At 43.5% G+C, this 123,150-nt stretch overlaps 3 protein-coding genes, 1 long non-coding RNA gene and 1 other non-coding gene across 18 annotated transcripts; 2 read left to right on the top strand and 3 right to left on the bottom strand.

Annotated features, from left to right (window-relative positions):
- Positions 1 to 25,668: 25,668 nt before the first annotated feature.
- LOC118649894 lies at positions 25,669 to 28,687 on the bottom strand. Its single transcript, XR_004965791.1, has 2 exons — positions 28,565 to 28,687; positions 25,669 to 25,800 (listed from the first exon to the last, which is right to left on the bottom strand). It is a non-coding gene; the product is annotated as an uncharacterized LOC118649894 (long non-coding RNA).
- A 96-nt stretch (positions 28,688 to 28,783) lies between these two features.
- Positions 28,784 to 54,648, top strand: LETMD1 (LETM1 domain containing 1). 7 transcript variants are annotated; one of them, XM_036297374.1, is made up of 9 exons: positions 28,784 to 29,047; positions 29,603 to 29,754; positions 33,522 to 33,637; positions 34,250 to 34,332; positions 36,526 to 36,712; positions 36,836 to 36,937; positions 37,037 to 37,189; positions 38,296 to 38,392; positions 53,379 to 54,644. In XM_036297374.1, exons 1-9 carry the CDS (start codon positions 28,926 to 28,928, stop codon positions 53,510 to 53,512), a joined length of 1,146 nt encoding a protein of 381 aa, XP_036153267.1. In that variant the 5' UTR covers positions 28,784 to 28,925; the 3' UTR covers positions 53,513 to 54,644. The 7 variants fall into 7 exon arrangements, with proteins under 7 accessions (XP_036153267.1, XP_036153268.1, XP_036153269.1 ...); XM_036297375.1 differs by lacking the exon at positions 53,379 to 54,644 and adding an exon at positions 39,307 to 40,289; XM_036297376.1 differs by lacking the exon at positions 53,379 to 54,644 and adding an exon at positions 39,083 to 39,296.
- CSRNP2 (cysteine and serine rich nuclear protein 2) lies at positions 40,761 to 56,231 on the bottom strand. Of its 2 annotated transcripts, none has more exons than XM_036297372.1 (5): positions 55,982 to 56,231; positions 50,888 to 51,123; positions 49,584 to 49,843; positions 46,307 to 46,603; positions 40,761 to 44,119 (listed from the first exon to the last, which is right to left on the bottom strand). In XM_036297372.1, exons 2-5 carry the CDS (start codon positions 51,036 to 51,038, stop codon positions 43,199 to 43,201), a joined length of 1,629 nt encoding a protein of 542 aa, XP_036153265.1. In that variant the 5' UTR covers positions 51,039 to 51,123; positions 55,982 to 56,231; the 3' UTR covers positions 40,761 to 43,198. The 2 variants fall into 2 exon arrangements, with proteins under 2 accessions (XP_036153265.1, XP_036153266.1); XM_036297373.1 differs by lacking the exon at positions 55,982 to 56,231 and adding an exon at positions 53,326 to 53,382.
- Positions 56,232 to 68,058: 11,827 nt separating this feature from the next.
- On the bottom strand, positions 68,059 to 120,030 carry TFCP2 (transcription factor CP2). Of its 7 annotated transcripts, none has more exons than XM_036299468.1 (15): positions 119,548 to 120,030; positions 95,176 to 95,327; positions 90,692 to 90,768; positions 89,346 to 89,451; positions 82,249 to 82,355; positions 80,761 to 80,913; positions 79,909 to 80,019; positions 79,506 to 79,594; positions 77,333 to 77,381; positions 76,835 to 76,928; positions 75,963 to 76,053; positions 72,752 to 72,882; positions 72,159 to 72,301; positions 69,924 to 69,975; positions 68,059 to 69,511 (listed from the first exon to the last, which is right to left on the bottom strand). In XM_036299468.1, exons 3-15 carry the CDS (start codon positions 90,746 to 90,748, stop codon positions 69,474 to 69,476), a joined length of 1,221 nt encoding a protein of 406 aa, XP_036155361.1. In that variant the 5' UTR covers positions 90,749 to 90,768; positions 95,176 to 95,327; positions 119,548 to 120,030; the 3' UTR covers positions 68,059 to 69,473. The 7 variants fall into 7 exon arrangements, with proteins under 7 accessions (XP_036155361.1, XP_036155355.1, XP_036155356.1 ...); XM_036299462.1 differs by lacking the exon at positions 119,548 to 120,030 and adding an exon at positions 116,354 to 116,512; XM_036299463.1 differs by lacking the exon at positions 119,548 to 120,030 and adding an exon at positions 116,354 to 116,512 and having other exon boundaries at positions 68,059 to 69,508.
- Positions 79,201 to 79,324, top strand: LOC118652328. Its single transcript, XR_004966574.1, has one exon. It is a non-coding gene; the product is annotated as a small nucleolar RNA SNORA28 (small nucleolar RNA).
- Positions 120,031 to 123,150: the final 3,120 nt, after the last annotated feature.

The following is a 123,150-nucleotide window of genomic DNA, read 5'->3' as shown; positions in this document are numbered from 1 at the left end:
ATACTGGAAGGAAGGAGTTGCTGCTTTCAGAAAGCTTTCTGGTAGTTCTAAAGCAGTGGTTCTCAACCTTCCTAATGCCGCGACCCTTTAATATACAGTTCCTCATGTTGTGGTGACCCCCAACCATAAAATTATTTTCGTTGCTACTTCATAATTGTTATGAATCGTAATGTAAATATCTGATATGCAGGATGTATTTTCATTGTTACAAATTGAACATAATTAAAGCATAATGATTGCCCTAGCCAGTTTGGCTCAGTGGATAGAGCGTCAGCCTGCAGAATCAAGGGTCCCAGGTTCGATTCCCGTCAAGGGCATGTACCTTGGTTGCCGGCACATCCCCAATAGGGAGGGTGCAGGAGGCAGCTGATCGATGTTTCTCTCTCATCGATGTTTCTAACTCTCTATTCCTCTCCCTTCCTCTCTGTAAAAAAATCAATAAAATGTATTTAAAAAAAATAAAGCATAGTGATTAATCACAAAAACAATATGTAATTATATATGTGTTTTCCAATGGTCTTAGGCGACCCTGTGAAAAGGTCGTTCAACCCCCAAAGGGGTCGAGACCCACAGGTTGAGAATTGCTGTTTTTTTTTTTTTTTTTTGGTTTTTTTTTGGTTTTTTTTTGGTTTTATTTTCAGCTTTTTATTGAAGTACTAGAGAGTACTAGAGGCCCAATGCATGAAATTCATGCAAGAGTAGGCCTTCCTTCCCCCGGCTGCCAGCACTGGCTTCCCTCTGGCACCCGGGACCTGGGCTTCCCTTGCAGCCCCAGCTTCATCTGGAAGGTCGTCCAGAAGGATGTCTGGTCTAATTAGCATATTACGCTTTTATTATTATAGACAACACACATGGAAAGTACATGCATGTAGCAGCTGAATGAATTTTCCCAAAGGGGACTTACCAATGCAGCCACCAGCATCTGGGTCACGAACAGGATGTGAGCGCCCCGAAGTCTCCACGCACCCGTCCCACCACTGCCTCCCAAAGCTGATAGCGGTTGGCTTTGCTGGTTTTTGAACTTCATGTGGCTCAGGGTGTGCTCTTGTCTGTCTGACTTTTTCCACTTTGTTTGTGACATTGATGTATTTGCTACCCGGTCCGCGTGGCTTGAATTTTCCTTGATGCTTCCCCTCTTACCCTTTCTCTCCTTATACTCCTCACTCAAGGATGTGTTTCTATTGATTTGAGAGAGAGAGGAGGCGGGGAAAGAAACAGAGACAGAGAAACATAGACTGGTTGCCTCCTATATGTGCCCAGACTAGGGATCGAACCCGCAACCTCTTGGTATGGAACGATGCTCCAACCAACTGAGCCACCGGCCGGGTCCCTTACTCTCTTTAGTAACATCCTATCTTAGCTGAGACCTGAAGGATGAGTAGGATTTTGCCAGATTTAGGGAACAGTTTGAGTAAAAGAAACAGACTGTCCAAACGCTTGAGGGTGAGTACAGCTCAGGGGTGTTTTAAACACTGAGAGCGACATCTATTGTGACCATTCAGACAGTTGCCAGATTTTTCTGCAATAAATGATGGAATCAAAATCCCTGCACAGAAACTTTCCCATTAGAGGTTTTGTTTTCTTTTTCTTTTTTTTTTTTTTTTGATCTCTTACCCCCCTACCTCCTGCCCCGCAACCCTCCCCGGCCTTCCTGCTGCAGTTTGACAATCTGTTTGAGGCAGCTCTGCCTCTGTATCTATTATTGTTCAAAAGTTTATAATGGTCTCTATTATCCATGAATGAGTGAGATCATGTGGTATTTTTCCTTCATTGACTGGCTTATTTCACTTAGCATAATGCTCTCCAGTTCCATCCATGACGTTGCAAATGGTAAGAGTTCCTTCCTTTTTAGAGCAGCATAGTATCCCATCGTGTAGATGTACCACAGTTTTCTAATCCATTCACCTACTGATGGGCACTTAGGCTGTTTCCAGATCTTAGCTATGGTGAATTGTGCTGCTATGAACATAGGGGTGCATATATCCTTTCTGATTGGTGTTTCTGGTTTCTTGGGATATATTCCTAGAAGTGGGATCACAGGGTCAAATGGGAGTTCCATTTTCAGTTTTTTAAGGAAACTCCATACTGTCTTCCATAGTGGCTGCACCAGTCTGCATTCCCACCAGCAGTGCACAAGTGTTCCTTTTTCTCCACATCCTCTCCAGCACTTGTCGTTTGTTGATTTGTTGATGATAGCCAGTCTGACAGGTGTGAGATGGTACCTCATTGTTGTTTTGATTTGCATCTCTCGGATGATTAGTGACTTTGAGCATGTTTTCATATGTCTCTTGGCTTTCTGAATGTCCTCTTTTGAAAGGTGTCTATTTAGGTCCTTTGCCCATTTTTTGATTGGATTGTTTATCTTCCTTTTGTTCAGTTGTATGAGTTCCCTATAAATTTTGGAGATTAGGCCCTTATCAGATATGACATTGGCAAATATGTTTTCCCACACAGTGGGTTTTCTCGTTGTTTTGTTCATGGTTTCTTTTGCTGTGCAGAAGCTTTTTATTTTGATGTAGTCCCATTTGTTCATTTTCTCTTTCGTTTCAAGTGCCCTAGGAGCTGTATCAGTGAAGAAATTGCTTCGGCATATGTCTGAGATTTTGTTGCCTTTGGATTCTTCTAGAATTTTTATGGTTTCCTGTCGTACATTTAAGTCCTTTATCCATTTTGAGTTTATTTTTGTGTATGGTGTAAGTTGGTGGTCTAGTTTCATTTTCTTGCATATATCTGTCCAATTTTCCCAACACCATTTATTGAAGAGACTATCTTGGCTCCATTGTATGTTCTTGCCTCCTTTGTCAAATATTAATTGAGCATATTGGTTCGGGCCGATTTCTGGGCTCTCTATTCTATTCCATTGATCTATATGCCTATTCTTGTGCCAGTACCAGGCAGTTTTGAGAACAGTGGCTTTGTAATACATCTTGATATCTGGTATTGAGATCCCACCTACTTTGGTCTTTTTCAGGATTGCTGCAGCTATTCGGGGTCTTTTTTTATTCCAGATGAATTTTTGGAGAGTTCGTTCTAGATCTCTGAAGTATGCCATTGGTATTTTAATGGGAAGTGCATTGAATTTATAGATTGCTTTGGGTAGTATGGACATTTTAATGATGTTGATTCTACCAACCCATGAACATGGTATGTTCTTCCATCTGTTTATGTCTTCCTCTATATCATTTTTCAACGTCCTGTAGTTTTCTGAGTAGAGGTCTTTTACCTCTTTAGTTAAGTTTATTCCTAGGTAGCTTAATTTTTTTGGTGCGATGGTAAACGGGATTGTTTTTATAATCTCTCTTTCTGAAAGTTCACTATTGGTGTATAGAAATGCCTCGGATTTCTTGGGGTTAATTTTGTATCCTGCTACATTGCCAAATTCATGTATTAAGTCCAGTAGCTTTTTGATGGAGTCTCTAGGGTTTTGTATGTATAATATCATGTCGTCTGCAAATAAGGACAGTTTTACTTCCTCTTTTCCAATTTGGATGCCTTTTATTTCTTCTTCTTGCCGAATTGCAATGGCTAACACTTCCAGTACTATGTTGAAGAGGAGTGGTGAGAGGGGGCATCCCTGTCTTGTTCCTGTTCTTAGGGGGAATGGTGTTAGTTTTTGTCCATTGAGTATGATGTTGGCTGTGGGCCTGTCATATATGGCTTTTATTATGTTGAGGTATGATCCTTCTACTCCCACCTTGCTGAGAGCTTTTATCAAAAATGGGTGTTGAATTTTGTCAAATGCTTTTTCTGCATCAATTGATATGACCATGTGGTTTTTTTCTTTCAATTTGTTTATGTGATGTATCACGTTTATTGATTTGCGGATATTGTACCATCCTTGCATCCCTGGGATAAATCCTACTTGGTCATGGTGTATGATCTTTCTGATGTACTGCTGGATCCGATTTGCTAAGATTTTGTTGAGGATTTTGGCATCTATGTTCATGAGGGATATTGGCCTGTAATTCTCTTTCATTGTGTTGTCTTTACCTGGTTTTGGTATTAGGGTGATGCTGGCTTCATAGAATGAGCTTGGAAGTGTTCCTTCCTCTTGAATTTTTTGTAGTAGTCTGAGGAGGATAGGTTTCAGTTCTTCCTTGAATGTTTGGTAAAACTCCCCTGTGAAGCCGTCTGGTCCTGGGCTTTTGTTTGCTGGAAGCTTTTTGATGACTGCTTCAATTTCTTCCATAGTTATTGGCCTGTTGAGATTTTTAGATTCTTCCTGATTGAGTTTTGGAATGTTGTATTTTTCTAGGAATTTGTCCATTTCCTCCAGGTTGTCTAGTTTGTTGGAGTAGAGCTGTCCATAGTATTTTTTAACAATCATTTGTATTTCTGTGGGGTCTGTTGTTATTTCGCCTCTATCGTTTCTGATTTTGTTTATTTGGGTCCTCTCTCTTTGCTTCTTGGTGAGTCTGGCTAGAGGTTTGTCAATCTTGTTTATCCTTTCAAAGAACCAGCTCTTGGTTTCATTGATTTTCTGTATTGTTTTTTTGGTCTCTATGTCATTTATTTCTGCTCTAATCTTTATTATCTCCTTCCTTCTGCTCACTCTGGGGTTTTCTTGTTGCTCTCTTTCTAATTCTTTGAGTTGTAGAGTTAGATGATTTACTACCATTTTTTCTTGTTTTTTGAGATAGGCCTGTAGAGCTATAAACTTCCCTCTCAGGACTGCTTTCATTGTGTCCCATAGGTTTTGGATTGTTGTGTTTTCATTGTCATTAGTTTCCAGGATGTTTCGAATTTCTTCTTTGATTTCATTGGTAACCCAATCAATATTTAATAGCATGCTATTCAGCTTCCAGGTGTTTGAGTATTTTGGGTTGTTTTTATTGTAGTTTATTTCTAATATTATGCCATCGTGGTCTGCGAAGACGCTTTTTATGATTTCAATCTTCTTGAATTTGGGGATACTTTGCTTGTGACCCAATATATGGTCTATTTTTGAATATGTCCTATGAGCATTTGAGTAGAATGTATATTCCCTGGCTTTCGGGTGAAGTGTTCTGAAGATGTCTATTAAGTCCATCTGATCTAGTGAGTCATTTAGGATTGCTGTATCTTTGCTGATTATTTGTCTAGAAGACTTATCCAGTGCTGTCAGTGGTGTATTAAAGTCCCCTACAATGATTGTATTGTTGTCGATCTCTCCTTTGATATCCTCCAGGAGTTTTTTTATGAATTTGGGTGCTCCTGCATTGGGTGCATATATGTTTACCAGGGTTATATCTTCTTGTTGTATTGATCCCTTTAGTATTATGAAGTGGCCTTCCTTATCTCTTGTTATGGCCTTCACTTTGAGGTCTATTTTGTCCGATATAAGTATTGCTACCCCAGCTTTCTTTTCCTTTCCATTTGCCTGAAAGATATTTTTCCATCCTTTCACTTTCAGTCTGTGTGAGTCCCTTCTAATGAGGTGGGTTTCTTGTAGACAGCAGATGTATGGGTCATGTTTTTTTATCCATTCAGCCACTCGATGTCTTTTGTTTGGAGCATTTAGTCCGTTTACGTTTAAAGTTATTATTGAAAGGTACTTGTTTGTAGGCATTTCTGTTTTTGTGTGGCTGTTTTCTTTCTGAGCTTTTTATTTCTTATTTTTATACCAGTCCCTTTAGCATTCCTTGCATTGCTGGCTTGGTGGTGATAAACTCCCTTAGCCTTTTTTTGTCTGTGAAGCTTCTTATTTCCCCTTCAAGTTTGAATGATAGCCTTGCTGGATAGAGTATTCTTGGATTCAGTCCTTTGCTTTGCATCACTTTGTAAATTTCCGTCCATTCTTTTCTGGCCTGATGTGTTTCTGTTGAGAAATCATTTGACAATCTAATGGGAGATCCCTTGTATGTAACTTTCCGTCTCTCTCTTGCAGCCTGTAAGATTCTCTCTTTGTCCTGAACATTTGCCATGGTAATTATGATGTGTCTTGGTGTGGGTCTTTTTGGGTTCACCTTGTTTGGGACTCTCTGGGCTTGTGTGACTTTTTTCTTCCCCACCTCAGGGAAGTTTTCTGATATTATTTCTTCTAATAGGTTTTCTAATCCTTGTTCATCCTTCTGTTGTTCTGGCACCCCTATTATTCGTATGTTGTTTCGTTTCATGTTGTCCCAAAGCTCCCTTAGGCTCTCCTCCTGTCTTTTCATTTTTTTCTCCAATTGCAGTACGTTTTGGGTGTGTTTTGCTTCCTTGTCTTCTAAATCACTAATTCGGTCCTCCGCTTCTCCTAGTCTACTGTTGATACTTTCAATGGAGTTTTTCATTGCAGCTATATCACTCTTCATTTCTTCTTGGGTCTTACTTAAGTTGTTGATTTTTTCATCTGTTTCTTCTAGCTTCTTGGAGAGGTTGTCGATTTTTTCTTCCATCCGGTTTATGCACTCTAGGACCCTTATTCTGAATTCTTTTTCTGTCATGTTGCATGCCTCTGTATTACTTAGCTGCTTTTCTGGAGAGTCCTCCTTCTCTTTCCTTTGGGGGTTTCTTTGTCTACCCATGTTTGATCTCGCTGACATATCTAGACGTTGAGTCGTTCAGTGGCTGCTCCCTTGGTGGCAGTGACTCCTTGGTCTGTGGTTGCTCTTCGGGCGGTTGCGGTAGCAGCTGCTCTTCAGTTGGCAGCAGCTCCTCTGGTGGGTGCTGTTCACAGCTGTGGTGGCTCTTCTGGCTGGTGGAGCAAGGTTTCACGTACAGCTGCTGTTCCTCAGCAGAGGGTGTGGTGCTCAGGAGGTTGCTGTTGCTTGGATCTGCTGCGTTGATTTAAAGGCACAAAATACAACACAACAAGGCACCACGTACCAGGCACTATACACAAATATATTCACGATATGAATAACCCCAAATAAAGGTGACCACCTGAATTAAGAGAATTAGGGGATAAGGAAGAAGGAAGAGAAAAAGAGAAAAGAGAAAAAAGAAAAGAAAATTAGGGACCAATAAAAGGAGTGCAAAAATGAAATTGGGAAAAAGGAGGGGGGAAAATAAAAGCGAGAAAAGAAAAGAAAAGAAAAAAAAAGAGCGAAAAGAGAGAATGAAGTGGAAGAGGGGAAGAGACTTTTTTATATGAGGAGAATACTCCTATAGAACAGCCATTAATCCCAACAAATTCCAGCAACAGCTCCCTGGAGATGAATGCAAACTAGAAACAACCAATAATATAACGATGAAAATAGAATGGAGAACACTAATCCCAAAATAAAATAAAGAGAAAATAAAATGGCGCTTAAAAAAAAAAATGGTAAAATGGTAGCAGTAATAATACTGGTTAAAAATAAGAAGGTAGTAATTAAAAGGGTAAAATCAGGTGATGGAAAAAAGAAGAAAAAAAAAAAGAAAAAAAAGAAGAAGAAAAGAAAAAAAAAGAAAAAAAAAAGAAAAAAAAATTGGTTTCTTAGTTAAAAGGTGAAAAAAGAAAAAAAAAATATTGCAGTAGTGAAGGTCCTTCGGTTCTTCTATTCTTCAGTGTGGCTCGCCTTAGACCTGCCAGGTATTCAGGAGAGTGTTGAGTTTCCCTGCGATACACTGTTCCTCTGTGTTGTAAACCACAGTCCTTATTTTAAAGCAAGCCGCATTTGTTTCCCAGACTGCCTTATTTTGTGTTTAGCAAAGAGTCAGTTTGTGGGTCAGCCTCTGGGTGGCAGTGTTCTGGGGTTGGCCTCTGAGGCTACAGGGCCTCTCTGTCCAGTGGAAGTTCACTGCCCAGAGCTGGCTGCATAAGAGTTACCAGTGCTGTGTTGTTGCTGGGATTGAAAATCCCTCTATAGGCCAGACCCTGTTAACTCCCAGGGACTGATCAGGTTATTTTAATCCTTGATCTCCTACAGGGTGGAATCTGGGTGTGGCTGTGCTCCTTGCCTGGGGGCTGGGGGGAGGAGTCTCACTCTCCGGAGAGAATGGCTGCCTCAGTCCTGGGCTCAGGGGTGTCTCAGCACTCAATTCGCTGCCGCCTCTCCCGGCCCCCCTTCTCTCCTCAGTCTCTCCCCAGATTCTACTCCTCCGCACACTCTCCCTCTCTTCAGCACAGGTGAGTGTCTGTATCCGAAATGTCCCATGAACAGGGTTCAGTGAAAACAAACAAACAAACGCCGGCCGCGGAAACGGGGAAGGCTTGGTTTCTGTAAGCTTCTTCTCTTACCGAGACTGCATGGTCTGGTCAGCTCTTCAGGCTGCCCCCTTTAGGCTCAGTCCTCTGTGATCACAGACCCAGCTCTCAATTCCCCCAGCTGCGCCAGGAATCCCGCAGTTCTCCTTTCCCCCGTCAGGGGCTCTGCCTGTCCCAAGGGACGCGGCTGTCTGCCACGCGGTCTCCCTCCGACTCTCTGGGCTCAGAGGTGTGGCAAACTTTCCTGCCCAAATCCCTGGTTTTTTTACCTTTCCAGGGGAGTTCTGCTCTTCCCGGCTGCAAACCGTCTCGCCAGCTGAGGAATTTCGCCAATTCGGGGTGGATGTTACTAGTTTCAGCTGCTCACTCCATTTGCTCAGGGACAGGACCTGGGACGCGTCTGCCTATACCGCCGCCATCTTCCAAAAGCCGAGAATTGCTGTTTTAAAGGAAATCTGCTTAGGTGTGGAGGCTAGAGGAGGCTAGAGCAGTGTCCCAGCGTGCAAGGCCACACGCAGGCAGCCAGTGGTGTGGTAGAAGTCCAGGAGGTTGGCTATGTCCTAGTTTTTGGTAACTTGAGTATGGTAATATTTACTTTACTAATGGTAATGGGGGAGTTGTGTACTTAAGCAGAAGGGTTTATTATGGAATGTAGGCTGATTTCCAGGTGGTGTAGGTTTCTCTTTTTCAGGCTTTTTTTCTTATTTTAAAATGTATTTTTATTGCCCTGGCCAGTTTGGCTCAGTGGATAGAGCGTCAACCTGCAGACTGAAGAGTCATGGGTTCTATTCCAGTTGGGGGCACATGCCCAGATTTCGGGCTCAATTGATTTCAGAGAGAAAGGGAGAGGGAGAGAGAGAGATAAGAGACATCAGTGATGACAGAGAATCATTGATTGGCTGCCTCCTGCACACCCCCTACTGAGGATCAAGTCTGCAACCCGGGCATGTGCCCTTGACTGGAATCGAACCCAGGACCCTTCAGTCCGAAGGCCGACACTCTATCCACTGAGCCAAACCAGCCAATGCCAGGCTTATTTTCTTTTTAAAAATGCATTGATTTGATTGGAGAGAGAGAGGAAGAGAGAGACATACACAGAGAGATATCAATTTGTTGCGCCATCCATCCATGCACTCATTCGTTGATCCTTGCATGTACCCTGACCCAACTGAACCCCCATCACTGGCACGTCCAGACGATGCTCCAACCAAATGAGCTACTTGGCCAGGGCCAGGCTTATTTTCTCATGCATCTTGTCTGAAGCTTTTGAGGACAGATTTCCAATGCCCAGAGGAATAGTAGATGGCAAGTTTTATGGTTTTTATCTTTTAACCAATTTGAGGGAAACAAATTAATTTGAGACAAAAGTAAGGTGAGTTTTGTAAGACATTTTTCTTTTTACCTTGGGGTAATGAAGCACTTTAGTTTTGTGAATAAGTTGTAAATGTCCAGTTTGGGTGTGTAACTGGCAGGGGGTGGGGGATTTTTGTGGGGGGTGGGGAGCAAGATATGTTTTGAGTTCTTTTCTCCCGTAGGTCTGTCTAGATAGAATCTCAAAGGCAAATTACTCAGGGTAACAGAAAAAAATAAAATCCAGCTTCAGGATAATCAGAACACCACAGGTTTATAGTTTCTAGAGACTAGAACAGGGGTGGGGAAACTTTTTGACTCGAGGGCCACAATGGGTTCTTAAACTGGACCGGAGGGCCAGAACAAAAGCATGGATGGAGTGTTTGTGTGAACTAATATAAATTCAAAGTAAACATCATTACATAAAAGGGTACGGTCTTTTTTTTTTTTAGTTTTATTCATTTCAAACGGCCGGGATCCGGCCTGCGGGCCATAGTTTGCCCACAGCTGAGCAGTTCTCTCTTTGAGGCCTGTGGTGGAGCTGTCCATTAGAGAAATGGCTGGTGGTTATTCTTTTTCCCACCCCTTAATCAGATTTTTAAAGTATGTAACCCCTTAACTTTACTTGAACTATTTGGGGGTGGTCTTAACAGGGAAGAGGGTGAAGGAGAAAAAAAAGAAAATCTGCTTAGGACCATAAAAATATATGCAAATGAATGTGATAGAAATAAATACCTTAGAATGGAAAAGAAAAGCAGTTATTAATTCATATTAATCAAAGTAGACTTCCAGCAAGTGGCTCTGGTTCCTACACAGAACAGTCAGTAGAAACTAGGTAGCAATCTGCCAGGACCCCAGATTAAGATCTCTTAGTCAGGCGTGCCCTCAAGTACTAGAAGTCCTATCATAACAACTTGATCTATCCTCCTTTTTGTCCTTGTTGGCCGAGTTTCCTAAGGCAACACGGGGCTGGCCACCAATTTGTCCCCCTTCACCAGAGAGAAGTTAGATGAAATCACCCAACGAAAGTGTTGGAGGAAAAAGCCCTATTTTAGTTTTGGAATTCCAAACATTGGAATGGATTTTACAGTGAGTCTCTACCATTGCCCCGCTGTTTTCTTAACTCAGCAGTTTCTCCCAACATACACACTCCACTCTTGCCTTCTGGGCCCCGGATCCTCACATAGTAATGTTACCAGACCTTAAATGCCAGGTTCTTGAGTATCAATGTCCTAAAAATGAGCACTGAACTCAGTACAAATCAAGCAGATAGAGTTCATTGAAAAGAACTTGTCCTAAGTGGAGTTACCAGAACAGAGAAGTCAAGCTCCCTACGGGGTTCTTGTGGATGGCTTGTACAGGGGCCGTGGAGTGGTGTGGGGCTTGGGAATGAGGATGAGGTCAGTTGTCCCACGCTTCTTGTCTATTGGTGGTTGATCCCAGGGTAGTCACAGGATGTTTTCCATGGTCAATGGACCACCCAAAGAGCCTGTAAAATAATGCTTGTGCAAACATTCTGGTGACCATTAATGGACTGAGAAAGAGGTTGAGGGGTGAAGTCAGAGATGCAGAATAACCAAGTGTCTAAAGCTTAACAGAATTAGTTTAGAAAGACATGTTGGGCCTCCAGGTAAGATGGCAATGTAGGTAAACGTGGTACTAGAATCCTCCCACAAATACATCAAAAATACAACTAATCGCCCAGCTGGCATGGCTCAGTGGTTAAGCATTGACCTGTGAACCAGGAGGTCATGATTCGATTCCCAGTCAGGGCACATGCCCCGGTTGTGGGCTAAATCCCCAGTGTGGAGCATGCAGGAGGCAGCCAATCAATGATTCTCTCTTATCATTGATGTTTCTATATCTCTCTCCCTCTCCCTTCCTCTCTGAAATCAATAAAAACATATTTTAAAAAACAACAACTAAACTTCAGAACAACCATCATTCAGAACCACCTGAAATCTAGGTGAATGGAAGTCCTAAGGAATTAAAGAAGAAGCCACATTGAGTCTGGTAGGAGGGGCAGAGACACAGAACCATTTGGTATTTTTTAATTGGGAGAAATATCTTGGCTGTGGAGGTCCCCCCTGAGAAGCAAGTCGTCCCTGCCCCACACCAGGCCTCTCAGCCCAGGGTTCCAGTGCCAGGAAAAGTCCCAATAAATTCAGGCTGTAAAAACCAGTGGGGAATCAGGCTGAGAAAGACAGAGGGTAGCAGGAGTCCCAGACATTTCTTCTTAAAGGACCTGTGCACAGACTTACTTGGACTCACTCCCTCTGAGTTCCAGCATTGAGCAGCAACTTGAAAGGAACCAGGGGTATACAGGAAGGAATAAATTGTCTGGCACTAGGGCAACAGTTGGGGTAGGGGGTGCGGGGGGGGGGGGGCAGCAGCTTTCTTCCAGACAGAAGTGCTGGCAGAGGCCATTGTTCCTTTGCTGAACCTTCCCCCGACACAGGGCTGGCAGGTGGGCACCATATCTAAGTCTCTATCAACCTGCTCACACTGTTTGCCCCACCCTGATGATTCCCTGAGACCCTGTCCACACCCAACTTGCAGGCTCACCCAAGTCATTTCCAGTGGCTTTTCTATACAACTCATGTCTCTTGCCTCATGCTTTGGACTTTCCTAAAATCTCTCAAACAAGCAGCATCTGGCCTCGATGTGCTCTGTACCTGTCACTAAATGGCCACAGGCCCAGCACTAGCAGCAGCCTACCTTAGTTCACAGCCTGGCATCTCCTGGGCACCTCCAAGCCCAACACACATAGCAGCCATCTATAGATCGCTCAGTGCTAGTGCTGGGTAGCCCCAGGCAGGGCACAGGCAGTGGTTGACTTTGCACCTCCCGGGAGGCCCCAGTACCAGTGCACTGGCCGACAGCTTCAGACCATGCTCAATTACAACCCCATCACCTCCATGAGCGACAGACTCAAGGGGTGGACTCCGTGAGCACCAAAGCCCCATGGAAATCCTGCTCCCTATGGTCAACTCCTGCACAGCAGCTCTTTTGCTATAGTTGAAGCTGGTCCTCACAGCCAATTATCTTAGGAATCAATCCTTCCCAGTGATGCCAACAACAATTAAGGCTCAACTACAACAGAACAGTGCACACAGCCCACACAGGGGCACACCTGAAATACCCACCTCAGGTGACTGGGAGGTTGTACCACTAGGCCCTACAGGACACCTACTACACAAGGCCACTCTACCAAGTCCAGGAGACATAGCAGTTCTACCTAATACATAGGAACAAACACAAAGAAGTAGCCACAATGTGGAGGCAAAGACACACATGTTGCAAATGAAAGAACAGGAGAAATCTCCAGAAAAAGAACTAAATGAAATGGAATCAAGTAAACTATCAGATACAGAGTTCAAAACAATGGTTATAGGGATGCTCAAAGAACTTACTGAGAACTTCAAGGAACTTAGTGAGAACTTAAATAGCATGAAAAAGGACTTAGGAACCATAAAAAAGAACCAGTCAGAAATGAAGGATACACTAACTAAAATGAAGAATAATTTACAGGAAATCAACAACAGAGTAGAGGATGCTGAGAATCAAATCAGGGATTTGGAATATGAGAAAGCAAAAAAACACCCAATCAGAACAGTAAAAACAAAAACGAATAAAAAAATATAAAGACAGTATAAGAAGCCTCTGGGACAACTTCAAGTGTACCAACATTCACATCATGGGGGTCCTGGAAGGAGAAAAGAAGGTGAAAGAAATTGAAAACCTATTTGAAAAAATAATGACAGAAAACTTTCCATATCTGATGAAAGAAATAGGCATACAAGTCCAGGAAGCACAGAGAGTCCCAAACAAGATAAATCTAAATTGGCCCACACCAAGACACATCATAATTAAAATGCCAAAGGTTAAAGGCAAAGAGAGCATCTTAAAAGCAGCAAGAGAAAAGCAGTTAGTTACTGACAAGGGAGCACCCATACAACTGTCAGCTGATTTCTTTTTTAAAAAAATACATTTATTGATTGATTTCAGAGAGGAAGGGAGAAATAGAGAGAGAGAGAGAAACATCAATGATGAGAGAGAATCATTGATCGGCTGCCTCCTGCAAGCCCCATACTGGGGATCAAGCCCGCAACCCAGGCATGTGCCCTTGGCTGGAATCAAACCTGGGACCCTTCAGTCCGCAGGTTGATGCTCTATCCACTGAGCCAAGCCGGCTAGGGTAGTCAGCTGATTTCTTAACAGAAATTATGCAGGCCAGAAGGGAGTGGCAAGAAATATTCAAAGTGATGAAAAGCAAGAACCTACAACCAAAATTACTCTACCCAGCAAAGCTATTATTTAGAATTGAAAGTCAGATAAAGAGCTTCCCAGACAAGAAAAAGCTAAAGGATTTCATCACCACCAAACCAGTATTACATGAAATGTTAAAGGGTCTTCTTTAAGAAAAAGATTAAAAAACATGAACAATAAAATGGCAATACATATCTATCAACAATTGAATCTAAAAATCAAAATAAATGAATAAGCAGAAATAGACTCATAGATACAGAGAACAGTTTGACAGTTGCCAGATGGGAGGAGGGTTGGGGAAATGGGCAAAGGGATTTAGAAGCACAAATTAGTAGTTTGTATAGTCATGGGAGTGTAAAGTACAGCATAGGGAATCCTATCTAATAAAAGAGAAACATGGTAATTGGCGTACGACCGCTACCCTTCCCATTGGCTAATCAGGGCAATATGCAAATTAACTGTCAGCCACGATGGCGGCCGGCAGCCAGGCAGCTTGAAACTAACATGAGGCTTGCTTGCTTCAGTGACGGAGGACTCCAACGTTCCCCGCCTGCCCCTGCAGGCCTCTGAGCTGCAAGCAACTATGTAACAAACATAGAAGCTAAACAAAACCCCAGAAACCTGCCAGCAGGATTGCAACATTGTAAGCAAAGGCCAGAAACCTACTTTCAGCAGCGGAGGCCTAAGAGCTGGAGCCAAGCCTCAAAGCTAAAGCTGGCCCAGAATAAAAAAGAAAAAAAGGAGCGGTTGGGAGCTTCAGTCACCCCCAGCCTGAAAACAGCCCTCAGCTCCTCACCCAGACTGGCCAGGCACCCCATTGGGGACCCCCACCCTGAAGGGTGTGTGACCAGCTGCAAACAGCCATCATCCCCTCACCCAGGCTGGCCAGGCACCCCAGTGGGGACCCGCACCCTGATCCAGGACACCCTTCAGGGCAAACCAGCCGGCACCCACCCATGCACCAGGCCTCTACCCTATATAGTAAAAGGGTAATATGCCTCCCGGCATTGGGATCAGCGTGACAGGGGGCAGCGCCCAAACACCCTGATTGCCCTGCAGCTCTGTGTGTGACAGGGTGTGGCGCCCCAACTCCCCCCCCCCCCCCCCCGCCACGGGCCCTGCTCTGTGTGTGACGGAGTAGAGCCATAACCTCCCCATCTGCCCTGCCCTGAGTGTGAGAGTGGCGGCGCCCCAACCCCCTGATCGGCCCTGCTCTGTGGGTGATAGAGGGCGGCGCCCCAACCCCCTGATGGGCCCTGCTCTGTGCGTGACACGGGGCTGCACCCCAACCCCCTGATTGGCCCTGCTCTGTGCGTGACAGGGTACAGAGCCCCAACCCCCCTGATGGGCCCTGCTCTGTGAGTGACAGGGGGAAATGCCCCAACCCCCTGATTGGCCCTGCTCTGTGCATGACAGGGGGTGGCACCGCAACCTCCCCATCGACCCTGCCTTGAGTGTGACAGGGGGCGGTCCCCCAACCCCCCAATCGGCCCTACCCTGAGCGTGACTGAGGGTGGAATCGCAACCTCCCGATCGCCCTGCTCTGTGTATGACAGGGGCTGGTCCCCCAACTCCCTAATTGGCCCTGCTCTGAGCCTGACCAGGGGCTGCACCTAGGGATTGGGCCTGCCCTCTGCCACCCGGGAACAGGCCTAAGCCAGCAGGTCGTTATCTCCCGAGGGGTCCCAGACTGCGAGAGGGCACAGGCCGGGCTGAGGGACACCCCCTTCCCCCGAGTGCACAAATTTTTGTGCACCGGGCCTCTAGTCTATACTAATAAAAGAGAAACATGCAAATTGGTGTCACTCTGCTACGCCCACCAACCAATCAGGATGAGTATGCAAATGAACCCAACAACGATGGCGGTTAATTTGCATATACAGGCACGGAGCGAAGACTGAAGACGACTGAAGACTGAAGAGGCTTGGCTTCTCTGCTGTGGCCGGAACGAAGGCCTGGGTCCCGGGTGCCAGAGGAAAACCAGTGCTGGCAGCCAGGTAAAGGAAGGCCTATTGCACGAATCTCTTCGTGCAACGGGCCTCTAGTATAGTCAATAATATTCTAAAAACTAGGTATGGTGTCAGATGGGTATGAGATTTTTTGAGATCATTACTTAAGTTATGTCTAATTACTGGGGTGTGCACCTGAAACTGATATAATATTGTATGTCAAGTGTAACTGAAAAATAAAAAAATTATTTTAAAAAAGACATCTTTGAGTCTTCTATTTAACTTCATCATACATTAAGAATAAGAACACACGAACACATATGTTTGTTCCATTTAATTTCATTCATTTAATAAATACAACATTGAGCATCTACTGTGTGCCAGGTTCTGTTCTAGGCTCTAGAAGACAGCAATGATCAAAGACATACAAAGCTCCTGCTCTTAGAGAACTGGTTCTGTGGGGGAGACAAATAATAAACAAGTCAATAAGTATATGTCAGGGGGTGATAAATTCTATTACAAAATAAACTTAAGCCCTGGCCAGGTAGCTCAGTTGGTTAGAGTGTCTTCCTGATATGTCAAGGTTGCAGGTTCGATCCCTGGGGCAGGGCACATGCAAGAATCAACCAATAAATGCATAAACAAGTGGAACAACAAATCAATGTTTCTCTCTTTCCTCCTTCCTCTCTCTCTAAATCAACAAATTTTAAAAAAGACCCTCAGACAAGATCAATTTGTATGTGTATGTAAACATATTATTCCTTTGTCCTACATTAAATATATGCTAGTAATTTTATGATAGTGATATTAAACTGCAAAATCATTTTTTAAATTTTTATTAATTTTAGAGAGAGAAAAACATTGATTTGTTGTTCCACTTATTTATGCATTCATTGGTTGATCCTTGTATGACAGGGATTGGCATATGGGGACAATGCGCTAACTAACCGTGCTACCCAGCCAGGGCAAACTGCAAAATCCTTGAAGTCTTCCTAATATTGACTCAGCCAGGTAAAACATTTATGAATCTTGCTGACTGTGCAAATGTGCCCAGAAGTTCAGTAAGTGGTGCTGGCTAGATAATGAGCCATGCATCATGGTGATTATCAAGACTGATGGAAGAGACCCTAGGTGACCCTGCCACAGCTGGGTGGGGAAAATCTCTCTCCAGGAGTTCCCTTACCTCTGTCCTTTTGCTCTAATTGCTGTGGACGTGCCGGGCAGCACAAAAGGGCTCCTGAGGGTGGTTCCTGCCGATGCTGGGTAAAGGTCCCCGTAGACTCACATAAAGTAAAAGTTCCTCTGAACTCGAGCGTTAGCAAGGGTTATGTTGCCTGGAAGGGAAAACGTTTGGGGTGGGGCATGTGTATGCAGGGTGGAAAAAAGTGGAGGGAGTCAGAAAGCAAGAGACCCGCCCTCCCTAATCGGTTTCCCTGAACTTGGAACCCCTATAACCAACCCCTGGTAGGCACTGTTCTGCGCCCAGTGATGCCCTTATCGTGGAATTGCACTGACTTCTGATGTGTTTGATGTTAATTCTTTACTGTCCACAGTGGCTAGATTGGGCTGCCTTTTTTATTATCATATAGATATGTCCTTTACTCATCTATTTATATTAATTTTCGTAGTGTAAATTATTAGACTTGTTCATGAATAATGCATTCTAAATTTAGTTGTGTCCTCCTTTTGATTGCCTGTTGCAGGCAGGCACTGATAAAGGCTTTTGATGATGATTATGACTTCAGTGATTACCGTAGAAATCAAAGACTATTTCTTGTCATTTGGAATACTGCTCCTCTGAAAGCGATAACCTCCTCTTCTCTTACAGTTCTTTTCTCACAAACTGGCTTCAGCTGGCCTCACCAGAACCCTTACTTTTTTTTTTTTTTTGAGAGCACGTTTATTAAAGCTGGGGACAGTGAAACAAAGAAGGGCTTAGGGTAGAAGAAGCAACAGGAGAGCCCAGGTGGGGCAGCGCTGGCTCACTGAGAAGTCAGACAAAAGGGGGCCCTGGGGCTGGTTCAGCGGGTTAGCTTGGGACCAGCTGCTGCTGCCCACTGCTGCCCCGATTACAAGTCTCAAGGTCCCTTAGGGTTTAGGAGATGCGTGCCTGTGTAGAAGAAGATGGGGAGGGCACTGAACCCTTCCAATGTGAAGCAGAAGACCTGGGTTTCACCAACTTCTGTATGACTCTATTGCACAACCTTCTAGTGCAATCCAGAAAAAGCTCACAGGGCTTGCACATAGGGCAGAGAGGTGAAGTTAAAAAGTAGATGTGTGCCCTGGCCGGTGTGGCTCAGTGGGTTAGCGTTGTCCGGAGCACTGAAGGGTTCAACTCCCAGTCAGGGCACATATCCTGGTTGCGAGTTTGATCCCCGGTCGGGGTGGGAACTGAAGGCAACTGATTCATGTTTCTCTCTCTCTCTCTCTCTCTCTCTCTCTCTCTCTCTCTCTCTCTCTCTCTCTCTCCAATGAAAAACATACCCTCTGGTGAGGATTTTAAAAAATCCTGTCAGAAGTCTACACCTCTTCCCTTTCAGGGCCAGCTGTCTGAAACACCTCTTCTCTCCACAAGGATAATTCTTCTTCTAGAACCCTCAGGTTCTGGGTGTGATGGGTGAATAGCCCTTGCATATCATCTTTTGCAGAGATTCCTTCCCATTATTCCCTTTACCTCATCTTTGCCATCTGTTTCTTCTTACAGGCCTCCAAAGAGCTACTTTTCTAAGCCTTGGCCTTCTCTATATTCCCATCCTGATATTTTTAAGATAAAGACTCACAGGGATGACGTAAAATGGCTAGAATGCGAAGGATAACCACTACAGAAAGAAATGTGAAAAGTCAAATAGTGAGCCCAGAAATTCAGAAGATAGAAAAGGAACAGGCGAAAATACACTCCATGTGAATTAAAGACCTCAAGTTATAAAACAAAACAACTTCAAAATTATTTGAAAAAATATAGAATATCTTTTTAAAAAAATAAATCTTTATTGTTCAGATTATTACAGTTGTTCCCCTTTTTTCCCACCATAGCTCCCCTCCACCCAGTTCCCACCCCACTCTCTGCCCTTAACCCCCCACTGTCCTCATCCATAGGTGTATGCTTTTTGTTGCCGGGTCATACACATGGAAAATGTAGCTATTTCCATCTGCAACATGTCCCTGTGTTCGGCCACCACACGGACCGTCTCAGCCTCACAGGGGTCGTCGCAGCCTCACAGGGACCGTTGCAGCCTCACAGGGGCCGTCGCAGCCTCACAGGGACCGTCTCAGCCTCACAGGGACCGTCTCAGCCTATAGAATATCTTTATGCTCTTTTAAAAATATATATATTATATTGAATCTTACAGAGAGGAGGGGAGAGGGATAGTGAGTTAGAAACATCGAAGAGAACCATCCATCAGCTGCCTCCTGCACGCCCCCCCTTACTAGGAATCAAGCCCACAATCAAGGTACATGCCCCTGACTGGAATCAAACCTGGGATCCTTCAGTCCACCGGCCAACACTCCATCCACTAAGCCAAACCGGTCAGGGCTCTTTATGTTCTTAAGGCAGAACCTCTTAAAGCAAATTATGAAAAAGCAGAAGTCATAATGAACAATTTTGATAAAATTTAGTATAACAGTGGTACATCTACACAATCGAATACTATGCTGCTGTAAAAAAGAAGGAATTCTTACCATTTGCAACAGCATGGATGGAACTGGAGAGCATTATGCTAAGTGAAATAAGCCAGTCAATGAAAGAAAAATACCACATGATCTCACTCATTTATGAATAATAAAGACCATTATAAACTGGCAAACAAAAATAGATACAGAGGCAGAGCTGCTTCAAACAGACTGTCAAACTACAGTGGGAAGGCCGGGGAGGGTAGGGGGGCAGAAGGGGGCAGGTAAGAGATCAACCGAAGGACTTGTATGCATGCATATAAGCATAACCAATGGACACAAGACACTGGGGGGTAGGGGAGGCCAGGGGAATGTCAAGCGGGGGGAGAGGGGGAGACATATGTAATACTCCTTCTAATACTTTAAGCAATAAAACAAAATTCAAAAAAAAAGAAAAAAATTTAGTATAACAAATATTAAAAACTTCTACATGAGCTCTAGCTGGTTTGGCTTAGTGGATAGAGTGTAGGCCTGAAGGGTCCCAGGTTTGATTTCCAGCGAAGGGCACGTACGGGGTTGCAGGCTCGATTCCCCAGTAGGGGGCGCGCAGGAGGCAGCCGATCAATGATTCTCTGTCATCATTGATGTTTCTATCTCTCTCTGCCTCTCCCTTCCTCTCTGAAATCAATAAAAATATTTTTTAAAAACCCCACAAAACTCCTACATGAAAAACATCTTAAACAAGGTTAAATTACAAGTGACAGATGGGAAGACAGGGAGTAGATATCTGCATCGAACAGATTTATCAGAAAAAGACTATTACCTGGCATCTATAAAGGAGTCCTACAAACTGATGATAATAAGGAATATAAACAGCCCAATAGAAAAGTGAACAAAAGGTATGAATTACCAGAAGAAATTAAAGTAACCAATAATACATATAAAAATCAGCTTTCTCTAGTAATCAGAGAAATACAGAGTAAATGGACAATGAGATTCATTTCACATCTATTGGGTTAGCAATAATTTAAAAGTCTGACCATTTTTTAAAAAAATATATTTTATTGATTTTTTTACAGAGAGGGATAGAGAGTTAGAAACATTGATGAGAGAGAAACATCGATCAGCTGCCTCCTGCATACCCCTATTGGGGATGTGCCTGCAACCAAGGTACATGCCCTTGACCGGAATCGAACCTGGGACCCTTGAGTCCACAGGCCAACGCTCTATCCACTGAGCCAAACTGGTTAGGGCAAAAGTCTGTCCATTTTAAGTGTTGTGTGATGTCCATACAAGAAACATCCAAACCTGAGTTTATTTGAGCCAAACTGACCACAATTGCCAGGAAGCAAAGATCTCAAAATGCTTCAAAAAGTGTCAGTTTGCAGTTTCTTTTATGCACATTAAGGAGGGACCTTACAGCCCAGTTGGTGTGGCTCAGTTGTTGAGTGTCGACCCATGAACCAGGAGGTCATGGTTAGATTACCGGTCAGGACACACGGCTGGCCACATTGTGGGCTTGATCCCCAGTAGGGGGCGTGCAGGGGGCAGCCAATCAATAATTCTCATCATTGATGTTTCTGTAGCTCTCTCCCCCTCTCCTTTCCTTTCTGAAATCAATAAAAAGTATCTCTATTTCTTAAAAGGTTAACCTAGATGCACACGAACAATGGACAGGGTAATTTAAAAACCTTTCACTAAAGAAGTTACAGGCCTGGGCAAAACTGCCCAGCATGACCTTCCCAGTTAGGAATTTATGAGGAGATCACCCTGTGAGGTTACCTTTGGTGAGATTTATTACAGCACCCTTTTCTTCCATCATGAGGGTGCAGAGAAGCTAGGAGGACTCTTATCTTGTAAAACTGATACAACTGCTTTGGAGAGCAACATGTTACTTGCTCAAGGTGAAAAAACACACATCCTTTGTCCCAGAGTCTATTGCCTTAGAGCAGTGTGTTTCTCAATCCACTGGTGGGTCCTGAAATCAATCAAGTGGGTTGTGTCAAGCATTTTACAAAAAATGAAATAGAATATAAAATGTAAGAAGTGAATTTTGATATAAAATGTGTTTACTATGAGTCACGGTTAAAAACCAGTCTGAAAACACTGCTTAAGTTTCTTATACCTAAGAACAAAGAGACATCTTCGCGGATGTTCCCTGCAATGGTGTGTTTGTAATAATGAAACATGAAAGCACTGTGAATGTCTATCAGTAGCAAAGAGGTAAACAAACTGGAGTGTATTCTTGTGATGGAACAACGCACAGCAGCTAACATTAATGAACTTGATCTCTATCATCACATGGATGAATTCTGAAAAATTTGAGGGAAACAAAACAGAAAAATGCCACATTGTTAGGGGCAGAAATAGAATATTGGGGACTAGCTATAAGAAATAAATATTAATCATGCTCTGTTAACCGTGATTGTTTTGTTTTGATTTAAGAAAGCACATGTGAACCTGGCTGGGAGTTGTACATCCCCAGGACCTGGGAGTCAACCTTGGAATGAGGCCCATCAATGGCGTCCGGCCCCAGCTTCCCACAGCCCACCTTGCCTGCTTCCCCATGCCCAGGATTCCTGCTCCCCCATGTAATCTTTGTCCTACCCAATATAAGCAGCTGGCTTCTGGGGGGCTGGAGAGCAGATGTTTGTGGGTGACCTGCTACTCTCCCATTCTCCCAGCAGTACTGGAATAAATGCTCATAGATGATTCAGCTCTGTCTTCACTTGATTGGCTCAAGTCGTGACAGGCAGTCTGGACCCATTGGTTGTCCAGTTACAACATGAAACCAAATATATGGTTTCTTATTTTATTTTGAGAGCACGTTTATGAAAGTTGGGGACAGTGAAACAAGGAAGGGCTTAGGATAGAAGCAGCAACAGGAGAGAGACTCCTAGGCCAGGCTGCTTTGGCTCTCTAGAAACGTTATGGGAAAGAAAGGAGCCAAGGCCGGGCTGCTGTCAGCTCACTGGAAAACCAGAGAAAAGGGGGCCGTGGTGACAGGCTCCGAGGGTTAGCCCAGGAGGAGCTGCCACTGCACGTTGTTCCCCTGGTGGCAAATCTTATGGGGACCCTCAGAGTGTAGGAGAGGCATGGCTATTGGAGAAGAGGAGGAAGGGAAAGGCTCAGACATGCTCCGGGAGGCAGAGTGCGCTGGAGTATTTAAAACATTAAAAAATACTATAGAGCCCTGGCCGGTTTGGCTTGGTGCATAGAGCGTCGGCCTGCAGACTGAGGGGTCCCAGGTTCGATTCCGGTCAGGGGCATGTATCTTGGTTGCAGGCATATCCCCAGTAGGGGGTGTGCAGGAGGCAGCTGATCGATGTTCCTCTCTTATCGATGTTTCTAACTCTCTATTCCTCGCCCTTCCTCTCTGTAAAGAATCAATAAAATATATCTTAAAAATATACTATATACTACTTATTTATATATAAATATAAATTGTCATATAAATGCTCAAATACAGGGTATAAATGTATACACACTTTAACATCTGACAGCTTAATTGATGTTTTCTTTTTCAGATTTAAACACTGGAATATATAATTATTCAGAGTGTGTAAACATTTTGGGGGGACACCCTGTATATATACACAAAGTATTAAAAGTGGACTGACATAAAGGGGCAGCCTAAAGGAAGAAAGGGAAATGGGACTTGGGAGAAAATAGGTCTGACACTATTTATTCATTTTGGGTGGTAGACACATAGATGAATGTTATAATATTCTTTGTTCTTTTCCTTTTAAAACATTTTTAACACTTAAGAAAAAAGGAATGCAAGTAAGAAGTTTTAATACAAACCCTTGGTTATTAAAATTCTTTCATGCTGACACTTTTTTTTCAGTGCCTTGGGAAGAATAACTTGTCACAAACCAACCTGTCAAACTCAATGAATCCGTATCTAAAGGTGGCAAGTCACTGCAGCTATGATCTGTCCTGGCAAGAGATTTATCTTTTCCTGAAAAGTTTCCAGTCTTTCTTTTTTTTTTTTTTTTTTTTTATTCTTTTATTTTTATTTATTTATTTATTTTTTTTATTAAATCTTTATTGTTCAGATTATTACATTTGTTCCTCTTTTTTTTCCCCCCATAACTCCCCTCCTCCCAGTTCCCACCCCACCCTCTGCCCTCACTCCCCACCCACTCTCCTCATCCATAGGTGCATGATTTTTGTCCAGTCTCTTCCCGCATCTCCCACACCCCTTTCCCCCCCAGGAATAGTCAGTCCATTCCCTTTCTATGTCCCTGATTCTATTATAATCAACAGTTCATTCTGCTCATCAGATTATTTATTCACTTGATTCTTAGATTCACTTGCTGATAGATGCATATTTGTTGTTCATAATTTGTATCTTTACCTTTTTCTTCCTCTTCCTCTTCTTAAAGGATACCTTTCAGCATTTCATATAATCCTGGTTTGGTGGTGATGAACTCCTTTAGCTTTTCCTTATCTGTGAAGCTCTTTATCTGACCTTCAATTCTGAATGATAGCTTTGCTGGATAAAGTAATCTTGGTTGTAGGTTCTTGGTATTCATCACTTTGAATATTTCTTGCCACTCCCTTCTGGCCTGCAAAGTTTCTGTTGAGAAATCAACTGACAGTCGTATGGGTATTCCCTTGTAGGTAACTGAGTTTCTTTCTCTTGCTGTTTTTAAGATTCTCTCTTTATCTTTTGCTCTTGGCATTTTAATTATGATGTGTCTTGGTGTGGTCCTCTTTGGATTCCTTTTGTTTGGGGTTCTCTGCGCTTCTTGGACCTGTAAGTCCATTTCTTTCACCAGGTGGGGGAAGTTTTCTGTCATTATTTCTTCAAATAGGTTTTCAATATCTTGCTCTCTCTCATCTTCTGGCACCCCTATAATTCTGATGTTGGTACGCTTGAAGCTGTCCCAGAGGCTCCTTACACTATCCTCGCATTTTTGGATTCTTTTTTCATTTTGCTTTTCCAGTTGGGTGTTTTTTGCTTCCTCGCATTTCAAATCATTGACTTGATTCTTGCGCTCCTCTGGTCTGCTGTCGGGAGTCTGTATAATATTCATTATTTCAGTCCGTGTATGCTTAATTTCTAGTTGGTTCCCCAATATAAGATCGAGTGTCTCATTAGTTTTCTTGTAGATCTCATTAAGTTTATCGGCGGCTTCTAAACAGTTCTTGAGAGACCTTAAAAGTGTGGTTCTGAACTCTATATCTTCCATTGACAATTTTGTCCTGTTTCTTTGTCTCCGCATTTTGTTATGCTTCCTTGGTGCACCCCCTAGTGGTCTTTGTTCGCAGTCTTATAGTTAAATCTTGATTGTTGTAGCTAATTCCAGGGAGGGTTTGACCTCCAGGCCAAGTGGCTATGAGAATCAGCTGTGTCAGCAGTGAGAGAACTTCTGTCCTCTAGGGAGGTGCTAATCTAGCCTTTGCCTGAGGCTATCCGGCAAATGCCTCTGTGCAGGGCTTGGGCGGGGCGGGTCGCACAGGATCAACAGGGTGGGCCAGAGAGAGCAGTTATGGCGGCTCTCAGTCCTGTCCCCAGGGGCTCTGCCTCTCTGAGTCCCAGCACCCGCTGCAAAGCTCAGAGAGAAAGCTGCACTCGCTCTGACCGAAGCCAGACAGTCCCGCTTCTCCCGTTTGAGTCTGGGTCCCTAAAGACTCACCCGTATCTGGAGCTCAGAGTCTGCGACTCCCTCCCGATTGAAAATGCCAACCGCGCCCTCCGCCGCCAGCCCGCTGCGCGCACTCCGCACCTCAGAATTTGACTTTAGCACTGTGCCTCCTCTGAGTGTCCGTATGCGTTTCTCTTTCCTCCTAGTTGTAGGACTTCCACTCAGCCAGCGTTCCTGTGGTTCTGGGTGATGTCCCTTCCGTTTTTTGGTTTCACTTTTGAAGTAGTTGTTCAAAGCAGCAAACTCTGGCGTTAACCTATGCCGCCATCTTGGTTCTCCTGTCTCCAGTCTTTCTTATCTTTGCACATTCCGTTCCCTCTTTCCAAAAAGCCAGTCCTCGCAGTACTTGTCTTCGTCAGTCTCCAATTTATCCTCCGTGATCTAGTTCAAACATGACTTCTCTGCATCTGGATGCACCACCATCACCACCACCAGAATTTATTACTGCTCCTTCCTTTAACTCTCACTGTACCTTAACATTTTCCTGTTACAGCACCTCTCACGTGATAGTACAGTTATTTTTTTTCCTCTTAAAATCTTTTCAAATTAGTGCCAACCTTTACAAACTTGAATGTCTGGCTTCTCCTGCAAATGTGGAGGATCTGACACAATGTAACAAAGCACCCGGGGCATCTTTCCCAGGGGGCACTCATTCTCTCCTGTGCTGGGCCCTTCTGGGCATTTGAGTCCTAAACCCGGGACTAAGTAAATAAATAAATAAACCTAGAACTGATATCATAGATTGTGTGGCTTAAATAATAAATATTTATTTTCTCAGTTCAGGATGCAGGAAGTCCAAAATCGGGAAGCCACCTGGTTTGGTTTCTGGAAATGGCGCTCTCTCTGGCTTGCTGCCTTCCCACAGTGCCCTCACCTGGTGGAGAGCGGTGAAGAGAGAGGGAGAGGGGAGAAGGGGAAGCACAATTATTATTTAAAATAAATTTTTATTTATTTCAGAGGAAGGGAGAGGGAAAGAGAGATAGAAACAATAAGAGAGAATCACTGATCAGCTGCCTCCTGCACACCCCCAACTCGAGATGGAGTCCATAACCCAGGTATGTGCCCCGGCTGGGAATTGAACTGTGACCTCCTGGTTTATAGGTTGACGCTCAACCACTGATCACACTGATCACATCACACCATCCAGGTAGGGCTGTACTTTTTATCTATCTAATCTCTGATTTATCTCAAGCAACAAAAACAATGCCTGGCCTGGGTCGAAGCTCAATAATTGTGGAATTAGTGAATAAATTAACTATTTATTAGTGAAAAAAAAGAACACAAAATATAAAGCAATTTCCTTTCAAAGGAATTATTATTTTTCAAATATATTTTTTATTGCTTTCAGAGAGAGGAAGGGAGAGGGAGAGATAGAAACATCGATGATGAGAATCATTGATCGGCTGCCTCCTGCAGGTCCCACCCTGGGGATTGAGCCTGCAACCCGGGCATGTGCCTGACCGTGACCTCCTGGTTCATAGGTCAATGCTCAACCATGCTGGGTGGGCTCAAAGGAATTATTTTGAGAGGAAAAATATTACTTTATACTCAGGTATATGTATTCAGTTAATAAATACTTTTTTTTAAAAAATATATTTTATTGATTTTTTTACAGAGAGGAAGGGAGAGAGATAGTCAGAAACATCGATGAGAGAGAAACATCGATCAGCTGCCTCCTGCACATCTCCTACTGGGGATGTGCCCGCAACCCAGGTACATGCCGTTGACCAGAATCGAACCTGGGACCCTTGAGTCCGCAGGCCGACGCTCTATCCACTGAGCCAAACCGGTTTTGGCCAGTTAATAAGTACTTAATAAGCACCTCCTATGCCAGGGACCAGAAATACAGTGAGCTTAGAATCAAATGGGGAGCAGTCATTAAGAGCATAATGCTGAGTGAGGGGGAGTGGGGGGCAATGGGGGGGGGTTAAGGACACATATGCAATACCTTAATCAATAAAGAAATTAAAATGCAAAAAAAAGAGCACAATGCTATAGTTAATTATTTTAAGTACTATGAAGGATAATTATAGCTAGCTACAAGATGAGTAACAGGGAAACCTAACTCCGTGGGCTTAAGAAAGAGTTTCCTGTAACAGCGCTGTTTATACACAAACTGCAGTAATTCATGTACCCAGTCTGTCTGGGTTCAACTGCTGACTCAGATACTGATTAGGTTACTTAACCTCGCTTAGGAAGTGGAGCTAACAATAGTATCTACCTCATGAAGTTAAGTGAGGATTAAACCACTTAATACAGGTAAAGCCCTAAGAACAATGATGGCAGTGGTATCTGCTCAATAAGTGTTAGCTATTATTACCACCATTTCAGCTGGAGCCTGCAAGACAAGCTAGAAGGGAGGGGAGAACCGCCAAGCAGAGAGCAACAGGTGCAAAAGGCCAGGGGTATAAAGCGGCCTGCCTGGCCTTTGGCGGAACTGAAAGGCCAATATTCCTTAGCAGAGGGAGCTAAGGGGAAAGAGAGACAACGGGACAGGAGATGAGGCCGGGAAGGGAGGCCCTAAGGAGCCTGGACTTTATCCTTAGGGTCAGAGGAAACTTGAAAGCCCCTCCTTCCCTCTCCATCCCCCCGCCCCGCCGCCCAACAAGCTCTAGCAGTTACCCGAATGGATGTTTCCATTGTTGTTCCATTGGGTACCTGGGGCTTTTCCAGGCTGGTGACCTTCGTACCTGGCCCTGCTCATGTCTAACTGCCTACCACAGAAACCAGAGTTTATTCTTGAATTACTATTTATTACTGTATTATTTTCCATACAAACAACTGTAAACCTACGTTTGCCCCCACCCTGTATTAACCCCTAGAGTGCCCTTCCGCCAAAAGTGCCGGGAGCGCTATCAAAGCTTCGCCGCGGCGTCCAGTTCTAAGTCTGCTTTTATTAAGTGATGATGCTATTGCTAAATATGTCAATGTAGTAAAGGTTTCCTTAAGTTTTTGAATATGTAACTTCATTTACTTGCGATTCATAATTTTTTTCCTAAACTGCTGTAGAATCAGCAAAAATGCCTTGGCAATTTTAGCATAGTCCCTAGGATATGGGTTGGCACTCAAAGGGTTCCTATGTATTCAAGAGGTCTTAACTGTTGGAGGCAGCTAAGTGCCACTTCTGGGAACCCTTCCCAGTTTCAGTTATTAATTAATTTGTTAAAAATTAATTAGGGTATAGCAGTGAACGAGACAGAACACTGCCCTCAGCCTAGTTAGGGAGCCTGCCAAACAAGGAAACAAAACATATAAACGATGTCAGTGGTAAGTGCTATTAAAAAAATACACAGGGTGGTAAGAGAAAATGTGTGTCCTTTGGTCAGAGAAAAACTTTCAGAAGAAAAATGACATTCAAGCTGAGACCCGAGCTTGGTCTGCAGGAGGTGCTTAAGGAAAGACATTTCCCCACCGAACTTGGGGAACGCCGGCAAAGGGAAAAGCCGACAAAGGGAAAAGCCGACTCGGTTCGCCCAGGGGCCGCTCCCAGGCTCCCGACCTTTGCCACCAGATGTTAACTGGCCACGGGTGGTTCCCGGCCTAGGCACGCCGCCGCCACCAGAGGGCGCCGCGGGTCCTCCCAGCACCCAGGAGGCGCCGTGGCCCCAGACATTGCCAAATGGACATCTGGCACGTACCGCGTCCAGGCGCCGATGCAGGAGACTCGGACAGAGGGCAAGCGCGGCCCTAGGGAATCGAGAGGGGTCACTCAGAGAGAGGACGTCCTCAAGATCACAGAGCCTACCACGGGCAGAAGCACTCACTCCTTCGGGGATAGCCTGCTTCCGGCGCCTTGAAAACAGGAAGTACTGGCTGCGTCCAATCCTGGCCCTGCTTCTGCACTCAGGCCTCAGCGCGCGTTCAGTGCCGGGTTAGCGCGAGGCCAGCGGTCTGTGGTTGCCAATCAGTTCTCAAGAAATGCGCATGCGCCGTCAAAGGGACGCGCATCACGGTGAACCTTGACCTGAAGACCTTTCCTCCCCCTCCCTCGCCGAGAAGATGGCACTCTCCAGGCTGTGCTGGACTCGAGCTGCTCTGCGGGGTTCGGCGGTCACCCCTCGACCTTATGTCACGCGGAGGCCGCAGCTTGTTCGCTCTGGACCGGCCTGGGGAGCCCCCTGGTGAGGGCCCTGGAGGAAGCCGCATTTCTGATGTACAGGCCCTTCCAGTGTCTTATCTTTGCTTGCATGCTGTCTCTTGGTTGTCAGGGTTCCACGCCCTGACCTGGGGGTTTTTATCCTTTTGCTCAGAAATCGCGCCCCGACCCCCGCTAGTGCCCTGGCGTCTTGACGCTCTGAATTCTGAGTGCCCCGTATAGTCTGAGTGCCCAGCGTCTCGCGAGGTCAGCTCTCAGCCTCCCGCTTCCGGCCCGGGCTGTCCGGGTGTTCGCCTCGACCCCACGGCTCCGGCCTTTCCCGCCGCCCTGGCCCCCCGGTGCCGCGCTCGCGCCGGACTCGGGCCGCTGCCCGCCACCGCTTGCTGCCCGGCCTCTCGTCTGCCCCCGTTGTGTTTTTCTCGGTGTGATTGCTTCTCTCTGGATCCCAAGGCCTTCCTGGTATCCGCAGGTTTCGGGTCTCGGCAAACGTTCTCCGCGGCCCGCGCGTGACGCTGGGGACGCCCCGCGGGCAGGGCGCTTGGGGCGGACTCCCAGACGGTCTTTCCGGTCCTCCCTGTAGGTCTTCAAAGCTTCACCTTTCCCCGAAGGCAGATGTGAAGAGCTTAATCTCTTACGTGGCGACTAAGACAAAAGCGATCAATGGGAAATACCATCGGTTTTTGGAACGTAATTTCCCCCGCTTCTATCTCCTGTACACCACCTTCACAAAAGGTAAAAACAGAGCTGAAGCGGGAACCGGCAGAACCGGCTCGCGGGCGATGTCAGAGGGTTCGAGCAAGATAATTTGCAGGTTTTGCTCTGGGAACGTGAGCTGGGATGTCTTATGTTTCACAAATGCTTGAGTATTAAACTTAATGTTATAAGTTAGCGCTTCCTGAGGATGTTTCTAGGAAGGTTTTATTAGAAACAACTTCTGCCCTAGCCGGTTTGGCTCAGTGGATGGAGCGTCGGCCTGCGGACTCAAGGGCCCCAGGTTCGATTCCGGTCAAGGGCATGTACCTTGGTTGCGGGCACATCCCCAGTGGGGAGTGTGCAGGAGGCAGCTGATCGATGTTTCTCATCGATGTTTCTACCTCTCTATCCCTCTCCCTTCCTCTCTGTAGAAAATGAATAAAATATATTAAAAAAAAAAAAAAAGACAACTTCTAACAATATCCAGAAGGAATATAGGTATTTTTGCACTTCTTTAACCACACACTTGACTATAGTAGAAGTTCTTTTTTTTTTTAATATGTTTTATTGATTTTTTTACAGAGAGGAAGGGAGAGGGATAGAGAGTTAGAAACATCTATCAGCTGCCTCCTGCACACCCCCTACTGGGGATGTGCCCGCAACCAAGGTACATGCCCTTGACCGGAATCGAACCTGGGGCCCTTGAGTCGGCAGGCCGACGCTCTACCCACTGAGCCAAACTGGTCAGGGCAGTAGAAGTTCTTTGTCGTGCATTAAGGGCAGGGATCTATGGCTGCACAGAACTGCCCTTTGATTTAGCAGTTGACTTGGCCCATAAGAAATGTGGTTTAATGCTTATCACAGATCTGTCCTAGGGAGCATGTGGTGGAAATAGTGCTGTAGTACTTGGTTTCGGGCTGTTTTGGTCCCGATCAGAGCTCTGCTAGTCACCAGGAGATGGTATAGTGTCAGCGTCCCCTCCAGAGCCAGAGTGCCTGGGTTCAAATCCCAGCTTGTCACTGGCTGATTGGACTACTTAACCTCTGTCCTTTGGGTTTTTTTCTTTTTCTTTTTCTTTTTAGTATATATTTTTATTGACTTCTGAGAGGAAGGGAGAGGGAGAGGGAGAGAGAGACAGAAACATCGATGATGAGAATCGTTGATCGGCTGCCTCCTGCACGCCCCCCACTGGGGACCGAGCCAGACACCTGGGCATGTGCCCTGACCCGGACTCCAACTGCAGCCTCCTGGTTCATAGGTCCACACTCAACCCGTGACCCACACAGGCCGGGCTGTCCTTTGGTTTTCTTCCCTGTGAATTGGGGATAATAATGGAACCTACCTGTTGACCTCATGGTTGTGGAGATTAAATTGATACATGTAAAGTATTTAAGGCCTGATTCTTAGTAAGTGCTCAATAAATGTACTATAACTGTTATTATTCTCTATACTTTTGTCATAATACCAGTTACAATAAACTACCACATAGTATCATAATTATTACTAGCTTTGTGGATTTGCAAATTGCTTACCCGTATTTGTAAAGTGGAGATAAAAAATGGCTGCTTTGTCTGCTCCCACTTTATAACTAGGATCAAATAGAAAAGGGTGTGAAAGCGTTTTGGTTGGTTTGTTGTTAAGCCTTTTATTATGGAAAAATTTAGACATACACAGGAGTAGAGAAAGTAATATAATGAACTCCAGTGTACTCAACCTCACTTCAGCCAATCTTATTTCATTTCTTTTTTTTTTTTTTTTAAATATATTTTATTGATTTTTCACAGAGAGGAAGGGAGAGAGAGAGAGAGAGAGCCAGAAACATCGATGAGAGAGAAACATCGATCTGCCGCCTCCCACACATCTCCCACTGGGGACGTGCCCGCAACCCAGGTACATGCCCCTGACCGGAATCGAACCCAGGACCCTTCAGTCCGCAGGCCGACGCTCCATCCACTGAGCCAAACCGGCCCCGGCTTATTTCATTTCTAAACATGCCTTCTCCTGTATTATTTTGAAGCCAACCTAGACATTCTATCATTTCACTCATAAATAGGAAAGCATTTTTAAAAACTAAAGTTCTAGATAAATGTAAGAATTATGTAATGAAGAGCAAAATGCAATCATAGAAATATGTTGAATTACAGTAATTATACAAATGTTCTAGAAAGGAGATAAATATCTGGTTAGGGAATACATAGGGTTGATTGAGCAAGACTTCCTGAGGTTAGCAAACTTTGAATTTTTATTTTTTTAATTCTCACCCAAGTATATGTTTTTATTGATTTTCTAGAGAGAGAGGGAGGGAGGGAGGAACATCAGTTGCCTATCTTATGACCCCCAACTGGGATCGAACCACAACCTAGGTATGTGCCCTGACCAGAAGTCAAACCCACAACCTTTTGGTGTACAGGATGATACGCTAATCAATTGAGTCACTCAGCCAGGGCGAATTTTTATTTTTTTAAATCTTTATTGTTGAAAGTATTACATATGTCCCTGTTTTTCCCCCATTGACCCTCTCCAGCCCGCCCCCGTCCCCTGAATTTTTATTTTAAAAAGGGAATGACACCCTGGCCGGTGTGTTCAGTGGTTAGAGAATTGGCCCACACAGCAAAGGGTCAAGCATTTGATTCTGGTCAAGGCCACATACATGGGCAACCAATCGATGTGTCTCTCTCACATCCATGTTTCTCTTTTTCCTTTCTTCTCTTCTCCCTTCCCTCTTCCCTCATTCCCCTTCCCTCTCTCCCTTCCACTCTCTCTAAAAATCAGTGGGGGAAAAACACATCATAAAAATCAATGGAGCCCTAACTGGTTTGGCTCAGTGGATAGAGTGTCAGCCTGTGAACTGAAAGGTCCCAGGTTCGATTCCAGTCAAGGGCACGTGCCCACGTTTTGGGCTCAATCCCCAGTAGTGGGTGTGGAGGAGGCAGCTGATCAATGATTCTCTCATCATTGATGTTTCTATCTCGTTTTCTCACTTTCCCTTCCTCTCTGAAATCAATAAAAATATATTTTTAAAAAATTAATGGCCGAAACCGGTTTGGCTCAGTGGATAGAGCGTCGGCCTGCGGACTGAAGGGTCCCGGGTTCGATTCCGGTCAAGGGCATGTACCTGGGTTGCGGGCATATCCCTAGTGGTAGATGTGCAGGAGGCAGCTGATCGATGTTTCTCTCTCATCGATGTTTCTGACTCTCTATCTCTCTCCCTTCCTCTCTGTAAGAAATCAATAAAATATATTTAAAAAAAAAAAAAAATTAATGGAAAAAAGATCCTCTGGCCGAAACCGGTTTGGCTCAGTGGATGGAGCGTCAGCCTGCGGACTGAAAGGTCCCGGGTTTGATTCCGGTCATGCCCTTGGGTTGCGGGCACATCCCCAGTGGGAGATGTGCAGGAGGCAGCTGATCGATGTTTCTCTCTCATCGATGTTTCTAACTCTCTATCTCTCTCCCTTCCTTTCTGTAAAAAGTCAATAAAATATATTTAAAAAAAAAAAAAAGATACTCTGGTGAGGACTTTTTTAAAAAAGGAATGAGTAATAAACCACAAAAGGGAGACCATTCCATAGTAGATCACAGAAGGCCCACTTGGCGAGAAGAGAAGGGATGTGCTGCGGGAAAAGGGGATGAGAAAAGGATACAGGTTGGCCTCACAAGAATTTCAAGTGACCTAGATGGGAGCTTTGATGTAGAGTAATGTTGGGCAGGGACAAGTTTGCGTACAGTGGGTAAACTTGAAATAGGAAGCTGTGGTATGATTCAAACTGGGGTAACATCACACTCTGTCCTCTACTTTAATGAGGCAGGATTGCAGAAGTTATGGGCTGATGCCAAAAAGTCTAGAAGAATAAAGGCAGATATGGTGAAGCACAATGTAAAGTTTCATCAACTTTCATACCGGGAGATGGAGCATTTGAGACAGGTATGGGCCAGGGACAGATACCCAGAGTGCATGGTGAGGTAATAGAAATTAACCAAGATCTCAAGTTATTTTCTTTTCTATTTTGTTCCCCGCTGATCAGGCTTTTGCCCTTTGCCACGAGATTAAAGTATTGAACTAAATGAGAGTATCAGACTATTTGTCAGAATTGGATTCTTTCAGAGTTATAGTCCTCCATAGCAGAGCTGCATAGAATTTGGGGCACACTTCCTAAATAAAAATTGTAAACACTAAAAGTCAGTTTTTTTTCTGAACGTATAAAAATTTGCAAGGTTCTAAAAGGCAGCAGGAAAGTAATATTGGGTGGTGACTGGAGTCGCTTTGGAGCTGAGAGTAAGATTCTAGGACCCGTTCTGCAGAGCAGGAAGAACTCACTGAGGTATTTGGTATAATGTCAGGTGCCTGTACGTATTAGACAATATTTGGGATACAAAAGTCAATCAGGGCTCTGTTCTCAAGGAACTTACCAACTACATGTAGATAGCAGTAACCTTGATCCTTCGCTGGGCTGCAGGAGTTTACTGCACAGTGGGATGGAGGGATTGTCCATTAAGAATGTGGGTTAAAACTGCATCTGTGTTTATTTCTGCTTAGTTTCGTCGAGATGTCACCAAGTGTTTTTTTCTGGGTATTATTTCCATTCCACCCTTTGCCAACTACCTGGTCTTCTTGCTAATGTGAGTATAGACTTCTCTCTCTCTGGCATATTGATGATAAATAAATTTATGTAAGAAGAACTTTCCATTTCAGAAGCTAGGCAGAAGTTATCAAACTTCCTGCTCTAATCTTTTCATTAGCATTAGCCCAAGGTTCATAAAAGCCACTCAGTAATACCTAGGTTTCTTAAACAGCTGTAGATGTAGGTGTCAAGCATGTCAAACTCAAAGGCTAACACGGTTCAAATAAACAAGGTTTAGGTTTATGTGGGCTGCAAAAAAACAAAAGCTTCAATTTTCATAGAAATGTAGGTTTATTTCGATAGAGACATGCTGAATACAAAGGGCTGAAATAAATGAGTAATTGTTAACACAAAATAATAGAACATTTTAATAAAAGTTAATATTTTTTCTTGAACATTAACTTAACAGACACGGAATAACTGCACAAATTAATAAGCATAACACAAATAAACCTATTTTTCTTGTTGTCTGAAAGCGAAATATTTCCTGTTGAGCACAATAAACAAGTCAGTACAAGACTAATGACATGGCAATCCGCTGCTAAAATATTTGCTGTTAGTATTAATGGAGAGAAATGGTGCGCCTGGGTGTAAGGCGCGAAAGGGAAATGAATGCAACACGATTATTGTAATCAGTCATTAGTGAATGCTGTAGTTCGTTATTAATAACTAGAGGCCCAGTGCACGAAATTCGTGTATGGGAGAGGGTTCCCCTCTGCCCTGCCTGCACCCTCTCCAATTTGGGACTCCTCGGGGGATACCCGACTGCTGGTTTAAGAGTGAGTATGTCAGCAAATAAGAATCTGCATGGCCTTTTATAACCTAGCCTTGGAGGTCAAGACTCACTTCTGCTCTCTTCTATTGGTTGAGTCATTTACCCAGATTTTAAAAAGGGACATTTCTCAATAAGAGGAGTGCCAGAGAATTTGTGGCCATGCTTTTTGTCTTGTTTTTTAACATATTTTTATTGATTTCAGAGAGGAAGGGAGAGAGAGATAGAAACATCAATGATGAGAGAGAATCATTCATTGGCTGCCTCCTGAGTGCCCCCCTACTGGGGATCGAGCCTGCAACCTGGGCATGTACCCTTGACCAGAATCGAACCCGGGACCATTCAATCCACAGGCCGATGCTCTATGCGCTGAGCCAGACCTGCTAGGGCTATGGCCATGTTTTAAACCCACTTCACAGATAGAGAAATTAATTAAAAGCAAATTTGTCTTTTCCATTTTGTATACACCTAAGGACTGTGTTACTATTTGAGGTTGTCAGCATTACATACCATGTCCAGCTCTGTAATTCTGTCCAAAATATGTTCTTCACTTGCTTTAGTTCAAAAAGTCATTTTATTTGATTGCTGCATGTGTGCTTCTTCCACTACTACTTCCTTTCACAGAACCTCAGTAATGTTGCTTGAAATTATACTTCAGTGTATCTTAGACCTTGGTCTGAGACGGTGTGTTAGCAAAGCAGTGTCTCCATCTCTTTTTATTATTCATGTCTGTCAAATGCTTTCTTTATTCACTTTGAAAGATTTGACCCTGTGATCCCACTTCTAGGAATATATCCCAAGAAACCAGAAACACCAACCAGAAAGGATATATGCACCCCTATGTTCATAGCAGCACAATTCACCATAGCTAAGATCTGGAAACAGCCTAAGTGCCCATCAGTAGATGAATGGATTAGAAAACCATGGTACATCTACAGGATGGAATACTACGCTGCTGTAAAAAGGAAGGAACTCTTACCATTTGCAACAGCATGGATGGAACTAGAGAGCATTATGCTAAGTGAAATAAGCCAGTCAATGAAGGAAAAATACCACATGATCTCACTCATTTATGGATAATAAAGACCATTATAAACTTATGAACAATAATAGATACAGAGGCAGAGCTGCCTCGATCAGACTGTCAGACTACATCAGGAAGGCCGGGGAGGGTGGGGGGGCTAGAAGGGGGCGGTAAGAGATCAGCCGAAGGACTTGTATGCATGCATATAAGCATAACCAATGGACATAAGACACTGGGGGGTAGGGGAGGCCAGGGGATTGTCAAGGGCGGGGGGAAAAAAGGAGACATATGTAATACTCTTTGTAATACTTTAAGCAATAAAAAAAAAAAAAAATTAAAAAAAAGAAAAGAAAGATGCCAATGTCAGCAAGTGACTGTTGTTCCTTTCCTTTCAGGTACCTGTTTCCTAGGCAACTGCTGATCAGACATTTCTGGACCCCAAAGCAACAAATTGATTTCTTACATATCTATCATGATATCCGGAAAAAGTCCCACCCAGAAGTCCTTTCTTATTTGGAAAAAGTTATCCCTCTCATTTCTGATGAAGGACTCCGGTGGCATATGACAGAGCTGTGCACCAAGGTATTCCTCCAATTAACCCTTGTTCCAAACTAGGAATCTTATTAGATCCAGTGTGCATGAAAATCAGATAGGAAGGCTAGTCAGGACTTTGTTAACATCTACCAATCTCTTACCTCTCCCAAGATACGGCGTGGTACCCACCCAGCAATACAAGAGATCCTAGCTCTGAGAAAGAGTTTCTCTAACCATCCTCTGGGCATGAATCAACTCCATGCTTCGCAAATAGTGAGTACTCTAAGGCTTTCTCTTTTCCACAACTTCAGGTCTTTGCTTGCAGTAATACTACTATGTTGACTTGCTCCTCCTGTGTTGTTAATATCACAGAAAGCCTTGAGTCGAGCCATGCTTCTCACAACTTACCTGCCTTCTCCCTTGTTAAGACATCGTTTAAAGACTCATACCACTGTGATTCATCAACTAGACAAGGCTTTGGCAAAGCTGGGGATTAACCAGCTGACTGATCAGGAAGTGAAATCGGTAAGAGCTTCATTGCAATATCAACCCTCAATTCTTGGTGGACTTTTGAGTTTTCAGGACTGGGAGCTTACAGAGAGCTTGTTATGTCTTGCTTGGTATAGCAGAATCCAAGCTTTTTATTCTCTTACCTCATTTCTAGGTCTTTTTTCCCCCCTCAGTGAACTTAACTACTGGGAAGGAATTGTCCACACTCATTATGGTTTATGTTTCTTTTCTTCTGGTCCTTCAGAAATCAGGGACAATTCCCTAGCCCCGCGGCCGGCAAACTGTGGCTCTTTGGCCCCTTGAGTGTGGCTCCTAAGCCTTAGGAGTACCCTAATTAAGTTAATAACAATGTACCTACCTATATAGTTTAAGTTTAAAAAATTTGGCTCTCAAAAGAAATTTCAATCGTTGTACTGTTGATATTTGGCTCTGTTGACTAATGAGTTTGCCGACCACTGCCCTAGCCGGTTTGGCTCAGTTGATGGAGCACCAGCCTGCAGACTGAAGGGTTCCAGGTTCGATTCTGGTCACGGGCACATGCCCAGGTTGCAATCCCCAGTAGGAGGCGTACAGGAAGCAGCTGATCAGTGATTCTCTTTCATCATAGATGTTTCAATCTATCTCTCCCTATCCCTTCCTCTCTGAAATCAATACAAAATATATTTTTAAAAAAACACCAAAAACCAAGGACATTAGTCCTAGCCGATTTTGCTTAGTGGTTAGAGCACCGGCCCATGGACTGAAGGCACATACCTTGATTGCAGCCTCAATCCCCAGCCCAGGTCGGGGCGCGTGCAGAAGGCAGCCAACTGATGTGTCTCTCACGTCGATGTTTCTCTTTCTCTCCCGTCCACATCCTCCCTTCCACTCTCTAAAAAACTCAATGGAGAAAATATCCTTGGGTGAGGATTAAAAAAAAAAAAGGCATTATACGTTAGACCTACTGTTTTAGATTATATAGGCCTCTTTGCTTGTCATCATAGTTCAGATTGCTATGGAGAATGCCATTCTCTTGGGATGAGGTTGTAACTTAATTTAAAGGAGATTTGGGGTTGTAGGTTTACACTTCCTTGGCATACTCGCTCTGATGATTAAGGACCTTTCTCTTCTGAGTGTTACAGGCTTGTTATCTTCGTGGCTTGAATTCTACCCTTATTGCTGAAGAGCGGTGTCGAACTTGGCTGGCAGAATGGCTGCAGATTTCCTGCAACCTGAAAGGTTAGACAAACCCCTATTGCATAACCAAAATCCAAGTCATTTTTGTATTTTATTCTAAGATTATTTTGGAGTTAATTATTGAGACCCTTATCTACCTGTATGTCTAAATGAAAGGCACAGACTCATTAGCCTACAAGCAGGTCACGAAGTGGACCATGCAAGATGGAGTGAGTAGTGGGGATTGTGGGAGCACGAGCATGAGCACATGCTTGTCTAAAGCAGTTTCTCAACCTTGGCCTTATTGAAGCTTTATCCTGAGGGTTGTCCCGTGCATTATAGGATGTTTAGCAACATTCCTGGCCTATAGCCACTAGATGCCAGTAGTACCCCCTCGCCCCAGTTCTGACAATCCAAAGTGTCTCCAGACATTGCCAGTTGTCCCAGTTGAGGGGAGAGCCAAATTGTCCTAGTTGAGAAGTACTAGTTTAAATTCAAAATAAAAACAAAACCGCTCAGCTGGCTGATCAGAAAGTTTCTAAGGGTAGGCATTAGGCTGGTGGGTCCCCTGTTTGGAAGCTTTGGCTAGGTAGGCCTTGATGTTTTTTAAGCCTGTGAATATGAGGGTAGGCCTGCTAATCTCCGTAGAGCTGAGAAATGTCCCCAGAGCACCAGCTTCTACCAGAAGAACCCCAAGGGTGGCAGTGATGTTTAGTACCATTACTATCTCTGCGTTTTCTACTGCTGTCACAGGAGAGTCCAGAAATGAGGATGAGTAGGTAGGCATATGTGGTGGAAGGAAAGAAAAGCATACATGCAGATACTGGATGAAGAAGGGGAACTTGAGAACAACAGCCCCTTAACGTCATACTTCCCTGCACTGGGCTTTCCACCTTCAATTTCAACACCTGTAAACCAAGGCAGTTAGAAGGCAGACTGTTCCCTGGCCAAACCATTAACACTGATGGTGTTTTCAGAAGCTGAGCTGTCTCTTTTGCTACACAACGTGGTCCTGCTTTCCACCAACTACATTGGGACAAGGCGCTGAGTGAGCATGGAGCGATGGCATTGTCCTGCCGTCAGTCCAGCAGCGTGGGACCAAACAGCACTGTCGGCAGTCTGGGTGCCGTTAGCGTGTGGGGCCGAGGAGCGGGTGCCACAAGCTTCAGTGTGTACGCTCGTGGGAGCTGGAACTGAAGCAAACCTCTTACCAGGGGTAGCCCTTGGGAGCTTCATCCCAACTTCCTTGGAATTAACTGACACTGGAAGCAGCCACTGTACTAGGCTGTTACTGTAATATGCTAATTTCAGATTCTGGGAAGTGAGCTTCGGCCCAGGTGGGAATCCTCATTTGGCCTAGGACTTATTCACTGCCATAGTCTTTTGAGCTGTTTTTGTTCAAGCCATTTTCTGGCCGGTGAGGGGAACAGCACTACTTAAACTAGAGCACTTACATGCATGCACTATGATGCTCCCCTCAACCCTGAGATGACCAAAAATAGGAATTTTTTTGTCCCCCTCAGTGGGTTAACCTCTTTCCTTTTCATATCCTCTTACCACCTTTACTTTTTTTTAGTGAATAATGTATGGGAACATTCTAATGGACAAGATACAAGGAACTACAAGTCCTTCTTGACCGCTTACCCAATATTTATAGCCTTCACACCCTTGTCTTAATTTCTGGTCTGTGCCACAACCTGTGGATCTTAAACTCTTCGCTACCTCCATTGTGTTGCAGCCATCCAACTTTAACTGAAAATGGCTGCCTTTGGCCATGGATCAAACCTGTACAGTACTAACCTGCCCAGGAAACCAGGAGAGATCGGCATCAAGATAGTAGGTTGGGCTTAGCTTTTGTCTGTGAAGGCACATCAGTGGCCTGTAGTAACTTACTGTAAATGCATGAAGCCCCGTTTTTAACCCAAGTAAAGACTGTCTGAAATCAGTGGCTGGAAATTCACTTATGCATACTTTAATCATTTTGCTAAGGCTCCTTTACAAGACTCATAACCTGACTTTTGGGGAGAGAATTGGTTGGAATAGAACTTTCTGATGGGATGGAAGTTATGAACTGATTTGAGTTGATCCTCTTGCTGGATTTTAAATGCTAACTAGGAATAGGAAATTGTACATACACATAGAAAGTAATGAAATTAGAAATTGGGCCCCAAGAGTGGGGACTACAGACAGGGAAAGCTTCAGCAGGGCAGGATGAAGGCTGTTTCAGCCAATGAGGTGCATAAGCGCATAGGAGGCAAGTCAAGCTCTTGATGCTCCAGAGAGAACATTCTGTTTTTCCATCATAAAACACCTCTGTTGTTGACATTAATCCCTAACTGACCTAATTAATTTTATATATAAGGCTGGAGAGGCATCCTTTTTCTAACAAGTAACTGGATTGTGGTCTGCCAAGATCAAGAGTAACACACCATTCTTTTGAATATTTCTTTAATATTACATTTAAATATTCTCTTTAAATACAACATTATCACAATGTGAGGGACCTGAAAGGCAAAAAAAAAAAAAAAATTGTTTCCAGAGAACCAGACAAGCTTTGGATTCACATTGAAAATACTACCTGTATACAGTGAGAAAGGAATGAGTTGCGATAAAAGTAATTTCTCTTATCTAGGCCTGGACTGAGTGGGGTTGAAGCTATTTGCTTCTGTGATCAGAGGCGTAGCTTTTCGAGTAACCATGAGCTCTAATTGTGTCCAACTCGAGTAGCACCAGTAATGAGATGGACGAGATTGTAGAAAAGGCCCTTTGCTTAACAAGACAGTTAATGCTAAATGCCGACACTTAGCATTTAAAAGCTTGGGATCAGTGTGAATCAATTATAGGGTTAATGTAGAATTTAGATTAAGAAACTAGTTTCTTCAGAAAAATCATTATTTTGGGGGTTGGCAATGCGTTTAATAGATTCAAATTCTTGTTTTGATCCCAAAGGCTAATAATGTGTCTCTTATTGAGCACCTGGAATCACTTCTTAGATTAGGAATTCTTCCTAAGGAGGGAATGTACAATGCTCACCCTCCCCTTTCAACACAAACTTTCAGAAAGATTCTTCTGCATTGAGTCCTATTCCCAATTAAGCTTCAGTCTTGTATTTGAGGGGACCAGTCTAAGGAAGTGCAGCAGCTCAGCTTGGGACAGCATCTAGATCTCGGTACCTAAGACTCTCAACTCTGTCCTATGAGACTGGAGAGTGCTAAGGACCTATATACTGAAGAACTCTCCAAACCCTGCAAAAAACCAACGGGAGGAAGAATGGGTCAAAAGATGTATCTGTTAAGTAAAAGGCCTAGTAGGCTCAGTTTAGCGATTTTATAGGTAAAACGCTGATATACATGAAGGTTGCTTTAAGACACCAGGGCTATAATATCCCACAAGAAAAGGCTTTATGATGGAGATAAGTAAGAATAGTTATCTCCCCCACCAAAAACATTTTCACTTTGTTCTTTCCTGATTAATAAACCATACCAGAGGCAAAGCATGGCGTAAGGGATGCCAGGGTGCTGTTTCCTGCTGCCGCCACTTTAAAGCAGAGACAGAGACACCTTTGCTAGTGAATTCAGTGTGGTCAGTGGAGCACATCCAGGAACATAGGTGGACACGAGAGGAAAAGGAACGGCGTCCCCAGATGGAGGCAAGAACTGAACTGGAGTCCTGCTCTAGACCTCAAAGCTTTATCACCAGAACCTGACTTCTTTGGAACCTGGGGGTTATATGTAACATTTAGCAATTGATTTGACTTCTGATTTTCAGATATCAAGATGGAGCAGTCTAATATTTGCAATTCTTGGGAGTGAACTAGAATAGTAAAAGAACTCTCCAACCCTGTATATCCAAGGACCACCAAGGATATAGAAACAAAAAACAAAAAAAAACCTGGTGACCTTAGAATGACACATCCTATATTCCTTTAAAGCTCAAATCTCCCCAAGGGGGGGGGGGGGGGGGGAACACCTGACCGTAAGCATGGCACGAAGTCCTCATCTTTCCAGACAGCAAACTCCCTGCTGCCTCCTTTGGACACACTTCACGCTCCATGTGCCTCCCATGGGACGTGTGAGCTCAGCCTAGAGCTGCCCGACAGCTACTGTCGGACGCACACAGAAGACACAAGCTCTTTATACCACATCCCCAGCCAATATAGCTTTTTCTTCAAAGGGGGGGGGGTGGCAGGGCGGGGGGTAGGGAAACAGACAAGTTAAACTCTAGTACCTAAGAACATGAGAAAGAAACAATTCAAGTTACAGACCAGGAATCCCCAGTGTGGGGAACAGGTCAGAGAACACCAAACATGTCAAATATTAACTTATTTACCAAATAGGGGGCTGGGGAAGGCAGGTTAAATTTTTTAAAATCCTGGTTTTGTACAGAAGTGGAGACCCTTCTCCCCCCTCCTCTCCAGGTGACATTTCCAACTGGATAACACCAAAATGGGATATCAGTAACCACTGAGAAAAAGGAGCTTGTATCCGCCTGGAGCTTAGGAGAGGGGCTTTGCCGTGCTGTTCAAATTATGTATTCTGATCCCTGTGAAAAGAATAGCTGCTTGAATTACCTAGTGTCTCCTATGAGATCCTAGTTCTTTGTTCCAATGGCCCAGAAAACAGTATTCAGCACTGTGTGGCCTTCTCTGCCCCAAGACTGCCCCCAGACCAAGCTGGGGCTGGTCTCCTTGGTTCTGTTTACCTTTAAAAAATACTGTATAAACAATCCTTTCCCACCCGCCCCCCCCAAAGACCCCAATAAAATAACATGGGAGCAGCAGCTGCTTCTACAGTTTTGTTCTGAAATGGTGTTAGATAAAATAAGGGAATAAATAGAGAACAGGTAAGAGGCAGAATCTGCATGCCCGCATCACACTGCCAGAGGGAGGTCCAGGGACGAATCTTCAGGGGGCCGGTCCTCGCTGGGCTGTGAGGTCTTCTCTACCACACAGCCCTCTTCGCTGTCCGTGCCGAAGGGGAGGTTTGAGGGCGACCACGAGGGGCGGAAGTCTTCATTCTCCCGCTCCTCAGGGATACAATCTTCGGGCACCAGTGCTTCTAGAGTGGATGCTTTCCCTGCCTCTGGTTGACACAGGGCTGGGTCTGTGGGGCTACAAGCCACCAGTGAGGTAACAGGGACAGAGAAGACATTGAGATCCTTCTCCTTGGGGAGAGAGGGTGGGGCTTCTCCTGGACTAGGCTCTCCTTTCACCCCCAGGACTGGCCTCTGCTCCACCTGGTAATAGACCAGGGGCCCGCTGTTCAAGTAGGATGGGCTGGTCGCTGCTGAGGCAGTTGGGTGGTCCGCGTTCTCAGCAAAACACAGGACGGAGGAGCCTGGGGTCAGCTGAGCCTGGATGAGAATGGGAGCCGTCAGGCCTGGGCACAGCTCCTCAGGAACGGCCAGGGGCTCCTCCAGGATACACACGCCCAGGCTCTCTATGCTGGAGTCCATGCTGGCACTAGAGCCACTGGAGTCTTCCTCTGCCTTGAGCCGCTCCAGTTCCTCCGCACTCTGTAGGTGCATCACTGCGGTCTCATTCTCAGCAATGAACTCCTGGAAGTCCTGTGTCTCGGAGCCCTGGGCTCCCGTCGGGCTGCCGCTGGCGGTGGGCGAGGGCTCCTCCTCTGGGGCGGGCGGGCGGCTCACCTGCCGCTTGCTCTCCAGCTCCAGCTTCATGATGGTGTGGAGGTAATGCGTCCGAACTCTGATCGGATTAAATTCGATGCGCCCAGCCATGTTCCCACAGCCATCCCGGGAGCAGCCACATGGAAAGGACATGCGATCCACCTGAGAAGGGGACAAGGAGATTGAGGCAAGAGGAGACCATCAGTTTAACAATGGCGACAGGAGACTTTAGCTGGCAAAACAAGCAGGTAGGCCCTAACTGGTTTGGCTTGGTGGATAGAGCGTCGGCCTGCGGACTCAAGGGTCCCAGGTTCGTTCCAGTCAAGGGCATGTACCTTGGTTGCGGGCATATCCCCAGTAGCGGGTGTGCAGGAGGCAGCTGGTCGATGTTTCTCTCTCATCAATGTTTCTAACTCTCTATCCCTCTCCTTTCCTCTCTGTAAAGAATCAATAAACTATATTTAAAAAAAAACAACAACAAGCAGGTGGGATTTGTGGTCTTCTTACAAGAGACACAGCCAGCCCTAATTGGTTTGGCTCAGTGGCTAGAGCGTCGGCCTGTGGACTGAAGGGTCCTGGGTTGGACTCTGGCGAGTACTTTGGCTGCAGGCTCGATCCCCAGTAGGGGGCATGCAGAAGGCAGCTAATGGATGTTTCTGTCTCATCCATCATCTGTTTCTAACACTCTATCCCTCTCCCTTCCTCTCTGTAAAAATCAATAAAATGTATTTTAAAGAAAAAACAAAAAAGAAACACAGCCAATTCAAAACAAAATGCAGCGTGAGCTAGCACACAGCACAGCACAGACGGTAGTTATCAGACTACTTGTGTTTCCAGTGCAGCCTCGCTTCTCTCTCTAGGGCAGTGATGGCGAACCTATGACACGCGAACTCATTTTTTTGGTTGATTTTTCTTTGTTAAATGGCATTTAAATATATAAAATAAATATCAAAAATATACATCTTTGTTTTTCTACGGTTGCAAACATCAAAAAATTTCTATATGTGACACAGCACCAGAGCTAAATTAGGGTTTTTCAAAATGCTGACACGCCGAGCTCAAAAGGTTCGCCATCACTGACTAGGGCTTTGTTTTCTCTTCTAAACAAAAAGTAGACAAATATTATATCAAAGGGCCTTTCCAAGTTCAAAAGTCCAGAGATGCCTCTCTAAATGCCAACACATCTCAGAGCAGAAGAAACTTACGTGCCTCAAAAACTTTTCCAGACTTACCTGGTTTACTGAGAAAACAAAATGCTGGGGCCTAAGCCTCTTGTTTTCTGTGATGACAGGCATGGGAAGGGAGTAGAAGTCCCAGCTAGTCCAAAGAAATGCATTCTTGGGAAACTAAGCAAAAGGACCCCTAACAAAATAACAGAGCCAGCTTTTCATTACCAGCTTCATTTTTCCTGATGGTTGACCAGTTTGTTTCTGAAGAAGTTACCAAGACAACTAAGTTACAGAACAAGACCATCTAGAAAGGAGATGCTTTCTATTTCCTTTTCTCTTTTGGATCCCCAAAAGGGGGGAAAATAGCAAAAATAAAATTAAAACACGAGTAAGCTGCTATGTACAAATATAAAATGTCTTCTACAATGTCAACCTAAAGAACTCTCTTAGGAACAGCCTAATTATCAGGGCTGTCCTCAGGTCTGTGGATCATAGATGGATTCATTATGGGACTTCAGTTTGACAAGCAGTATTTGGCTAGGTCCAGAAAGAAAAGGTTGGTCAGAAGTCCAACTACAAGGACTCAGCATCCACATCCTCAGTGTACAAGTCCCATATACCTTCCAATCTTTGGGATGGTACTGCTGTTTTCAATTGAATGCGTCTTCCAAGCTGTCCATCAACGGGCCGGCTGAGGGAATGATGCTTTCTTTATGGACACTAGGAATTTAAGCTCTGCCAGGCCCAATGTGATCCTGAATGACAGCATCCAAGAACTATTTTGATTTTTAAAGAAGTGGAGAGAAGGCACTGTGAATAAGTGTTTGCAAGATAAAATCTAAAGGCCTACCTCATGTTTCTGCTTCCTTTTATCTCAAGGAACCAATCAATATTTAGGAAACGGCTACTAAGTGTGAACTTACTAACCCCTGTGCCTCCATTTGCTGACAGCTGTTCTTATCAGCCCCAAGGTATAAAACACAGACAAGATGACAGGCCTCCCAGCCTGAATCCTGTCATGCTGGTTTCCTTGGCTGGTGGAGGAGGGCTGTGGTACTGGGGAGTGTTCAGTCACAGGGAAGCCACCCTTTGATGGGTAGCCTTCCAGGTTCATTGGCACCCACGCCACACACCCTGACTCTAGTGCAGGTACACCATCTCAGGCCTGACTTGGACTGACCTGGCATTTAATCCCAGCTTGGCTACAGGCACACGCTTCTGGGTCACAGTACAGCCGACAGTCACACCCACACTCTTCCCGTGACAGGCGGATGGCTCGAAGTTCTTGCTTCTCTTCGGCATCAATGCGGTGGACCCCAGAAGCCCTCAGCAGGGCCCGTCGCCGTTTGGTAGGCAGAGGCTGTAGGAAGAAGTAATCGTCCACCTCCACATTTTCCACATCGATGTCTTCATCGGAAACATCATCCAGTGTCAGGCCATCGGCCTCCACTGACTCCACTGTCCCATTCTTGGTCAGCTGCCGAGAGACCGGAAGGAGAGGTTAGCCTACAGCGTTCCCAGCACAGCCTCGCACAGGGAGCCTCTGGGGTAGCACGGTCCAACAACCGTGTGCACCCGTGCTCACACAGTAGCCACAGCACATGTGGTGTGTTAATGGTTGGAGGTTCCCTGGTGTATAGATAAGCTTGCACACACCCTTCAGTTTGCACCCCCTAAAGGACTCAAAACCACATTTTGGGAAGTAGATTTCATTAAAGTGTAGTACAAGGCTACCAGATCTTTGTCAGTGAACCTAAATTCCCAATGTGAAAACTTACCTATTCATACCCAGGAGAGTTGCATTTTATTGGAAGGAGAAAAATATAAGCAAATTATTAATGGCTTGTAAGCCCTTGCTTTCTTTCTCTAATCATTTTCACTTGATTTCAAAGAAAAGTTGTATGTGAGGTGGGGTGCAATATGTAATCCAGGCAGAGCTGGGTTCTCTGGGCTAAGAGGGACAGCCAGCCAGGAAAGGGACTCTTAGTGGAAGGACAGGGTAAAGACAATCCATAGCTGGATGCGTTTGAGAACTCACTAGAGAATTCCAGTAAAGAAAATGAGGCCTCATAATCCCCAGGGCTCTGGAAGCTGCTGGCAGAATGAAAGCCAGCTACTGGAGGGTTGGGCTTATTTCATCAGACAGCCACAGGGCAGTGCTGGTAAAGGAGCAACTCAACTCCTAGGAGAGGTGTGACGCAACACACCTGGGGAATAAGCAACACACTGTATATTTGTTGTGGGCAGCAAAAATGAGAGAAAGTGATGCTTCCGAGGATTCCTCACTCTCTGATTTCTGCACCAGCAGGCCAACCACAAGGGCCTTTCCACAGGCCTTCGGCTGCTCCTGTCTGATCCATCAGGGCTGGCTTCCTAATCACCCTCACTGCTGCTGTCCTCTCAAAGGAAAGCGATTACAGATGCAATAGAAAGAAACCCATGTAGATGTGAGAATTTAATATGTCATGACAGGGGTGACATTTCTTATCACTGACAAAGAGCCTTCTAATAATTAAATGGTATTGGGACAAGGGACTAGTCTTTTGGAAAAAAATAAGGTTAGATTCCCAAGTCATACTATTCATAATGAATTCCATATGGATAAAATGCAAAAAAAAAAAAAGTAATGGAAGTATTAGAGAAATTATTGGTAACTAAAGCTGCAGATGAAAAGCAGCTTTTTTTTAAAATTGATTTTAGAGCGAGAGGAAGGGAGAGAAACATCAACCAGTTGGCTCCCATACACACCCTGACTGGGATCCGAATCTGCACCCCCTGACCGTGAACCAACTGAGCCACACCGGAAGGGCACCAGCAGCTTTTTTCTTTCTTTTTGGTGGCAGCCCAAAAGGAAAATAAACATTAGATGGTATATGGGAGATACAGAATATATATTTTTGAGACCAACTGCCTCCCCTATAGAATGCTAAAGATAAGAAAAATTTCTAAGAAAATAAACTGGACTTGGGAAGGGCAAAGTAAGGGTTTTTTTCTTGATACAGATAGATGGCTTAGATGCCAGCATTGCTGCTGTTCACTGTATCTGCTAGTAAGCTGGAACCCCATACCTCAAGCCTCAAGTTTGTCTCTAGACCTCCTACTAGGGAGGCCATAGGGTGTTATGTTTTGACAGATCGTTCCTCTATCAGATTTAGGAGAGGGATTCTTCTTGGGGAAAGAGAAGAAAGCCTTCATTACAAACGATGAGAACCGTGTTTATTTGCCCAGCTGTTGCTATAGCGGCAGGGAGGTGAGGGTGTCAGTGATGGAATTCCTCAGACACAGACAGTGAAGCCTGAATGTCATTCTAGTTAGAAAAACAGGCGTACAGCTTTAGGAGTAGGCTGAGGAGAGTAGACATTGAACTCTCAAAGGAAGAAAGCAATGACATCCAGTTAACCTACATCCTCTGCCACCAGTTCCCCAACCCTACCACACTGAAGTGTGTCTCACTAGGATTTCACCCATAACCTTGGCAATAATGCAGCCACCTATTTCAATACAGGTCTGCAAGAAACTTGGCCAGGCCTAAAACAGTGTTCTCCAAATTTGGAACTAGGAACTCTGGGGGAAATTTTTGCAGACTGGTGGAAACTATGGCTGTGGAGTACCCAGCAGTGCTATGATGCAATCTAAGATGGGCCTTCTTCCAGGCCTGCTCTCCTCCTATACTTGAGCTGGTGCAGCATCAGTGGCAGACACAGTGCTATGCAAACTGAGATAACCATTTGGTAATGCTGTTGCTTATGTCCGACACACTATCACCTAGAGGTGACGGGGGTTACAGAAATAGCAAGATCCTTTCAGACAATGCAAAAGATCCCAAACCTGCCCTGTGCATGAGGGCAACAGGTATTTATCTGATAAGACATTGAAACATTGTGCTTCCACAGGTTCTGGGGGTGGCAAGCTTGAATGTCTTCATTCACATTTTAAGACTTAAAAAAAATTTGCTGCCCTAGCCAGTTTGGCTCAGTGGATTGAGTGTCAGCCCATGGACCAAAGGGTCCCGGGTTCAATTCCAGTCAAGGGCACATGCCCGGGTTGTGGGCTCGATCCCCAGTGAGGGGCATGCAGGAGGCAGCTGATCAATGATTCTCTCTCATCATTCATATTTCTATCTCTCTCTCTCCCTCTCTGAAATCAATAAAAATTATTAAAAAAATAAAAAATAAGAAAATTTGCTGAGGTTGGCAAGGGCAGGAAATTCTAGAGAAGCCATTTTGCTATCTCTGATAGACACCCCACCAGACACAAAAAGAAGGGTCTTAGAGATCTGATTCCATCCATATCTGAGCCTTTCACTAGAAAGATCTGGAATCTACAAGCCAAGGAAGGGCAACAGTAAAAAAAGATATTAGGAAATAAATAGATAGATAGATTAGATAGATAGACCTAGATGGTTTCCCACTTTATACTGGCACATGGGAAGTACCAGCCCCAGGTCCCCTAGGCACCTTCATCTTCTTGGCGTGGAGTTTCTCTTCCTTCAGGTGCTCACGGAGAATCTCCCGATGGTTCACCTCCTGCTCTTGAGCAAACTCGCAGAGCGTGTAGCTGCGGACGGAGTTATGGCGCTGGGCCATGCCCAGGGAGCTACCCCCCTGGCTGGGCACACTGGTGAAGCCCTGGCGCCGGGCAAAGTAGTACACAGTCACCTGGTCAAAGCGCACATTCTTCCTCCGTAGCTGCTTCTGCCGCTTCAGGATGGAGGTGGCTGAGAAGGGAACACAGAGCATTTTATTAGCCCGGAGATGGCCTGTTTGGGGACCTTATTCTTTCTCATCCATCTAGGCTCTCAACTCTTCTCCAAAGGTGCAACCTGTACCTAGAGATAGTTCTCATTTTCAAATCAGCTTTGAGCATCAGCTGGTCCACAGTGCCTGACTTCACCCAAGCAGACCACAAAGTCTATTTTTAGACATCAGTTGGGAAGAGGATCTCTAGGTAATCTTCTCAGGATAAAACGACCTGTATAGCTTCACTGTTCAACACAGCAGCTACATGTTGTCAATTTAAATATAATTAAAATGAAATAACATTTAGAACTCAGCTCTTCAGTTACACTAATCTCGTTTCAAGTGCTCAATAGCCACGTGTGGCTAATGGCTGCAGACAGTGCAGATACAGAACAGTTTTTTCATAACAGAAAATTCTATTACACAGTGTTGTATAATGGAAGAGCAAATTTTTGTAAAGGGCCAGGAAGTATGTATTTTATGTTTTGCAGGTCATCAGGGCTCTGTTGAAACTACCCAACTCTGTCATTGTAGCATGAAGGCAATAACAGACAATGAGTGTGGCTGTGTTCCAATAAAACTTTATTTACAAAAGCAGGCAGTGAGCCAGATTTGGTCCACTGGCAACCCCTGATCTATAGTATCCAAACTAATTGGGGCAGAAGAATTAAGAAACCTGGAGTTGCCCCAGTTGTTCAGGCTATAAGGATTTATGTCCTGATAGAGCTACAATATCACAGAACCCTATTGGACTCTGGTGGGGAAGGGTAAATCCTGGACTCTTCTCTTTCAAAATCCTGGACTCCTCTCCTCCAGGGGACCCAAAAACCAAGCACAAGTAAAATCAGCTCGAATAAATCAGACTTAAGTTTACGATATTGGAGCAAGGCGGAGCCTAAGAGTGGGAAAGATTATGATTCAGGGGAAATCCCCAAGCTGGTTAGAAGAAGTGTCTCTCAAGAGCTGCAGTGGGCGCTGATGCTTGGGGACATGGGTGTACACAGGGGGAGAGGCCCACTCACGGGTGAAGCTGGCAGTCGTAGGAGGATTGAGGCTGTCGCAGCTGTCGGCACTGTCACTGCTGGAGATCTCATCATCGGAGTTGGACACTGATGAGCCCACATCCACATCATCAAACTTTCTCTTGAGACCCGAGCCCGTGAATGCATCCATTGGTTTCAAAGGGGTTTCCTGGGGAGCCCACCGCGTTGGCCCCAAAGCCCCTGCTCACCACCAGGTCGCCAGGTGCATGAGGATCCTGCCGAGGGGAAAGAGGAATCAGCATTCCTGGCCTCAGACAGACCCCTCCCAAGTCTGTGCGTGAAGGTCTCCGACTGAAGAGAGAAGGCACCTGAGCTAGCACCGATGCCTGGTTTCTCCTGATCAGGTCACTTCTCTACTGATTCTGGCCAACATTCTCCTACTTCTGTTTCCCTTCAGCTCTTTGTCTCAGTCCCTCAGAATAACGAGAGGAGTAACCGCAGCACCTTTCCCGCAGCACCTTTCCCAGCGGAGTGAAGGCCTTTGGTTCCAAGCCGTCTGGGGGATAGATACCAGGAGCTGCTCTTGGGATCACACAGGAGAGCGCCCCAAGGGCCAGGAGGAGGGACTCGGCACCAAAAGCAGAATTAGGCTGTGCCTAAGTCTAGACTAGATCAATTATTTTCCTGGTGAAGATACAGCCTGGCTTTCCCAAAGTATATATATGAAATAAACGAATTCAAGCAACCAAGGTCGTACGTGCCCTGACCAAAATCAAACCAGGAACTCAGGTCCAGGGCCAAAGCCCCAACCGCTGAGTGAAACCAGCTAGGGCGGATATTAATAGTTTTTGCATGAAAACAGGACTGCTGTGTCAAAACAGTTTAGAAAACTGTTTATGGGAGAACCTCTTAGAGGCTTTTAACATGCTAATGAGCATGGGGAAGGGTGGGAGAAAACAGAACACAGTGTTTCCGCACACCTGAATATGGGACCCTTTGTTTTCCAGCGTATTTTAGGGGGCAAATAAATGAATCTTGGAAAACACTTTGGGAAATACTGCTCTAGGCTCTCAATTTCAAAGTACATCAGCAGCCAAGGAAACACTTTACCCAGATCTTCACAAGTATAAAATGTCTCTCCAGGCTCCTAGAAAGGTCAACTTTGGTTCTAAAGAATGGAGTGCAGATTAGAATCTCCACTGGCTTCAAACCCCAGAATCCTTCCCAATCTCATACTGCTCCATAAAACAGGGTTCCGCTGGTCTATCGTCCTCCTCTGTGCAAGGAAAACTTAGCCTTACCACCTCTGCCCTCTGTAAAGAAACCAGCAAAGGGAAAACAAATAGCAAAAGAAATGACAATTTACTCTGGTTTCATCAATATGGCAGGCAGTGTCTTCAACAAGCTGTCACCCAACCATGGAGTCTGGGATACAAATCTCCTCTGTCTTTGGACTTTAGTTCCCAAGGATATGAATCTGCTCGACAGAAATGCTGTCAGGGCCAGGGCCACATGTGACGATACGAAGCCTCCCTGCTTTGCCTCAGTAATGCCAGAATCTCCCCAGACTATGATCTCACTGGTTGCTAATTATGCAGCAGGAATAACAACACTGCCCAGAAAGACAGGGCTGCATTACTGCAGAGCAGCTACCCAGAATATACTGTGTGATGTCAAGAGATGCCTGCTACAGGGCTGCTTTTCTGGATTGTGTCTCTTGGAAGCAATTTGCCTGCTCTTGGGTAAGTTCTATATAGTCGACCAGATCTATCCAGATTTAATTTAAAAATCTGCCTTTTTAAGTCACAAGATGGACTTAAGAAACATCAGCCATATAGGTCTCAGACAAGCACATTCCTGAAATAAATCTGGCTAGGGAGTGGGGGAATGGGGGGAGGGGGTAGCGAGGGATCAAATACTTGATAAGAGTTGTAATTAAATTTAAAAATGAGCCCAAAGTACCAATGCTGGTCTCCAGGTTACTGATCTTGCCATCAGAGGTCACATTCCTAGGACATGGTAAGAAGGAAAGAGCCGAGGTCTGTTCATGGGTTAAGAATAGCGATGGTTTAAAGGTATCTGTTAACTAACAAATTTCTCATTCCATTCTATTCTGAGGGTGGGGGAGAAACCTTTGCAATTAAGTACTTATGTGGGTGAGTAAAAAAAAAAAGAATAATGTTAACCACTAAATTTTATTTTTCCTCCCCAGTTAAAAAACTTGTCAACCACATGAAAACTCAAACTGAGCTGGAAATCTGCTTTCTCAGAAAGGTTGTAAGTCCAGCTTCAGTTTTAACTGAGATCCAGCTAGTGATGCTACTAGGAAAGTGGCCTTCTCTTCAGCCTGAAATTACTCCAGGATTTATGATATGCACTTCTGGTTCTTTCCTGGGGGTCCCCTTCGCTTCTGGCAGTGTGGATTCCCTTTGAATATTTCTCTTTAAGCGCTGAATGACATTGGGTATGGGCCAAACCTTTTTGTTGTTGTTAATCCTCACCCGAAGGTATTTTTTCCATTGATTCTTAGGGAGAGTGGAAGGAAGGGGGAGAGACAACATCGATGTGAGACATCAATTGGTGGAGCCTACAACCGAGGTCCATGCCCTTGACCAGAATCAAGCCACGACCCTTCAGTCCCAGGGCCGACACTCTAACCACTGAACCAAATTGGCTAGGGCCCAAATCCTCTTTACCATCAAAATGCTCCACTGACTTCACCCCGCTGCCCTTAGGAGTGTCATTTCTGTTAGGTTAATGTTTGTGCACTATGGTGCAGCAAGGATTGCTGGCTGCTTACTCCATTCTCCTTCACCCTTTTATCTATGTCTTTCCCCTTCCACTCCGGGAATGCTGGTTTCTGGGCAATGACAAAGGGTAGGTAAGGACGAAAAATAAAAAGATGTGAAACCCACGAGAAAAATATTTTCCTTAAAATGCCTGAGAATAATCTATGGCTATGTGTGTAAATAACATGCATACTAGTCCTCTTCACCCTACACAGGGTCTGTTAGCATCATGTTCTCTGACATTAACTCCATTATTAAAATAAAATAACTCCGTCGATTCTGTCCTGACAACCAATGTAAGTTTAAATTTCAGTCCAGGTCTCCTTGTCCAGCTCTCTGGTGTGAACGTAACTTGTTAGATAAAGATGTTCACTGGGCACCAAGAATAAACCGGGAGAGCTTTTGCTTTACAACTAGAATAGGTTCCACATTTCCCAATTTATCAAATCAACCTCCTTTCAAACCACAATTAGAAACCAGTCGTTCCCACCTCTCAACTGGCAGAGGATCGATGTGTGTGCTCAAGAGAAACACTTATAAGTTATGCTCCCAGCACTTAAACCCATACAGAACTAATCAAGGTGAGACTAGCAATGCAGGCAATAACTGACAGTTACCTGTCACAGTGCGCAGCTCAAACAACAAATGCTTTTGAGAAAACAATGCAGACCTCTATAAAAGCTTTAAAATGCCAGTGAAATGAAAGGTCAACTGACACTTTCTGGCTACATGCTTTTCAGTCTCTTCTCAAGTGTTTCAGGCTGAACATTTCCCAGAGGTTTCCACAGAACGTAGAAGCTATTAGGCTGGCACCAAACAAAATAGATCTACAGCGTATGTGCACTTCAGCACTAGATCTAAGCCTTTCCAGGCCTATGAGGATTCCTTTAAAACCAGAATATGAGACTAGCAAAAGGGACCCTCACCCAATTTTGTGGATGCAGAATATATTTGCAAAGTTTAGGTATTTTAAGCCTCTCTCTTAAATGAATTAAAAAAAGAAAATAAGACAAGATACATCTCACAGGAGAAAGCCTCTCCGCTCAACTGGAACCCAACCTTCTGCTAAAGGTCAAGGGACCCAAACCTCCAGTAAGATCATCAGGGCTGCCATCTGTAGCTAGGGTGGAGGAAGGCAGGCTTGCTCAGTGTTACAAACCTGAGTAAGATGACCTGTCCTATTTCTCCTTTTACAATATATTCTGGTTAATTCTCAAACACTATGAATTGTGTGGGTGTGTGTCCTTGTGATTACCAGGATCATGAATCTTTAGGGAACTCAAGTGAAAACATCCTTCACACTAGATACTTCAAGGAAGTCCCCCTCCTCCACTCCCTGGTGTTTACCGACCTGACCTACACAAGGTTGGAGGCGGCCCTCCATGTCTAACCCACCATCATGTGGAGGAGAGCTGGAACATGCTGCTGTAGGGAGCATTACCTCTCAAGGATAGCCCCTCACTTACAGCTCTGGTACAGCCAGCATCCCCCCGGCTTTGGAGATTTGCAAGATGGAAAGTCAGTACAGAAAAGGGAAATGTGAATCAACGACGGCTTTACCTTGAACTGAAAGGCAAGGGGACACCGTGTCTCTCGGGGGTAACTGCTAACATCTGATCCTGAAGAAAGGCGGGGTGTCACAGTGCCCCTCTAAACTCCCTGAAAACGATGCATCAAGGCCATGGCCCTAACAGGGATGAACGGCAGTCCGCTGCGTGCTTGGGCCTGTGAAGGCGGTCAAGCTAGCAACCGGGGCAGGGGATGCTTTCGCTTTCCCACCCAACGCCAGAAAAACGGGTGACAGACACATCAGGAACCTGAGCTCAAAGGACATGTCAAGTGGCCAGTTCCTCTAATGGACACCCTCGCGGAACCCGCCAGCTCCCGGGCATTTCTTCCCGACTGCTCACCTTCCCGCTCATTCTGATCTTCTGCAGCCCCACCAGCCTCCCCATCCCTTCCTGCCGCTCCTCGCCGATTCCCAGCCACTCCTCCATTTCCCCTGCCCCCTCCCCTTCCTTCGCTGCCCTCCATCCTGCATCATCTCCACTCCATTCCCAACTCAGCCCTCGTCCGCAATCGTGCCGGCTCCCCGGCCGCCCCTCGGCCTCCCAGAGCGGCCCCGCAGCCCGGCCGCGATCCCCGCGCCGAGGTCTCCCACGCCTCTCCCTCAGCTCCCCTTCCAGCCGCGCCTCGGCCCCCGCCCCCCGGCCGGGAGCCTCCCTCCTCTCCGACCCCTCCATCCGCGGGGCTCCGGGCTGCCCACTCCTCCACCGCCGCCCGAGGGCCGATCCCGAGAAAGGACGAGGCGGCACCCTCCGCCCCGCACCCCCAGGCCCATTACCGGCCCCGCCGCCGCCGCCTCCTCCCGCGATGGTCTCCGCCGCCCCCGCCGCCGCCCTAGCCCGATGGCGAGGAGGGAGGAGAGTGCCAGTCCTGGGACCGCGACCACGGCCGGGAGCTCCCCGGCCAGCAGGACCCGGAGGGAGGGCGGGTGGGCAGGGCGACCCGCAGGCAGCAGAGGGCGGACGGCTCCGGCAACTCGGGCGCCCCGGCAGCAGCCGCCCAGAACCGACCCGGCTCCGGCTAACAATAGGCTTCGGCCCCAGTGCTCTGCCTCTTATAGGCGCCGGCACGTCCGACCGGGCCCCGGGGCAGGCTGGGAAATGGAGTCTACGTGCAGGCCCCACGCCCACCGGCATGCTGGGAGTTGGAGGCAGTGACCGGCAGAAGCCACAACTCGTGCTAACTGGCTGGCGAGGCGGTCTCTGCTGCCGCAGACCCGGGAAGCGCGCGTTTGGCGCCAATGCAGCGTTTTGGGGCGGGGCGGCGCTCAGCTGCAAATTTGCAGTGACGACACGGATTCCCGTAGCCACACTCCCATGCCTACAGAACAGCAGGAAACCCGTAGCTCGCTCATGGGATATCTTAGTCTTAAGCAGCAGGACATGCTGCAGCCTGCCCAGGGTAGGGAGAAGAAAATACAAGCAATATATTGAGTTACCTCAATATGTATTGACGGGTTGATTTGTTTTCTTTCAAAATTATGTTTGCCAAGGACACCCTGCCGCGATTGCCTCTCTCATTCAGAATAATACATGTCTCCAACTTGACCTATAAGGCCCTGCAAGAGATGGGTGCATCTCCCCCGCCCCCACCTCCACCCCTAGCCCGCCCCCCTCGCCCCATCCTAATCATCTTGTTACCTTCCCCTTTTCCTCTCCCTTACTCTGCTATTAATACTGGCCACTGGCCTCCTTGCAGTTCCTTCAACTGGACAATCATGCTCTCATCTCAAGGCCTTTTGCCTGGAACACTCTTTTCACCAGCTGGCCATACCCCCTCACTTAATATTTGCTCAAAATGTCCCATATCAGAGACCTGTTCTAACCATTATTTCTAAAACGGTGTTTCCCCTTAGTCTCTTTCCCCTTGCCTTATATTTCTTTTTAGCATTTAACACCTGACATATGTTTATGTTTTTCAGTCTTCTCTCACTTTTCTAAATTCCATGCGAGCAAGGAATTGTTTTGCTTATTATATGGTCAGCACCCAGTACAAAGCCTGGTATTCGGCATTTAGGAGCTCAGTACGTATTTATTGGATATTTATTGGGTTGAGAGATGGCAGGATTTAAACTCAGGTTAGGCTGGTTCCCAAGCCAAACTCTGCACTACAACCAAGAACTAGGGAGCCAGATCTAGAGGCTAGGGGGCTTGGAAAAAAATGCCAAGAATTCCATTCCTTGCCCCTAGGTGACAGGAGACTCCAAGAGGCTAGGAAACACCACCACAAAATGAAACAGCAGCAGATCCCAAAAAAGCAGACCTTAGGGTACCATGTATTGATCAATTCCCTATCTGCCAAAATGTAGGTGTGATATAACATTTGGTCCTGGAGCCAGACGGCCTGAATATAACCCCCAACTCCTCCACTCACTAGTAGTGTGACCCTTAACAACGTACATAACTTCCCTGTGCCATAGCTCCCTCATCTGCAAAATGGAGACAACAGTAGATGTCTTGTAGGGTTTTGTGAAGATTAGTTAATGATTATAGTATAAAATATTTACAGGCACAGTCAGTACTATGTAAATGTTCATGATTCTATTTTTTCTGGACACAGAAGACAAAAAGGAAGAGAAGGCCCCAGATCACTCTGTGAATCAATGGGCTAAGTAACAAAAAAACGGTCTAAAAGTCATGTGGATAGGCCAAAAAAGATCTCCTATGAGATCCAGAGTAGGAGTAGTCATGGAAATTTATCTGGATACCATCAGCCTCAGTGCCAAAGCTTTGTTATTTAATGACACCAAACTACATGACAGCCAAAGCAAAGTTAGCTTATTCTTTAAGATAGCAGAATCCAGGCCTGCATGGCTGAGTGGTTGAGTGTCGACCTATGAGCCAGGAGGTCACGGTCAGGGCATATGCCCAGATTGCCGTCTCAGTCCCCAGGGGGGGATGTGCAAGAGGCAGCCAATCAATGATTCTCTCTCATCATTGATGTTTCTATCTCTCTTTCCCTCTTCCTTCCTCTCTGAAATCAATAAAAAATCTATTTTTTAAAAAGATAGCAGGCTATGACCGGTTTGGCTCAGTGGATAGAGTGTCGGCCTGCGAACTGAAGGGTCCCAGGTTAGATTCCGGTCAAGGGCATGTGCCCGGGTTGTGGGCTGGATCCCCAGTGGGGGGCTTGCAGGAGGCAGCCGATCCATCATTGATGTTTCTATCTCTCTCTCCCTCTTCCTTCCTCTCTGAAATCAATAAAAATATATTTAAAAAAAATAAAAAGATAGCAGAATCCAATTTGGCAATAAGCTCTAAATCAGTCAAAATATCATCTGAGCCCTGCTGGGTGTGGCTCAGTTGGTTGGAGAGTCTGTGAAACAGGGTGGTGAGTCTGGTTCTCCCTCAGGGCACTGCCCAGGTTTCAGGATCAATCCCTGGTAGGGGTGCATGCAGGAGGCAGCCAGATGATGTCTGTCTGTCTGTCTGTCTCTCTCTCTCTCTCCCCTTTCCTCCCTCTCAAAAAAAAAAAAAAAAAAAAATCAATAAAAACTACAAGACATTTAAAAAAAATCATCCGAACCTCTAACAAACATCACAACCATTTATCACAGGTTACTTATTCAGCATTTCATTGTCTTGATAGAATCACTAGCTAAAATTACCCCAGTGGTGCCAGTTGGCTCCTAACTGCAATTCTGCCTCCAGCCTAAGCAGGGCCTATGGGGGTCAAATGACCAGGAAGCTCAAGTGCAGTAGATTAGAAACGACAAAGAAAAGTGAAAAGAAATGCTAATATTATTAATATGTAAACAACACCTTGGACATCGAACTCTAAATGTTACTGCTTTGTCTTAGACCATGCTGCTATGTCTGTAGGAGCCAGCTCAGAATGCACAAATCAGGGATGGTTTGTTTGTTTGTTTGGGGAACAAAAAGTCAAAGCAGAATTAGGTAGAAAAGACATACTATCAAGAGCAGCAGCCAACAACAACAACAAGAACAGCAGCCACCAATGAAAACCAAAGGTCAGATTTTAGGCCCTGACCAGTGTTCACACAATTGTCTTACAGTTATGTGTACATGTCCTAGAAGAAAGGGAGCCACGTGCCAACCAGACAAGCTCAGCAAAGGCCTTCGTGGTGGCTTTGCCAACTCAGAGACCTAAATAATCACAAAAGATGGTCTGAAATTAAAACTTTTTAACTAAAAGCAGTTTATGGCAGGTAGTCATGTCCTAGGCTAGAAACTTCCCTGACAAAAGTCAGCCTTTATCTTCTGTAAGCCTGCCTCTCTCTGATGTGTCTGTGTGTGCCAGAACATTCCTTTGGAATGTCAGGGTAACTCCCTTTCATTCCAGACCCCTCAGGGCACAACCAACGCACCCTGGTGGAGACCATAAATCCTCTCATTGTTATTGTTACCATGTAATTGTTAAGTGTTAACTATCCTGTATCCACCTAGGTATAAAATGTGTCTATCATTTTACTTTTCATTCAATCCCAGAGGCTTCCTGGCTTGTGCTTTCTCCCACCTCCCTAATCTATCACCAATGAATTTCATGTAACCCACTCGCATCTTCTGATTGTAACGTATAAAATAAGATGCAAAACTGCCTTTCTCCCATGACCAGTTTGGCTCAGTGGTTGAGCATCAACCTATGAACCAGGAAATCACGGTTCGATTTCCGGGCAGGGCACATGCTTGGGTTGTGGGCTCAGTCCCCAGTAGAGGGCATGCAGGAGGCAACCAATCAATGATCCTCTCTCTTTCTCTCCCTTCCTCTCTGAAATCAATAAAAATATATTTTAAGAAAAGTAAAACTGACATTCTCTAGAGTATTACCTTAATCCATTGAGGTTTTGCTTTCCAGGCAATTGTTGACAGTTTGGCTCTAATAAACTCACAAAAATTCTTGTGAGTTTATAATACAAAATAATTATCCATTTACATGCAATAAAAATGAATATACTAATATTTTTTTATTGATTTCAGAGAAAAAGGGAGAGGGAGAGAGAAAAACATCAATGACGAGAGGAAATCATTGACTGACTGCCTCCTGGCTGCCCTCTACTGGAGATCAAGCCTGCAACCTAGGCATGTGCCCTTGATGGGAATCGAACCTGGGATCCTTCAGTCCACAGGCCGATGCTCTATCCACTGAGCCAAACCGGCTAGGGCAGGGAATGTTTCTTTTTTTTAATATATTTTATTGATTTTTTTACAGAGAGGAAGGGAGAGGGACAGAGAGTTAGAAACATTGATGAGAGAGAAACATCGATCAGCTGCCTCCTGCACACCCCCTACTGGGGATGTGCCCGCAACCAAGGTACATGCCCTTGACCAGAATCGAACCTGGGACCCTTGAGTCCGCAGGCCGACGCTCTATCCACTGAGCCAAACCGGTTAGGGCTGGGAATGTTTCTTATGTTGAGCAACTGAATAAGTGTATGAAGTATAAAATAAACTCCCAACAGCCCAATGAAATATTATCTTTTTTAAGATTAGAAAGCTGAGGTTTCAGATATTTTATTGTCCAAAGTCACATCCAGGAAGCGCACGATCTGAGATTTGAACAGAGGATTATCTGACACCAAAGTAAATACTGTATGGACTACTGTTTACCACTGAAATACACACAAGAATATACTCTTGGGGGGGGGGAGGGGGAGGTAAAAGCTAATAGGTCAGAGGATACTGTGTTGAGTTTCATAGAAAGAAAAAGTTAAAATAAAAAGTTAAGGCCTTGTATTTGTTTTTACACTGACAGAGACTTGTAGGGTTAGCCCTGAAGTTGTATGCCACTTTTACTAATTTATAGTTAATTGTAATCCAGATCTAGAGGGACAGACATCTGTTTGTGACTAATCCCACAAGAACCAAAGAAGATCTGTATGTGCAAATGTGGGGGAAAGGGCCACGGCGATTTAAAAGCATAAACTAAGAAGCTCTGTGAGTTTTATCAAAGATTTCAAAAAGGACATACACAGGTTGACCTATCTATGTGTATAACACACATAGACACCCTCTTAAACAAGCAGGCCCCGGCTGGCTAGCTCAGTTCATTAGCCTTAGAGCACTGTCCCAATCTGCCAAGGTTCAATCTCTAGTCAGGACACATACAAGAAGCAACCAATGAATGCAAAATTAAGTGGAACAACAAAAAGCTATTTCTCTCTCTCCCTTTCTCTCTTTCTAAAATCAATCAATCATTTTTCTAGCAGTCCATCGCCTTAACCACTCGGCCACCTCGTCCCATCAATCAATCAATCATTTTTTTAAAAATTTTTTAAAAAAATATATTTTATTGATTTTTTACAGAGAAGAAGGGAGAGGGATAGAGAGTTAGAAACATCGATGAGAGAGATCGATCAGTTGCCTCCCGCACGCCCCCCAGTGGGGATGTGCCCGAAACCAAGATACATGCCCTTGACTGGAATCGAACCTGGGACCTTTCAGTCCGCAGTCCGACGCTCTATCCACTGAGCCAAACCGGTTCGGCCAATCAATCATTTTTAAAAAAGCAAAGTAACAACCGAGTTTGAGGGGGGAGAGTACAGGGGTGATGAGTTTAGAGAGGGCAAATTTAATAAGCCTAAAGGAGGTGAATGAAAGTCTGAAGCAAAGTTGTTAAGATGTCTAAAAAACAAAACAGGAAAGTTATTAATTAAATCCTTAAATGAAAAATCAGACATTAGAATTCAGAAAGAAAACGGGAATCTTGCCCTAACCAGTTTGGTTCAGTGGATAGAGCATCGGCCTGCAGACTCAAGGGTCCCCGGGTTCGATTCCGATCAAGGGCATGTACCTTGGTCGTGGGCACATCCCCAGTGGGGAGTGTGCAGGAGGCAGCTGATTGATGTTTCTTATCGATGTTTCTAACTCTCTATCCCTCTCCCTTCCTCTCTGTAAAAAATCAATAAAATATATTAAAAAAGAAAAGAAAACGGGAATCTTCAGTGATTAAAAAAGGAGTGTGTCCTAGCTGGTTTGGCTCAGAGGATAAAGCACTGGACTGTGGACTGAAGGGTTTCGGGTTCGATTCTGGTCAAGGCACGTATGTCAGTTGTAGGCTCAATCCCCGCCCCTAGTCGGGGCATGCCAGAAGCAACCAATAGATGTGTCTCTCACTTCACTGTTTCTCTCTCTATGTCTCTTCTTCTCCCTTCCACTCTCTAAAAGAAAAAAAAAAATCAATGGAAAAATATCCTCGGGTGAGGATTAACAACAACAACAACAACAACAAAAGGAATGTGCACCTCATCTTAAGCAAATATATGAAAACATAGATTCACCTGATAAATGGGTTATTACTCATGTCCCAAAAGATAACCCCCAAAAAAGACCCCATGCAGTACAAAATAGTATAATACAATAAATAATACACTAATATTTTTAAATAGCAAGTTCCCTTATAATTTACATTAATCCAAGTGAAAATTTTAATTCATATGTAAATTAAATCTCTTAATTTTAGAAGACAAATGTTAGTTGCAATTTTCAAGGTAACTTGTTGAATAGGCCTATGTTCATAAGGAACAACACAGAAGAGATCTGGAAGTGAATAGGAAAGTTGAAAAAAGAAAAAGAACCTGAAAATAGATGGAAGTTTAAAGTCAAAGGTAAAATATAGTCATTAAAAGAAGCAAACAATAAAAGAGAAGAAATAATCCTACCTATATAATAAAAACCTAATATGCTATCTGTTCAACCAATCAAAGCATAATATGCTAATGATATGCTAAGGCCGCTCAACCGCTCGCTATGACATGCACTGACCACCAGGGGGCAGACGATCGACCAGTCAACCAGTCGCTATGCCATGCGCTGACCACCAGGGGGCAGACGCTCAACACAGGAGATACCCCCTGGTGGTCAGTGCCCTCCCACAGGGAGACTGCTGCTCAGCCAGAAGCCCTGAGCCCGGCTCACAGCTGGCGAATGCAGCGGTGGTGGCAGGAGCCTTTCCTGCCTCTACGGCAGTGCTAAGGATGTCTGATTGCTGGCTTAGGACATCCCCTGAGGGCTCCTGGACTGTGTATTATTAATACACTAGAGGCCTGGTGCACGAAATTGGTGCACTCAGCGGGGGGGGGGGGGGGAGAGCCCGAGTGCACCAATTTCGTGCACCGGGCCTCTAGTGTATTAATACAGAAAAAAAAGGTACTGATGGATTTAATCTCACATCACATAAGCCATCTTTTCCAGTTCATTCTTTGGTAGGCAGCTAGACAGACGTGAGCAGAGCAAGGATGATGGGCCAGGTTAAAAAGGTCACCGGGGTGGAAAAGCCCCAAGTACCTAGCAAAGGACAATTGTAGGGTGCAACCTGGCCCCCAAGATGGCCTTTCTTTTACTCCCCTAGCACCATGGTCGGCAAACTGTGGCTCGTGAGCCACATGCGGCTCTTTGGCCCCTTGAGTGTGGCTCTTCCTAAGCCTTAGGAGTACCCTAATTAAGTTAATAACAATGTACCTACCTATATAGTTTAAGTTTAAAAAATTTTGCTCTCAAAAGAAATTTCAATCGTTGTACTGTTGATATTTGGCTCTGTTGACTAATGAGTTTGCCGACCACTGCCCTAGCATATCGCTGGCCATGTGGTTTTGACCCCCTACCTTTCCTCCCTAGAAATAACACCTAGGCTTCAGCTGTATTTCAGCTCCAGGCCCCGAAAAGAAACAAAACCAGCTACAGCTGACCTCCAGACCAGCTGCATTGAAGAATGACCCTTCCCTGGTGCCCTCCAATCAATCAGTGGAGACCACAACCTTGAAAGGACACACCTGGAAAACTGCTGAATATTCTATTGAGAACTTTTCCTGGGACCCTCCCCTAAAATCTCCACCCTTAAAACCCTTAGGACAGAGGACCTAGTGCTTCTCCTGTCTGCAAGCAGGCATGCCTTCCCTGTCCCCTTCTCTGGCCCCCAGGCATGTTACCATTACCTTCCTCACTCCCAAGCTCCAAAGGACCTTCCTTTACCTTTATAATTTGTTTCTTAATCCCATTACTTCTAGGAATTACTCCCACCTCTGTGATAAATATAAGTTCTCTTATAGTTTTGAGTCTTGGCTCTGAATTCTTTCCTAGCCAGAATTCAGGAACAGAGGTTGCTGAACCCAGATTTGGTCTGACCCCATCGATCTAGCACCTGGTACCATTCTCACTGCCTACAACAGGTCCATTATATAGTAAATGAGTAAATTCTTCCTCATTTAAGCCATGGAGTTCATATAATGGGACAAAAATTTAATCACAAGCTAAACATAAATATTCTAGTAAAAAAAGCCTTAGCCTACAACTAAGAAAACAGAGCATTTTAAAGAGGAGAAGAATGATACAGGATTACTCTAATGAATTAGTATACAGGGTGGAGCACAAGTAGATTTACAGTTGTGAGTACTCAAAACAAAGTTTATTCTCATATCATTACTTATTATCGTATTAGTTTCCATACAAACAACTGTAGTCTTACTTTTGCCTCACCCTATATAAATAATGCAGCTAGGTAGGGCGTTTGTGACATTCCCGATGAGATTCTGGAGTTCTCATAACAGACCAGTAGAGGCCATAACATATCAAATTCCTATAAAGGAACCACCCATGGCCAAGGAAACCAACTAACGGTTCAGAAAAATGACAAAATGACTCAGCTTCAGCTCTCTAGTCCCAAGCTCTATGGGATTGTTAACTACTGGCCAGAGAAAAAAGCTACAATGAGAGGGAGAAGCTCAGTCCTGACTTCAAACATTTGCACCCCAAACTTGTGTTACTTTCAAAACTGAATGCAGAACCTCCAGTCAATCCTTCACAGTAGTTTGCAAAACATCCCAAATCTCTGCAGCAACCCTATACAACGAATACGGGGGGATACAAAGGGTTTCAGAGCACTCCAATTGGCATAAATTAGAAATAGCTAGTTCCATATGTTAAACTTTCCCCACTTGTCAAGCCCCCAACGCTCCTCCCACTCACACTGGTGAGATCATGACCTACTCCTCACAACATACCCAATGCCCGAGAGTGCCTGACTTCCAGGAATGAAAAGGTCTGCCCTTCATGTGGACCTCTTTCTCAGGTCTTTCAGACTCTAGTGGTCTTGTATTCACTGTACTATAATTTCTTTCCAGACAATATGGCCATTCCTTTTCTCCCCCTTTTAAATGACTTCTTAAAGAAATCATTTATGTGGGCAAACATTCTTATTGGGCCATAATACTGGACAAAGTCTTATCACTTACTAGATACATTTCATGTAGTGACTAGTACTCAATTCTTAGATTCCTGCGAATAGCTCTTTCTTTTTTATTTCCCAACTAGAGGCCCGGTACACGAAATTCATGCACGGAGGGGTGGGGTATGTCGGACATCCCTCTCACAATCCAGGGCTGCTGGCTTCCAACCGCTTGCCTGCCTGCCTGCCTGCCTGATTACCCCTAACTGCTTCTCCCTGCCAGCCTGATCACACCCTAATCACTCCCCTGCCGGCCCTATTGCCCCTAACTGCCCTCCTCTGCAGGCCTGGTCACCCCTAACTGCCCTCCCCTGCTGGCCCAGTCACCCCTAACTGTCTCCCCTGCAGGCCTGGTTGCCCCCAACTGTCCTCCCTTGCTAGCCTGGTCGCCCCCAACTGCCCTCCCCTGCTAGCCTGGTCGCCCCCAACTGCCCTCCCCTGCTAGCCTGGTCGCCCCTAACTGCTCTCCCCTGCTGGCCATCTTGTGGCAGCCATCTTTGACCACATGGGGGTGGCCATCTTGTGTGTTGGAGTGATGGCCAATTTGCATATTGTTCTTTTATTAGATAGGATAACTCTCTTTTAACTACCAAGTCTTTATACAGCAGATTCTTCTAGATCAGGGGTGAGCAAACTTTTTGACTCGAGGGCCACAATGGGTTCTTAAACTGGACCGGAGGGCCGGAACAAAAGCATGGATGGAGTGTTTGTGTGAACTAATATAAATTCAAAGTAAACATCATTACATAAAAGGGTACGGTCTTTTTTTTTTAAGTTTTATTCATTTCAAACGGGCCGGATCCGGCCCGCGGGCCATAGTTTGCCCACGGCTGGTCTAGATGGAACCTATTACACTTCAAGGGAACAGAACAGACAATGTTAAATCAAATAGGATGCTACTCTATTCTGAGGAGGGCCTAAAATCTAAACATTATCTTCTCATATGCCCTCACTCTAACAGAATCACTAAACTATTTTAAATAGCAACTGTCACATTGTTTAAAAGGTAAAATCCAGCAAATTTGACTTCTAGGAATATATCTGAGAGATACATGCAAAAAAATTCTGACAATGCCCCTTGGCCAGAATGGCTCAGTGGTAGAGTGTCAGCCCTCGGACAAAGAGTTGAGGGTTCAACATCAATTGGTTGCCTACTGTATGCACCCTAACTGGGGATCAAACCCACAACCCAGGTATGAGCCCTGACTGGGAGCCCAATCACAACCTTTCAGTAGATGGGAGGATGCACCAAACAATTGAGCCACACCTGCCAGAGCATGGGAATGGCAATTTTTTTAAAAAGAATGATATGGAACTATAAATTCTAATATAGAACTATGTTCAAGAGATGTTATATAAATTCAAAAGCAAATTGCAGACTATTAGTTATTACATGACCCCATCTGAGTATTTGTGTGTGGGGGAGAGCAGAGAGAAAAAGAGAAAGAGAGCTATGGAGGGGCACTTTTTGAAAATGATGATTTCATTTTTAAAGTGGAATGGAACTAGGTTAAATAGTAAGTTATATTATTCTTTTATTGTTTGAATTTATCACTTTGTGCATAACTTTCATAATGAAAAAGATAGTTTCAAATTTTGATTTAATAGAAAGGATAAACAGTGAACAGATGCCATTTTTAAAGAAGGTGAGGAATCACAATACCAATTCTTACCAATTATATAGTACTAGAGGCCCAGTGCATAAATTCATGCACCAGTGGGATCCATAGGCCAGGCCCGTGGGATCAGGCTGAAACTGGCTCTCCAACATCCCCGGAGGGGTCCCAGATTGCGAGAGGGTGCAGGCCAGGCCAAGGGACCCTACCAGTGCACTATCGGGGCTGAGGAGGGATGTGGGAGGTTGGCCAGCTGGGGAGGGACCGTGGGAGGGCTCCAGGGCATGTCTGGCCTGTCTAGCTCAGTCCCTATCGGCCAGACCCCAGCAGCAAGCTAACCTACCAGTTGGAGCGTCTGCCACCTGGTGGTCAATGCACATCATAGCGAGTGGTTGAGTGGCCTTAGCATATCATTAGCATATTATGCTTTGATTGGTTGACCAGACGACCAGACACTTAGCATATTAGGCTTTTATTATATAGGATTATTATATAGGATTGGCACTACAAATATTTTCTGGAGCTAAAGAAAACCTAAGAGATTTTATGGACAACTTAAGGATCTGTGATTACAAACTTGTATGAATTCATTCCTATAAATTTGAAGACTACTCTAAAAAAAGTGTTTGTGTGAACCTATTACACTTCAAGGGAACCCTAACTCCAAGTAAAAATTAGTAAGTGTAAATTTATAGTAAATATATTAATAGAATTCTATGTATCATTTGCAGTAAACAAGAGTCACAGATTCAGATTTAGAAGGGATCTTAAGTCATCTATTCCAACCCTCCTAACATCATTCAGACAGAATAGAAAAAAAACAAAATCAATACAGTAGAAGCCTGCTGAGAGAGCTGACTTCCCTGAAGCTGAGAACCAGTCTTAAGAATATAGTATACCAGAAATGTCGCCCTCAAACGGAGACACCTGGTAATCATTCACTAAAAAAAAAGATTTTGGTCTAAGATGCCAAGTTGCCTAGGTCAATTCTAAACAAGTTGGTTGACTTAATTTTCTAGTTTCAAAGTTTTCAATTTGTTTCCAATCAAAAGAAACAGACTATGTTGCAGGTTGATTTTAATGAACAAAAATCTGTATAAAAACATTTAAACTTTATCAAATGCTTTAAAAACGCACACATCCAAATCCAGTACATAATCTTTGAACATTATCTTTTTTCAACTCAACACATGTGTAAAGGGATTTCTGGATAAAACTTTACATGCGAAAAAAAAAAGGACCTATAGTCTTACACATGTAAACACACAATCATTCTTTAAGAAAGAGCAAAAATATATGGGAAGAATGTGAATGGAATCAGAAGGAATTTCTTATAAAGCTTAAATAAAGGAACATTACAGGAGTAAAAGAACTTCTTATACCAAGAGGAAATGCAGAGGGGAAAGAAAAAGGAGGGGTTAGTTTATCTCGTTAATAAATAGTTTGAGAAGGTCATTCAAGAACAGTGAATTTTGGGAATTATAGAAAATCCCTCGTTTTCACCACCTCAAATTCTGTGATCTGATAACTGATGGTGTTTACAAAGCACTTATGTTTTTACTTTTTGTAGATTTTCATTTGGTCATTAGCTGTGGTTTGTCCCGTTCAGTGGTTAAATACTCAGTTCTCACTCAGTGTTATGTCCTATTCACCAGAAGAGCCACAGTAAGAAATGATGACAAGCACAGGATACTGCAAGGGTGGCCATAAGGAGTGGCAATTTTTAAGAACCAGACTGCCTGGTTTTGGATCTCAGCATCACACTGCCTGCTAGCTGCCCGTTACTCAGCAAGCTACTTAGCCACTACATGTCTCCATTTCCTCATCTTCAATTAGGGATCATTATTACCTCTTCATATAGGATTATTAAGAGGATTTAAACAAGATAATCCATTAGAAGAATTTTCACACTGCCTGGCACAAATAAATGCCCCATAAATGTTAGCTAAAATTAATATTAGTCATAATATTACAGGGGAACCAAAAGAAAAATTCTCTTTGATGAGGTTTTCAGGGGCCGACTGTGGTAAAAGCCAGTTTATGTTTGATGCAAAAGAGATTGAGGCTCTAGTCTTATGAATATAGATGTTCATTTTTTTATATTAGAAAAAAATTACACAAGAGCTCCATATCACAAAATTTAACATCTTTCCATTAAACATCACACAATTATCATCATCATTATGTCCTACATACACCCCAAATGAAATGGAGCTTCTACTGATATTCAATAACAACAGAGTCCAGAAATTTTAACTAAGAAACAGCGGCAGAAATGCATGTTGGGCAGTAATCTGTGTATGCCACAAGAGCTGGGGCCCACACAGATGGCTGAGCTGCTGCCTCCATGACCTGGACTCCCCCCACACAGCCAGATTCCTGCAGACCTTCAAATCTCCATTTGCAACCTCTTCGAGAGAGGAGTTTCCAAGCGGTGAAGGAAGCAGCAGCCAGTGAGGATGGAATGCCCCACACCTACTTCAGTATAATATGATAGCTATCACTGGTTTCTGCTGTAAAAAAAGGAAAAAAAAGAGAGAGTAATCTTTAGTCATCTTTAAGACACATGAGAAAGACAAAAGTACAGTTAGGTTCTTTTGAGAGAAAAAAACACACAGCAGAGCAAAGAGCAGCATACGTATTAATTGTCACAGAATACTTATAATAAATTTGCATTATAAAAACATGCCTCAATGTCCTCATTTGTCCATGAAAGGCGAAAGAGAATGGCGGAGAATCATCAATTATACTTTGTCTATTCTGACAATGACAAAAAGCCATTCATACAAAGGTACACCTCTAATGTTATGTCACTTTCTCTGCCTCAAATATGGTGATTCATACCTTCCCTCTCTCCTCAAAGAAGTATGAAAAAAAAGCTCTTAAGCTCCTTAGAAAAAGGTATTTGTTTTACTATTTTATTACCTTTCATGGTGTCCAGAATAAAACAGGCTTCTTCCTGAAAATTCTGTATCATCTGAAAAAAAAAAGCAAGAAAATTTGCTGATTTAAAAAAACTTGGGTTTGTTGTATTTATTTTGCTATGTGGCTTTTTATAATGTTAGATTTAAGTGAAAAATAATCCTTTGCTTTGTTTTCTCCCATTTAGTTTCTAAGTTTTAAAAGCTAAGTCGTTTAAAACAGTGATCTTAAAATTGGAGTATGCATATTCCTGGGTTAACCCCAAGACTTTCCAAGGGCACACGGACACTGAGAGGCCCATATGAGAGAACTGACCTCTAGTTCTCCAACTTCCATATCTACTCTTTTCTAAAACTGCCTGAAAACCTCTTCAGTTTTCCTTTCCCACTTTTCCTTCTCAAACTCCCTTTGCCCATTTTATAAAATAAAGGCATGTGTTTCACCTTCCTGGAATCCTACCAAAATGCATTGCCCTGAGTATAAAAGCTTCCAGAATGCCCAAGTATCACTGCAACTGTAAACTCTAATGACTTAGTGGGGGTCACATGGTTACCAATTCTTTCTTTTCACCAGAATTGGAGTGACCTAATCACAAACTGTCAAGTGATAGATGATTCAAAATAATTTTTGACAACATTACTATGTAATTTTTGGCACATAACTCAGAAGTTAAAAAAAATAGAGCAATGTTGTCATAACAAAACCCCATCCACTGCTGTCAGTCAATAAACATGAACCAGGTTCCACAACACTTACATCTAGAGGAAAAAACAGATGGAACTGATGCTGAACTCTATTTCATTCTATAGGCAGTATTCATCTATGGATGAATTAACTGTGTGTGAGACAGGGGGTAGGGAATCAAACAATCCCATCCATCTCATTAATAGATGTATTTATAATAATTTTTTCTTCATGTGTTTAATAATTACTCATCAAAACATGTAATACATTTATGTTGTTTTAATCAACTGTATAATTAATGGTGTTAATTCTATTCAGAAGAAATAATCTATCAATTTTACTGAAACAAATTTTTTATTGATTTTTTTTTTTTTCAGAGAGAGGAAGAGAGAGGGAGATAGAAAATATCAATGATGAAAGAGAATCATTGATCGGCTGGGGATCCCCTACTGAGGATCAATCACATAACCCAGGTATGTGCCCTGACAGGGTATTGAACAGTGACCCCCTGGGTCATGGGTCAATGCTCAATCACTGAGCCACACTGCCTGGGCCTAAAACAATTTTTTTGTTGAAGCAAATGTTTACCTCAATTAAATATGATAAAAAATTAATAAAAAATGTTCAAGAATAAAAATGTTATGGTAAGATAAAATTATATGGAGAAGTAAATGGAAATATGAATTCAAGGAAATTATATAAAAATTCTGTTAAAAAGTATATTCATGTATTTCTTTTAAACAGATGGTATTAAATCACTTGTATTTAGGTTACATGGGATATAGTTAGAACAGTGAAGGAACCATTTCAGAATTATTTTATTAAATTTTTTTTTTCTAATCTTCACCTGAGGACATGCTTAGAGAGGAAGGGAGAGAGAGAAACAATGATTGTTGCCTTCCAAACATGCTGTATACAGCCCAGGTATGTGCCCTGACTGGGAATCAAACTGTCAACCTTTCCGTGTATAGGACACATCACTCAACCAACTGAGCCACTCCAGCCAGGCAACCATTTCATTTTTTAAATGTCATATAATATCCCCAGAAATAGCATCCTGCAACTTCATTTAAACTTAAAGGAGCCCTGGCCCATGTTGCTCATGATTAGAGGGTCAGCCCTCGGACCAAAGGGTCTCGGGTTCAATTCCCAGCCAAGGGTACGTACCTTGGTTACAGGTTCGATCCCAGGCCCTGGTCAGGGTGTGTGTAGAAGGCAACCAATCAATGTTTCTTTCTCTCTCTCTCTCTCTCTCTCTCTCTCTCTGCCCCTTCTCCCCTCCCTTCCACTCTCTCTAAAAGTCAATGGAAAAAATATCCTTGGGTGAGAAAAAATAAAAATAAATAAACTTGAGAAAAAATTTTAAGTCCCTAAAAATGTGCAAAGAGATATATATTTTTAAAAAATAATTTTAGGAGGTAAGCAAGCAAAAACATCTGGGAACCTCAGATCTAGAAAACAGAGCACTCTGCCCCAACAGAACTGCTCTTGCTCCTGCTATATGCCCTGACAACTTCATTGTCATCTGGTGATTCAGCTGTACTGAAAATCTACCTCATCACTAATGAGCACATGGATTCCTGTTGGGCCCTGCTTGTAGATCTGGCTGATCTGGCAAGGGGAAATGCTGAAAAGCTGAGCAATTTTTTCTGTCAATTCAACAGCTGTCAGTTCTTCTAGGTAGATGGCATGGTACACTGCAAAAAGGAGAAAGCAATGGCAGTCAGTACAAAGTTTATCTGTTCTTAAACTTTATCTGTTCTTATCTGTGCCCTTGATTGGTAATCTGATCACTAGGAACGCTCAATTTCTGAAGGACTCAAAGTCAAATCCTGAGTCTTGACTCAACCACTTGCTTGTGGTTGAGAGTAAGTTACATAAGATCCCTAAGTCTCATTTTCCTAACCTAAATGTGGGAGATAACAATAAAATCTACTGCAAAGAGGAGATACTAGTTGTAAAAATTCAAATGTATAAAAAAGTGCTGAGAATAGTGTCTGGCATATATTAGGAACTCAAGCTATTACCATTACTTCTAGCAAATTGCTTCTAAACCTGCTATTTGATAAATTCCTATCACACATGCTTGTAAGTAACCTCTTTACCTTTTTTTCATATCTCTCCTGGCCTTGTCCCGAATGACCTACCGAAGAAAGTACCATTTGAGTCTCCATCCTCATGCTTCTGCTGCTGCTGCTGCTGCTGCTGCTGTTGCTGCTGCTCCCTCAACTGCAAGGATTCCTGACAAACATAAATGGTTAGCCTTGGGCGCACCATCCTAGTGAGAGAGAAAAAAGCTGTTAGCCTTATATTTTTCACGGCAAGCACATTTTAAGGGACAACTTGTGTAGTTATGTTAATACTATAGAGCAATGGTTGAAAATTGGCAGCCCATGGGCCAATGCAGCTCATTTGCCCTGTTTTATTAGCTTCCGTGTGTGTGTGTGTGTGTGTGTGTGTGTGTGTGTGTGTGTGTGCGTGCGCGCACACGTGCACGTGCACACATTTAACTGAATTCCTTCCAACGGAAGGCACCATATAAACCTCTGAATTTTTGGCTTTTCAAAAATCAGATCTGGCAATCCAAAGCCTCATTCCACAAGATAACAAGATAACAATCGGCTCTTCTCCTTGAATGGGGCATGCATTCTTCAGTACACTCCAGGCTTGACTGTCACTCATTTACAAGTGGCCTCTGTAGCCACCTGAGTTAGCGACTTTTGATGTACAGGTTAGAAATACAGATGTTCCTCAATATACAGTGGGGTTATGTCCCGATAAACCCATCATAAACTGAAAATATCATAAATAAAAAATGCATTTAATACACCTAATCTACCAAAGATCATAGCTTAGCCTAGCCCCGTGGTCGGCAAACCGCGGCTCGCGAGCCACGTGTGGCTCTTCCACAAAATACCACGTGCGGGCACGCATGTACAGTGCGATTGAAACTTCATGGCCCATGCGCAGAAGTTAGTATTTTGAGGAAGAGCCGGTATTTTGTGGAAGAGCCACACTCAAGGGGCCAAAGAGCCACGTGTGGCTCGCAAGCTGCGGTTTGCCGAACCGCAGTTTGCTGACCACTGGCCTAGCCTACCTTAAACATGATCAGATCACTTACATGAGCCTATAGTAGGGCAAAATTATCTTACTGCCACTGCTCAGCATTATAGTATTACTAGAAGCCCGGTGCACGAATTCGTGCACAGGTGTGTGTGTGTGTGTGTGGGGGGGGGGGGGCCCTCGACCTGGCTGGATTGGTGCCGGCCAGGGGAAGGGATCACGGGAGAAAGGGACCATGGGAGAATGGCCAGCAGCCAGAGATTGGCTGTGGGAGCACACTGACCAGCAGGGGCCAGCTCCTGTGTTGAGCATCTGCCCCTGGTGGTCAGTGTGTCATCATAGTGACCATTCAATTGGTCGTTTGGTTGACTGGTCATAACGGTCGCTTAGGCTTTTATATATATAGATAGATACCACTTATCATTAGAGCCGGAGAAAGACCAAAATTCACAATTTGAAGTACAGTTTCTACTGATTCATATCACTTTCACACCATCATAAAGTTGAACAATCATAAGTTGAGCCATCATAAGTCAGGAATCAGCTATTTTCAAAATGTATGAGCCAGCCCTGGCCAGTGTTGCTCAATGGTTAGAGTGTCAGCCTGTGCACTGAAGGGACTCCGGTTCGATTCCCAATCAAGGGCACACACCTGGATTGCAGGTGCATGTGCAGGAAGCAACCAGTCAATGTGTCTCTCTCACATTGATGTTTCTCTCTCTCTCTCTCTCCTCCCTCTCTTCTACTCTCTCTGAAAAGCAATGGAAAAAAATATCCTCAGGTGAGGATTAAAAAAAATTTTAAAAAACACAAAAAAAACTAAGTAGCCTAAACCTTCTTTCTGTTCTCACTTCTTTGGAGAGAGTGGAAGGGAGGGGGAGAGACAGAGAGCAAGAGAAGCATGGATGTGAGAGAGACACATCATTTGGTTGCCTCCACATGTGGGCAACTGAGGTAGGTGCCAAAACCAGTTAGTGCAGTTCTTACTTCTTTGATAACCCTATTCAATTACTTCTTGATCTCATTACTTTATTGCTCACTATTTCTTTTTTTAAAATTTATTTTTTTCCATCACTGCTTCCTGTTTTTTAGTGCTCTTTAGATAATACATGTAAAAATGAAATATCCATTCCCCAAGTCATTTATTCCTGAATTTCACCTCTTTCCTTAAAATTTTTCAAGATTCTAGCCAACCTGATAACTCTTGTGATGTACAAACACAAATACTACACAATCTGTGTCATTATTTAGTCACTGATTTGGTTCTATGGCATTGACCTGTATGTTTTTTCCATTAATATTACTAGTACCTATTGGAAATTAGAAATCACAAATTGGGTCTATAAGACACTCTCTGTATTATAAACAATATTTGTAAGAAGACCACTTAAGCAATTCCTGTACAAACTTAAGAATGACCTATTCTTTTTTTTTTTTTTAATATATTTTATTGATTTTTTTACAGAGAGGAAGGGAGAGAGATAGAGTTAGAAACATCGATGAGAGAGAAACATCGATCAGCTGCCTCCTGCACACCCCCCACTGGGGATGTGCCCGCAACCCAGGTATATGCCCTTGACCGGAATCGAACCTGGGACCTTTCAGTCCGCAGGCCGACGCTCTATCCACTGAGCCAAACCGGTTTTGGCAAGAATGATCTATTCTTTAGCTAAAACTGAATTCAGAGCCTTAACATCTGTTGTTCCCTCTGCCTAGAAGGCTCTTCCCTCATAATCTTGTTTTCTCATAACAGTTTAAATAATCCCTCCTTCCATCCAAGTACTAACCAGGCCTGGCCTTGCTTAGCTTCCAAGATCAGGGTGGTGTGGCCGTAGATGGTAAATAATCCCTCCTCAGAAAGATCTTTCCTAACCAAATGCTGGGTACTCGATAGGTCACAACCTTGTTTTGTTTGTTTTACTTCAAAGTACTATCACTAACCAAAATACTGTTTATATCTTTTTCTCTCTTTCCATTAGAAAGTAGTCTCCATGTTTCTTTTGCTCTCTAATATATCCCCAGAGCCCAATGGCTCATAAGAGGGACAATGAATATTTATTGAATGAAAAAAACTACCTGAAAATAAAAAATGGGATATCATGAGGAATTCCTTGAATCAAGTGTAAGAAAGGATATTTTTCATCTTTGTTTATTTGGTACATAGTTAGCATTCAAATGGAATGTTTTGACAAGATGGATTTAGCTGTGCAATGAAAACTGTGAAGAATCCCTGAATCCAAATCCATTTGAAATCCAACCTCACTGATATTTTAACACTAAACACTAATCACATACCGGCCTTTTAACGCATTAAACAGTCTGATTCCATCTGCAGGGCCACAGATTTGGATCACATCATCTCTAGTTAGTTTCAATAAATCTGCCCCTGAAATAAATATAAGAAAACGGGTGATAGAGGCAAAGATTTTCTTTGTTAATAACGATTAAAATGGGCTCAGTTACAAGGACACCTCATTACTACTATGTTATAATCCATAATCTTTTGCATGGTGTGTAAGGCCCTCCATGATCTGGCCCCTGCTCGTCTCCCACCTCAATTCCCACCCAATTACTTCTCCACTTAACCCTATATTTTCATCACAATGACGATGTCTAATGAGAAGTTGCTCCTCTTGCCTGAATTAACCTTCCACTGTCTGACCAACAGACTCCTCCTCATTCTTCATGCATCACACATGTTCCCTAACCCCTCTAAATGCCTAACTTCGTATCTACTACATCACAACTACTTGTTTACCCCCTTTTTCGGAGGGGGGGAGGTATTTTGATTTTTTGATACTAGATAATGAATGAACAGGAAATATGTATGCCTCATCCATCTGTGTATTCCTACCATACCTGGTAACCGAAGGTATGAAATAAAAGTGGAATTTGCAAATAAAATACAATATAGTGATATCAAGGGGACATTTCAGACTACCTCCAAATGTTCCTTGATAAAATACTATATGAAGTGTTGTAAAGAATAAATATTTTAAAATTAAAGTGAGTTTAAACTAAGATCTTTCTTTTTAAGTATTTAACAGCACACACACACACACACACACACACACACACACACACATACCCTCACACGGATACCAGAAGGCCCTAGAATATAAAAGAATATCCCATGCTGGAGAAAACAAAGGACAAGCAAATTTAACCTGAGAAGTTTGTAAAAAGCCTTGTGAATGTAGAAAACCGGTTTCGATGCAACCACTGCTGAGCTTCCTGAGGTGTGGTTGTTGGCAAGAGGTTCTGAAAGAGAGAAAGCAATTTTTTTTGGTAACTAAATAGGCTGAATTTCAAAAAGGTAAATGTTATTAGGTAACACATAGCCAAACACACCCACACTCAGATAGGTCTAGTTTGCTTGGAAGTTGTTTGTACATCAGTCTTCTTTCTCTAACCATACAAGATACCCTTGGAATTCCATCCTTATCTCCCCACTAGATTGTAAATTCCTTAAATACAAGGGTCCTACATTACTTGTTTTATATCTGCAGTCCCTAGCACAGTATCTGTTCATAGTCAAAATTCAATAAATGTTTGTTTAATGAATGAATGAATACTCCTTACAAGCTGGGCACTTCTATTGAACTGCATAGTCATCAAAGTATTATTAGACATTGCAAATAACTGACATTTAACTTTAGACTTACATCTGTGACTGGCGGGGGCGGCTCTGGCTGGTGGTTTGGTGAACCATTTCTAAAGAAACATTTATAATGAAAGGATGAGTCCATCACACATACTAAGCTTCATCATCATTCTTCACTCTCACAGTAAGTCCTAAACTAGAGATTTAAAGAAATCTGTGCTTTTCTCATAAAACACTCTTATTCTTGGACCCAATACTTCTATTATCTACTAATTAATTGTAAAGATTTTTGGGGGAGGGTTGAAGGGGGAGAAGCTATGACATTTGCAACATTTTATTATTATTGGAGAAATTGGAAAAAATCAAGATTCCAATACGTTGGGACTTATTAGATAAATTAGGGCAGTGATGGCGAACCTTTTGAGCTCGGCGTGTAAGCATTTTGAAAAACCCTAACTTAACTCTGGTGCCATGTCACATATAGAAATTTTTTGATATTTGCAACCATAGTAAAACAAAGACTTATATTTTTGATATTTATTTTATATATTTAAATGCCATTTAACAAAGAAAAATCAACCAAAAAAATGAGTTCGCGTGTCACCTCTGACACGCGTGTCATAGGTTCTCCACCACTGAATTAGGGCATAAACAGTATTTAATATAAATTGATTAGAATGTAAACTAAGTGTCAGAATATAAAAGTAATCAATATATTACTGCATCAAATATATAAATGTACAAACACACAGGGAAAATATTAGAATAAAATTTATGAGATGCAATGGGATCCCACACTTTTTATAGTAAAAAACAATAATTTTTTTAAAAACATATTTTATTGATTTTTTACAGAGAGGAAGGGAGAGGGATAGAGAGTTAGAAACATCGATGAGAGAGAAACATCGACCAGCCGCCTCCTGCACACCCCCTACTGGGGATGTGCCCGCAACCGAGGTACGTGCCCTTGACCAGAATCGAACCTGGGACCTTTCAGTCCGCAGGCAGACGCTCCATCCACTGAGCCAAACCGGTTTGGCAACAATAATTATTTTTAAAACAGCTTCAAAAATTAGTGTTATCTAAGGGCTAATCCAAGGGCTATTTCTACACTGTAGGTTTTTCCCTGTACTTCCTTTTGCTTTACAGACTGTCCCTCTTCCCTAATGTTTACTTTTTTTTATGAGTGGAAATTTGAGCCTAATAATGAAGTACATGACAAAAAGGGAAAAAAACCTTTTAAATCCTATATAATAATTAAAATTGCTTATACGTCGGCTGAATAATCCATGTGAATAAGAGATTTTTCTTTCCTAAAAGGTATTTTTTCTTTTTCCCCCCCTTAACTGCAAAATTCAAATTCAGTCTTCAAATTTACTGAGTAACTTATCTCAAGGCCCTAGTTAACTCTTCTTTCTACAACTTCTACCTATTTTTATTCTTAATTGATGCATGTTGAATATTTAAGCCACCTTAATTAAATATTTCAGAAACAGGTTGAACACAGAGCCTAAATAAATTAAAAACAAACATTACAACCAAGCAATATATTCACACATTTCACAGCCTATTTGAAATTTCAATATGGCCCACGTGAAATATGTGCTAATAGCTAAGACACTCTTTAGCGATCATGTTCAACCTTCTTCCCTGATTAGCAAAGATTCATGATAATTAGGTGTTAGGATCATTCTTCAGATATTAACAAAACAGATATTAATGTTTGTACAACTGTGTTTCAATTCTGATGACCAGTCTCTGGTGAGAGTATGATCAGGAAGTGAAATAATCAAAAAAAGCAGTAATAGGGAGAAGTGAAAAGCCCAGAAAATCAGTCCCTGACTCACTAAAAACTGACTGTAAAAGTGATTTTCTAATGGGAGGACAAAAGAAGAGAAAGGGGTACGTAAAACTCTTTCAGTCTCTTACAAGCAACACCCTGGCAGATGATCATAACTGTCTGACGCAATTTGAGCTTGCCATAGCAACGGAGTCTAACCTATTTCCGTGCAATCTCCTCTATGAGACAAGGCCTTACATAGACACAGACAGTGTTAAAAACAAAATACCTTCCGTGTCTTTGAAGGTAATCCAAACCTCAGTTACAATGTAAGTCCATCAGAGACTGACCAAATAGAAGTACTGATTGATTTAGAAAGATCTTGTCTATAGAAAGATAATAAAAAATACACATTTAGGACAAAACACAAGCCAATTTCATTTCCCAGACTTACCCTTCCCCAAGGGAAAAACTGCTATGCGAACTGTTGAAGCCAGGGGATGGGGAATTATTGACATATGTGATTTCGGGCCATGGAGAACACTAAAACAAAGGAAAACTTAGGTACTAAAAAGTATACTTGAACCTAGTGTTCGACCAAAACATGGTTACTTAAATGGCACATCTTGATTAGTAAAAGTAAATTTTAGTTCTTCAGAGCCCCCCATCACTAAGAGGTCAAATAAATTTTGAACAGGTGGAAAATAATTTTTAAAAACTGAGATATAACTGATACATAACATTATATTAGTTTTAGGTAAATCACAAGATAATGATTTGATATATGTAATTGACTGGATTTTTTTCTTAAGAATAAAAAGTATTGATTAAAATTGTCACCAAAAGAAATCTTTTACCTCTGTAAGTATAGTGGTCTCATAGGAAGGTTGATATTTCTCCTTTTCATGAGGTGTTCGTTTCTCCATTTTCTCTCTATCTGTTTTTTGTTTTCTGTCTGCACCTTTGGGCTGAAATGAGAAATACTTTGTTTTAAACTTACGCTTCACCCAACAATATTATTTCTAAAAACTTAAACAGTCACAAGTGAAACAAATATATATTCTAGTGATATAGTAAAGACAAAATGCATCATTGCATATAAGTCTGAAAATAGGAAATTTAAATGTTTGAGGAAGTTAAAAAAGAATAGGAGATCTATAACTATGGACATGGAAAGATCTCTAAAGCACCAGGTTAACTGAAAAAGTAAGCCTCAAAACAGTTCATACCGTATAATCCCACTTATGTTCAAAAGAAAAGAAAATATGTGTATACCTATGAACGTGTGTACTAAAAGCACAGGGGACTAGAAGGATACATACACACTAAATTGTAACAGTGGTTACCTCTGGGGAGAGGCTGCAGAGTCGGGGTAAGAGTGATAAAGGGGAACGTCAGTGCTCGGGACACTTTTGTATTAATGAATCTTCTTAAATGAGAACATATTTATCCATGTGATAAAGACCAAAATAAGGAAAGAAGATTAAGTATGAATGTAACCAAAACTGTCAACTTTTCATAATTTTTGTGAGTTTTTAAAAGAGTTTATCACTTTAACAGGCTTTAAGAGCATTCAATGAAAATCCATGAGTTTTCATAGTTTAGTTTTTAAAAAAAAACAAACAAGCTGGCTTTCTGACTTGGGACTAAATGTTACAACTGAAAGATGAGGCAAGTAGTTCCAAGGCCACCACAACGCCCAGGAATACCTTGAAGACTTTGATCTGGCAGCTGGCTGAGTGCAAGTGCTCAGTATACTCCCCGTTCTCATTCTCCTTGAAGGTATCGATTTGTACTCGGAATGGCACTCCCTTTTCTCCGCCATGTTTCCTCATGGTGAACTCTGTGCTGATACAGTGCACCTGAAGAGAAGACAATGTCCACGTTCCAGTACTGCTAAGCCAGACAAATACTAATAGCAAACCTTCTCAAAAGCACTGTGAACAACTACAAAAAAAACTTTTACTCTTTTTATCTTGAAGAATTTATACTCTAATGATGGAAATGAGGAAAACTTAAATTACAAATGCGAACAAAATAGATCTAATGTTGCCCTACCCAGTTTGGCTCTGTGGATAGATAAAGTGTCAGCCTGTGGACCAAAGGGTCCTGGGTTCAATTCCAGTCAAGGGCACATACCTTGGTTACAGGCTCCTCCCTGGCCGGGACCTGGTCAGGGCCCGGGCAGGAGGCAACCAATCGATGTGTTTCTCTCACATCGATGTTTCTCTCTGTCTTCCCTCTCTTTCCCACTCTCCCTAAAAATCAATGGAAAAATATCCTTGGGTAAGGATTAACAACAACAACAAAAATATATCTAATGCTAACAAAAGCTACTGTGAGGAATTAAATTATTTCTGTTAGTAAAAGTTTCCTGGACTTTTAGATAGATTTTAGCAAGCGGAGGCACCATCTATGCTGGGGAAATAGTATATATAAAAGCTGGCAATAGGAGGAAAAAGGTTTGCCTGGCTTCTGCATAAAGTCTAAGACCTTGGTGAATCTGAACAGTGGAACTCTGACTGACCAAATACTAGCTTGGGTAAGTTATTAACTTCTCTAAGTATCAAGGACTAGTCCTACTCCACAGGATTATTGTTGAAAATCTTAAATAAAATTATGTATACAAAGTGTTAACATGGGGACCAATCTATTAGCTATCATGATGACAAATAAGAATTTTCAAGGAATCTACCCAAAGGTGATAATCACATATGCAAATCAAATTTTAAGTATAAAGATGTTCAAAATAACCTTATGGATAATAGTGAAAAATTAGGACAATCTCAATGCTAAATAATCATTAGATAAGTTATGGTATATCCAGAATAAAATACAGGGTGGGGCAAAAGTAGGTTTACAGTTGTGAGTATGCAAAACACAGAGTGTATTCTTATATTATTTATTAATTGTTGTATTATTTTCCATAGGAACAGATGTAAACCTACTTTTGACCTACCTTGTATTATGTGGCCATTAGTAAGCATTTTGGGGAGAAACAAATACATAAATTGGGGAAATCAGAAGAGCAATGAAGAAACTCCTCATTGCTCTCAGGAACATGCTGAGGAGTCTGCACTTGAGAGTCATACTGGAGCCCGGGAAAGATTTCCAACTCAACATGTTGTATTCTTTAAGAAACAACTTTGTAGTAAGAGATGCTCTTCATAACTGGAACCCCATTTGCAATGCCTTACCTGAATAAACACAGATGTCCTCTTTGCAGGGTCCCACAGGAACTCCACTGTGTTTAGTTGGTTTGGATTAGCCCGAGGATCAATTATACCCACAGACATTGGGATATCTGAGAAACAAACAGTATTCATTGAACAATTTTGAGTGCTACTGGGTTTAAGTAAGAAAGCACTGATTCTTATACAGGTATTGTTGGTCTCTAGTTACCAAGATTTTTATGTAAACCTCTTTTTGCCAGTGAAAGAGGTTTGAATAGAGCTAACATTAATCTAAATACTTTGCTTCTGAGTATCTTTTTTCTACTTTAAAAAGTTTAATTCCACTTAAAAATAGATTTAGTCTACACACTAGCTGTAGTGTCATGAAAATTGTAACATAATCTGCTTCACTTACTTTCTGGATTAGTGTTACTGCCAAAAGTACACTAGGAGTATTGCTATAGAAGGATAAAGTAGAGTGTCTGAATAAAGGCATAAAGTATTGTATCACAGATAGAAGTGGGAAAGTCATCAAATAATCCTATAGCAGAGTGACATATCTGACATTCAGGAGGTAAGCAAAAATGAATGGGCTTTAGTAGAACTTTGCATTCCATTCCATATAGCACAAACTCAAATACCATTCCCTGGCTTCTATTAATATTCAAACTAAGTGATAAGGCGAGGCTAATATTATAACTGCGCTCTAACTATACTGTTTTAGTATCAATGATTTAAACAAGAAAGCGTTAAGTGGATCCTACTCCACAGTGTTAGTTGTGTTGGATTCATCTTAAAGCCAATTTTATTCTATGGATTGTGTATGAGAACCAGTGTTTTCTCAGGTAAATCTAATAGTACTCAGATTTAATTATGTTTACCAATAGGAGATAGTAACCAATAAGAGACCAAAGACACAAATGATGGGATTCAAAGTATGTTTACAAAGAGAGCCTGTGCATGTTTATAAAGATCTTTCCCTTTTGTGCCATGGTTTAAGAAAACCAAATTCTACCCTGTGGAGAAAGGTAGAAAAACTTGAACCGCAAACCAAGAGACATAGATTCGAATCCCAGGCCGCCTACTTTAGGTAAGACAAAGGACTAGGTCTCAGGTATCTACACTAATAAAAGAGAAACATGGTAATTGGCGTACGACCGCTACCCTTCCCATTGGCTAATCCCCCTGTCACTCACAGAGTAGGGCCGAGATATGCAAATTAACTGGCAGCCAAGATGGCGGCCGGCAGCCAGGCAGCTGATGCGAACGGGGAGGCTTGCTTGCTTCAGTGACGGAGGACTCCAACGTTCCCCGCCTGACTTGCTGGCCTCTCAGCTGCAACTCTAAGCAACTATGTTGCGAATAAAGAAGCTAAAAAAAACCCCAGAAACCTGCTTTACTCAGCGGAGCTTCAGCCAACTGGACCGCAACATTGTATCAAATACAGACGGTAAACAAAGGCCAGAAACCTGTTTTCAGCAGCCCAGGCCTCAGAGCTAAAGCTGGCCCAGAATAAAAAAGAAAAAAAAAGAAAAAAAGGAGCGGTTGGGAGCTTCAGTCCCAGCCTGAAAACAGCCCTCAGCCCCTCAGCCAGACTGGCCAGGCACCCCAGTGGGGACCTCCATCCTGAAGGGTGTGTGACCAGCTGCAAACAACCATCATCCCCTCATCCAGGCTGGCCAGGCACCCCAGTGAGGACCCCCACCCTGATCCAGGACACCCTTCAGGGCAAACCAGCCGGCACCCACCCATGCACCAGGCCTCTACCCTATATAGTAAAAGGGTAATATGCCTCCCAGCACCGGGATCAGCGGAGCCGCGAGGGCTCCCGGCACTGGGATCAGCGTGACAGGGGGCAGCGCCCAAACCCCCTGATCGCCCTGCAGCTCTGTGTGTGACAGGGGGCGGGGCCCCAACCCCCCTGCCTCCCATGGGCCCTGTTCTGTGTGTGACGGGGTAGAGCCATAACCTCCCCATTGGCCCTGCCCTGAGTATGAGAGTGGCGGCGCCCCAACCACCTGATCGGCCCTGCTCTGTGGGTGTTAGAGGGCGGCGCCCCAACCCCCCCTGCCCCCCATGGGCCCTGCTCTGTGTGTGATGGGGTAGAGTCATAACCTCCCCATCTGCCCTGCCCTGAGAGTGACAGTGGCGGCGCCCCAACCACCTGATCGGCCCTGCTCTGTGGGTGATAGAGGGCGGCGCCCCAACCCCGATTGACCCTGCTCTGTGCATGACAGAGTATGGAGCCCCAACCCCCCTGATGGGCCCTGCTCTGTGCGTGACAGGGGATGGTGCTGCAACCTCCCCATCTACCCTGCCTTGAATATGACAGGGGGCGGTGCCCCAACCCCCCAATCGGCCCTACCCTGAGCGTGACTGAGGGTGGCATCGCAACCTCCCAATCTGCCCTGCTCTGTGCATGACAGGGGAAGGCACCCCAACTCCCCAATCGGCCCTGCTCTGAGCCCGACCAGGGGCTGCGCCTAGGGATTGGGCCTGCCCTCTGCCACCTGGGTGCAGGCCTAAGCCAGCAGGTCGTTATCTCCTGAGGGGTCCCAGACTGCAAGAGGGCACAGGCCGGTCTGAGGGACCCCCCCTTCCCCCGAGTGCACAAATTTTTGTGCACTGGGCCTCTAGTTAGTAAAATAAAAGAACTTTGAGGAATTTAGGGGCAAAACCTGGCCCTTTTATACACTACTCAAAACAAAATATCAGACCTGGAATAGCCAAAACAATCTTGAAAAGTAACAAAATTGGAGGTCTCATACTTTTTTATTCCAAAACTTCCTACATGCCCTGGCTGGGTAGCTCAGTTGGTTAGAGCATCATCCTAATACAGCAAGACTGCAGATTTGATCCCCAGTCAGGGCACATACAGGAATCAACCAATGAATGCATAAATAAGTGGAACAACAAATCAATGTTTCTCTCCCTTTCCTTTCCCCTATCCCTATAAAAATTAAAGAAAAAAGAAACAAACAACTTACTATGAAGTTACAATTATTAGAAACTAGAGGCCTGGTGCACGACATTTGTGCACTGGGGGGTAGGGGGTCCCCTCAGCCCAGCCTGCACCCTTTAGCAGTCTGGGAGCCCTCGGAGGATGTCCGACTGATAGCTTAGGCCCATGTGGTGAGCAGGCCTAAGCTGCAGTCGGACATCTTTAGCACTGCTGTGGAGGACCACTGCTGCGCTCGCCAGCCGTCAGCCGGGCTTGTGGCTGAGTGGTGCTCCCCCTGTGGGAGCGCACTGACTATCAGGGGCAGCTCCTGCATTGAGCATCTGCCCCATGGTGGTCACTGTGCATCATAGCAACCAGCTGTTCTGCCGTTCGGTTGATTTGCATATTACCCTTTTATTATAAAGGATGGTGTAAGCCCTAGCCAGTTTGATTCAGTGGATAGAGCATTGAAGCAGATTAAAGGGTCCTGGGTTCGATTCTGGCCAAGGGCACGTTCCTGGGTTGCGGGCTCAATCCCTAGTCCTGGTTGGGGGCGCATGAAAGTGGCAACCAAACGATGTGTCTCTTCACATCAATGTTTCTCTCTCTCTATGTCTCTCCCCGTCCCTTCTACTCTCTAAAAATCAATGGAAAAAATATCCTGGGTGAGGATTAAACAAACAAAAACTGGTGTAGTACAGGCATAAAGATGAATATATGGACAAATGGAACAGAATAGAGCGCTCAGAAACAAACCATCATATATATAGCAAAATGATTTTAGACAAGGGTGACAAGGCCATTCAATGGTAATGGGTAGTCTTTTCAACAAATGGTGTTGGAAAAACTGGAAATCCACATGCAAGGAATGAAGGTGGACTCTTACTTTACACCATCTATGAAAACTAACTTAAAAAATGGATCTACACTGCCCTGTCTGGGTAGGGCAGTTGGTTAGAGCATCATCCCAATATACCCATGTTGCGAGTTTGATCCCTAGTCAGGGCACATACCAGAAAGCAGTCAATGAATGTATAAATAAGTGGAACAACAAATTGATGTCTCTCTTTCTCTCTCAAAATAAACAAACAAACAAACAAACAAATAAATAAGAATTTCCTTCCTTAAAAAAATAAATATCTACACCTAAACCTAAAACTCTTAGGAAAAATTTCATGATACTGGACTTTCCAATGATTTCTTAGATATAACACCAAAAGCACAGAAAAAAACACACAAAAAAGATATAGACTATATCAAAATTTAAAACTTTTGTCCATTAAAGGACACTATCAACAGTGAAAAGACAACCTACACAGAATAGGAGAAAATACTGTAACTCATATATCTGATGTGGGTTTAACATCCAGAATATATATACAGAACTCCTACAACTCAACAATAAAACAACCAGATTCAAAAATGGGCAAAGGATTTGAATACACATTTCTCCAAAGATATACAAATGGCCAATAAGTACATGAAAAGATACCCAACAACACTAATCATTAGAGAAATGTAAATCAAAATCACAGTAAGATACCACTCCATATCTATTAGAATAGCTAGTATTAAAAAAATAGAAAATAAGTGTCGGTAAGGAGGTAGAGTAATTAGAACCCTTGTGTAATTCTGATAGGAACATAAAATGTACAGTCACTGTGGAAAACAGTATGGTGGTTCCTCAAAAATTTTTAAATAGAATTATCATAAAATATAGCAATTCCACTTCTGAGTATACACCCAAAAGAATTGAAAGCAGACACTAAAGTAAGTATTTGCACACCCAAGTTCATAGTAGCATTATTCATTCACAATAGCCAAAAGGTGGAATCAACCCAAGCATCCACTGAGGAGTGAATGGATAAACAAAATGTGCTATCTACATACAATGGAATATTATCTATAATAATAAAAGCATAATATAATAATTATGTAAATTAGACAAAGCTGGGGCTGGGATGGAAGCCTGGGTCCCAGGTGCCTGCCAGTGGCCAGAGGGAAGCCAGGGTCCCGGGTGCCTGCCAGTGGCCGGAGGGAAGCCCAGGTCCTGGGTGCCTACCAGTGGCCAGAGGGAAGCCGGTGCCAGCAGCCAGGGGAAGGAAGACCTATTCTTGCATGAATTTCGTGCATCAGGCCTCTAGAAGGTCATAAAAAGGAAAGAAATTCTGACACATCCTACTACATAAACTAACCTTGATGATTACGCTAACTGTAATACACCAGTCACAAAAAGATAAATACTGGGTAATTTTATGTATTAAAAATAATTAAAAATTTTATGTTATGTATATTTTACCACAACTAATTTAAAAAGAAATAAAAACAACATAAAATCACGCTGAAATAATGAATGTGATTGTTCGGGAACCGAAGTGTCTCCACTTTGTAACTTTTGGTATCATCATGATAGTAAGTTTTTTTTTTTGTTGTTTTTTTTTTATATTTTATTGATTTTTTACAGAGAGGAAGGGAGAGAGATAGAGAGTTAGAAACATCGATGAAAGAGATACATCGATCAGCTGCCTTCTGCACATCTCCCACTGGGGATATGCCCGCAACCAAGGTACATGCCCTTGACCGGAATCGAACCTGGGACCCTTCAGTCCGCAGGCTGACGCTCTATCCACTGAGCCAAACCGGTTTTGGCGATAGTAAGTTTTTATACTTAACTAGAGGCCCGGTGCACAAAAATTTGTGCACTCGGCGGGGGGGGTCCCTCAGCCTGGCCTATGCCCTCTTGCAGTCTGGGACCCCTTGGAGGATGTCCACCTGCTGGCTTAGGCCCGCTCCCTGGGGGATCGGGCCCAAGCTGGCAGTCAGACATCCCTCTGGCAGCCTGGCAGTCCTCAGGGGATGTCCACTTACCAGTAGGGAGCAGACCTAAGCTGCAGTTGGACATCCTTAGTGCTGCTGAGGAGGCGGGAGAAGCTGTGCTGGCAGCCATCAGCCTGGCTTGTGGCTGAACAGAGCTCCCTCTGTGGGAGCGCACTGACGACGAGGGGACAGCTCCTGCATTAAGCATCTGCCCCCTGGTGGTCAGTGTGTGTCATAGTGACCAGTCATTCCCAGTCGTTCTGCTCTTAGGATCAATTTGCATATTACCCTTTTATTATATAGGATAGAGGCCTGGTGCACGGGTGGGGGCCGGCTGGTTTGCCCTGAAGGGTGTCCCGGATCAGGGTGGGGGTCCCGCTGGGGTGCCTGGCCAGCCTGGGTGAGGGGTTGATGGGTGTTTGCAGGCTGGTCACACCCCCTTCAAGTTGGGGGTCCCCACTGGGGTGCCTGGCCAGCCTGGGTGAGAGGCTGATGGCTGTTTGCAGCTAGTCACACCCCCTTCAGGGTGGGGGTCCCCACTGGGGTGCCTGACCAGCCTGGGTGAGGGGCTAATGGCTGTTTGCAGGCTGGTCAAGCCCCCCCCCCCAGTGGGGACCCTCACCCCATGGAGGTTTGGCCAGCCTGGGTGAGGGGCTGATGGCTGCTTTCAGGCTGGCCACATCCTCTTTAGGGTGGGGGGTCCCCACTGGGGTGCCTGGCCAGTCTGGGTGAGGGGCTGAGGGCCGTTTTCAGGCTGGCCAAGCACCCCCCAGCCACGGAAGCTCCCAGCCTCTCCTTTTTTTCTTTTTCTTTTTTAATTCTGGGATTTATTTACCTTCTATAATTGAAACTTGGTAGCCTTGAGAGGAGCTCAGAGCCAGCCAGGGAAGGCAGGAGGGAAGCTTGGCTTCCTCCATCACTGGAGCAACCAAGTTTCCTGCTCACTCCAGCTCCATGGCCCACTAGCTGAAAGCAAGTATCTGGGGTTTATTTACCTTCTATAATTGAAACTTTGTTGCTTTGTGTGGAGCTCAGAGCCGGCCACGGCAGGTGGGAAGCTTGGCTTCCTCCATCATTGAGGCAACCAAGCCTCCTGCTTGCTCCAGCTCCGTGGATGCCGGCCGCCATCTTGGTTGGGTTAATTTGCATATAGTCGCTCTGACTGGCTGGTGGGCGTGGCTTAAGGCATAGCGAAGGTATGGTCAATTTGCATGTTTGCCTTTTATTATTGTAGATAACCACTTCCAAGTACATGTAATTGAGCCCTTGAAGCATTTTTAATTAGAGTAAGCTCAAGTAAAGAACACCAATTCTCAGGCCATAGTTTATAGGCCTTTCCTGGGAATAGATTCTCTTAACTCACCAATGTCAAGAATTCTATCTCCAGGTCGGTTCCACCTCCAGCCCTCCAGCTGCTGGTGTTCGGTGTATTGTAACCGTCTGTCATGGAACACTACACGGAATATACTCTAAAAGGAAGCAACAAAATCAAATGATAATAGGATTCCTTTAAAATAAATGCTGGCAAACAAAAAATTGCAGGAGTCACCCCCAGTTGGTTTCTAGATACAACCTAAAATTGTTTTTCTTAAGACCTATTTCACTCTAAGACCCACACCATACCAAGCTAATTCAAGGTAAATTTTATAATTGCTCAGATATAATCTTTACAATAACCAGTTCATATTTGCTGAAACATCAGTTCTGATGGTAACTAAGCATAAAGGACTCATATCAGAAGCATTTCTACATGCCCCTACTGCTATCATGTAATATTCAGCTTGGCTCTTCAGATGCATATCAAAAACTCACTAAGGCCCTTGCTTGCTAACCCACCATATAAACTGTAAACACAGAGCAAGTAGCAGCTATTTCCGTCAACTTTACTTTTATTATGCTTACTTTTCGGAGGTGCCTATTAATATCCTTCTTATTACCTTTTACAGCTGCTGCCCAAACTCCTCTGTCCCAATTGTACTGTGAATTCATTACCATCAGTCTAGTCCAGTGGTCGGCAAACTGCAGCTCGCGAGCCACATGCAGCTCTTTGGCCCCTTGAGTGTGGCTCTTCCACAAAATACCACGTGCAGGCGCACACATACAGTGCGATTGAAACTTCGTGGCCCAGGCGCAGAAGTCGGTATTTTGTGTGGTCTAGACCAGTGGTTCTCAACCTTCTGGCCCTTTAAATACAGTTCCTCATGTTGTGACCAACCATAAAATTATTTTCGTTGCTACTTCATAACTGTAATGTTGCTACTGTGATGAATCGTAATGTAAATATCTGATATGCAGGATGGTCTTAGGCGACCCCTGTGAAAGGGTCGTTCGACCGCCAAAGGGGTCGCGACCCACAGGTTGAAAACTGCTGGTCTAGACAAAGAAAACTGCTATTCGTCAACACTAGCTTCTGTTTTCCTTGCAAAAAGACAAAGTATCCAAAGAGACGGGGGAACTTCTCTCAAGATCTCAAGGATGTTACTGTATTCCACCCGAAAAGAATTTCACTGAGCAGCGAAACTCTCCTGCCATGGAGTGGTAAGCCTTCTGTTCCTGCAGCTCCGAAAAATCTATGTGAACAGAGGGGCTCACTCTGACCCCACATTCTGCCAGCAAACTGTAGCAGGTAAGATATCACCAAGGCTTTTATGGAAGCAAAATAATATTACAAAGAGTCACTATAAAGGATGTTCATTCACTTTCTTTTACCTTCACCAACTTGCCATTAATTTCTGGAAGTTCTCCAAGTTTCCTGTTGTCTAGCATTCGGATTTCATAAGACTGTCCTGGAAGAAAAAGTAACTACGTATTATATTCATCATAATTAATGTTCCAAAATTCAGAAAGAAAAAATTCAGTTGAGAGGTTCATTGTGGCAGCAAGAAGTTGAATTTTAGGAGAGCAGTGTTCTCTGAAGAATCTAATGTATGGGGCCACGGCGCTTTTGTTGGATGGGCTGACGGATGTGAGTCCTGGGGATGGGGGAAAGAACTGTCAGACACATCCAGGCGTCCAGACTCAGGCAGGAGGCTCAGGGAAGAAGTGGATGCTCAGTGGACCTGAGGGCACCCAGAGGGAGCTGGTGCCTGTGTACTATAAGAGGAATGAGATGAGAAACCCCTTACTCCCATGACACTATAGGCTGTGGCGGCTCCCCCCCTCCCCCAACAGTTTACCTGCAGGTAAACTGAGGAGTCCAAAGTTGGATCCAAGTATCTAGAATAAGCTCTAGTGTTGGAGTGGCTAGAAAATGGTCCATGCGCGAATGTATACACCACTGCCCTCGCAATACCCTGAGGAGTATTCCTCTCTCAGACAGATCGTGATTTGGAATTACTGACTGATTAAAGATTCCTCTTTCTCCACACTCCTACTTCCAAAAAAAAGGCATTTTAGCAACATTTTTGGAGCTTTGAAAGTAATGTTAGATTCTGTGTGGGATAAAAATATACGTAAGCCCTGGTCCCTTTCCTCAATTTAATGTAGCTGGAAGCCAAGCTATTTCCTGGGTTTAAAACCCGGTTCTTCCATTGTGTGTCCTTTTCAAATTTCTTAATCTTTGCCTCAGTTGCCTCAGCCTCAAAACAGGAATATTTAGTAATTCATCTCACAGGGCTGTTGAGAGGATTAAATGCCTTAATACATAAAAAGCATGTAAAACAAGGCCTGGCACTTAATGAATCTATGAATGTAAGCTGTCATCATCATTGTCGCATCATTGCCAGCATCATCTAGAGGTGACACACTATAGAAAAAGAAGGGTTTCCAATCACTTAAGGACAAAGTAAAACTTAGTAACAACCTGTCTATTTTGAGAGAGTACAGATAGAATTTTTTTTTTTCTTTTTCTTTTTTTTAAGAAAGGAGAGGGATAGGGAATTAGAAACATCAATGAGAAAGAAACATCGATCAGCTGCCTCCTGCACACTCCCTACTGGGGATGTGCCTGCAACCAAGGTACATGCCCTTGACCAGAATCGAACCCGGGACCCTTTAGTCCGCAGGCCAACGCTCTACCCACTGAGCCAAACCGGTCAGACTACAGATAGAGTCTTATGAGAGTTTGTATCCCCCACAGTATCTTGTTTATGGATGTATGGCACGTAGTTGTTAAAAGCAGGAACTTTCATAAATTAGAGGCAAAAAAAAAGGAATAAAATTCAGTTGGTGGAATACACAAAAATATAATATTATAGTATTAGTAAAAACAACTACAATCCTTTACTTTATGCTAGGCACAGTGCTAAATGTTTTCATGCATTGTATCATTTAATTTACACAACTCTCTCTAAGGTATTATCAATCCCATTTTTACAGATAAGTTTATGTTTTAGTTATAAACATATGTTTTAGTAAAACATAGTCATATCAATTGTTTTAGTAAAACATAGTCATATCAATTGATGCAGAAAAAGCATTTGACAAAATCCAACACCCTTTCTTTTTTTCCCTCAGCAAAGTGGGAATAGAGGGATCATACCTCAACATAATAAAAGCCTTATATGTCAAACCTACAGCCAACATCATACTCAATGGGCAAAAACTAAAACCATTTCACCTAAGAACAGGAACAAGACAGGGATGCCCACGCTCACCACTCCTGTTCAACACAGTACTGGAAGTGCTAGCCATAGCAATTAGACAAGAAGAAGAAATAAAAGGCATCCAAATTGGAAAAGAAGAAGTAAAACTGTCATTATTCGCAGATGACATGATATTATACATACAAAACCCCAAAGACTCCATGAAAAAACTATTAGATCTAATAAACGAATCAGCAATGTAGCAGGATACAAAATTTATGCCCGGAAATCTATGGCATTTGTATACACTAATAGTGAACTTACAGAAAGGGAGATTAAAAAAATAATCCCATATACTATTGCACCAAAAAAATTAAGAGACCTAGGAATAAACAAGTAAGGAGGTAAAAGACCTCTACTCAGAAAACTACAGGACATTGAAAAAAGAGATAAAGACATAAACAGATGGAAGAACACACCGTGTTCATGGATTGGTAGAATCAACATCATCAAAATGTCCATACTACCCAGAGCAATCTATAGATTCAACCCATTCCCTATTAAAATACCAATGGCATATGTCATAGACCTAGAACAAACTCTCCAAAAATTCATCTGGAATAAAAAAAAGACCCCGAATAGCTGCAGCAATCCTGAGAAAGAACAAAGTAGGTGGGATCTCAATACCAGATATCAAACTAAATATTACAAAGCCACTGTTCTCAAAACTGCCTGGTACTGGCACAAGAACAGACATATTGACCAATGGAATAGAACAGAGAACCCAGAAATTGACCCAAACCACTATGCTCAATTAATATTTGACAAAGGAGGCAAGAGCATACAATGGAGTCAAGACAGTCTCTTCCACAAATGGTGTTGGGAAAACTGGACAGATATACCCCCCCAAAAATGAAACTAGACCACCAACTTACACCATATTAAAAAATGAACTCAAAATGGATAAAGAACTTAAACGTAAGACGGGAAACCATAAAAATCTAAGAAATCTACGAGGAATCCACAGGCAGCAAAATCTCAGACATATGCTGAAGCAATATTTTCACCGATACAGCTCCTAGGGCAATGGAAACTAAAGAGAAAATAAACAAATGGGACTACATCAAAATAAAAAGCTTCTGTACAGCAAAAGAAACCATCAGCAAAACAAGAAGAAAGCCCACTGCATGTGAGAACATATTTGCCAATGATATCTCTGATAGAGGTTTACTCTCCAACATTTACAGAGAACTCATACAACTTAACAAAAGGAAGATAAACAATTCAATCAAAAAATGGGAAACAGACCTAAATAGGTACTTTTTGAAGAGGACATACAGAAGGCCAAGAGACATATGAAAACATGCTCAAAGATGCAAATCAAAACAACAATGAGGTACCATCTCACACCAGTCAGAATGGCTAACATCAACAAATCAACAAATGACAAGTGCTGGCGAGGATGTGGAGAAAAAGGAACCCTCGTGCGCTGCTGGTGGGAATGCAGACTGGTGCAGCCACTGTGGAAGACAGTATGGAGTTTCCCTAAAAAACTAAAAATGGAACTCCCATTTGACCCAGTGATCCCACTTCTAGGAATATATCCCAAGAAACGAGAAACACCAATCAGAAATGATATATGCACCCCTATGTTCATAGCAGCACAATTTACCATAGCTAAGATTTGGAAACAGCCTAAGTGCCCATCAGCAGATGAGTGGATTAGAAAACTGTGGTACATCTACACAATGGAATACTATGCTGCTATAAAAAGGAAGGAACTCCTACCATTTGCAACAGCATGGATGGACCTGGAGAGCATTATGCTAAGCAAAATAAGTCAGTTGGAGAAAGATAAATATCACATGATCTCACTCATTTGTGGAATATAATGAACAACATAAACTGATGAACAAAAACAGATCCAGAGACAGAGAAGCATCCATCAGACCGCCAAACCTCAGAGGAAAGGCAGGGGAGGGTGGGGGAAGGAGGAGAGATCAACTAAAGGATCTGTATGCATGCATATAAGCATCACCAATGGACACAGACACTAGGGGGGTGAGGGCACGAGCGGGGTTGGGGTGGGAGGCAATGGGGGAAGATAAGGACACATATGTAATACTTTAATCAATAAAGAAAAAAAAAGAGTTTATGCACCTTGTCCAAGGCCATACAACTGATAAACAATAATGCTGAGTGGGGTAATTCTTCTCAAATAGTAATCAGTGAGGATGTTCAGGGAACATGGACTAGAAAAAAGAGGGAGATGGAAACTAAAAATGGGCACACAGACAGAAGAAGCTATTAATATATATCACACAAGACATTAAAACTCAAATATCTGAAGCCTTGGATTTTGACAGTCTACCCTAGAAAGATGCACTTTAAAAAAATGTTTATATGGATTTCAGAGAGATGAAGGGAGAGGAAGAGAGAATCACTGATCGGCCTCCCCCTCTCAACCCCCCACTTGGCATTGAGCCGGAAACTCCAGGCATGTAGCCTGACCAGGAACCGAACCTCAACCGCCTGGTTCATGGGTCGACGCTCAACCACTGAGCACACTGGCTGGGCCAAAAGGTGCACTGTTTACATAAAGTGTACCTAATTAAATGTCATGAATTCAGCAGGTCTGCAGTAATACTAACGAACAAGGACGCATCTAACCTTGATTGAGATATGTCAGGGTTTCGTCGTGGAGTTTCACTGCTGGAGAGGTGGCAGCACAAAGCACATACTGAAAAGGTAGGATTTTATTCTCATTATCAGGAGGCAGACTTGACTCTTCTTGCTTAAAAATGGGCAAGGCAAGGACATCACTGAAATAAAGCACATAAATGACTTTTGTTAACATCTGACAAAGGTGCAAGAGCAGATTTATTGTGGAAGCAATTTAACTGCAAGTTGCTTTGGCAAACCGTAAATATTACTCACTTCTTTGGAGTTTCTTCCCAACTATTCAATTCAGATTACCAGCTGTGATATCCCCCTGACCACAACAATATGAGTAATGACAGATATTCACTGTTAAAACCACCTAAATGCCCAGACTGTGTTTCTAGGGAACACAGACAGGTGTTTCTAAAAGGGCTCTGAAAATCGTATGTAGAGTTCCAAAATCACAATTTAGGACACTCAGTAATATATCTGTTCTCTGAAATGCACCAACTGCAGTATCTTTATTGAGCAGTCCTCCTTTATCCACAGTTTCAGTCACATGCAGCCTGAAAACATTAAATGGAAATTTTCAGAAATAACCAATTCCTAAATTTCAAGTTGCAAACCATTCTGAGTAGTGTGATGAAATCTCACGCTGTCCTGCTCTGTCCCACCCAGGACATGAATCATCCCTTTGTCCAGCATATACTTGGTATATGCCACCCACCAGTTGGCCACTTAGTAAGTAGCACTCTCAGTTATTAGATATTTACAGAAAGAGAGAGCATGAGAGAGAGAGAGAGAGAGAGAGAGGACACACACATATTCCTTTTATTACAGAGCAATAAAAGATGTTAGTCTTTGGGAGACATTATTTTTTTCTAAATTTTTAAAAAAATTATTGATTTGAGAGAGGTGGAGGAGGGGGAGAGTGGCTGATTCTTGCATGTGCCCTTACCGGGGATCAAACTCACAACCTTGGTGTATCAGGACAATGCTCTAACCAACTGAACTACTGGGCCAGGGTGCTATAGATCCTTAAGTACATCACATTTGATGATTCCGTGAAGGGAAGGGCTAGTGAAGATTACCAGGAATCAAGGAAAATAAGATTTTGCAACATAGCAACAGCTCAGCCTTTAGGAATGTAGAGTGTTTTTCTTCCTTCTCAAATGTCAGTGCCTAGCAAGGTTAACATATAGCAACAGTTCCTAGACTTCTCAATATAATGTGGCATTACACCTAATCCCTCATGACTAAGCAAAGGACTATCATTTGAAGCTGGAATTCTAAAATTGATTCTAAAGTTACCCCTAAAATTAACTCAAAATAGTACAGCTAAACTCAATACATAAAACTATATTTTCTCATCAGAGGATTTAGGATCTAAAAACCTCAAGTATATCTGAATTACTCATGTTCTTGGTACACTGAATTTCTTTTACTCTGCTGTGGGGACAAGAGTATCATTCAATTCCACATTCCTATAGGTGGAGGCTAAAGGTCACCAGTAACTTCAGTTCCAGGCCCCTGCTTATACCACAACAATAACAAATTCAACGAGAAACAATTTTGGAAATACAGAGAAGTCTCCTCCTTCTCAGAGGTAAGTTGAGTACAGATTAGGAAATCCCACTCTGGTAGACTCTAACAATGTATAATAGTTGCTAACAATGCATAATTTGGATTTTATTATATTCTCTGATTCCTTCATGTATTTAATTCATTCAGTGAAACATATGCAATTTGAAGGAATAACTTTTTTATGTGCTTATTAGTAAACTAGAGGCCTGGTGCACAAAATTTATGCATGTGTAGAGTCCCTAGGTCTGGCCGGTGATCAAGGCTGATCGGGGCCTTCCAGCTGCCGGCCAGGGCCTTCCTTCGTTCCGTGCCACCCCCTGGTGGTCAGCGCATGTCATAGCAAGTGAGCGATTGAACTCCCAGGCTCCTGGTCAAACTCCCAAGGGGACACTTTGTATATTAGCCTTTTAGATAGATAGATAGATAGATAGATAGATAGATAGATAGATAGATAGATAGATAGATAGATAGATGATAGATAGATAGATATTTGTTGGTATGATTTATATTTTTGCTTATTTGCATTGTCCCAAATACTCAGCCCTAATACACTGTAATCATTTTGGAATTCTTAACATCTCATAGTACCTCTAATCGAGGATAAGGATACAGAAATCTTACTGTTAAAAAGATAAATTGAATATATATATATATTTAAATTTTTTAAAATTAATTTTTAGAGAGAGGAAGGGAGAGGGGGTGGGAGGGAGGGAGATAAACAGTGAGAGAGAAATATCGATGTGAGAGAGAAACATTGATCAGTTGCCTCCTGCATGCATTCTGACAGGGGATTGAACCCACAACCTGGGTATGTACCCTGACCAGGAGTCAAACGAACTCCCCATCTTTTGGTGTATAGGACAACACTCCTACCAACTGAGCCACACCAGCAAGGGCTAAGTACTGTATATTTTTAAAATACGCATCGCTAAGTGGAAATCCATACCTGGGAGTAGAGGCATAGCAGAAATCATTATTAACAGTGATCTTCCCTGTAAGTAACTGGGATTCCCTGAAGAGCTGCTTCTGATATAAATTACCCTTCTCTGAAGAGTCTCTACTAATTCACAACTATGGTTTAATTTTCTCCCTCAGGCCTACCAGCTGTGGAATGCCCTCTTCTAAAAGATCCTATAGCATAGAAAGGGAGAGGTTGGATGAGCTCTATCTTGAGTAAGAGAGGCAAGCAGACAGATGTTCATAGCATCTAAGGAAATTAGAAACTAACTGGGGACAGTAAGATGTCATGAGCTCCTAACTTCTCTATTTTATAACCTTCATTTCACCATGATGAAAATATTTGAAAACATGCCAATCCTATATAAAAGGCTAATATGCAAATAGACCAAACTGCAGAACAACCAAACAACCGGTCGCTATGATGTACGCTGACCACCAGGGGGTATGCGTGGAACATGGCAGGCATCAGCTGTGGCCAGATGGTGGAGCAGGTGAGTGGGGGCGCCAGATCAAGGCAGGGCAACAGTCGCTGTCATTGGGGCGAGCCTCTGGTGGTTACTGAAAATTCTTTGCTCCCACGCGCCATGGTCCTGCCCAGTGCTCACACCTGCTGTTGGCGCTGGCCCCACTCACACCTGCTGCTGGTGCTGGAGCCACCACTCACACCCACTGCTAGCACCAGCCCTGCTTGCACCCGAAGCCACGGCTCGCATTCACTGCTGGTTGCCCAGCGCCGGTCCCATTCGCTCTGTGCCATCAGTGGGTGTGAGTCGCGGCTGCCAGACCTAATTGCCCCTGAGGGCTTCTCCACTTCCCCCTGCTCCTGAGGGGTGATCGGAGCAGCAGCCACCGCTCACACCCACTGAGGGCACGGCACCGGCCCCACTCGTTCAGTGCCATCAGCAGGGCCAGCACCATCAGTGCATGGGAGCGGCAGCAGTTGGGAGCGGGGCTGCAGGCAGACAGGGGACCTGGGGCTGCGGTGGGAGGGGCCTGGCGGGGGCACAGAGGATGGGCCGAGACCCATCCCTGTGTCTACCACAGCCTCGCGGCCCACAGTTCCTTTCAAGGTGCACAAGTTCGTGCACTGGGTCCTTAGTATCACTATATCAGTTATAGTGTGAAAGGACAAGAATTGAAGATACTACATTCTATTCTGAGGTCAGCTTCAAAAGAAAAAAAAATCCAGTAAATAACTGGTCATAAAGGCCCTGGCTAGGGAGCTGAGCTGGTTAGAGCATTGTCTGGATATGCCAAGATTGTTAGGTTGATCCCTGATCAGGGCACATACAAGAATCAACCAATGAATCCATAAATACTTGGGATAACAAATCAATATTTTTTTCTCTCTCAAAAATTAATAAAAAAATATTTTTAAAAAGAACACCAACAAATGCTGGATAAGACATTTTTAAAAAATAACTGGTCATAACATCTTTACAGAGGAGAGAAAATAACTGATTTCTTTGGAGTTGTGGGAAAGAGAGATGCCCTGCAAGTTTTAATATGAAGCCAGTGTGATGTCCTGACTACTGAGTAATGGTGAAATTATCTTACTTTCTTGGTTAAGAGTCTGCTGTCACAAAGTGATAAAAGATTTCTGCTAGCTGAACATCTAGTGAAAAACCTCATTAAACTAAAAAGCAGCACATATAATTTTAAAAATTGCCTTGCTAATTATTCTACCACCCAGAAGACATAAGAAATAAGTAGAATTATGCTCTGAACCTAATTTGACCAAGAAGAAACTGATCAGAAAAGAGGACGTGGTGGAGCCTCAAAAGAAAGCAACCCAGCCAAGTAGACAGGAAGAACAGACAGACAGGAAGAACAAACAGACAGGAAGAACAAATAGACAGGAAGAACAAGGAACACAGCAGATGTGATTCCTAGCTTTTTAAGGAATAGGCTTCAAAGGTGAAGACAGGACCCAAGCCCATGGATGTGAGGTACTAAAAGGGAACACAAGATTGAGGTTCTCAAAAATGAAGTTCTGCCAATTTCACATTATCTGAGATGGCGCGGGGAGAGGATTGGAGGTGTCTACAAAGACTAGACAAAAAGCTCACCAATCAACTCAGAATTAGAAGGGGGTGCACAGTAAAAATACATACAAAAGGAAAAGAACTATTTTTTAAGTGGTACTGACATAAATAAGAAGCAAGCTTGAGCTGAAACCCACAATGCGCTGAGACTTGCAAAAAAGGTAAGAGAAGCACAGGTCCGCTCTTTGATGTAAATGGCATATGACTAGTTAATATGAAGCAGAGACAAAGAACATCTCAATTCCTGTTTTTCTCCTATCTTTCCTATAGTAGTAGTAATTTTTAAAATGAGGCAAGTATAGTCTCCCTACCTTAACCAGAGTGATCTGACATGAAATCTGGGCAAGACTAAGAGGTTATTAAAAGAATAGTTTGAGTATTTAGGCAGGGCATCGGGGAATCACTAGGAGCCATAAGCAAACAAACTCATATTCCCTTTTTATATGATTTGACCGGGGATTGCTGGAAACATAATAAATATTTCTGGATTTTAGCAATGTATAAAATAAAGTCTCTCTTGATATCTCTGTTCAAGGTGAAAAATATGAATTTTGCTACAGTTAAATGGCTTTACAGATAACTATACAACTGTACCTAAAGAGTGCAGATAAACTAGGAGGTATAGTAGTATTCCACAAGACCCCAGAGAAACTCGTCCCCTGCAACATTTAAAACAAATAAATGACTTGATAAGGACACTGAAAAGGATGATGACCAAATATGCAAATCACAGGAATCTGGGATGGAAAAGCAAATATCCTATATGATAGAATCAACTTTTAAAATAATTCTAATTGGCTGGAACAGGAGGCTAAATCTAACAGGATAAGATTTAATAAGGATAAATATTAAGCCATACACTTTAAACTAAAAACAGCAAAGTGATCCAATATATGTGAGAAAGACTAGGCCCGCAGTGGTTCTCAACCTTCTGGCCCTTTAAATACAGTTCCTCATGTTGTGACCCAACCACAAAATTATTTTTGTTGCTACTTCATAACTGTAATGTTGCTACTGTGATGAATCGTAATGTAAATATCTGATATGCAGGATGGTCTTAGGTGACCCCTGTGAAAGGGTCGTTCGACTGCCAAAGGGGTCGCGACCCACAGGTTGAGAACCGCTGGACTAGGGCTTTAAAAAAAATCGATTTCAATGAGATAAAGTGTGATATGGTTGCCAAAAATGCTGCTATCAGCTTTCATGAAAAACCCCATCTGGCCCAGCTGGCATGGCTGAGTGGTGGAGCGTCAGCCTCTGAACCGGGAGGTCATGGTTCGACTCCCGGTCACAGGCCTGGGATGCGGGCTCCATCCCCAGTGTGGGGTGTGCAGGATGTTGGTCTGAAGCAAAGAAGTCTTGTTGGATCCACTCTATAGGGATATTCAATTCCCAGTTCAGGGTTGAAAGAGTCCCCTTTAAAATGTTCTCCAAAACAATGGTGCACGCTCCCTCTTGGGAGCATGCCCACACCCTTCTCCCCCTCAGGCATGTATCTCCTAAGCTGTAAGGGTCCCGCCAACCAGGGGAGCACTGGGTAGTGGCAGCTCATCCCAGGCTAACCCCCTGAACCTGTTTCCAACACCCCCTTTCTTCTGACTTTCCAGTGAGCCAAAGCAGCCCTGACTTGGCTCATTTCTTACCCTTAACATTTCTAGAGAGGAAAATCAGCCCCACCTAGTCTCTCTCCTGTTGCTTCTTCTATACTAAGCCCTTCCTTGTTTCACTGTCCCCAGCTTTAATAAACATGCTCTCAAAATAAAAAAAAAAATAGCCCAGCCAACCTACAAAGCAGGAGGTCACGGTTTGATTCCAGGCCAGACCACATGCCCAGGTTAGGGACTCAATCCCAAATAGGGGGCATGCAAGAGGCAGCCAATCAATGATTCCCTCTCAACATTGATGTTTCTGTCTCTCTCCCCCTTTCACTCTGAAATCAATAAAAGTATTTTTAAATTAATTAATTAAATTAAAAAAATAAAAGGACCTAAATATTTTGAGCCTGTTAAGGTCTTAAAAGCTGTGTTGGGATATGCCTAGGGATCCTATATATTATTAGAAAATACTAATAGATAATAGTATTCAGGAAATACACTAGTTCAGCACTATTATAGTCCAAAGTATATGCCATAGCATCTGCTACAGAAGGCAGCAACCAATTGATAACTACAAAAGTCTGTATATGGGCTAGACCAACTGGCTTATGAACCTGTTTATATCTTTTAAAATTTCATTTCTACTTTTGTGTATTTGCCATGACAAAACAAGGCACAGATGACATCTGGGCATGCTAAACCTGTATATACCAAATCCAAAGACTTATCAGTATAGTATTTTCTAACACAGGTGATTCCTAAAAATTGTACTCTTTTTAGATTTCTTAAAAATTCTCACCGAGGATATGTTTAGCAAGAGGAAGAGAGAGAGAGAGAGAGAGAGAGAGAGAGAGAGAGAGAGAGAGAGAGAGAGAGAGAGAAATATCGATTGGGTACCTCCTGAACACATCCCAATGGGGGATTGAACCCCCACCCTAGGTATGTGCCCTAACTGGGAATTGAACCCACAATGTTTTGGTGTACAAGAGAACATTTCAATCAACTGAGGACCTGGTGGCCAAGGCTAAAAATTATATTATTAATTGAAATCAAGACATAAAAAGGTTTTCAATTCTTAGAAAGTTTATATCTTCTCCATTTGGGCAAAGTGATTCTAATGAACTATGATCTCAGAATACACTCTTCTAAAATAATGTTTGAACTAGCTGGTAGTAAGTGGAACAGAAGTTTCCTGAGGTACTATACATGTGAGAGAGCCATCTTGATTGTCCAACATAACGCAAATCTGCACAATCAATCCAGGAATTCATGAGAAGTCAAATTATTGTTTCAAGCCACTACATCTTAGAGGTGGTTTGTTAAGTAATAAGATAGAGGAGCAGGCCCCCGTTCCAATGTTTCTATAGAATTCTTTACGACAAAACTCAATAGAGGTGGTGAATATGTAAAGGAAGATATTAAATTGCTCACTCACACACACAGAAAAAACAAAAGGGTACATTCCAAAAGCCACTGTATAGCACTTAAGGAAAAATAAACAAAGCACAGAACCGCTTTACTTACACAGTCAAACCTTGGTTCTCAAATGTCTCCTATCTCAAACAATTCAGTTCTCGGCCACCAAAAACTGTCTTGGTTGAAAACTTCAGTCTGGACCTAACAATCCTTTCATGCTGATACCTATTTAATGAGTCATGAGTCTCTCAGATGACAAAGGAGAGAATGCTTGGGTATGAGTCAGTGTACTGCTAAATCTGGTGTCAACTGCTCAGGAACCTGTGCTGTGAATATTTAAGAAATATCACCATGACAAAGGAGTAACAAACCTTGCAATAAACCTGTTCAGTGACAGTGCAAGTGTTTTGCTTCAGGCAAGTGTTAAAACACAGGCAAAAACAAACATCACTGGATAGGTCTTTAGTGAGACAGAGGCCCAGGGAGCCTGAAGCACATTCTAGCGGAGCAAAGAGACAAAAGAAAGAATCCAAGAGAACAGCTACCTGAAGTTTTTTTATGGAAGGGGACTCCCCAACAATAACATCCCTCCATCGCTCCTCAGTCATCAATAGCTCTCAATATTAAAGGTAAGTTCTAGGGCCGAAACCGGTTTGGCTCAGTGGATAGAGCGTCGGCCTGCGGACTGAAAGGTCCCAGGTTCGATTCCGGTCAAGGGCATGTACCTGGGTTGCGGGCACATCCCCACTGGGGGGTGTGCAGGAGTCAGCTGGTCGATGTTTCTCTCTCATCAATGTTTCTAACTCTCTATCTCTCTCCCTTTCTCTCTGTAAAAAATCAATAAAATATATTTTTTTTTTTTAAAAAAAGGTAAGTTCTAGGATGTATGTAAATTTTTATTTTTTACTGTACATTCCATTTCCTTTTTGTTAAATTTTCGCTTTTATTTTATGTCCTTTTGTTTTTAAAGTGTTTATATATTAAACAGTACATTAGACATGTACTGTATACAAAGAATGTTAAAACAAGGAATCATTTGGGGGTCGGGAACAGATTAGTTAAATTTACATTATTTCTAATGGGGGGAAAAATGATTTAGTTTTCAAGCAAATCGCTTCTCGAACAGTCTTCCAGGATGAATCAAGTTTGAGAACCGAGGTCAGCAGTAAACTGACTCATACTCACGCATTCTCTCCTTTGTTTGTCACCTGGGAGACTCATGACTCATCCTACAAATATCAGCATAAAAGTGTTGTTGGGTCCAGAACTGAAATTCTGATCAACAACCAAGACATTTTTCTGTGAACAACTTGGTTGAGAATTGAATTGTTTGAGATGGGAGACATTCGAGGTTTGACTCTACTGTTCCTGGAACTATTTTCCAGATCTCAATATGGTCTTAATATTCTTTAAGTGCTTTAAGAAGGTGCTTTTAGGTATAATCCATTCTATTTCTTCAGCAGTTAAGAGAGACCAGAAGTTGAATACTTGTCATCATGTACCTCTCAAAGTTTACCCCAAAATATGAAGCTAATTTATTTTCTCTCCAAGTTTTTGAATCTCCCTCATTTCTGCTCTGCTGGGTTATTATTTTTTTTAACTTCAATCTTTAATCCTTGTCTATTTTATTTTATTTTAATATTTATTTTATTAATTTTTTACAGCGAGGAAGGGAGAGGGATAGAGAGTTAGAAACATCGATAAGAGAGAAGCATCGATCAGCTGCCTCCTGCACACCCCCTACTGGGGATGTGCCTGCAACCAAGGTACATGCCCTTGACCGGAATCGAACCTGGGACCCTTCAGTCCCCAGGCCAACGCTCTATCCAGTGAGCCAAACCGGCTAGGGATCTGCTGGGTTGTCATTAATTTACTTCTATAGGCAATGTTCTTTATTTTATTTTAGGTAAGAAAGTCACTAAAAACTTCTAATTTCAAATGTCTGCAAGTCTTACTTATTTTGGAAGTGGAAAAGTATCTGACCAATGTCAGATACTTCAAGAGAATTTATAAGATATTAAATGTTTAATCAGAGACCTCTGAATCACAAAGTCCTACTCAGGAGATTTGCCAGATATAGGCCTGCTTTCTCAGTTTTTTTCCTGCATTACAGGATTAGCTCTTACCAGCCTACAAATCTCATTAAAACACTGCTAATTGAAAACATCACCTGTGGCATCATTAGTACCAGGCTCTTTTATTAAATTTCTGAAATTACTGACTCTCCACATTAATAGCAAGGTGATGAATGGCAACCTGCAACAATATTCATGGGTTATATATTCTGGAAATCTAACAATTTTGATATAGAAAGTACAACTCCCGTTTCAGTATTCAAAGCTTCTTTTCGGGTCCAAAATGACCACCTTTGGGGTTCTTCTGCCTTGCCCATTACATCCCTACTACCACACCTAGCTTCAAAGCCATGCAATCTCCCCAGTCCCCAGTCCCTCCCAGTAGTAAAAGATAAGCACAGATATTTTTCTGTTTTCTTTTTGTTTGTTTTTTAACTTTAACTGGGGAAATCCTGTAAGTACCAGAACACTAGTCCTATGTAATGGTAAGAGTCTTTAGCTATCTCTTCTCCCTTTAAGCTCACAGTGGTAGGGCTTATAAGAATTCTCCTCCTTCAGACCAGACCTTTGGTAAAGGCCCTTTCTTCTAAAGTGGCCAACATATTCCAAGATGCCCTCATTTAGATCCGATGATGCAATCAAAGCAGATCTGTTATTGTCTCCCCTTCTCTTTTATAGAGAATCAGTTACATCTCTAAGAACATGCAAAGCAGAAGACGCCCAGTTCACTAAGCTTCAACCCTTTTTAGGAATAACTAGCTTTTCACCATTATCCTCCCATCTGCAGCCAAAGTAACCTCTAAAACTGGAAGTCTAAGATATCACTACTCTGTTTACATCAAGCTTGTCAAACTCTCGGCCCACAACGAATATTTTCGAGGCCCAGACAATACAACAGTATGTAAGAAACATTTTAATAAAAATTTTGTAACAACTTTTACAATATCCTGTTATACATGATTATTAATAATGAACTACAACATTTGCTAATGACTGATTACTAAAATCGTGTTCAATCATTTTCCTATGCGCCTTATGCGCAGGCGCACCATTTCTCTCCACTAATACTAGCAACATTTTTATTAGAATATTTTAGAATTTTTATTAGAATATTTTAGCAGCCGAATGCCACGTCATTAGTCTTGTACTGACTTGTTTGTGTGCGCAATAGGAAATATTTTGCTTTTGGAGAACAAGAAAAATAGGTTTATTTGCATTACACTTATTAATTTGTGTAGTTATTCAGTGTCTGATAAGTTAATGTTCAATAAAAAATATTAATTTTTATTAAAGCGTTCTATTTTATGTTAATGATTACTCATTTATTTCAGCCCTTTGTATTCAGCATGTCTCTATCGAAATAAACCTACATTTCTATGAAAATTGAAGTTTTTGTTTTTTTGCGGCCCACATAAACTTAAACCTTGTTTATCTGGCCCGTGTGAGCCTTTGAGTTTGACATGCTTGGTTTACATGCTTCTGTAGCTTCTCAGTGAAATAATGATAGTTTTCAACAGGGCTCCCAAGGCCCTTCAAAACTGGACCGGCTTACCTGTACAGTCTCATCTCATTACCTTCCCTTTCTAAAAGTTCCAGCTAATGAACTGAAGTTCCTTTTCCTTGCTGTCCTCTACTCCAATTCCTCTCAACTATTACCCCAGGAAGAGTAATAACAAATGCAAAGGCCCTGAGGTGGGAATGTGCACAGCATCTGAGGAGCTGTAAGAAAGCCAGATATGGCTGGGGCAGAGCAAGACAGAAGAACAGAAGTTATGGACAAGTTGTCCAGTGAGGCACTCCATGTGTATTAATCAGAACTAAGGCTTTTATTTAAAGTGAGATGCAAAATCATTGGAGAATTTTCAGGAGAAAAGTAACATGATCAGTGGTTGAGTGTCAACCTATGAACCAGGAGGCTACCAAGTAACAAGAGTAAACTCTAGGGAGGGAGTAGAATCTGATTTCCAATGTTACCACATTACAATACTCAAAATGTACAGTTCTCAACAAAAATTACGAGGCATACAAAGACACAGGAAAGTATGGTCCATTCAAAAGGGAGAAAAAGAACTTGACAGAAACTATCCCTGAGCAAGCCCAGATACTAGATTTACTATTCAAAGACTTTAACTGTCTTTTCCCCACCTCCCCAAACTATAGAATAAAGTTTATTTAGAAAGTCACAGAGGTAGAAGTGAGCTGTAGAAGAAATGGGCTCAGGAAACAAGTTACAGAGGCAAAAAAAAAAAAAAGGGTCTTTGGAGCTCAGAAGAAAGAAAAAGGCAAGGGGGGGAAGAGGACGGGGAAAGGAGCAGGCACACTCCATACAGAACCACTAAATCAGCTGTCTTAAATATGCTCAAAGAACTGAAGGAAACCATGGACAAACAACTAAAGGAAATCAGAAGAGCAATGTATGATTAAGAATGGCAATAAAAAGACAGAAAGTATAAAATGGAACCAGACAGAAGTTCTGGATAAAAAAGTACAATAGCTGGGTTTAAAAATTCATAAACAATACTGAAAAACAAAGTAGAGGGACTCAAACTTCCAAATTTCAGAACTTATTTCAAAGGTAAAGTAATCAAAACTGTGTGGTACTAGCAAAGAATAGAATATCAACCAACAGAGTAGAACTAAGAGTCCACAAACAAATCTTTATATCTATGGCCACTGGATTTTCCACAAGGGTGCCAAGAAAATTCAATGGGGAAAGAAATGAACAAATGGTGGGGAGGACAATTGGATATCCACATGCAAACAAATGAAGTTGGACCCCTACCTCACTCCATATATAAGAATTAACTCAAAGTAGACCAGTTACCTAAATATAAGACTCTCAGAAGAAACCACTGGTTAAAACTTTGTGACATTTGATTTGGCAATAGATTCTTAAAGTTGAAACCAAAAGCATGAGTAACAAAAGAAAACATAGGCAAACTGGACTTCATCAAAATTAAACACTTTTGTAAGTCAATAGTTTATAGTATTGTATTGGTGTTAAGTTCCTGATTTTATGTAAGAGAATTTGTGAAAAGACAACCTACATAATGGGAGAAAATATCTGCAAACCATTTATGTGATAATGATCTAGTACCTAGAATATATGAAAAACTCTTACAACTCAGCAACAAAAAAAAAAGACAATCCAATTTAAACCTGGGCAAGAGACTTGAATAGACACTTCTCCAAAGATATACAAGTGATCAATAAGCACATGAAATGATGTTCACCAACATGGTCATTAAGGAAATGCAAAACAAAACCACAATAAGATACTACTTCACACTCACTAGGATAGCTTTAATTTAAAAAAGGAAAGAAAGAAAAAGAAGTGTTGGTGAGGATGTAGAGAAACAGAAACCCTTGTATAGTGGGAATAGTTCAGATGCTGTGCAAACAGCTTGGAAGTGCTCTCCCTCTCGGGAGCATACCCACGCCTTTCCCTTCTCCTTCCCCCCAGGGATGTTACCTTACCTTTGTCTTCCTCTTTCCTAAACTCCAAGGGCCCTCTTTTTGTTTCCGTTACTTGTTTTTTGAGCCTAAGCAGCCCAGCTGGCTCACTTCTACTACCTCTGTAACTTTCCCTTGTAATTTAAAAAAATATATATTTTTATTAATTTCAGAAAGGAAGGAGAGGGAGAGAGAGATAGAAACATCAATGATGAGAATCATTGATCGGTTGCCTACTGCACACCCCACACTGGGGATCAGGCCCACACACAACCTATGCATGTGCCCTGACTAGGAATCAAACCGTAATGTCCTGGTTCATAGGTCAATGCTCAACCACTGAGCCACGCCAGCCAAGCTCTCTTATAATCCTATATAATAAAAGCCTAATATGCTAAGTGTCCGGTCATCTGGTCGTCCATTCAACCAATCAAAGCATAATATGCTAATGATATGCTAAGGCTGCTCAACTGCTCACTATGACATGCACTGACCACCAGGGGGCAAACGCTCTGACCAGTAGGTTAGCTTGTTGCTTGGGACTGAGAGAGACAGGCCGGACACGCCCTGGAGCCCTCCTGTAGTCCCTCCCCGTCTGGCCAACCTCCCGCGTCCCTCCCTGGCCCCGATCGTGCACCGGTGGGGTCCCTTGGCCTGGCCTGCGCCCTCACAATCCGGGAACCCTGGGGGGATGTTGGAGAGCCGGTTTCGGCCCAATCCTGCAGGCCAGGCTAGGGGACCCAACTGATGCATGAATCCGTGCACTGGGTCTCCAGTTTGAAAATAAAGAAATACAAAAGCTTAGCAGTTCTTGAAAAAAATTAAGCATGTACTACACATCTATTAGAATAGCCAAAATCTGGAACACTGAGAATACCAAATGCTGACAAGGATGTAAAGCCATAGGAACTCTCACTCTTTGCTGATGGGAAGCAAAATGGTACAACCATTCTGAAGGACAGCTGGGCGGTTTCTTATAAAAGTAAGCACATTCTTACTATGTGATCCAACAATAACATCATCGATATTTACTCAAAGTAGTTGAAAACTATCTTCACACCAAAACCTAAACATGGGTGTTTATACAAGCTTTATTCATAACTGCCAAAACTTGGAAGAAACAAAGATCTCCTTCAGTAGGTGAATGGATAAATAAATCCTTCTAGACGAGCGGTTCTCAACCTGTGGGTCGCCATTCCTTTCACAGGGGTCGCCTAAGACCATCCTGCATATCAGATATTTACATTATGATTCATCACAGTAGCAACATTACAGTTATGAAGTAGCAACGAAAATAATTTTATGGTTGGGTCACAACATGAGGAACTATATTTAAAGGGCCAGAAGGTTGAGAACCACTGTTCTAGACAATGAAATATTACTCACCGCTAAAAATAAATTAGCTATTGCCCTAACCGGTTTGGCTCAGTGGATAGAGCATCGGCCTGTGGACTGAAAGGTCCCAGGTTCGATTCAGGTCAAGGGCATGTGCCTTGGTTGTGGGCACATCCCCAGTGGGAGGTGTGCAGGAGGCAGCTGATCAATGTTTCTCTCTCATTGATATTTCTAACTCTCTATCCCTCCCCCTTTCTCTCTGTAAAAAAACCAATAAAATATATTTTAAAAACAAAATAAATAAAAATAAATGAGCTATCAAGCCATGAAAAGACATGGAAGAATGTTAACTACATGTTACTAAGTGAAAGAAGCCAATCTGAAAAGACTACATGTTGTATGATTCTAATTATATGACACTCTGATAAAGAGAAAACTATGGAGGCAGTAAAAAGAACAACAGTTGCCAGGGATAGGGGTGGGGAAATGAATGGGCAGAACACAGAGGATTTTTAGAGCAATGAAAATACTCCGTAATGACACAGGTACTCGCCATTATAAATTTGTCTAAACCTACAGGATGTACAATACCAAAAGTGAACTCTAAGGTAAACTGTGGACTTTGAGTGATTATGATGTGTCAATGTAGGTTCATCAATGTAGGTACAGAGTGTGTACCACTCTGGTGGGGGAGGCTCTACATACATGAAAGCAGGGGGTACATGAGAAATTTCTGTACCTTCCTCTATTGCTGTGAACCTAAAAAAAAAGGGGGTCTTTAAATTAAAAAAAAAAGTTTAGCATAGAATTACCATATTACCGTATGACCCATCAATTCCAATTCTAAATATATACCCCAGAGAAATGAAAACATATGTCTAGTGAAGCATGGTGACTATCTAAACTAATAAAAGGGTAATATGCTACTTAGACCGGAGATCTTCTGGATGTCCTTCCGGACAAAGCCATGGTGGCAGGGGCTGAGGCAGAGGCAGTTAGGGGCGATCAGGCCGGCAGGGGACGGCAGTTAGGGGCAAGGCCGGCAGGCAGAGGCAGTTAGGGGCAATCAGGCAGGCAGTCAGGCGAGTGGTTAGGAGCCTGCAGTCGCAGACTGCGAGAGGGATGTCCCAGACTGGAGAGGGTGCAGGCCAGGCTGAGGGACACCCGTCCCCGCCCCGTGCATGGGGTCTCTAGTAGTTAATAATACTGTATTGCATATCTGAAAGTTGCTAAGAGTAAATCTTAACAGTTCTCATCACCAGAAGAAAAGAAATTTTGCAATTATGTACAGTGACAGATGTTAACTGGACTTATTGTGATGATCATTTCATAAAATATACAAATACCAAATCAGTACGTTGTACACCTGAAACTAATATAATGATGTCAATTATACCTCAATAAAGAGAAAAATATGTCTACACCAAAACTTGAACATGTTTATAAACATTTTGTTGTTATTTCCTACATAAGCATAACCCTAGCTACCATTATTCAGAACAGTCAAAAGGAAAAAAACAATCCAAATGTCCATTCATAGCTGAATGGATAAACAACTTGTGATATATACATACAATGGCACATTACTCAGCCATAAAAGAGTGAAGTACTGAAGTATTAATACATGCTGCCATGTGGGCGAACCCTGAAAATTTATGCTGACAGAAGCCAGACACACAAAGTCACACACCATATAATTCCATTATGTGAAATATCCAGAATAGGTAAATCCATGTTAGTTGTTACTAGGGAGAGAGGGGCGAGGGAAATGAGAAGCAAGTGTTTAACAAGTAGAGGATTTTCTTTGGGGGTGATGAAAATGCTTTGGAACTACACTGAGTGGCCAGATTATTATGACCACCTGATATTTGTAGGCAAATTAGCTATACTTTCACGCTGAAGTTGCTAGAGGACCAGACCATTATAAATAGGGAAGCAGGTTGTTTACCACGACAGTAAAATTGATTTTTTTCTGAAGATATGGGTAAACAATGCAATTTAACAGCCTTTGAATGTGGGACACACACACACACACACACACACACACACTGAGTGGCCAGATTATTATGGCCACCCCATCAGTACTTCGTTGGGCCACCTTTTGCCTTCAGTACTGCGGCGATTCTTCTTGGCATTGACTCCATGAGATGTTGAAAGGTGATGCGAGGAATCTGACACCATGCCTGATGAATACCACTGTCCAGTTCTGTGAGATTTGATGGTTGTGGAACCAGCTGCCTGATGGCTCTTTTAACTTCATCCCACAAATGCTCAATTGGGTTGAGAGGTGGTGATTGTGGGGGCCACCTAAGCAAGGTAAAGTCTCCCTCATGTTCTTGAAACCACTCCTGCACAATACGGGCACCGTGGCATGGTGCATTGTCTTGTTGGAGGAAGCCATCTCCATTGGGATACGCCATCAACATGATAGGATGAAACGATCAGCAACGATACTTAGGTATGTTGTGCTATTCAGACGTTCCACACAAATTAAAGGGCCCAAATCATGCCAGGAAAACATGCCCCAAACCATAACACTGCCCCCACCAGCTTGAAGGGTTGTACTCATGCATGTGGGGTGCATGCTTTCATGCTGTTTCCGCCAAATTCTCACTCTGCCATCAGCATGATGCAACTGGAAATGTGATTCATCGGACCACATGACTTTTTTCCAATGCTCGACTATCCAATCCTTGTGTTCTTGTGCGAATTGGAGACGTTTTATCTTGGTAACTGCAGACGGCAAAGGTGTTCGAACAGGCCTTCAGCTTCCATATCCCATACGATGCAGTGTACGGCTAATTTGCCTACAAACATCAGGTGGTCATAACAATCTGGCCGCTCAGTGTAGAGGGGGTAGTTGCACAGTACTGTGAACACACTAAATGCCATTGAACTGTTCACTTTAAAATGGTTAATTTTATGTAACGTGAATTCCATCTCAACTTAAAAAAGGAGCCCTAGCTGGTTTGGCTCAGTGGATAGAGCGTCGGCCAGGGGACTGAAGGGTCCCGGGTTCGATTCTGGTCGGTGGGCACATGCCTGGGTTGCGGGCCCGATCCCTAGTGGGGGGCGTGCAGGGGGCAGGCAATCAGTGATTCTCTCTCATCACTGATGTTTCTATCCCTCTCTCCATTTCCCTTCCTCTCTGAAACCACTAAGAATACGTTTTTTTTAAAAAAAGGAGGAAAAGGGAAAATTTATAAAAGTGTGGCTTGATTGGGCAGCGTCCCAAGCACTGAAAGGTTACTGGTTCAATTCCTGGTCAGGGCACATCCCCAAGCTGGGTTGCGTGTGGGCTGCATCCCCAGTAGGGGGTGTGCAGGAGGGAGCCAATCAGTGTGCTCTCACATGGACGTCTCTCTCTCTTCCCTTCTCCTCTCTCTAAAATCAATAACTATTCATAAATACATAAATCACAAAATCTAATTTTTACTTTGTAAAATAACAGTTCTATTGAAATACAATTCAGATAGCATACAATTTACCCATTTAAAGTATATAATTTAATTGTTTTTAGGTAGTCACAGAGTTGTACAACCATTACCACTTTAACACTTTTATAACACACCCCCCAAAATAATGGTACTGTTAGCAATCACTCCCCATTCCTTCCTTTCCCATAGCTCTAGTCAAGCTGTAATCTGTCTCTAGAGATTTGCCTATTCTGTACATTTCATAGAAAAGGAATCATACGTTATGTGGTTTTTGTGACTGGCTTCTTTCAGCATGTTTTTAAAGACTCTCCTTTAGCCCTAACTGGTTTGGCTCAGTGGATAGAGCGTCGGCCTGCAGACTGACGGGTCCCAGGTTCGATTCCGGTCAAGGGCATGTACCTTGGCTGCCGGCACATCTCCAGTAGGGGGTGTGCAGGAGGCAGCTGATCGATGTTTCTCGCTCATCGATGTTTCTAACTCTCTATCCCTCTCTCTTCCTCTCTGTAAAAAATCAATAAAATATATTTTTTTAAAAAAGACTCTCCTTTATTTTAACTATAAAGTCTGTGCCATGTATTAAATGTAAGAAAAAAAGTAAGGAGACTATTAAAGGACTACTTATGAAAAGAATATTACTGAACAGTATGGCAGATCAAAAATAAAAAAGAATATTTCAGTTAAGATGAATCTTCATAAAATATAAATCAATAAATTTGAAGCAAAATCATTAAAATAAACAAGCTAGGGTAAAACAAATATATTAGGGAAAGAATTTTATAAAACAAATTGCTTGTCAAAGAGAACATTTTTCCTAATGAAGGTGGAGGCAAAGCAATCACCAGATCTAATTAAAAGGAGAAACCGGAAGAGCAAAAAGCCATTACCTCGTCTATAAAAACTCCTCAGTCAGTGTTTCTTGAAAGGTGGTCCCTGGACTACCTGCATCAAAATCATCTATGAACTTGTTTTTAAAAAATCAGATTTCCGGTCTGTGTCCTAGACAATCACCAAAGTGGGACCTTGGAAACTATTTTTAGTAGGTATTCCAGATGATTCTCATGAATACTCAAATTTGAGAATTAATATCTAAGTAACACAAATTAATGTAAATTATATTTAATGTATGCAAGAACCAAGAGAATAGTGACAAGAGCAAAATGCATGAAAAAAAGCAAAGAAAAAAAATAAAAATGTAGTACATTATAAAAACATAAAATGATGTTTGAAAACTCCTGTAAATTTGATGTTGAAAACAAATTCTAAATGTGTAAATATGAAAGCCATTCTTACTAATACCTGTGAAGACCACTCACATTGATGAGTGATAGAAAGCACTCATCAATGTAAGGTCATGTAGCAGAGAGAGTCCATAGTGGATTTGCAAATGTTTGTTAACAATGTTAACTATTTTTATAACAAATACAGTTATGTTTAATTATCTCCATCCTCAACTCAACCTAGACAAGAACCAAACTTTTGTTGTGGTAATCTTTAAATGAACAATAGCATAAATTGTCAAATATTATGTCAGATACCAACATGCAAGCTCAGGTTCCAGACATTTACTTTCAGACCAAGTTAATCACTATTTTTATGGTCAGTCTTATGTAAACAAGGTCAGACAAAACTAGAGTTAAATTGGTTCAGTGGATAGAGCATCAGCCTGCATACTGAAGCATCTCAGGTTTGGTTCCAGTCAAGGGCGCATGCCCAGGATGCGGGTTCGAGCCCCAGTAGGGGGCATGTAGGAGGCAGCCAATCAATGATACTTTCTCATCATTGATGTTTCTCTCTCTCTCTTCCTCTTCCTTCCTCTCTGAAATCAATACAAATATATTTTAAAAAATTCCTCAAGACTAAGAGCATTGCATGATCGAACTCAAATTTCCTTGAAAATCACAAATATATGTATATACAGATAGCCTTTATTGTTCTAACTGTAAGCAAAGATTCCTGAAGGTGAAGTATTTACTACATTTTAACTCATAATTTTACTTCAGTGAGGAAAGTCCATTTTGGTTTCATATGGATAAAGAAAGGAAGTTTACATTATGCAACTCTCAAAGGATCTCACTATCAGAATGCAAAATTTGTCAACTTATCCCATAAAAAGCTTATTTTCTCAATAATCTCCTAAACCCAATTAAGGTGTTAAGTTCTAAAGTCTCTTTTGAGGAGGGTGGGTAGGAGGGCTGGGTGGAAAAGGTGAAGGGATTAAGCAAAAAAGCACACCACAACAAAAAATACCCTTATAGACAGACAACAGTATGGTGATGACCAGAGGGGAAGGAAGGTGGGGGGGAGGTAGGAGAGAGTAAATGGGGGATAAATGGTGATAGAAGGATACTTGGGGTGGTAAACATAGAATATACAGATGATGTATTACAGTATTGTACACCTGAAATCTATATAATTTTATTAACCAAGGTCACCCCAACGAATTCAATAAAAATAAAGTCTCTTTTGACTTACTTATTTAGATTAAGCCTTATAATGCATTTGGAAACCCAATTACATTCTCTCTAACCCTAAGATGAACATGTTTCAACATTTCCAGACATGGTTCTTGCACATCTTAAACTTGAAACAAACTATCCTGGGAGAATGAAGTAGGTAAATGCATGCAAATAAATTACGTGTTAAAGTAATGTTGCTTCCAAAGGGTACTTTATTATCAACATTTGGTTTGATACATGAAGCTCTAAAAGCATCTAAAAGTCCTCTTTGATACTTTTTCATTTCACAACTATGTTTCAAAAGTTCCTAGAAGTAAGCAAAGCATTAAAAGCAGGCTAAGATACAGATGTGTGGACTTCTTCACCAACGTCTCACATTTCCTTCCAACAGTCAACCAATATTCATCATTAAGACCCAGCTTCCAACGCCCCAACACCCTCGACATTCCCCACATGCTCAGGATAGCCTCTTCCTCATACAAGTCCAGTCCAATCTACACACTCACCCACCACCACCACCACCACCACCACCACCACCCTCCCAAGCCTCCCACACAGGCACAACATCCTCTCAACATTTCTCTGGTTACTATTCTTCCTCCTCCTACTGATCCTGCAGACTTGACACTGACCACAATCTCTAGTTCCATTGTCCACAATACTCAAACTCAAAGCAGAAAAAAAAAAAAAAAAAAAAAAAGGCCCTTTTCCCTAACTGCAGACAACTCCTTTAACTCTCCCCCACCTTACCCCCCCCCCCCCCCCCCGTCTCCACCCTCTATCCTGCCTTTGTTATTCAGAAGGTGCAGGGTCTGGGAAAATCTCACTCACCTCATGCTATAGGCACCGGCACCCAGCTCCTGGCCGATCCCGGACAGACTAGCATCAAAGTCCTGCACCAGCCCGGATTCAATCACTTCATCGGCCAGAGGCAGCTTCAGAGCCCAAGCCATCCTGGCTGCTTCCTGGCCCCAGGAGACACTGTTTCTTGCACAAAGGTGAGCAGTGTGATTCTATCCAATGGGGGCAGGACTGGAGGACCCGGCAAACCACTATTTCCCACGCAGTCCCCACCAGCTGCCCTTTAGCCCAACCCGCACTGATCTCCCCTACCCTCGGCTCCTTGTTCTGCCCCGACTTTCAAAATCCCTCGCAATCGGCTCTGCGGAGCCGCGAGAGGGCCCTTCCGCTGATTTATTCCGACTGCCCAGGGGCAGCCCTGAGCGCCCACACTCCTCTCCGGGCTCTCCCCTTCTGCGCGTGATGGTCACTCGCTGCTTCCTAAACAGCAGCGACCCACGGCCTCCCGGGCGCTCCCAGGTCGCCGTCGCACCTTTCCCCCCCGCCCCCCTACGGCTAGGAACCCCCCCCTCCCTCCCGGGACCCACGCTCCCTTGTCCCTCCAGGCCTCGCTTCCGGTCAGCCTCAAGATCACTTCCGGTCAACCCCGCAGCTTTTAGGACCAAATCCAGGTTTCCGCCCAGCCGACTGTCCGGCCTCGGCAGCAACCCCAGGGCTGCGAAACATGGAAAGGGAAAGTCCGGCACGGGTTTGCACCCCAGCCTCGCCAGGCTGCCCCACCGCCCACCGCCCCAGCGCCAGCCAATCATCATGGCGCCCTCTTCCTTTGCCGAGCCGGGGGGACATGACGTCACCCTACCGCTCACCAATGAAAAAGAGACTTCGCTGGCCTCGGCAGTGATGATAGGCCAGCTACCCACGGCTTCCCGCCCCGAAGTGGGCGGGGCTAATCGGGAGGGGCCCGGGCGTGCGTCAGGTGTCTCGGTTTAAACGTGCCTCCCTTTGGCTACCTGCGTTCCGGAACCGCTAGGTACCAAACCCGACCCCGCTGCGCAGGGCGTGGGTGGGGCCTTCGTCCTAGTCCTACCGGCTCCACCCGCCGCCTGGAGGACCGGGCTGTTTCCCAGACTCTACTGACGTGCGCTCCTTTGCCCCTGGAATGCTCTCCCCTTAAACCCGGCTCTCTGGAGGTCCAGACTCTGCTGAAATCCCACTTCCCTGGACGGGCGTCCTCTCTTCGACCTTCCCCCAGTCCTTGCTTGTTTCACTGTCCCCCGGTTTAATAAATGTTCTCTAAAATTCACCTGGACTCGTGCTGTAAAGTTTTTCCTGCACAAAGGTAAGACCCCCCCTCCACACACACACACACACACACACACACACACTGCCGACTGGCCCTAGGCTGACCGGTTCAGGGCTAGGTCCCCTTTCCAGTAACTAGGGAACTGCCATATCTAGACATGGAGCCCTGTCCTCTGGGAAATATTTAGAAAAAGACAGGCATGAACTTCTCAGGAATGTTTGAGCCTGTGTTTAAAGTCTGAACCAGAATTAAGACTTCACACAGGTTTTCTTTACCTTAATTCTAAATTGATTCTAAAATAAACTGAGGTGGTGAAATGAAAGGGGACTCCTAAACCTTTGCCCATCCCAATCGGAATGCAGCCATCAGCCTTGAGATGTATGTCCTTGAGCCCCCTTCCCCACGAGGGGAGAAGAGCCGTGGAATTCTGTGACTGGGAGGAGGGGACTTTTCCCTTCCTCGCCCTTCCCCACTGTCAGTCACTAAGAGTGAAATCCGAGTGCCATGGCCGGAAACAAGGAATCCAGGGGCTACCCTGGCAGCTCTGCCTCCAACAGAAGGTCACCAGTGTCCCCCTGGAAATCCAGCAACACCTATCAATAAACCAAATTTTTGTCCCCATAAATTCATCCCGCCACAAAAATCATGGCTCCTGTTAGACGGAATAAATATGACTAAGTAACCAGAGCACCTGAGGCACAGAGCGCCACAATCCTTATTCTAGGCCCTGGGGTGAAGTTAAGGCTCACTGTGAAGGGTTCTTTTCCCTAGGTGAGGTCCTGAAACTAGCTAGACTATTCAGATGGAACAAAGCAGGCTTTACCCTGGTGTGTGGGAGTCTGTGGAAATCCTATAAAAAAAGGTAAGGGCAGACAACAATCTCCAGGTGCCACCCTGTATGGCAGCGGTTCTCAACCTGTGGGTCGCGACCCCTTTGGCGGTCGAACGACCCTTTCACAGGGGTCGCCTAAGACCATCCTGCATATCAGATATTTACATTACGATTCATAACAGTAGCAATATTACAGTTATGAAGTAGCAATGAAAATAATTTTATGATTGGGTCACAACATGAGGAACTGTATTTAAAGGGCCAGAAGGTTGAGAACCACTGCTGTATGGGGTAAGGGTAAGCACACAGGCTTTAGAAATAGCCCATTTGGGTTCAAGATTCTGCTGCTCACAAGCAAAGCAACCTTGAGTAGTTTCTCATTTCTTCTGTGCCTCAATTTCTTATCTGTAAAATGGGTATAATATTACTTTGTAAAATCCAGTGAGAATTAATGGAAATAATGCACGTTAAAAGCTTAGAAGAGTGCCTAGTGCATAGTCAGTGCTAAGTGGAGGGTAGCTATTATTATGATTGACAAAAAGGGGACCTGTCCTGCCTACCTCGTAAGACAGGTCAATTTTCTCAGAGGTTTGAGACTCACGCTCCCTGGATCAGCACCCCAGGCTTCCCTTCTTACTCATTAACTGAAGTCAGTCACTGTTGCTGAGTTCCTGGGCATTTTCTTCCAGGTATAAGAAGAAACCATTAGCCAGGCAGGCTTTTTTGAGGGACTGACCATCTAGCGTTAACTCTTTTTTTTTTTTTTTAATGTTTTTTATTTCAGAGAGGAAAGGAGAGGGGGAGAGAGATAGAAACATCAATGATGAGAAAGACTTATCGATTGGCTGCCTCCTGCACGCCCCCTACTGGGGATCGAGCCCAGAACCCTGGCATGTGCCCTGACCAGGAATCAAACTGTGACCTCCAGGTTCAGAGGTCGACACTCAACCAATGAGCCATGCCAGCCGGGCTAGCTTTAACTCTTTACATCTTCTTACATCCCACACAGACAGCCTGTGAGGCCCAGTCTGTCTTTCTTGAAAGACCCTGCAGTTGAGAGAAAAGGAAATCAAAACTTTTCACACCCACGTTCACGCCCATGAAGTTTCAAGCAACCGCAGGTTCCCTTCAATTCTCATCTCCAGTCCAGAAATCAGTCCACATCTTCTCTAGTTCTTAAAAGGTCAGTTCCTCCTTCACAGCCAGCCACAGCACATTGGACATCTGTGATATTGTGATTTATAAGAAATATATATGTTAAAAAGAAAACTGCAGGCCCAAAATGGCATTATTAGTGCTAAAAGCCCATGATGCCAAACCTAGATTTAATACCTGATCTAATTGCAGTTTTAACCTCTCCCAGAAATGTAATCTTAATTAACCTTAATGAGGCTGGAATTTTCTGATCAAGCACCGAATAAATATGACTAATTAACCAGTAAGTAGAAAGAAGTAGCAAGACAATCTACATAATAAAAATCCTTCCACTTTCCTACCCCTAAAGAAAAGATGTTCTGGCCCTGGCCGGTTTGTCTCAGTGGATAGAGCATAGGCTGGCTGAAGGGTCCCCAGTTCTATTCTAGTCAAGGGCACATGCTTGGGTTCCGGGCTTGATCTCCAGTAGGGGGCATGCAGGAGGCAGCCAATCAATGATTCTCTCATCATCGATGTTTCTATCTCTCTCCCTCTCCCTTCCTCTCTGAAATCAGTTAAATATATATAGATGTTCTGGCCCCCAAATAATCATCTTTTCTTTCCCTAATAAATCCATCTTCTATAAAATCCCTCTATTTTGTATAACCCCTGGGAACGCCCTTCTAGGTGCTAGATGGGATGTTGCTCAATTGTGAATCACTGAATAAAGCCAATGAAATCTTCAAATTTACTTGGTTGAAAGTTTTGTTTTGTTTTTGTTAATCCTCACCTGAGAATATGATTTTTAGAGAGAGTGGGAGGGTGAGTAGGGAGAGAAGAGAGCGAGAGCGAGAGAGAGATTGAGATTGGGGCCTGGAATGGAACCTGCAACCCAGGTATGTGCCCTTGATCAAGGATCAAATCTGAGACCCTTTGTTGTGAGGGCCCGCACTCTAATGATTGAGCCACACCAGCCAGGGTGAAGTTTTTTTTACACATGTGGTAGGCAGTTAGACAGATATGAGCAGAGCAAGAATGATGGGCCAGGTTGCAGAAGGTCCAGGTGTCTAGCAATGGGCAAAGCTGGGAAAACAAGGACCTCACCCTCAGGGTAACCTTTTCTCCCCTAGCATATAGGTGGCCATGCAGTTTAGACCCGCTGACCTTTCATCTCACTGGTCATGCAGTTTGTATCCTCCCCTGACCTTTCCTGCCTGGCATGTTGCTGGTCATATGGGTTAGCCAGGGGTGGGGAAACTTTTTGACTCGAGGGCCACAATGGGTTCTTAAACTGGACTGGAGGGCCGGAACAAAAGCATGGATGGAGTGTTTGTGTGAACTAATATAAATTCAAAGTAAACATCCTATCTAATAAAAGAGAAACATGGTAATTGGCGTACGACCGCTACCCTTCCCATTGGCTAATCAGGGCGATATGCAAATTAACTGTCAGCCAAGATGGCGGCCGGCAGCCAGGCAGCTTGAAACTAACATGAGGCTTGCTTGCTTCAGTGACGGAGGACTCCAACGTTCCCCGCCTGCTGCTGCAGGCCTCTGAGCTGGCAGTTTGAAACATAGTTACAAAAATAGAAGCTAAACAAAACCTCAGAAACCAGCTTTCAGCTAGCTGGGATCTCAGACCTGGAGTTGATACAGAGTTTCGATTGTAGAACCGAAACAACCAGATACCTGCTTTCAGGAGCGGAGGCCTAAGAGCTGGAGCCTCAGAGCTAAAGCTGGCTCAGAATAAAAAAGAAAAAAAGGAGCAGTTGGGAGCTTCAGTCCCAGCCTGAAAACAGCCCTCAGCCCCTCACCCAGACTGGCCAGGCACCCCAGTGGGGACCCCCACCCTGAAGGGTGTGTGACCAGCTGCAAACAGCCATCATCCCCTCACCCAGGCTGGCCAGGCACCCCAGTGGGGACCCCCACCCTGATCCGGGACACCCTTCAGGGCAAACCAGCCAGCCCCCACCCATGCACCAGGCCTCTATTCTATATAGTAAAAGGGTAATATGCCTCCCAGCACCGGGATCAGCAGAGCCGCAAGGTCTCCCGGCACCGGGATCAGCATGACAGGGGGCAGGGCCCAAACCCCCTGATCACCCTGCGGCTCTGTGTGTGACAGGGGGCGGGGCCACAACCTCCCTATAGGCCCTGCTCTGTTCCTGACAGGGGAAGGCGCCCCAACCCCCTGATCGGCCCTGCTCTGTGCCTGATACGGGGGAGCTCCCCAACCTCCTGATCGCCCTGCGGCTCTGTGTGTGACAGGGTGCGGCACCCCAACCCCCCCACCCCACGGGCCCTGCTCTGTGTGTGATGGGGTAGAGCCATAACCTCCCCATTGGCCCTGCCCTGAGTGTGACAGTGGCAGCGCCCCAACCCCCTGATCCACCCTGCTCTGTGTGTGACACGGGGGAGCTCTCCAACCCCCTGATCGACCCTGCTCTGTGCGTGACAGGGGGCAGCGCCCCAACCCCGATTGGCCCTGCTCTGTACGTGACGGGGTGGCACCGCAACCTCCCCATCGACCCTGCCTTGAGTGTGACAGGGGGCGGTGCCCCTACCCCCCAATCGGCCCTACCCTGAGCGTGATTGAGGGTGGCATCGCAACCTCCCAATCCGCCCTGCTCTGTGCATGACAGGGGGCAGCGCCCCAATTCCCCAATCGGCCCTGCTCTGAGCCCGACCAGGGGCTGCACCTAGGGATTGGGCCTGCCCTCTGCCACCCGGGAGCAGGCCTAAGCCAGCAGGTCGTTATCTCCCAAGGGTTCCCAGACTGCGAGAGGGCACAGGCCGGGCTGAGGGACTCCCCCTCCCCCCCGAGTGCACAAATTTTTCTGCACCGGGCCTCTAGTCATTACATAAAAGGGTATGTCTTTTTTTTTTTTTTTTTTTTTTTTTTTTTTTTTAGTTTTATTCATTTCAAACGGGCCGGATCCGGCCCGCGGGGCGTAGTTTGCCCGCGGCTGGGTTAGACCCCCAGCCCTTCGAGGAGAATAGCTCTTAAGCCTCCAAGACAATGAGGTTCTGACTGACCCACATCAAATACATCTAGGCCTCAGTCGTGTTTCAGCTCCAGGCCCAGAAAAAACAGAGAAGTGACACCATGGCTTGGCATTAGGACCAGCTACATTGACTAATGACTTCCTGCCCTGGCATTGGCCAATCAGTAGAGACCATGACCCTGAAAGGACACACCTAGAAAGCTGATGAATATTCTCTTGGGATCCTTCCCTGAGACCTCCAGTTAAATAACCTCAAGACTGAGGACCCAGCCCGGCCAGTGTGGCTCAGTGGTTGAGCATTGACCAATGAAGCAGGAGGTCAGGGTTCTATTCCCAGTCAGGGCACATACCCTGGTTGCAGGCTCGATCCCCAGTAGGGGGCATGCAGAAGGCAGCCTATCAATGATTCTCTCTTGTCATTGATGTCTCTGTCTCTCTCTCCCTCTCCCTTTCTCTCAGAAATGAATAAAAATACTAAAAAAAAAAAAAAATTAAAAGACTGAGGACCCAGTGCAGCTCTCTGTAGAGCATACCCCTGCCTTTCCATCCCCCT

This window comes from Myotis myotis, unplaced genomic scaffold (genome assembly GCF_014108235.1).
Source record: "Myotis myotis isolate mMyoMyo1 unplaced genomic scaffold, mMyoMyo1.p scaffold_m19_p_3, whole genome shotgun sequence".
Taxonomy (NCBI): domain Eukaryota; kingdom Metazoa; phylum Chordata; class Mammalia; order Chiroptera; family Vespertilionidae; genus Myotis; species Myotis myotis.
The sequence above is the reverse complement of the archived record's forward strand: the minus strand, read 5'-3'. Positions and strand labels throughout refer to the sequence as shown.

Coding starts and splice junctions, on each gene's coding strand:
- CSRNP2 (XM_036297372.1), bottom strand. CDS start 51,038: ATGGATGCATTCACGGGCTCGGGTCTCAAGAGAAAGTTTGATGATGTG. Junction 49,844..50,887: donor TACGACTGCCAGCTTCACCC/GTGAGTGGGCCT, acceptor TTCCCTTCTCAG/CCACCTCCATCCTGAAGCGG. Junction 44,120..46,306: donor AAGCTGGGATTAAATGCCAG/GTCAGTCCAAGT, acceptor TCCCCTTCTCAG/GTGGATCGCATGTCCTTTCC.
- LETMD1 (XM_036297374.1), top strand. CDS start 28,926: ATGGCACTCTCCAGGCTGTGCTGGACTCGAGCTGCTCTGCGGGGTTCG. Junction 36,938..37,036: donor AACTCCATGCTTCGCAAATA/GTGAGTACTCTA, acceptor TTAATATCACAG/AAAGCCTTGAGTCGAGCCAT. Junction 38,393..53,378: donor GATTTCCTGCAACCTGAAAG/GTTAGACAAACC, acceptor ATTGATTCTTAG/GGAGAGTGGAAGGAAGGGGG.
- TFCP2 (XM_036299462.1), bottom strand. CDS start 116,475: ATGGCTTGGGCTCTGAAGCTGCCTCTGGCCGATGAAGTGATTGAATCC. Junction 80,914..82,248: donor GGACATCTGTGTTTATTCAG/GTAAGGCATTGC, acceptor TCTTCTCTTCAG/GTGCACTGTATCAGCACAGA. Junction 72,883..75,962: donor TTTAATGCGTTAAAAGGCCG/GTATGTGATTAG, acceptor CTCTCTCACTAG/GATGGTGCGCCCAAGGCTAA.